This window comes from Panicum hallii, chromosome 4 (genome assembly GCF_002211085.1).
Source record: "Panicum hallii strain FIL2 chromosome 4, PHallii_v3.1, whole genome shotgun sequence".
NCBI lineage: Eukaryota > Viridiplantae > Streptophyta > Magnoliopsida > Poales > Poaceae > Panicum > Panicum hallii.
The window spans coordinates 3,742,512-3,872,313 of NC_038045.1; the positions used below are offsets into that span (position 1 = coordinate 3,742,512).

The following is a 129,802-nucleotide window of genomic DNA, read 5'->3' on the forward strand; positions in this document are numbered from 1 at the left end:
CCACAGGATGTCATCTGGACCCCGTACACCGCTGCGGCTATCTAGACACGTGCGCCACACGGGTTGTCCTCCCTCTGCACGCGTGACGAGGCATACTGGCTTACAAAGGCGAACCTAGTGTTCGATATTATCGTCGAGCCGTACTGCGTCGAGCGAGTGATGAGGCAGTTCGGGCGACGACATCACTTCCCTCTCCTACCTCGAGCGTTCTAGGCCGTGCCGCGCAACGTACACGAGTAAGTTTGTGATAACTCGTTTTGTATTAATTATATAATCGTTATCATAAAGTAGTGTTGTCTTTCAAATGTTTGCAACAGATATTCGCGCAGGGGATATCATGCCAACGAGGTCAACTGGGTCGTCAAGCTGATGGAGTATGTAGAAGGGTGACTTGACGCACGTGACGATGTGTGGGACGAGCCGCAGCCACACACGGAGGCGTCATACGGCACATACCTCCGCTGGTACCTCCCTCGCAGGCGTCCGTACGTCACTCTTTCACGTATTGATGAGGCGGAGCATCAGCACCAGCCGACCATCTCGGACACGTATCCCTCGTACCGTGATCAGGCGCAGCGTGGTGCGGTACGTCTTTCGCAACTTGAATTATTAAATCTTTTTTTATAAAAGATCGATAATAATATTACTCTGCTTCCCATTACGTATGCAGATCGATCTGATCAACTTCGCGGAGGTTGAAGCTTCATCTCAGATCACGTTGTTTGAACGTGGAGTACGTGTACCGGAGGCACAGTACAAAGATAGCTTGCGTAAGATTCAAGACAACTTGACGCGAGCGTTACGTGCACTGGCGTGTCACGGCAGAGACGACGTGGGGGCCTTCAGTTCATCTCATGCGTCCGCCCACGTGTACACAGCTGGCCCGTCGACCTCTGCAGCACCGCACGCAGCGTCCAGCGGTACTGCCGCTAGTTCAAGCTGTTAGTCCTTCATAATTGCCATTTCGATCACCTTTGATTTACACGACTAATTTCGTTTATTTTTATAGTCATACACTCGACAGCAATGGGACCTCCTCCTGCAAGAATGGAACCTCAGACGTTTGGCGCCTATGCTCCATGAACGTCTCTCCCATCGGGTTCGACGCCAGCTGCTCCGTACTCTTAGGGCTATACTCAGCATGCATGGTCGATGGGAGCTTCTGCACACGGTGGTCCATTCGGTGTGCCGGACTGGGACGACTGGGAGGACAGCTCCGCCACTTGGTCGGAGTGGGCGGCGGCGCCGGGCCTGACATCATTCGCCCCTCCCAGACGTATGACGCTCCAGGTGCACAGTCCCAGGATGACCCGTTCACGCGTGCACCTCCTCCGCCTCGTCCTCTCCGTACTCCAGATGCATTTACGTACTCGGAGGACCACATACGCCGACGGGCTAAGACTAGGGGGGAGGACGAAGAGAGCGCGAGGTCCGGGACAGGCGGGGTAGATACTCCTAATTCGGTGGACTTTTTATATTCAAACTGTTTTTGTATGATACTATTTTCTTTTTAATTGGTTGACGTATCGTACTATCGTAATATTTTGATTCTACGTTGCAAAACGTTATCGTTTAACCATCTTTATACGAGTTTTTATATGTATATAAAAGAGTATGGCGAATAAATATTCTATTTGAAAAAATTCTGAATTTCAAATAGTTTGTAAATCATAAATTCCAACAAAATATAACAATTCCAACCAACAAAATATAACAAAAATAATAAAGGAGGACCTCCCGCCCACTGGCCGGGCAGGATGCATGCCTCAGGGACCTCTTCGCGAATAAGAAACTTTTCTTATTCGCGAAGAGGCTCTCGGGACGGGCCTCGAAATATTTTTGGAACCTCCCGCCCGCTGGTTGGGCGGGAAGTCCCCGGCCCCACGCCTCCCGCCCGATCAACGGGCGGGAGGTACCCATTTTCCGAATTTTTCCCATCCGGCTTCCTTTTTCAAATTTTACTTTTTTATACCTTTTTAAAAAATGCTCGCCACTCTAATCCTGTCTGTCTATCTTCTTAGACGAATCAGCAGTGCTCCTACTTTCATTCTTTTTAAAAAGGGTATCCACACTGTTACAGCATAATTCCCATAACACTAATTTAGACAGAAACTACAGACACAGACAACTTGCATCAAGGTCACGATTCTAACACGACTGCGCCTGAGATCTATCCTTAAAGACCGAAGAAAAAGAATGCAACGCTGCAACCCTATTAAACGCATGACACCGAAGATCAAGTAAATGTATACTGGTTTAAGTACTCGGCAAACACTGCATCTAACAGAAATCTCACTATTGGCAATCTCCTAAAATGTACAAACCGGAGAACCAGTAAGAACAAACAAAAGCTACATTCTTATTGTCAGCTACATCAATGAAGCTAACTAAAGCTATCTGTTATACACTGCTCACTATGGCGGGAAGCACCAGTCTCATTGTTGGACGTCTTCCCCTGAAAGAACTGAATGGATGGCACGGTCAGGCTATTCCTACCTATCTGGGGCTGGGCAGGGCAATCTGACTTTACAAAAGGTGCATGAAGCAACACCGGCATATATATATGCCAGCAGGTACCCAGCAATCACATGCAGCCTATCTTACATGTTCGGTTGTACAAGCTACAAAAGCTATGTTACATCACCGACTGAACCACCATCACCGTCTGTCTGACTGGTAGGCACAAAAAGCAGTTTGGCCCAGATGCGCGCTGACACGAGCTTCAGCGTACCGTTTCATATATAGATAGGTTTCACGTCGTTAACCCCAAAGCTTAGACCACAAGATGGGCACCGCTTCTGGCGGCTACTAAGTGGCTTCTGTATGCACTGATTGCAGAAGAGATGGTAGCACTTGGCAATCACAACCTGCAATCAGAAAAATCATGTCATTCTAAATGCTCATTTTTATTGCCAGAGTATGTCAGGAACAACTAAAGATCACTACCTCTTTCTGCCTATCGCGACAGATGCCACACTTCAATATGCCCCTGTACTCCTTGACCTCATGGTGAAGCTTTTGCAAGACTGCTGAATTATCTGTCTTCTCTCTAAGAGAATTAGCTTTACTTGACATTAGATCCAAGTCATCCTCTATTCTCTTCTTACTAAACCTGGAGTAAAACTGATCTTGTTAGACTTAAATATTAAGAAACTAATTTCTTAACAGGAAAGGAAATGTTTGTATAACAACCTCTCCTTCTCCAGTTCTATAAGCAGCTCGGCAACTTCCAGTCGATTGCTTCCAACCTTAGCTTGTAGTTCATCCATTGAATGCCTGAGCTTTGGAGCCTCCCCACGCATACCAGCCAGCTTCCTTTGAGAGTTGGCCAGTGAAATAGATTGCTGCATTCCGTCCTCTGACAGTCTCCTCGCCCGCTCTGACCAAACTCTTAGCTGGAAATTGATAGAAAAATATTCAGCTCTCCAGCCACATTTATACAGCTTCTCAGAATGAATGCGCCACCAACCTGGTCCTCTAGGCGGAAAATTTTCTGCTTGTACAGATCCATCAAAGTGTTTGCATGCTGCAAATTTCTTTGCACGGAGCGCACTTCCATATGCAAAGCATCATGTGACTGTTTTGCTTTAACACCCTCCATGAAAAGCTGGAGTTGGAGTTGAGTAACTAAGTCACCAACTACTAAAAAATAGTATGCTTCTTACAGCTCTATACATTCAAAAGCACCAAGGTCTTATCCTCAAATTGGTTCAATGCTCGATGTAGATCAAGTGGCCATGTTTCATTACCAGTGAAATTCCAATAAAATCAAAGTCAATTTGAGATCACAAAAGATTAGCTCAACTATGATGCCTTAACAATTCATGAAGGTTACATGCAAGACATCTTAAAAAAAAAACTCGAGCGGGTGGGGTATGACGGCCCCAACCGTTTTTCATTAAGAGGAAGCAACCGGCTTCCCAGTTGAGAAAACCCCTCGAACCCTGGCCGTGCCAGCAAGGGGGATTTTTTTAACCTCAGCCTGAAATTCGTTCCCATGGGGAATCGAACCCAGGACCTGAGGAGTGCTACTGGAACCATCTAACCAAGTCAGCTAGAGGCCCGTTCGCCATGCAAGATATCTTAAACAGGTAATTTGTAAAAAAAAAAAACTTAAGTAACAATCAATATTAGTTTTCTCAGGGCCCTTGGTAACCCTAAGTCCAAAAGAACTAGCGTAAGTCACGAACAAGGAAAAATAAGAGAAAGCAAAGGAAAGTAGAAGACCTTGCCTTCATTCCTACTTCGATACTACGGCATGCAGTTCTCCTGTGCATTTGATAAAAAAGAACTAGCACAGAGCCTATCGCACTATTGCATCGTACAATGCTAACTCTAGTGTTACAGCCTGTTAAATCAAAATCATGGTAACCACAGCGTCCAGGTGCGTTCCAATAATGTAACTTCTTTAAGCAACTCATCCTTTTGTCATTCAACTACATATCAACACAGGTTGCGAAATGCAGCAGATCACCATGGTTAACACAAGCTGGAAATTATTCGCCAGCATGAAGCATCATGTATTCATTTTTGCTCCCTAGTTTGGTTTAAACTAAAAGCAGGTCAATGGAGCACCAAGTTCCTTCAGTCAGAGTCGGGAATAGCTGAAATTCTGCCAACTTGGATCTACTACTCTTCTAATATATATTTATTTTAATATGTAAATATTTTTTATCCATTGCCCAGATTGGAGCAGGGTCTCACCTCTCTTCCTAATGGTCTGGGCCTCTGGCAGTGCTCCCTGCCTATGGCTTGCCACACATTTCATTTTATTTATTTATTTTAAGGCGCCAACTATAACAAAGACACTCCTTAACCATTGATCCCAAGCCACAACTTGAGCCTGTCACAAAGCCACAGAAAATCTCAATGCCATCCCTGAATAAGCAGCAAAATCCAACTCCTAAAGGCTGCACAACAAGCACCACTATAAAATTCAAAAGCCATTGATGGCATTTGTAACGCATAGGCTCGCCACCAAGACGCCAACCCCTTGTCAAGGTGCTATTTCCGTACAAGACATCGTATCAGACACGGTCCATACATACAAATCATCCACTACCAGATATTGCCTAACCTGATACTACTTGATGAACCAACAGCCCTGCATAAGCCCTTACTTAAGCCTAGGAACCAGGGCAACTGGTAGCTCTTCGCTTACCCAGACACAGCACCCACTCCAGAGAAACTGATCCCTTTTTCGGCTGAGCTCCTCAGGGACTCTCCATCCCCTGCGACCTACCCCACCTGATGGTTCTCCCTAACCATGGTGATCCCTTGCCCTCCAGATCCTCTATTCTTCCTCTAAATCATCTTTTAAATTGTTTCTCTCACTATTTTTAGGAGGCAATAGGAAATGAACTGGACACCAGAACAACCATAGGGATGTGTGTCAATGCAGCAAAAACAAAATGAATGCACAAGTCAGAGTAACACAGAAGAAAACAATTTGCACAAACTGACGGTGGGGTGGAAAATAGAACACCTTCTTAAGGAGTTAAGCAAGTAAAATAACACAACTGTCATAAACAATAACACTGAGATGAAGACACATGAAGAAAAAGTAACTGCTTGAATCAGTCATTTGAATCATCACCTTTGTATTATGATCATCTCTTTCGATGATCTGCTGTAGCAGTTGCTGATTTTGTGACATTATGTCTTCATATGCATTGCCAATGCTCTGTAATCGAACATAAAAAATTGAGACCTGAAAATATAATGCTGATAACCATGCCCGATTGGTATACATGGAAGATTGTCCATACCTCAATCTCCACCACGTATGCTTCACATTCTTCATGTTTAGACTTCAGTATATCAGATAGTCTCACTAGATCTCTGAACCATAGAAATCCAGCACTTGATATCACTTTACTTGAAAAAATTATAAAAGAAAACATGTCTTCCGCACTATTTCAACAGTCTTGAGCCCATCCATTATAAAAAGTAGAAATAAATTCTCTTTTCTAATTGCATTTCTAAATACTAAAGGAAGAGTGAATATGAATGAAATACCTCCTAGAAGTTTCCAGCTTCTGCCTTAATTCAGTAATCTCAGCTTCAGTAGTTGCTAATCTCTGCTGAGACATTGCTTCAGCTTCATTGGCTGCAATCACACGCTGCTCTAATTTACTTTCATTAAGAGAATATTTTAGGACATTGACTCGAGCCCATTCACAGAGTTCCCTATCTCTGGATTCCATCAGCTGTCTGCCGCAAAAGAGTAAAAACATATGTAAATATAGCAGAAATGCCTATCCATGAACTAAATGCACTGGACAGTAGACAATGTCCAAATGCTCAATAGTATTTTCATCACTAAAAACATTAGAATTGTTGAATTATAAAAAAAAACACAGATTACAGTAGCTAATGTTATTAAAATCGGCCAACGAGACTCAGGAATCAGCTAAAGGAGCTAATATGCATAAACAGGTAACTTGCAACAATGGCATTTACCCAACATTTTTCATAGAAAAGAAGTGCAAAAAAAGTACTCTTCTCCAGAAATGTCACTCTTAGAATTTACACGATGTTGATTTCAAAATAAGATGAACCTACCTGGAATCAGTGGACTCGTGCTTATACAATTCCATAAACAGCTTAAGCTCCTGCGTATTTTCCCTCAGATCACGAACCTACAATATGTAAAATATGTTAATGAAAACCACTGGCATGCACAAATCATGCAGCATGTAAAGCATTGAACCTTCTTTAACCAGATTAGGGGAAAAAACAAAAAAAGGATTACCAGATATTGAAGTTGGCTTATATCAGAACCAGCATGGGCAGATCTACATGATATTTCTTCAATTTCTTGTTCCTACAAAACAAAATATAAAAATCGGCACATTGGCAAATGAATGCCTCAACACTTGCCCACTTATTGTGCAAACCAACAAAACAAAATATACCTTTCTGGTTAGGATACCAGAAAGCGAATGAACTTCTGCTCGCAAAGAATGCAACTGTAAGGAAGCATCCTTGTGTTTGGACAGTTCCCTTTGAATAGCACCCATTTCTGTTGGTAGGGATGACACAAGAGCTCTAAATTTTGAGATAACTTGGTTCCGACCTGAAAGTTGCCAAAAAAAATCCTGCTTCAAACAGAGATCAGAAGGAAAAGTATTTCAAGCATGTTGTGTAGTAAAAACAGCACCAGGTTCTCTTGAAGCCTCTTCAAATTTCAGCACCAGCATATTCTTTTCATTACATAGTTTCTGAACATCCTTTTCAAGATCAGCAATCCTAGAAACATAGTATGCAGAAACCTTCTGGGGTATTTCAGCCAGATCAACTTTTTGATTAAATTGCCTTTCTTGCCAAACAAAGCTATCCATATCAACCTGAAACATGGAAAAGTAGAAATTTAATCAAAGATCAGATCTTTTAGGTAACACATCTGCTATACAGACATGCAAATTCACTGACCAGTAACCACCTGTAATTTCTCTAACAATGTTTGGTGATCATCCAACTCTGCTTGAGACTTCTGAAGTTGGTCATTAACAAGCTGAAAAGCTTTGGAAGAACGAATGCTCTTGAAATCTGTCAGTATATTCTGGAAGCAACCAAAAAAAGGGTCAAAACGTCATGTAGAATTCAACATTACAAGGCCATTCAACATTACAAGGCCTACCTTCAATCACACAATAAAAATTAGGTATTGGAGTACAGTACTGTAAAGCAATTGTGCATTCTGTGCTTGATCAGATATATTTGGTTCAACAAACCTGAAATGTAGCTAACTTGTTCAAAGTTTCGATTCTCTCTTTGTGCAGTCTCCTAATTTCCTCCAAACGCTTTGAACTCAATTCCTGCTTATATTAGCATTTGTCAAGTTTAAAGTCCATGTACACATCTAGAAAATAGTTTGGAGCTCTAAACATACCATTAACTCCTTGTGGGTAGCTTCAAGATCTTGCAGTTCTCTTTGTTTATCTCTCACCTTCTCTGCAGTCGCATTTTTGTTTCCCAGTGTTGGAACAAGGATTGGAGTCCCTTGCTTATTGTCTCCCTGTACTTTCAGTGCTGCCAGTTTGTGCTTGGTTTCTTCCAACTTGGCAACAGCTCTGGTCAACTCCTCTGGAAAAGTACATAAATGCCTGGGTTAGTTTTATTATTACACAACAGCTATGTAAAGATAGTATCAGGTGTTGGCAGTGGCAGTGATAGCAAAAAATTATTTATGATTTCACAACTTATTATTGCCACAAGGCTTTCAACAATTTTGACTGGGATTAGTTTAACTTGTTTGATGATTCAAGGTACAGAACAGAACTTTAAATATTGTTGATGTACTTTCCCTCAAAAGATAATCATACACAAAACAAATACAAAATACCTTTCAGACGTTTCTGTTCAGCTTTGTTCCAGGCGTTTGAATCTCTTTGTTTTTGGTAGTCCCCTGCTAACTGTCTGTGTTTCAAGTGAACATTATCTACTGCCTGTATCACCTTATTAAGCTTGGACAACACATCACTGGTAGCACTATGCAGTTGCCTGCTGTGTTCTAGAGAACATGGGCAAATTAAGGAAAATTTCAGCATAACATAAACAAATGTGAATGCTGTACTACAAAAGAAAATATGGAGCAGAACGAACCATTTTCAGGCAATTTAGTGAGAGCAGCAGAGACAAACTCGTTATTCACATGCCACAGATCACTCAATGGAAGGAAGATCTTCTGCAGAACATTAACTGTTAATGATTGTTCTGGAGGGACATCATTTCCCAGATAGCAACTGGGAGAGCAACCCGAGCTTTCTGTGGCACCAGCCTCCAAAAGTCTATTTAAAAAGCCCCTTTCAAGCGTCATGCATATACCATCTGACAAACAAGATTTGCACGTATATGAAGGACAAAATGGGACGAATATGAAATATTTAAAGCAGACAACATAAAACATCAATGGCACATGCTACTCACGTAACTATTTATTTATTAACAATCATGAACTGATTATTTGAGAAAAACTGATAGCAGCTAGTTCTGCAGACAAGCATATAAAATTTTTGTCACAAAATTATTTTCGAAAGAGCAACGAACCAAAAACACCTCAAATAAAAAGGTTTCACAATTCTGCTAGTTCACTGCTTCATTAGTAGAAAGTATATAAGACAAAAAAACACTGAATTCTTAGCTGGTCCATGTATGATTCTAGAACATTGCAAGGTCCAATATATTCATAATGAATAAAGTACAGCTTCATACCCTTCCGTACATTGTTGTGGCCTGTACCATAGCTCGAATGCGAAGATTCACTTTTGCAAACAGAAACTAACTCAAGATCTGCTACAAGCTGCTTGGATAAAGGAATTTCAGCAGAAAGCCTATAATGTATGTATGTACGTATGTTATGGGAACATGCGCAAGGCTAGAAAAACTTACTCGCTCCCAACAACTTTTGACCAGGACAAGTGTCTCATTATGTGTCCTCTGCTTCTCTTTTAAATCATTGAATCTACTCTCGAGAGCATGGAACTCAAACTTGTGGACTTCCAATTGTTCCGAAAGCTTTTGATTTTTGTATTTGAGTACAGCAAACTCAAGCTGCCAAATAAGAAAGCATAAGATGGCAGTACAGCACAACTATAAACTAAAAATTAGCATTGGAATGAAAATATATCATAGTAATTCCAGTGCAAACAGAACAGCATAGACCAACACATTAGCACCTTCATGTTCAAACCTCAAGAAATACAAAGATGGAATGAGATGAAATAATAATAGTGGTATTATATGATGTTGGGTGGGATGGGGTGGAGTTTGGAAGAGATGCCTATATGCTCACCCCGCAAGCAACTAAGAATGGGTCCTTAACATCATAGCAGTGCATTCTTACATTCAAGCGAGCAACAGTGCTGGCATTGATAATGAATAGAAAAACTGCACCAGGATTACGGGTGTACTTCTTTGAGAATTTATGAGTTTTTTTCAAGCTTTATCAGAACTGGTTTCACCGATAAGCGAGCGCTAACAAATTATTTCAATTTGTAGCATATGAGATCGATTTTAGCTGCAGATCCCAACATGAAATGGTAAGAAATAAATTAATCCTGGCTGGCAGGAGCTCTCGCATTCACTAGTCACCAGAGAAGAAAATGGACATGGATTGGGCAGTTAAGTAGTCATTTAGATCAGACTACTGGCATGTTCATGAGCCGTACCATATGTGCAAGCAAAGAAAGCTAACCATATATGTAAAGTTATTATCAGAGGTCTTGGTACCAAGTGGTATTGCACAAAACAACACAGAGATAGGTTAAGTCCTCGTTTTTCTGCAGCATGCCTTTCTATTGGCTGTCTTGTGCAGTACATTGGCTTTTTCTGAGTAGACTCAAGTCTATATCCATCTTCTGTGCTAACAACCTCCTTCTGGAATATGTCATACTGACAGAAGAAGTTTTCTGTGGCATCCTTCCACAGATCATACTCCTTGAAGATTGTATTTGTGCTCCGATAATCATTGTACTTCGGTCGCAAATGCAATATGTTCTCCATCCCTCCTTTCCTTGTCCAAACATAGTACATAGTTGCACGGTAGCTAGATTGTGCAATAGATCTTTGCGATTCTTTTCATGTGCTAGGTTTTGTGAATTGTAATTTTCTACTTGCAAGGTATTATAAGAGATCATTCATAAACTGTTTGGTTGTGGATAGCTCCCCAATGACTACTTTAATGTTTGCATATGCGAAATAATGTTTCTTGATATTACGGCCATATGCTGAATCGCCCATTGGCAGTATCATTGATTTATTAACGGTCCTTACATCACAGGAGAGTTTCACTAAGGGATGATGGTCTGAAGTCACTCTAATGAAATTTATTTCCTGTTGATCACCATTTATGACAATGATTGCCTAACTGGCTATTTTATATTACAACACAGGAAAGTTGGGTAACGGAAGTTGGGTAACGTTACAATAGTACGCCTTTAGTGCCACTGCTATCCTGAAGGTTATAATAGTATGCCAATACTGCTACGGCATTGCTCCATGCCTTTGTTATTAATTCTATTTCTCATAACTTTAACCTGGTGCAACCACGGAATCTCATTGCACTCAGTAACTAGGACAAGGTTACAAAAGATGTTAGGCGCACTCTAGGCGGTGACCCTCCGCCTAGAGCCTAGGCCCGCCCCCGCCGCCCGACATCCCTCCTCCGCCCCCACCGCTCGACATCCCTCCGCCCCTGCCACCGCCGTCCGTCGCCTCCTCCTCCTCAGCCGCCGCCCAACGGCGCCTTCTCTCACCTCCTCCATCGCCGCTTCCGCTCAATGTCCCCTCCTTCCTCGCCGGCCCCCGACATCCCCGCCTCCCCTACGCATCCCTGCCTGGGCGGATCTGCACCGCGGCCACCAGGGATGGCATGCCGACCCTCCTTTCGCCGCTGACGAGCTGGCGCCACCTAGGGTACTGTCTAACCCCCTAGGCGAGGCGGTACCCTGCCGCCCAGCGCATAAGCATGTGCGGAACAACGCCTTGTTCAACACTGAACTAGGATTTGTATAAGCTAAACCATTACATCTAAAGTAAAGTTTTGGGTACCAGCATCAGGTAATCTCTCTCAAGTACCTAAGCACAATTATATCAAGTATTTTTTATAAACTTATCAGAGAGCAAATAATTCTTTGGAAGTCAAAGTACTCCATCAAACTGTATAACAGGGAGTGCACATCAAAATATTTTAGTTCATAGATCCATTTTACTTACCGGACTAGACATAGCACTTTTCCTGGGATCTTGGATGTGGAGGCAAGTTGACATGCTACTGATACTGGTATTCACTCAATCAGCATAAGGTCCTGAAGCCGGCACAAGTCATTGCCCAAGCTAATACATCATCTAAATCTCAAGTTACTGACAAGAAAATCAACTCTACAGATTCAGATCGGAGCTCTTACGTTGCAGCTGACGGATTCCATCCGTGTAGCCGTCGTTTTTGCCCTTAAACAGCCGCCGTCCGCCTGGGTGGAGGCGCCGCCGCGAAGGGGGAGGTCGGGAGGAGGGGGGTAGGGGAGGTCGGGTTGAAGCGCTGCCGCTAGGGTTCGGTCATAGGCTCGGTGCCTCCAGATGCAGCGTGGTGGAGGTCGGGATTGCTGGATCGGGACTCGGAGGGAGGCGCCGCCGCTGCAGCCTGCAGGAGGAGGAGGTGTGGGCTCGGGAGGTCGGCACTCGGCAGGACGGAGGTGTCGTTTGGATGCTGGATAGAGTGTGGGAAAGGGAAAGGGAAATGAGATGGGATAAGAAGAGGGAGGGTATGAGACAGGGATGTCAGGTTTCATAACCATACCTACGGAATGAGATAGGGATGGGGAATCGAATTTTAATTGACTAAAAATACCCTTGCTGATGAACCAATCAGGAAAAAAAAACTCAACGTACGTACTGTATACGTTGAGTATACGCAAGAAATAATGCAAACAGGATAAGCATTTGGACAAACCAACATTTTGAGTGGAGTATTGATTCACGACATACGTACATATACGGACTCCATAAAATCTATAATTTTTTGTGTAAATATTTACACATACAGACTCCGTAAAATCTATAAATATTTTCACTGTGTCTACAAATGACTGGAAGTTGGTTCTTTTTTCAGGTAGCACACATCAAAATAAAATAAAATAGTTGTCGCTATCAAAAGATGGAGTTTGTATTTGGTAAACGCTAGAACAATTATACCATTGAATCTGAGCTTCATGGTACTCAAAAGACAAACAAGAGCCCTAGAAGCATGTTTAGGTGTCGTTTATCGGTTGCCACGTGGCACTTGTGGTGGCACCGAAGTTGGAGCACCGACATTGGACCCTACAACCGTGATGAGAAAATGAACTAGCCTTTTGAATAAAAATTGAGGCATGCTGAAATCTTTTCGGCAACCAAACAATCGCCTTGGTTTTCGTAGCAACATAAAAAATGTAGCGTGGCGAACGCTAACAAGTAACTAAGCATGCCCTAGAACTCTACAGACACCATCTATTTAGCACTTTCAAGAAGTGTGACAAATAAACTCGGATCTTGTACTCATTGTGGTGGTAAATGAAAAGAGTAAACTTTGTTTCATTCATACTAGTTATAAGAACAGCTTTTACAATATGACCATGGCTAAAATGTTAAACTCTAATAAAGCAACGATCCCTCCTTTTAACCATATGCTTTTGAGCCACAGGTTCTACTGTAATTTTGGATAGCATTTATAAGATCTATATTTGACATTTTTAGCATCCATGTGAGTCTTAAATGTTTTTTCTATATTAGTGCTCCAGAAAAGGAGAAAGAAAGAGAATTACAAGTGCATCCGGCTCTTTGGTCGCGGGAAGTATTATTAATAGCACGCTCCATCATACTCTGCCTTACGGCAAAAGTTTCTTCTTATTCTCGACAACTACTTTCTCGGATCATTCCAGGTCCACAATAAAAAAAGCCACACATATTTATTGTAAAAAGAAGGAGACGGTGGATCGCACACCGTATGGAAATATAAAAGGAAAGCCATATTTTTCCAACCGAATATCCAAATTAAATTTTGATTGCACGATTACATATTTTTTCAATAAAATATTCAAAATAGGACCACACGCCCCTATTTGAATATGCTTGGATGGTTTTCTTATAAATAACGTTCTTTATAAACCTAGAATAGTTTCATTGTAAAGCTAGATCATTCTAACTTCACAATAAAATAATCCAGCATTTGCAGCTGTTTCACATCCACACGCCAAGGCCAAGCTAATTGCCTAATTAGCGATCAGATGCTTTCTGGTGAAACATCAAACGTGTGCAGGTTCCTGAGGAGGTCAGCCGGCTAATGGCTCTGCACAAGGTCGAGGTGACGAGCATCACCGTCACGGGGCTCAACGCCGTGGACCTCGCCGCCAACGGCGTGCGCCAAATCCTCCCAGCCGCCGTGCCCCGTGACGGCCTTCGTGTACGCGAGCCCGCGCGTCGGGGACGGCAACTTGAAGAGCGCCTTCGCCTCGTTCCCGGACCTGAGGGCGCTGCACGTGAAGAACGCCAGCGACTTCGTGCCGCTGGGGTACGTGGACGTGGCCGTGCCGCTGCACATCGACACGGGGCGGTCGCCGTACCTGCGCCAGCCCGGGACGATAGATCCCGACGCCGCACAACCTCGAGTGCTGCCTGCACGTACGGCGTGGCCGGGGAGCAGGGCAGCGCCGGCGGGTTCGAAGCTCGAGCGGGAGGTCGCGCTCAAGAGCAAGTAGGTCGCGCCTACTATTATTGTGTCTCGCCTCTCCCTACCGGCCTGATCGGAGGTCGATCAGGATTCATGTTTCGTCAGGAGTCAGTAAACAATCTCGGCGGAGTGCCATGGTGTAATAATTCAGGAGCCAGTGATCTTGCATTCAGTATTGCTCCGGCCTACCGGAAAAAAAGAAGGCGTTCCCGTCCAATCTCTTGGCGGGCCGCCGCAGGGCGCCGGGCACGTTCGTGGAGCTCGACGCAGACGATGGCCATGGCCGAACGGTGCGAATCATCCCTGCGCCGGAAACGGCAGAACACCATGGCGTCGGGAATCCCTCCGCCCATCCGAAGATTAGCTTCGTCTTCTCCCGGTCTCCCGGAAACCCACCGAACAACCCGCGACTCCGAAGCCATGGACGCGCGCGGTCACCGTCTGCGAGGCCCTCCAAAGCATCGGCGCCGAGCTCCACGAACGCGGAGGCGGCGCAGTACGTGCAGTGCAGGATGCGGCGGAGGTAGCTCGCTGCAGGGTTTCTGCACAGGAGATGCCCAGGTCCTGGTCGGTATTTCATTTGCCGTCCAGGGTAGAGGCCACCCGGTCCGTCGGATCGACATGTGCGGCTGTGATGCGGCCGCGAGGAGGCGTTTTCCGGGCCGCGAGGTGGTGCGGGTGCATTCCCTGAGCCCAACAACGGCCCAATTTCTATAGACAGCCTTTCTATATTAACAACCCGAACTCCGCTTTGGCCCATAACAGGCCCATTAGTCGTTTGTACGAGCGATAGAGCCTTTTGGAACTCCCAGAACAAAATTTTTAGGCGGCTTCTTGATTACATTCCTCGTATGCAAATTGCAAGGTGTGGTATGGAATAAGTAGAAATCCTAACTTTCGCAAAAAAAAAAGAGTAGAAACCCTAACTTTCCTCGTATGCGTCGTCCCATGTCAAGCGTCCTCGCAGCAGCCCGCAGTCCGGCCACCGAGCGTCGGACCATGAGGCTGGCTGAGCGTCCGTGCGACCGTGCCAGCTACCCGCGCCGTGCTCCTAGCTAGCCTGCCATGCCACCCACGCATATGCCTAGCCTCCCCATGTGCCCGTGCAGCCCGGTAGGATGCCCTAGCCTGTTCCATCCCCTGCAGCCAAAGCTAGCCATAGCCTGCAGTCCGTGTGAGCGTGACCGCGGCTGGCCGCCGGCGGCCGGGGACATGGCCATCCCCACAGGGCCACCGGCTGTCAGCTTCACTCGCTGAGCTACCTGATCTCTACTGGCGCCACTGTGCGCGGCAGCGGCGTGCCCGTGCCCAGTCAGTCCTCGCCGTCGCTTTTCGCGCGTACGCTCCTGGCTCTCCCTGCACACGACACAGTGCCGACCGGCGACCGGACGAGAAGCTACAGAGATCAGATCGGGGTTGGATTCACGGCCCTTTTCGGCGCCGGCGTGTAGCCGTCCGGCCGGCGCGCAGGCAAAAGGCCGGAGGTCGTTGCCCTCGCGCGTCGCGCCGGGATCTATCCACCACGGCGCGGAAAACCATGGCGACCAGAGATCGATCGGCGCCTGAGAAGACCTGCCGGCCGGGCATGGGTGGCGGCGGCGACTGCAGCCAGAAGCAGCAGCAGCATCTGCTGCTGACGCAGTAACGCTAGCTACCTCGAGCTGCGTCCGATCCGCCGGCCATTGCCCAGCGACCGTGACCGTGTCCGTCGGCGCGAGCCTGCCCGTTCCGTTCCGTTTTGTTGCTTTGGACACAAATCAAACTTAGTGGTCCATCTCATGCTGATTCGCGAGCTGATTAACAAGCTCGACTGCCGGTTTAATTAGGTCGCCGCTGTCATTTTCCAATCATGCAGCGGAAAGGGGTACGGCCTTGTAATTTGCCTAAATTTCATGGAAGCGGCCTTTCTAGGGACTCAAAATCCGCTTTAGTGGTTGCTAATTGGAGAGGGGAAAAAACCATGATTGCTTTGCTGGTGGTTGGTTGACCAATGCACTAAAGCGAAGATTTTGCAGTGCTGTGGTTTGGCATCTTGTTGCTGTTCTTACTAGTTTGTTAAATGTCAGTGGCCGGCCGGCCTGCCGCAGTGGCCAGCGGGCATATCCCTGCTGCTCAATATAGAATTGGTGGATTTTCCATCCGTCAGAAAATCTGCCTGCAGTGGGCACATCTATCTATCTGTCTAGATCTCTCTCCGGCCTTTTTCTTGAAATCGAACGTCGCTTTTCCATGCACAAGTCATGTCAGCGGTTAATAATTCAAACAGCTTTTCCATGAATTATGCGTACGTATGGTTTTCTAATCTAATAGAGATCCCATGCCAACTTTGTGAAACATGACAATATGAAAGGAAAGTCATTTTCTCATCTCATGTGACTGGTGTAGCCCTTTCTTTCCAACTAGGACATCATTATCCTTTGACACCGAGCGCATAGACATTAAATTAAGGGTGACGCTACTTATCAGACACCTATTTTTTAAAAACTTTTTTCGGGTGAGTGGTTTGTAAGCCACACGATCTAAAACACACCTCCTAGATCGACCCATGACCTCTATTCTTTCTCCCAACCAATCCCCGATGCCAATTCTTTTCCTCGTTTCCCACAACGATCGATCCTACGCTCGCCTGCTCTCTAGCAGGCATCTCGACTGATACCCTTGCCATTGGATCTAACACTGTCAGCCACCACGCCGTGCGAACATTGTTTTGTAATTCTCCTACGCCGGCACAAGCCTACTGGCTGTCGGATATCTAGGAGGTGTTCTAACCAAGTTGTAATAAAACTCCCAATTAACCCAATAAAAGTAGTCATCCATGGAGTCATCTAGAACATATTTCGTCGATCGTCTTTGCAAAAAAGGTTCAAAGGTAGACATAGAGATCACCCAGTATTGCTTAAATAATCAAAATTTTGCCTTTATTAATTAGTCTGCTGAAGATACAGGACACACAGCCACGTTGCCATTGCCACTCAAATCAGTGTCGCCCACATGCCGGCCGGCCCCACCCACATACCATGGAGTTCATCAACTTACACGCTACCACTGCGCGCGCGCACAAAAAAAAAAAACCTCCTTACCTATGGATCGGAGGAGATCTTGCTTGGATAAGACTGGGTTTCAGGGCTTGATCCCTGTATAACAGCGGGATTAACCTAGGGCACGGTGCTCGCCGCCTCGGATCTCGCACCCTCCAATCTCGCATGTGCGTGCCTCCCAGCGCCGGGACACGGCGCTGATGCGGCGACGATTTTTAATCGCCCGATCAGAGAAGAATTTGCTGCGCAGATCGATCCTACTGGAGGTTCTTTTGGTTAAACTAAAAGAGCCACGTACTAAGCTTCGTATGAGCCCAATGATAGCCTCACACTGTTCTAGATCTGCTCCGGCTAACCAGCTCCTGCCACTGATGCAGCTGATCTGCAAAGAGTAAGTAATTCTCTGCGAGTTTTTGTTGCTAAGTAGTTAAAAAACGCCAATAATTGTCCTTAGCTTGGACATGCTCCTAACAGTGGCGCATTTAGGTAGGTGAACTAGCCAGGATAGATTAATTAGGTCCGGTCTGCTAATCGGATAAACGGAAAGGAAAACTAGTAATTTTCTTCAAGACATGCAGTACACTAGCTATATATATAGACGGCTCCTAGTTGAATTAGGTTAACTACTGTGTTGGATGGATCTCGCCAGCCATCTAGGATAGATGCAGCCAGCCACCGAGAAGAAGCAAACGTGTGGTAGCTGGAAGCTGGTGCGGTGGTTGTTGTGCCAGCAGCAGAAGAGAACACATGGAAGCAGCGGCGGGACAGGAGTGGCCGTTGTCAGGTTGCGCCGGGGGTGGCGGGGGCCGCCGCCCATCGCCATCGGCAGCGGACATGCATGAGGTGAGAGGGTATCCGATGTTTTTGGACGGGAGCTGCTACTGCTTGGACCATACCGAGAGCACAGAGATACCGTCGCGCGCTAACCCTAATTAACGACAGGATTATCTTAGCTAGCTAGCAGCCTCAGGTCCCAGCATGCCGGCAGGATACGGGAGCAGGTAGGGTTAGTTGTTACTACTATAAGCAGACCGGCCGGCCGTATCTCACTCAGTCTTAAGCCAGGCTCGTGAGTGTTCCAGAGAGAGTTAACTAGAGCAGTGTTTTGGGAGCGTCCAGTGGAGTGTGTTTGCTAGCTTAGTTTGCTTGTTTGTTTGTTCTGAGTTCTGACTTGCAGCATGTACTAGTAACCTTATACGCATGCATGAAGCCACAAAGACTCCGGAGCCGGACATGTAAAGTGCACTATACGACCTGGTCCAGTGAAAACTAATAGATGCACAGGATGGAGCCTCAGCGCGTCTCCTTTGCTTTCTAACTGACTGATTCAGGGTCCACATTCGTTTCAAAAGAAGAGATAAAAAAAAAGATCCAGGGTCCCCATTTTAGTTACACGATCGACGCTGACAAGTTTCAAAATTAAAACCACCTGTACTCTGTGCGTGGCAACTGTGGCCTCGTATCAAAATTCAAAATTTCCAACCGTGAATAGAAAAACAAGTTTTAACTACGTGCATCCGATGAAATTCTTGACATGAGCAGGTTATAGGTTATATACAAAGCAAGTTTCTCAACTCTGGCGTTCTTTATATCAGTTAAAAAGAAACGTACATGGACGCTGAAACGGATGAAGATCTCCTGAGCTCTTCCTTTTAACACAAGGGGGGTTAAAAAGATCAAGAACACCCCCACCCCCCCCCCCCCGGCGCCCGCCCCTGGATGTCGACGTGTAGCGACACGCCGCAATGCGAGCACGCAGCAGTGATTGCGACGGCAGGTGGGGGTGTGGGTACAATTAGCTGCTGCAGCGCCGTACGTACGTACCATGTGGCCCGTATTTTTCAATTCCCCATCCGATCGCGATGACGTGGCGGTGGAGCCCTCGCTCTCTCTCTCTCTCTCTCTCTCTCTCTCCCCCCCCCCCCCCCCCCCTCTCTCTGCCACCACCCCTGCCATGAATCGTAAAGAAACAAAAGCAGTTGTTGGGTGGCACAGGTCGCAGCACAGTGATCAGCCACACGCACACGCCTAAACCGTACGCTAGCTCAGCCGCACAACAAACAACTAGGACGGCTAATGTACGAGCAAAGCTTGCACTTGGCAGGGGTCTCAGCTCCGTGCTTATTAATTTCATGGCGAGAATAATGTAGAGATGTGTGCTCCTGTACGGCTGTACCGGCTTACCAAGAAGTGGTCCTCTAGCTAGGCGACTGTACGCGCACGATGGTGTGTTATTGCACAACATGTGGTATGCCATCCCTCACGTTGTGGCCGTCCTACTGTGCGTCTCGCGTAAATTCTTCATTCTAGATTACAAAAAGGTAGATCGATCGACGTACATCTGCGCGTATATTTACATGTGCGTGTACATATATACATATACATCTTCGTACGCTTAAGATTAACTACAGTCAGCGGCGGAGCTACATGGTATGCCAGGTGGTCATAGCATCCCCTAATTAGCTCAGCCCATTGGTAAAGAAAAAAAATCTATTGGTAATTGGCCGGCGGCCGGCCAGCGCAGCAGGGAACGCCCATACTAGCTCCAAGCCACTCGGTGACGGAATATGGAAGGAGAGGTCAATTAGTACTAATGAGCTAATCTACAGATGGATAACTATATTAATATATATCGTATCTCAAAGGAATTTTATTGACCAAGGGGGGCCAGTGCCCCGTTTGGCCTCTGCTGAGATCCGCCAGTGCCGCCACTGATTACAGTTTACTAGGGCCACCGGCCGCCAACGCATGCAGGTCCCTGATCAAGGAACCCGTATTATTGTTTAGGTGCGAAGCTTTGGTTTGTTAATTTAGTGCCTGCTGCTCTGTTTGGCATGATGTTATTGGGCATGCTGCTTGCTTTAAAGCTGCCGTTAGTTTATGATCGCTGCTGGTGTGTGATTCAGTGATTAACCGTACGCATAAACCTTTTGTTTTAGAACATGCTCGATCTGCGATCTGGTGGAGACAGATCGCTGTAGTACTACTGCTGTATAAACTGTCGCCCGGCGGCGCCTTGATCCATACTATTTTCTAAAAAAAAATGAAGTTGTAATATTAACCGTTCCGATCGAACGCAGATACATATACCGTGAGCTCAGATACGTATGCTCTAAGAGACTTACTTCTTCAGATTCGCTGCTACATACAGTGTTCATGATTCAGTAGTGATGCACTCCTACTCGACCAGTGAGTACGTAGCAGTACTTAATGCAGATTCATAGCTCCAAACTCTAAGCCTCGAGTTGTCGAACGAAAGGTCCCGTCAGTCACTACCATTACCAGCTAGTGTTAGGGCTACAGTACTGCTATTCTGTCTACGTACTCCCACGTGAATTTTTCAGGTATATCACTACTGTATGTACATACATCGCGTCGAGACGCGCCCATTTTGTGTCTTGTTAGGTTGGACAGACAAATGCTGTCCTTCTGAAGCTAATAAGCTAGCTGGTCTCTCGTATACGTGGACACACGTGGCCTCAACATGCCTAGTATAGACAGTTAGACAACCACCAGATTCTTTATGTGTAAATTGTACAAGAAATTATATGTATATAGTTATGTATATAATAAATCTCGATCGAGCATGCAATGCAACAGGGTCTGGCAACGAAGTACTGGTCCTAAAGAAATGCGAGCATGGCTCGCCTGCTTCCTTCATCTTCACGCATGCATGCATGCACGGATCGATGCTGGATGCATGGATTAGTTGGCAAGACCTGCAGCAGCTGTAGCCATAGTTGCTAGCAGCTGCCCGTCCAGCAGTGATCGAATTCATTTGGTCCCTAGCTCCCTAGCTCTCCCAACAAAGACGATCGAGAAATTTATGGGGACTAGACCCACAAGGAAGCATCACAATCAGTACCGCCATTCATAGCGCAGTTGGCCAAGCTAGGGATGGTTGGTTGTACAACTACTGTACAATTCAAAAGAGGCCATCTACTCCTTTCTCTTCCGTTCTCCTTTATTTTTCAAGAAAAAGAAAACCACTACTACTATATACAATGCAGAAGAGACCATCTCACTACTACAAAAATATTTGTAAGAACACCCTGTTGTTGTTGTTTTTACAGGGATGGTCCAAAATGTAATCCGCTTCTACAAAACGAGCGGGGATACTATAGCTTTTGAACCATCCCTGGAAATATATTTTCAGGAGCGCGTGACAACATCACCCGCTCCTGGAAATGTATTTTTTTCTATACCTTTCTTCGCTCTTCTTTATTTCTAAATAAAAAGAAAATAAACTTTAAACCTTCTTAGAACACGCTTTCTCCGATCCATAATCCTGTTGGCATAATTGAAGTACTGATACGACTCCTGCGAATTCTCTGCAAAATTCCTGCGTTTCTGAACGCAAAGACACCGGCCCTGAATTTGTTTGCTCCAACCCACAAGAGATGTGATCCAAAGAAAGAGTCAAGAAATTGGAGGGACAGCGTACTTCTTTGAACCGAAAAGCTCCCACGTACCCAAACCCTACTAGCTAGCTAGTTCATGCATTCAATTTGTTGCTGTGGATCCTCTGACGCTGTCGTTCCTGCTGTTTTTCTTATTTCCTGCCCTAATTTTATTGGCTTCCCGGCTAGAGGGGACAGACCAGCGCTGCCGGCAGGTCCATGTCAGTAATCACTGAAAGACTAGTTAAAGCTTTAGCTAACATCTCGTCCTGTTAAGTTATGCCGGCAGTACTTGTTGTATGGCCTGTCTCTAGAACTCGTTTACCGGTGACATGGCTTGTCTGTAAGACAAACGTAGTATTGGACTTGGTATTGGACTTGCTCTATCCTTATTGGACTTTATAGCAAACGTACTAAGCACTTCTTTCTAAAAAACATGCTTTTTTCTTTCACGTTTACAAGGCCACATAGTGGTAACAGAGTCACTACACAACAAGCTCTCACAGCAGTAAACTAACAAGTGATGATGCGGGGCAGATGGAAGGAGAACGATGCCATGGTGGTAGGTGAGACGGCGCTGAATCCTAGAGCTAGAAGGTTAGTGTCAGCGCGGCCGATCGGGGGAGTAAATTCTTCTGCCCGCCCTCCTGATCGCACTTCTGACGAGAACGATTCACACATTTAAACAAAGGCCTGCCTCCGCTGGGCGACGCCGCGCGCGCAGGCGATAGCTAGACGTACGATCCTCGTGCAGATACGCAGGCCTCGCCGGCCGCTCGCCGGCCAAACCAAACACGCCGTCGTGGCGCCCATCGACGCCATGAATGCCTGCAGGGGGAAGCTTGAATGCCTAATCGCATGCATGGATCGGTGCGTGGTCCGTACGGCGTCCGGCAGCCTACGTGCCTGCGCGCATGCGAGAGTGGACAAAAATACACGCTGCCATCTATCGCCCGGCCGGGAGACACATCCTGCCCGGCGGCGTAATGGCTGCCACATACTCCAGCATGCCGCCCACGTTATGAGACATGCCATAATTCAGAGTTATTCTCGCTTTGAATTCGCACCTTTAACCCGTCCTCAGAGAAATGTAAATTGTGTTGTTGGTATATACTATTTAGTGTTATTTCGAACAGCCATAGTCTTTAAGTTAAATTACAGGATTCTTCTGAAGAAAAAAAAAAGGAGTAGATTAGATTATTATGTATACAATCCATCTTTAAATTCAAGAAAGAGCCAACAGTTCTCCTGCATATTCGAGAAAAAAAGTTGCCAACAATGCTCTTAATACTTTTTGATCTTTGGATACTGCAAATATCCACGAGGAGAATGTACGATGTCCAAATCAATAAAATAGGGCGCGTGAAAGACTTAGTAGGTCACCTTGGTGGCAAATAATTGACGAAGGCGACACAGCCGACACTTGATTAAGCGAAATGGTAAGGAGGAAGAAAGTGCAGCCGGAATGTTCAGTTCTGCTGAACAAGGATTGGGCAAGGGTGCTGAAACACCGGCCATAAGCAGTTAAGCACTCTTGGAAAACAAACAGAACAACTGCCCTCTGATGCCGATCGGCGGGTTGCCACTGGACGGCCAGGATAGACCCATAGTTGGCGCAGGCCTAAATCACCAGGGCCCTGCCCCACCGTGCCGGTGTGCAGTGCAGCCCACTGCGGCCACAGTGTGCGGGCCCCGCCTAGGGCTAAAGGGACGTGGAGAGAGAGGAGAGATCAAAGCACCGCCTGTTATTACTAGCCATGACACGGCCGCATGAACCAGATAAAGGGGCCAGTTAAAGCTTCCCTAAAAACTCCTAATTGCCTGCGACAGTTCTCACCATCACCTGCAACTTCTACCATCTCCTTCCAGCTCTCTACCACAGTTTCCAGTTTTTCTTACTACGAGAACTGAAATGGGAAGGTCTTAAAACTGCTCACCTGCATAGTACTACTGTAAATACGAATTGAAGCGTGCAAGATTAGCAAGGAATTAACAGAGCAGTAAACTGGTCACTGTTGTTGTTGGAGAAATGAATGGATGCAATTACCTGGTATTATATTAGTGAACATGCAGTGACAAAAGGAGGAGCTAGCAGTTAGATGGACGCACATAATGCACACCCAGACCCAGCCAGGAAGGCCAAATTGATGGGATCCATCCAACCTCTTGGAAGCTAGCACACTGATCACTACCAGTCCTGGCTGAGGGTGTACCCTACACAGTAGAGCCTGGATTAGCATTGGCCGTGTACAGATGCAAGAGCCAAATGCTACAGCAGCATGCATTGAAATTCCTCACTGTGATGATGTAACATGCCGTCTCGCATAGTTGGGAACATTCTCGCCGCTGTTAGCAAGTCCGCTAGGCATCTTTTAGTTAAAATTACAGTGGGCTTGGCAACTGCATGCATGGTAGGATAGCCGGCATAGTAGTGCGGCGCAGACGGCGGCGGCGCGGTAAGAATTCCGGCGCCCCGCCGGCAACCCATCCACCTGTGTCTGCCTGCTCTGCTCTGGCGCCGCTGATCTCCACGGCATCTGATCCGGATTATTAAAACCTATTTTTCTTGTGCGCGGCGAGGGAGAGAGAGAGAGGAGGGATGGAAGAGAAGGTGCGATCTGCACGATCCAAAAGTTTCACCGCCCGCCCTCTCTCTCTCTCTCTCTCTATCTCATTCCCCCCACAATCATTTGCACCACCCCTTGCTTTCTCTCTCCTCATCCCTCCCTGGCTCCCTCTCTTCCTTCTCTCTCTAATGACTATTTAACATGCAGCCTTTTGTTTTGCAGCTACCTGCCTGCATATAATTCTGTTGCCGTCTCTCTCCTTTAGCTTGGCTCCCTCCCCATCGCCATCATCATCACCTCCATCTCCTCGCCATCACGCCTGCCTCCTCCTCCCCTTCCTCCTCTTCCTTTACACCGCTACAAAAGAGCGTGAGCACACTGCTTGAGAGCTAGCTGCTGTTCATCGCAATTCACACGACGCGAAGACCCTGATCTTGACCTAGGTAGCTGGTTCTTGGAGAGAGCTAGTCAGCTAGCTCTTTGCAGGCGTCTCGACCCTCAGTGTGCTAGATTTCACTCGATGGGCGTCGAGCTCGACCTCTCTGAGTTGGCTGTGCTCCGGCCGATCCAGACCTCAGCGGGCAGCGGGGGCGCCGCAACGGCTCGGCGTGGCAACGACGACCTGGACGCCGCCGACACAGGCTGCGTCACGCCGACGGCCGTGAGCTCCCTGTTGCCGCGGCAAGTAGGCTTTGGCGTGGGCGTCGGCATCGACGTCGTCGAGTCCGTCTTCAGCACGCCGACATCGTCCCCGTGCTTGCTGCGGCCGGCCACGGTGTGCCCTCCGGCGCCGCGGAAGCCGGCGAGGTCGCCCGCCGCGGCCGCCGCCAAGAGGAAGCGCTGCTGTGACCGCCCCGGGCTGCAGCGGCCCTTCTTCCCCGTGCCGCAGGACCTCTCCACGGTGTTCGTGCCGCGCGGCCCCGCGGACAGGTCGCCGCCGCCCCGGGCGGCCAAGAAGATCCGCCGCCTGTTCGTCGTGGGGTGAAGCGGCGGCGACGTCGCTCGTCAGGCAGAATGCATGCCACAGGCCATGCTCTCCTCATCCAGTGCTGATCGATCCCCTCGTCGCCTCGCGCGCGGCCTGGCTACCTCTCTGTTCCGGCGGTCGGCGGCGCGCCAATCGCCATCTGCTGCGAGCGGGATCGAGGGCAATTTCTTGGCTTCTTGGAAGCACTGAAGACACCAAGGCTAGTACCATCCATGGCCATGCGCCTTTGTTTCGTCAGATCTTGCTGATCGAGTGTGTGTGCAGCGTGCGCGTCTTGGATCGATCGAGTCTGAATAATCGAATTGTAAATATGCTACATTTGTTGGCTACGCACAGTTGTCTTCGCGCAACTCGGGGTATAGAGTTAAAGACTGTAATTTCTGGGAATTCACTGCAAATTCTCTGTTGCAAATGGATACAAATTCCCCTGCCCGCCCCTTCCAGAAATCGCTGTAAATGGTCTGTGCCAGAAGCTGTAAAAAATCTCTCTGAATGTATGATCTTGGTTGTTCTGTTGTCCTCTGCACACATTTTCTATTTTCCCATGGAGACTCCAATTCTTGAAAATTGTGTCTTGGAGCTATCCTTTCAGTGTGATTGGTATCTCTGTTTTTTCTCCCGGGTTTGTTTTCAGAAGGGGGAAGAGGCACTGAATAGGGAGGAACGGTCCTGAATCCTGACGTGAGCGGCTTCCAAATCGTGTCCTCTTGCTAGATGCAGGCCTGCAGTCCTTTTGGATGCTACCTAACCGGAGTGCAGAGGTGCATGCATGGATGGATAAGCTGAGCAGAATTCAGAGGGCAGAACAGATCTGGAGAAAAGGGCAGTTAAGCCGCAGAGGGCACTCAGATCTGAGCAGGTCTGGTTTCCAGGCGAAGGCCGCTCCATTCAGGGTTTAATGATTCGCCCATTTCCCAAACTGCTCACGTACAACTTCCTGCATATTTAAATTTTCTCTCTGCCTCGATGGAGAAAGCTAGTATGCAGCAGAATCAATCAAGAAACTGTACAAGTGTTCAGACTAGACCTGCTGCCTGATCCTGAAAAAAGCCTGACCCCCTAGAGCTTTTGGCTTGAGCCCAGCGTCGCTGGAATTCTGAAAAAAAAACCCAATATTTTTACTTTTGAAATAGATATCCATATATAATTTTTCATACAGAAATATTTAAATTTCAAGGTATATACACATTGGACACTGTTTATGAAAACCTTTTGAATTCGAGCGAGCTTCACTTACTTAAATTGCAGAAACACACTCGTGACAGGTCAAGAAAACTAAACTAGCTAGGATGGATGAGCTGAGCAGAATTCAGACTCAACAAAAAGAAAATTTTCTCCGATCCTTAAATACTTAAAAAAACAATAAAGAAGTGATGACTTCAAAAGTGCATGATATAATATTTTCGATAAACTATATTTCTATGCAGAAATAAACTAATATTCACCATCCCGAAATGATACGCTGAAAAGATTTGGATTGGACATGCGAGCGTCGGCACAAAGTGGAAAAAAGCTACGTTTTTTTTAATGTGCAGTACTGGAGCAACTAAATTAATCATTACAAATACCCTCCACCACACACTAATAACCTTTAGAACGGATTTTTTTTTTGCCGGGACAACAGGATACCTATCCAAGTGTGTACCACCCAAAAGTTCAAAACTGGAGTAGCAAGTAGGCACCCGACTATCGCATCCGGGAAGACGACGGGCGCATACGTTCAGGCTTGCACTTGCACATATATATATTTGCAGTTGAATTATCCAGCGTCCGTTGGCTCTTTTTCTTGTTCGTTTCCTGGCGCATCAACATTCCAGGAAAACTCGGATTTATTTGTGCGCTTCAACATTCCTTGGGCACACCAACGATGCGCGCAGCTGATTTGGCGCCTAGCAGTGTATAGTGGGCGTTGAGCTGCCGGGTGTACGTGCATGCATGCATGTCCCCCACTAGGCTCCAAGAGCCGTACGCCTGTTTGTGCCTTGGATAATAAGGAAAGGTACCCCCGGCCTCCTTTTGGTTTTTCAAACCTCCAAGTTCTTTTCGAAGGGTTCACAATGTTTATGACACCTCTCTTTTTCTCCCTCTCCCCTTTTTTACATGTGTATTTAAAGGTACAGAGCTATTGCTATCATGCTTGGGAGAAAAAAAGGAGTAATCAACCGGAACAATATATTCCGCGGTATGTAAATGTAAGTTTTCCTTCTCCAACCTGCGTATGCGAGGATAATTGCATACCTCTCGCAGAAGAAAAGATAATCGATTGTATACGTTTATCTCGATTTATCATCGGAACAATATATTCCTAACTCGGTTGTGGCGTGGATGTAGGTCCAGGCCAACCAAAATATCATATTCAACGTGAATTCAAATGCCTATTATTTCTGATTTATTAACTAAACTGAACATATGGTCCTCCGGCTCGCACATTTTTCACTTTTAACTTTAATTTCCCCAAAAAAAAAATGTGTTGCAGGGTGAACAGTTTACGAGGGTATATAAATAAGAGCGTGAAGACCGCTAGAAGGCCGTAGCGGGGTGGTTGCTGAATTGGGAATGCTGATCGGAGGGTGCATGGGGGAGCACCAATGATGGCATGTCGCCGTCGCCGCGTGCAGCTGCCGTCTGCGGCGAGTACGGGCCGGCGCTGTCATTCCGGCCGGCCGGCACATGGCGTGCGCGCCGTCGTCCTGACTCCTGACCCTGCGCCGCTGTGCGCCCCCTTGTACTTTGGCCCTCCGTTACATGCTGCTGGATGTTCATGTTCGTATTGGATCGAATTCAATGCGCGTGCACACGTGGCCACACCCATCCGCCAAATTTTGAGCCCTCGAGTTCGAAGGAATCTCGCAGCGTTGACGAGCATTATTGCCTTCTTTTCATCCTCGAAAAAATGATGATTTTTTACCTGGCGTTAGTTTTGACTTTTGACAAATTGAAAAGAGGCTGACTTTCGGCCTCCTGCTCTTCTCTTCGTATTCAGTCGTTGCCTTTTTGATGATTTGAACTGAACTTTGAAGGGCGAAAAAAAGGTTAAAGCGGAGGGACTGTAGAGTTCAACTTTACCAACTTTGTTCCTAGCTGAAATTTACTCGCTGGCAGCGTGTATGAATAGGTGGGGCGGCTAGGTTTTGCGTAGGCCGGTTTGAGGCCCAAAAGGCTCTCTAGCTTGACGCGCTCTCTTTTCCGGCTTTTTGCCGCACCATCAAACAACTAGGGCCTGGTGTAGGCCCAATAACGTACGGGAGTGAAAAAAATGTTGACGCTGCGAGTAATTTCGGCCCGTGAAATCCGTCCCAGCAACAAACAGCTGCGACACTGATGGAGCGACGTGGTCGGATCGGAATCGCTCTCATGTCTCAACCACCATCTTTACGTGGAGTCCGTTAAACGCACGTGCATGCGTATGCGATTCGCTTCCAAAAATCCAAACAGAGCAGCCGGCGTCGTGCACGATCGATCGATCGATCAAATCGTTGCCATGGCCGGAAGCCACGAGCGCGGCCCCACCAGCTGTTCGGAGCTGCCGGCCGACATGCTGGTCACGGTCCTCGAGGGACTCGCCGAGTCGCCGTCCGTGACCTCTGCCGCACCGGACGGCAGGTCCTACCCAGTGCCGCGCTCAACGGCGCCTCCATCCCCGGGGGGTTCTGGCCGGGCGTCTCCCACGGCTGGCCTGGACGCACGCGTGCTCGCTGATTACCTCTACCACCGCGTTCATCTAGCTCGTCGGACCCATCGGGCGGCGGCGGCTGCGTCGTCGTGCTCCTCTACTGGCCGCAGGCCGCCGCACTACCAGCTCTACTCGCGAGGCCGGGCGACGCGCACTGGACTAGGATAAGAACGCCGCCGGGCAACACGGAGCGCTGCGACTGCGCCTTCCACTGCGACGGCAGGACACTCTACGCCATGCGCCACGACGGCGCCATCCACGCGTTCGACCTCCGCGGCCGGCCGGCGCTCGAGATCGAGGGGGGTCGTACACTCGTACTCCGTCTCCAGATCCAGGTCAGGCCGAGGCCGAGAACCACCAACTACCTCCTCCACGCCCCTGGGTTAGGCTGCCGGCTTCAGGTGTGGAGGAACATGGAGCCCGGCAGCCCGCCGCCGCCGTGCCGATCCTGCCGTGGCGGCTGCGGTGGCAGATCCCGCCGTGGCCGATGAGGATAGGATCGCGCGTGGAGGACGGGATGGATCAAGGTGCCCCGGGTGGATCTCGCGGCGCAGACGCTGGTTGAGATCAAGAACCTGGGCGATCATCATGCCTTGTTCGTGGGGTGCAACCACTACTCCTCTCTCGCGGCAACGGATTGTACAGGCATAAAATCCAGCCTCCTTGTCCATGGTTGGATTGATCACTTCCCTCTTGGATTTCGCCAAGCCTTGCTAAAATTTTTTTAAAAAGCGGGTACCTACGGGTGCGATTGGTTTCCTTCACACCCCATCCTGCCTCGTATCGACGATGCAGGCCCTGGCTGGCCAGGCTACCTAGATGCAAGAGCTCTTTGTTTGGTTATAAGTTCTCTCTTATCCCCGAAGAAATCCCTGGCCTCACGGTGAATCTGGCCACTAGGATCCGTTTCTACCTGCCGCGTGTACATCCTATTAGCGTGGCAGACATCCCGTCGTTCCGTAGGCTTGACGCAAGAACGCAGGCTGATCGTCTTGCATGCTTCCGTCCATTACGTCCACGCCCACGCGTCCACAGGAACAGCGGCTCACGGCCCTGCCGTTCGCGTCATCCGTCATCCGTGCCCCACGACGAAGTCGAGGAGCCCGCGCCCGCGACGTCCCTTTCCTCGCGTAGCACCTGCTGCCTCATTGTGCGGTGCCTGAAGGGGTGTGGCGGCGGCCTCCTCGACGCGCAGGCCATCCACGGCCGCTGCGTGCGGGGCTGCTTTGTGCCGTGTGTGGTGCGAATCGGCGGCAGGGCAGGCGGTGATAACACAATAATATTGTACGGTGCGGGAGTAGGACTGTAGGAGGATGCATGCGGCGAGCCACGAGCGTCCGCCGGCGACGCCATCCTGCCCCGTTTCCGCTCCTCGCGGCCTCCACCCAAGGAGAGGACAAGAAGGCAGTGGGAGCGCGTCCCCTCTGCCGGAGCCGCACGGCGTCTCCAGCGGCGTCATGGACGAGTTCCTACAGCACCCCGCCATGTCCACGTCGCCGGTACTGGCCTCTACGTCGCCCCTAGGAGAGCACACTGCACCATCTAAGACCCTGTCGTGCAGGGTATGGGCGTGCGCTCCATTGATTGGTCTTGGAATGCAAGCACTCACTTCTTTTTCTTCTTTCCCTGTGCTTGCAGTTTGAGGGATGCAAACAACTTAGTTGACCAGCAGAATGAACTCTTTCAGGTAAGTTCCAGCCCTGTTTATTCAAACAGTTCTTCAATTTCTTTTCAATTTGTAAACATCTCATTCCTCTGTGCAGCAATACCATCGATTGGCTATTCTGCGGAACCTGTCATGTTTTAACTACAGATTTTGTAGCCATGTATTGACGCTTTTAACTTTGGTACAGTCTTTATGGCTATTGGTGTTATTATTGATTTGATTGAAACACTTATTTTTATCCCGATTGAAACACTTATTTACTCTATATGTTATTATCACCTTATATATTGCTTAGTTAAAATCAGCTTAGACGGGCGCAGCGTAGCGCGCCATCCTTCCTAGTTGTTTGCATGCAGCCAGGCTAGTAAGAGATTCTGTTCGGTTGCCTGCTCCACCAGCACCCAGCCTTTTTTACTGCATGCGAGCTCATCCGAGCGCTCACCTTATTTATTCTTGATTTGCTCGGAGGGACTCTCGCGCCTTCTTCGAGAGATCGGCCCGCGGCATATTTCCAGAGGTGTGCGTGTGAGTGTCCATGCGCCTCGCATCTACTCTTTGCGGATGATGACATTGTTTTCTCGGAAGCATCGCAGAGAGGGGCCGATCGCCTAAGAGAGGTCTTGAATATTTATAATAGAGGATCTGGGCAGATGGTTAATCAGGACAAATCAGCTATATTCTTTAGTAAGAACTGTTCTGGCGATTCAAAAGAAGAAGTTCGAAATCGTCTGGATATACACAGGGAAGCTCTAGCTGAAAAAGTATTTGGGATTGCCGACTTCTGTTGGACGAACTACAAAGGAGGTGTTTGAGTATATGCCCACGAGGGTGAAGGGATTGATTGGAAGTTGGAGTGGAAGGGAGGCGAGCTGTGCTGGTAGAGAAATTCTTCTCAAGTCAGTTGCGCAGGTGGTTCCTATGTACTCCATGAGCTGCTTTTTATTGTCATTTAATAGATGCAAGAAGATGAGACAAGCTATTGCTAACTACTGGTGGGGAAGCTCTGCAGATAATCATCATATTCACTGGCTGCGATGGGAGCACCTCATACAGCTGAAATACCAGGGTGGTATGAGCTTTCATGATCTTAAGCTTTCCAATTTAGCAATGCTTGGCAAGCAAGGCTGGCGTCTCATGACACGGCCGGAGTCACTGTGCGCTAGAGTGTTGAAAGGAAGATACTATCATGACTCAGGTTTCCTAGAATGCAAAAGAAAAGGAGATCAAGTTTCACTTGTCGTACAATCCTGGCAAGAAGAGAAGTTCTCAAGAAAGGTCTGATTCGGCGAATCGGGGATGGTTCAAGCACACGTATTTGGGAGGATCGATGGATTCCTCAGCATTTCGGTGGCAGACCTATTGTGCCACAAGAAGGGCATGACCTCATCCCGAGTAGAGCAACTTGTTTCAGGAAGTGGCCAGTGGAATGACGAAGTGGTGAGGGCGTCTTCCATCGGAATCGATGCCGATGCAATTTTACGAACCCCGGTTAGAGGCTGAGGAGAGGATTTATGGTCCTGGGAGCCGGAAAAGCATGGAAACTACTCGGTTAAATCAGCCTACAAGCTCCTAGATACCAGAAGACAACAACTCGAGGATGTGGAAGCTGTGGGAACCTCAGGAGATGATTCATGGCGGCGCATTTGGAAGCTTGATGTGCCCCCCAAGGTGAGGGTGTTCCCTGTGGCTACCTGTGACACGTGTGGAAGTCATGAGGAATCAATTGGGCATATGTTGATGGATTGCACAATCGTAAATATTTTTTGGGAACAAACGAAAGAATTAACTGAGGTAAAATTGCCTACACTACATCCAGAATCATGGGCACGAGACTTGCTAGTTGCTTGGGACAGCGAAACAGAGAGCTATTATCATCTGTGGCATGTGGTCCCTCTGGATGCAGCGAAATAAGCGAAGACATGGAGAAGCTGGTATGCCTATTAGACAGGCGGTGATCTGGGTCAGGGATACAGCCTTTGATCTCTGGCAGCTTCTACACTCACCAAAGCAAAACAAACCAAGAGCGGAGCAGCCGAGGTGGGTGAAACCAGAGCTGGGCTGGATAAAATGCAATGTGGACGCTGCGTTTCAAACCGAGAACGGGCAAGGCGCAACAGGTGGTGTCCTACGAGATGAAGAAGGCAGATTCCTGGAAGCACAAGCTATAGCGTATAATCACTGCATGGACGCGTTGATGGCTGAAGCATATGCTTGCAGGGGAAGGCATGGTCCTGGCAGAGAGACATGGTGATACTCGTTTAAGCCTCGAGACGGATTGCCAGGAGGTCGCTGCCCTGTGGGAGAACAGAAACAACAATCAGTCAGTGATAGCTCCGATTCTCATGGAGATTCAGGAGCGGAGTCTACGGTTTGAAGCTTTTATCGTTATACATGCTAGTAGGTTTTGTAATAGAGTAGCTTGTGAATTGGCCAAACAAGCTTGTGGAGAGGTGGAGACGGTGGTGTGGCATGAGTCTCCATCGTGCATCCAAAGCTTGCTGGAGGCAGATTAATATACCTCATTACTAAAAGATTCCGCAATTAGTTTTATAATTAGATTTTATTTAATGCTCCTAAATAATAAAATTCTATTTGACGTGACAGGGCTAAAATTTAGCCCTCTAGAAGCAAACACTCCTTAAAGCTGCAACATCCTTACTTATAAATATGAAAATCCAAACCCAAACCTGTTGCCCTGGAAAAAGAATATTGTCAACCGCTAGTTTGCACCACCGTTAAACAACTTGCTTTGCCAATTTCGTGTCATGCACTTGTGAATTTCGTTGGGTTTGAGCTACTGTAATGGCAAATGTGCAGTTTTGAGTTTTACAGTGGTTTAAATTAACAATAACTGTTTAAAACAGTTGAAAAACGTAGTTCGCCTTTGAAGTTTGAAATCAAGTGATCAGCGGAGAGAAAAACTGGGAAAGAAAAGGGAAAAAAAACTGTCAGAATCCACAGCCGCGACCCCGCAACGGCCGGGGCAAGCGACCGCGCGTTCGCATCTGACTCTTCCCCGTCGCCTTTGCGCGCCCCGCAAGCTTCCGCCTCCTCCCCACCCGCGCTTTTCCCGATCCTTCCACGAGCTTCCAGATCACGGAACCACCGCGGGCGCAGCCGGGCGGGCGAGGCGAGGCGAGGCGAGCCCCCACCTCCGGCCGCGGGATCCAACGGCATGGCGTACGTGGACCACGCCTTCTCCATCACCGACGACGACGACCTGGTCGGCGGCGCGGTCGGGGGCCCGCGGGGCGCGCCCGTCAAGGAGATCGCGTTCGCCGCGGCGCTCCTCGCGTTCGGCGTCCTCGGCGTCGTCGCGGGATCCTACATGGCCGCGCACCAAGTCGGCGGCGACAGCGCCCACGGTGAGACAACAACCTGTGCCTATTTGTATTCTTGTTTTCTTCACCAGTTCATTGTCGTACGATTTGGGTCCTGTGTTGGGAATTTGGACTCGGATAGGTTCGGCACGACTGAGATGGGAGGATTTATATTACTTAAATTGTCTCTAAGGCCCTCGATTAGTTGATGTGCTCTCTATATCTTAACATCATAACATCCTTTTACTGAAAAAAAAACAATGTTCTTTACTGCTTTCATAATACAACTGGATTAGACTTTAGACCGGATAAACCATTTGATGGCGTTAAAAATTGGAAGACTAGTTTTCTGTTAAGCGTGCAGATCATATTTCTAGACAAGACAAAGGCTTCCGTGCAGAACATTTAGCTAGGATTTAAACAGCCATGTTGAATGTGTATGACTCTAAACATCCACTAGGTTTTCTGCTAATAAAGATGGGGAAAAAAAGGATAGAGCCAAATGTTGTAAAAGCATAAGGATCCTGTATTGTCACATCCGTGGACTCTGTTTGCTATCCTAGTTTAATTAGGAGAAGAAAATCCTTACGCAGAGAGATTGTTTGAGACTTTGAGGAGCCGTCAGATAACTAGCAACCAAGGAAGTTATCAAGGGCCAATGACAGTGTTTGGCAACTAGATGTGGCCTCACATACATACATATGGGATCATTTTTAAACGCAGCAGTGTTCGCAAGACCACATGTTGGCAGCTTAAGGGAATCCTGCTGGAAAACTCTGTTTGTTTGAGTCACTAGTTGCAAAATACTTTTGCGTAATGCCTTTAAGTGCGTGCTGCATGTTATTTGTAAGAAAGTGTTGATAACATACAGTCTGGAGGATTTGCTTTTGCAGTTTCCAAACAGTTTGCAGAGTGTGCATGTGCATTAAACTTTTAAAAGTTTTGATGATGTATAACACTAAGTAGAATTTGTGCCAAAATTACCACAAATATATAAAATACCACTATCCTTTTCTCTTCATCGCCTGATCTCTGCACCCACAATTTTTCTGGATACAGGCATTTTCTTTGCAGTTTTGGGTGTGGTAATGTTCATCCCAGGGTTCTACTACACAAGAATAGCATACTATGCTTACAAAGGGTACAAGGGCTTCTCCTTTTCGAACATACCTCCTATGTGAAGAAGCAATGACACGTTCCTGGTTCGATCGTCCCATCCAAATATCCAAGGACATAATGTAGGCATACATGTTAATTTTTTCTCTGTATCTCTGTTTCCTTAACCTTTGTATAAAGTCGACAGCATGGCAGGTGATATGTACATATGAACACCACCGTAACGTGTCATCGCAACACTATGTTGTTACCACCGCCTGAGAAGTTGTTCATTATGCGGCTGTGCGATTATGCTCTGGTACTGAATGTGCTCATGTGTGTGTGTGTGTGTGTGTGTCTGATCAGCTGCCGACTTTTGCTGAATGGTAGAATCACGCAAGCATTTGTGACTGCTGTTCATAAGCGTATGAGTCAGGTCATCAGGTGATGTGGATGAGTACTTGTGTAATATGATGCAACCTGATGACAAAAACAGATGTTTCCAACAGTCAATAAACACTATGGAACATTGGAATGGATTCCACACAAATGCAGGTACTCTGATAGAGCCTGAACCGAGAGTGCACCCTGAACCTGAACGCCTATGCTCCTTTGGCTCCTCTGGAGAACAGACTCTGTAGCGGGTACAGAGTGGCTTCGAAGCCCGAGTCCTATCTGATCACGTACTATATCGATTTCAAATCTGAATCCTGGTCGAAGTCGGACAACAACCTTTGCGAGTTCTTGATGATCTTGTCAAACGCCCCGAATTAATCAGCTGCGTGATTGATACAAATAAACTTAAAAACTAACTAACGGGGGCCAAGAAAACCAAGCACGGCGGCGGCGTCTCGCTGCCCGAGGACGTAATCTTCGAGGTGCTAGCGAGGCTGCCGGTGAGGTCGCACTGCCGTTTCCGGTGCGTGTGCAAGGCGTGGCGCGACCTCATCTCGGAGCCGGCCTTCGCCGCGGCACACAGATCTCCACTACGGCTGCTGCCTTGAGATCACCACGCTAGGGGCACCACGCTAGGTGCCGGGGAGCCCTCGTGGAGGCAGGTGCCGGTGCTGCCAGCGGCGGTCACCTGCTCATGCCATGGCTGCACGGCCGCCGTCAATGGCGTGCTCCACTTCCTGACGGGGCACCCGTTTGCGCCCACCTGCAGGAGCCATGTGGCCCGTCTCGACCTCGAGAGCGAGGAGTGGAAGACGACGGTCGAGGCCCCGGCGGCCGAGTGGCCCAAGGAGAAGGAGGAGGACAGATGGGAGACGACGATAGGAGAGCTCTCAAGGGCACCTTGGGCATGGTCGAGACCGTACGGTCTCGCATGGACGGCACCTACACAAACGTCTGGCTCCTGGTGGACTCCGAGACGAGCGTGTGGGTGGGTCAAGGCGCACACAATACACATGCCAAGAACGGCGTCCCTCGTCGAAGCGTTGGAGGTCTTGGGTGATGGAACAATACTGCTAGTCTGCTACTGAGGACGTTCCAGATAGAGGGGTTCAATCACCTTTTGGAAAGGAAGAAGATGCGCATCCTGCAGATCTACGGCCCCAGCACAAGGGTGTTCAGAAATCGGGTTTCTTAAAGACTACTGGGGATCGGAAGCACCAGAGCGCTCAGCGCCTCCGGTGTTGCCAGGTGTATTCTGATTTTTTGCAAAAAAGTCCTTCATGTTGCTAGAAATTATCATGTAGGTCCTCTATCCCCTTCTCCCTCTCTTCTCCCCGCCGCCGCCCGTCGCGACTCGCCTGCGCACGGGGAAGGCCCTTCAATCCCATCAGAACATGCTACCGGCCCTCCCATGGCAGGGAGCCGCCGCCCTCATCAGCCAAGGGAAACGGCCGGGAGCGCCACCGCCCCGCCCCCATCGGCCTCCCTGTCGGCGCAAGGGCCGGGCTGGGGCGCCGCCGCCCCACCCCCATCAGCCTCCTGGTCGGTGCCAGGGCCGGGCAAAGGTGCCGCCACCCCAAATCAGCGCGATGGCCGGGCAGGAGTGCTGGCGCCCCCTGGCAGCGTGACGCCTGGGAGGGTTGCCGCCGCCGGCCCTAGCAGCGCGAGGCGTTGAAGGGCTGTCGCCGCCCCCCGGTGTGCCTCCTCCCTCTCGCTCCAGCTCCAAATCCTAGCAGCACTTCCTCGGCAGTGCAGGGGAGCGCGTGGAGGCGCATGAGATCCAATGGTACGCAGATCAGGCAGCCATGGTCGACAACGGAGGGGGAAACACCTCGCCATCCTCCTTGCCTTCCCTGAAGCACCCCAAGGTGAGAGCATCCCTTTTTCTCAAAAAAAAAAAAAGGTGAGAGCATCCCCTTAACAGTTACACATTAGTTGTTTCTGTAAGATCCTTTAACAGTAACTCTGGTAGTCTGGTTAAAGTATCTATCCGTTCTGAATTGTCTTGCTCCTATCAGAATTGTCGTTTTCTGTTTACATGATAAAAAGTTTGTGTATAGCATGAAAACGGACTGGTACAGTGTGACAGAGCAGGACATCTTACATTGTCTGCTTGTTGATACTTGTTTTATGCTGATGGGTGTTAGGGCTTAAGGTGGCCTTCTACTTTTAACAGTACAACTTACATTGTTTGCTTATTGATACTTGTGGTATGACCCACATTTTACTTGTAACAATACTATCTTACTTCCTCAATATTTTTATCTATAATACAGATAAAATCCACATAGCACTGCATTGGTCTGGATGAACTGAATGATAGATAGATATACTCTGTGCTTCATTAGGTAGGAAAGCCTTGTGTTGTTGTTCTTGTTCATGGGTCAGATGGCATTAGGAATCTATTTCTTCCTGCTGCCAAGAAGTTGAGGAAAGTGCTGTTGAATTCCTGGTTAAAGGTTGATGAGATCTTGAGTTCTAGGAGAAGTCTTGTGTTTGCTATGGGGCCTTGACAAATGTAGCATTGGTATATATGCTTACGATCATAGGATTAAACCTATTTATCGTGATGTCTATGTTGTGCCATATGTTATGACCCGTCTCTCTTCTTGCTTAGCCCATCAAAAGGACTCTTCCTTTGCAAGCAAGGTGAAGAAAATAGTTGTACTGGGTGGAGCATTCTTTGCGGCTGACTGAAGAAAATAGTTGTACAGGTTGAAATTTTAATTCTTATTTTTTCCTAATATATGTATATATATATAATAATGTTACTTTCCACCTGGTAATATGTGACCATGTTTGATAGATTTTTGACACCATCCGCTTAAATTGCTAAACAGCTTGTCAACTTTATGATTGAGGTACATAATTAACCAAAAAATCAGTAGGCATAGTGAAGTAGAAAGGATGAATAGACTTTTTGTTTGTCTAAAGCCACTAGCTTATCATGACAATATAGATATGGTTGATTGTGTAGCGTTCCCTTCTCAGGTTAATGTGTTAATTATTAGTTTTAAGTACATATTTGGTTCTGTGAACTAAGATCCAAACTCTGTATGTCTGAATTTAAGGAGGAGGTCACTTGGGATCAGAAAGCCTAATATACATTGTAAAAGAGTATATCAGTATGACATTCCTTCCGGTGCCACCAAGATCTAATTGTAGATGCGTGCTTGCTTACTGCTGACTACTAATGCTGGATATATCTGCGAGTGGAAATGAAAAAACAAGTCAAAAGTGTGTGTGTCAAAAGTATATTCTGAATCTCTGAATTTTCAGTGCAACAGAGGTTTTCACTTTTCAGTAGTAGCACAATGAGTCTATCCTAGAAAGTTATGCCGGTCATTGAGTGTAAACTTATATGTCCCCTAATTTCATAAAAATAAGATGCATGCAGTCAAATTTGCCATGAATAAGAGGCCAAAAACACTATAACTGATTAATTTGTTTTAATCCTTTCTAGAATTTACAGGTTGCGGAGGTTCCTGGATGGATTATTGATGGTGGTGCTCTGTGTAAGTAGCTAGAGATGACCTTAATGCGCTGAAATTTGTTTGAGTTGGTAGCTGGCTGCTAGATTCTTCTTTCAGTTATTCTTCGTGGTGGCCTGACATTTGTTCTAGCTTCCGTCTTTCTTTTTCCTTAGCTCTTGCACTGTGTTAAAGTTCGTATCTATGGTCTAATACTGATGAAGTAGTGGGTGCACCTTTCATTATGATGAACTGTTGCTGCCATTACACATGAGAGACTTGGTTCATTTATCATTTGATAAATCCAATTAGTTGGCCATGTGATTGTGGCCAGATGAATGTCCTGGTACTTGAGAAATTGGTGACATATTACCATTTTGATTTTTGTTAAGCCATGTAGATATATGTTATGGAATGGACTCAGCTCTTTCTACATAATTCCCTATATCATCTTAGTACTAAAATCGAATAGGTTGCATCTATATCATTTCTTGTCTCTGTTTGGAGATGTTGGTACCATCATGTGCTTGGGACCATCATGCTTGGTCTTACCTATTTTGAAATACACATTTTTGTTTATTGTTTGCACATTTATTTCTACAATTAGGGATATGATAGGGCACGCAACGTGCACTCAATGTTCTAGTTTGATGAAAATGGGCGAGGATCAGTTCTGTGGCAAGGTGACCCTTTACACTGGGAGGCTTCTGACTTGACCAACAACCATGGGCAATTCTTGCTGAAGAAAGATACAGGGGCAGCCATTTGATCTAGTTTGTAACATTCCCTAATAAAATGTTTGGATCAAGGTATGTAGACAGAAATGAGGTAGATTTGCTGCCGCATTCATTCTCCGTTGCTAAGGATAATTCTCGACAGATTTGGTATATATGACAGTGATAGGAAAACCGTTTTTCATGAGCCAATATAGCTAAAAACCTGTAAACTTGATATATATATATTATACAAAGAATCCAAGGCAGCACCAATAAAATAGATAAAACCAACGACTGATGAACAGAACAAAGTCTGTAAACGCAACGTGCACACTCTCAGCTTTATTCATCAAAATACAGAGACACGGACAAACCCACTTCCTAGTACCTACTGATCAACACGATATCATCATCATCGAGAATCCGCACCTCTTTCTGTCCCACAAAGTTCTCCCTTCCAATAGCCTCAACAATCCGGACAAACTCAATCCTCTTTTCAAGAGGAAGGGGAACATATGGCAATCTGAAGACAGGCCTTGCCACCCCAAGCTGAGCCAGAGCAGTGTTGAGAGCAATTGGATTTGGCTGGCAGAACAACCATTTCATCAGAGGCAAAAGCTTCCCATTTAGTGTCGCGTTCTCGCCTTCGTACATGAGGCTGTGCATGAGCCCAGGAACAAGGTTACTTGCAACAGAAATGACTCCAGTAGCACCATATTGCCACCTAGAATCATGGCATTCGTCGTCATTACCACTCCATACTGCTATACCTTTGTCCGTGTAGTGCTTAACCCTCTCATGCCCAACACATTCCTTGACACCTGCCATGTTTGTTGGATAGCCTGAAATTGCCATGATAACTTCAGGGGGGATATCCTGGGCAGTCCTGGATGGCACATTGTAGATGATTGTCGGGCCCATTGGGAGGACGGCCTCAAAATGAGATATCATGCCATCAGTTGAGGTCTTTCCGTAGTAAGGATTGATGTGGAGAGCTGCATGCATGCCAACAGCAAATCCCTGCTCTGTTGCATGAACAGCCTCTCTGGTTGAGTTACTTCCTGTGTTGCCGATCACTTTAATTCTAGTGCCAAAGCAGTTTACGGTATGCCCAATGAGCATGATATGTTCATCCCAGCTCATAAGGTGACCCTCTCCTGTTGTTCCCCCAACAATTACACCTTCAGCACCACCCTCTATCTGCATGTTTATGAGAGAATCATATGCTTCAAGATCGAACCTTCCATCTGGCAAATAGGGGGTTTTGACCGCGGTGATTAGTCTGAGACTTGTGATGTCACCTGTTGATGTCCTGCAAGACAGAGAAAGATAAGATCACAGCAGCAGATAACATGTATCGGAGCCTTCAGATACTTGTGCACAAACAGTCAGATACACTTGACAACAAAGCTATAAAGTCACAAAACAGAAAAATACAACTGCAGTTGCCAAAGATTGTACATGCCCATGTATTAAGCAGAACAAACACAAATTGCAATATAAGCATCACCTAACCAAGCACATAGCTATTGATATATTTTCTTTAAGCCAAAGCAGTTCACATTTTACATTCTGACTAGCTGCAGCATTTGTAATCTTACAGAGACAATTGCTGATTCAGCATAATTAGGTTAGTTTCACAGATTAGCATAATGAAAATAACAACATATGATGTTAATCTACTGAGTAAATGATTCTTACAGCCCAAGACATGAAATTATCATGGTACACCTAGCATGTCTGCAGTATCTAAAGCTCGAAAGGGGACATGAAAGGATTTCAAGTTTTGCAAAATAAGTAGGAATCAGCTACTTTGGAACTAACTGTCCCAAGAAACAAGGATCAATAACAAATGTTCTGCATGAAAGGAATTTGGCCACATGGGAAAAGTTGGCTTCCAAGTTCCAACCCGTGTCTGTCAAAAATGAATCTTTTTTTCCAACATGCCTAATTTTTTCAATAAGAGGCCAGAATAGAAGGGCAAAGATATCAAAAGGAAAAAGAAGGATCACCGCGATCTCAGGCACACAAGTGATTTTATTCTCATCAGGTTAATGCATAGGTAAATTCTACAAAAACTAACAGGTTGTTCAGAGTGATATAAGGCTAAAAGTGGTAGCAAACATACAGACGAATCATCAGCATTCTTTCTAGAACTAAACAAGTTACCGGTTCTTCACTTCAGTGCTTCGCATTGGAAGATAATCATCTAGAGTGATAGCTGCCAATGAAAACTTCCCTCTGCCAGCCCTGCAGAACTACCTGTGTTAGTGTGTTGTGTTTGGAAGTAAAGAGAATGAAGGCAGAATAATAAGTGAAATAAAAATCCAAGGTACTCCTCAGAAGTACAGCAGAACAAATGGACAAGCTGTATACTCCCTCCAGTCATAAATACACTTTATCTTCGGAGTTCGGACATGAATTCAAGCTTTCGAAATTTTGCTATCAATGTCATTTCTAAGTAGGGATTTTTTTTCCTTTTTGCAATCGTTGCTACGATGGACTCTCTCTCTCTCCCCTCTTCAATATGCCACTGAAAATTCGCTCATTTGGTTCGTCAAATCTTCCCAAAGTGTATTCTTTTAAAAGAAGGGAAATGTGCTTTTGCCACGAGTTTGAGCATATTTGACTGAACAAAGGCATGAGAAATTTGATACGACCAGATATCCTCCGCGGTGAGATGAAATCCACTCAATATTCCCTTAAGTCGCATTAAAAAAATATTAGATGGGGATGAGACCTGTGATACATACACAGAATGAAGCCCAGAAGGGAATCGCCGCGGCCATGCAGCGATCAAGGGAGAAGAGGGGCTCGCTGTCGCTGCGCAGCCATTTGAGGGAGGGGAGATCGTCCGCGTCGGGAGGAGATGCGTTGGCATCGGCGGCGAAATCATGGAGGATGGCCGGAGCCTGGTGGACTGGTGGCTGGCTAGTGAGACTGGTGTTGAGTTCTCGACGATGCGTCGTCGATGCGTGTGCAGCGGCGGCTAGGGTTCGTTCGTCGAGCTTCTTTGAGGCAAGGTAACGTTGCTGTTGGGCCTTGGGCTTGGAGAACCGGGTTGGGCTTTTCTTTTTTGGGCCACGAGCAGCCACGAGGCCGAAGTTCCCGTCCCTCCAGCCCAATCGAGAAGTACCTCCAGCTATTTGTGTAGTACCTCCAGCTCCTATTAATTTGGACATGTACTCACCCTAAAAAAAATGGACATGGACTCACTATCGAAATTCTCTCTTTTTATCTGTTTCAATGATTCAGATGTCATTAGCTTTGTTTTCTACAAAGTGCGTAATGTATATATTTTTGTTCGTTCTATTGCAGACATACGGTTCCGGCAGCCATAATCAAACTAATTAGGTTTGTTCATATGCATGGTAAGTGGTCACACAAAATGTAGAATGACTGTGCTCGCAGGCAACCAAGGATGACCACCATAATATAGCGTCAGAATTAATACGAGATAATGGAGAAAATATCAAAGGTAGGGTTCAGATGTTATGAATTATGCCGCAATATTCAGTTACATATTCTGTATAGTGTCAACTCAGAGTCGCATAATATTGCCTCATAACTCAAAACAAGAGATAAACTTGTGATGCTAACATGTTTCTTAAAGATCGTCCTTGACTCCAATGTTCAAGAGTTTGGCCAACTTTCCACTTTCGTAAGCCTCAACAGTATCTGCAAATTTTTTCCAAACAAAGGTAAAACCGCAGATGTCAGGATTGAGAGTGTACAAATCTTCATTTTTAACTGACTCGTGTTCAGAAAACTTACCATCAGAGCCCCCCAGATGCTTTCCATGGACAAAAACTTGAGGAACAGTACGCCTGCCAACTATCTCAGATAAGGCATCCTGAATCTCCGAACCATCCTCTGCATAACAACCAGAATAGATTGCTCCATCAAGGCATAATCATAATAATGTCCTAGGATATGCTGAAGGGCCAAAGCTAACAAAAAGGATTGACAGTGGAAATGATTGTTCAGTCTGATACAACAATTTTGCTTGTGTAAAAAGGGAATAAACAGATAGCCTCCACATGTAGACATCAGATGTTTTCAGTGATCTTGCTGATGTACTCTGTCCAGTTTCCTCACTGTGTTTAGCAATTATCTGAGGCTTTACTGTGTTAATATGTAACATTGATTATGCAATCGAAAACACAAATAATTAAATTTATCTGTGCAATCGCAAAGGCATACTGACTGAAAACATTATGGAAATGCATTCCATAACTGTACCCTGTTTAGTTTGATGAAACTGTGACTATTTCACTAGGCAAAAACCATGACTGGAGTTGGGGCACAGAGCAAACAGACTAAACACTGCTGATTAGCAATACCCAATACGAAAATGAATGTAAAGCAAACCTCGATGATCAAGCTCCACAACATAGGGCTCTTTCTTTAACTGAAGCTCCTTAAATACGGCCTTTGCTTTTCTACAATACCTGTAAAATTGAGTCCTTTTGTCAGATAGAGTTTCTTACAAGAGACATATAAAGGGATGGCAAGAGTATTTCATATGCAGATCTGAGACATGATCTCCACACATTCACTGTTCAAACATTCTCTCTGTACATGCATTGTTCTTCTCACTGTATCGCTTATCAGTGCATTTTCACCAATCTACTCAGCGCTGTCCAGGCGTTCGTGTTAAACCTTACAAAAAAACAGTTAACCTTCTTGAACTGCATTGCAAGAAATCTAGTGAGCTAGACCGACACAAGATTCACTGCTAAGTTTATGACTCTAGAATTCTAACCTAACAAGAGGCTCTGAAAGACTGAAAGAATTATAGCACTTTCTGGCGAAACAACATATTCTCTTAAACTAGAGTAGATTAATTGACTAAACTGAATAATCAGAAATCATATTACATGAAACAAGCAGAATAAAAGTAACCACAGCTTCTTTTACACAATGTATCCGGAAATGCAAAGCAGACGGCAGTCCCGGATGACCACAGAGGGCCAATACTTCGTCATCATTGTCAGAATAGAACTGGGCTTAATCTAATTCGGTAAAATTTAAATGTTGAATTTTGTAGTACTACAAAAACAGGAAGTCCACAGCGGGACATGCGAAGAAACGAAGCAGTCGCTCATCCTCTATAGTGATTCTAGCCTCACAGGACAGTAGATCGTCTACGCGCCTAAATTCACAACAGCAAATTTTGACCAAGCCGAAGGATGAAATCAGAAACGAAACAACTATCCCAGATTTTCTACAGCTTCAAGTTCCGAATCAGATCTCCGCAAGAGAGCAGACGAGATACGCATCTATGAGATGGGGGGCGAGAGGGGATCGTACGGGCAGTATGACTTGGAGAAGATGACGACGTCGTGGGCCGAGACGGTGGATTTCACGAAGGACTTGGGCGAGGGCGAGGCGGATCCGAACGCCGCGAGGGCGATGAACGCGGCGGCGGCCGCCGCCGCCGCCACCCCGATCCGCCGGCCCAGCAACGCCACCATCGTGTGTCCCGCCGCCGGTGAAGTCGAGATGCGGAGTGTACGGAGACGGGGGAAGATTTGTTTAGGGGAACAGGAACAGAGCACTGGTTTTGACTAGTCTTCTTCTTTCTGAAAGCGTACTACGCTTTACTAGCTTGGGCGGCCCTCGAAAATACGCCAACTACAGCGGATCGCGTAATCTGTGAGTTACCGTCTTCAGTGGCTTTTCTCAATGCGAGTGCAGACAATGCAATGCGTCACTTACTGTCAAGCTGCACTCTATTTGCATATGTACTTTCGCTTTTTCTCATCCCAAAAACAAACAGCAGCCTCCGCCCTCCGCCCCTCCACTCTCTACAAAGCCAGGAAGCGCAGCACACTAGCTGCTTGTGCAGTTGTGCTTACTCTACTCATGGAAATATGAAGAACATGCACCATCTCATTCTCATCTTTCCGAAATAAGTCCAAAAGTTAGATAAGATGAGAGACAGCATGCAAAAGTTCATGATGAATAACAATTTTTTTAAAAGATCTTAGGAGCATATGCCCCTCCCCTGACTACACCTTACTGATCATTTACACACCATTTTCTTGCGAGGAATTTATAGGCCAATTAAGGACCATGTATATATCATCAACAAAAGAGAAAAGGACCACGACGACCATGATGACAACAAATAATGCGTAGTAGAATCAATGATTGCACGAATGTAATTACTCATCATACAAATATCATTTTCCTCCTATTGCATTTTGTTTCTTTAAAAGATTATTTTTAAGGTTTGCAGGGTTACCATTCCAACTATTGAGCTTTTATTTTGAACAATTGCACAGATCTGATCATCGTCAATCTATGCCTTAATTCATGGGAGGATAGTGTGTATGAATCGGATGGCACACACGACCCACTCTTAGTCCAATCATCTCAATCGTTTTAGCACCCTTTACAATCAATCGTCTCAATATCATGTTTATTTTGCAGTCAAGCAGATTGCATCGTTATCTCCTTCAGTATAGTCATAAATAGAAAATCTGATAAAAAAATTTAAATATTGCCTAGTCCCTAAATTCTATTATTTTAGTTTGGAACATAGGAGAAAGTATATGCATATTTTTTTTGTTAAAATGTACTTCTGTGTTATCATACATTTACTTGATTCTATATATATATATATATATATATATATATATATATATATATATATATTCTAATAAGAAATAGTGGTCCAACTCATGTTTGGAAAAGACATGAAAACAATAAAATTATAGTAGTTTTGACTAAAGAGATCATTGAAGCAGTTGTGAAAGCTGGGGATTTGAATGGTATCTAGACTTTTTAAGTACGTATATGTAAAAGTCCGTATAATTAATTCCATGACAGAGTGATCCTACGAGCTAAAACAATAGCACATATATGCGAGCTAAATATATACTACTAGCTAATACCAGCAACACGAGTTATTGAGGTACTTCCTCCATTCCAAAATGCAGGCAGTTTAAATTTGATACGAATAAGTCAAATTTCTATATCTCTAACCAAACTTATAGAAAAGTGCACCACGTCTACAACATCAAATCAATTTAATTAAATCCAGGGTGAAAATGTTTATTTGGTATTGTAGATGATAATATCTTTTTCTATAAATTTGATCAAAATTTTGAGAAATTTAACTTATAGCAAAACTAAAATTAAAATGATCTTCGTCATTAACAAGTAAGTCCTGCTAGCTCGAGATAAACTGACATGTCTTTTCAAAAGATATTGCTAGCTCTCTCTCATCTGTATTTCCATGTGATCGGGTTGGGTTCCAAGACAAGGGAGGCGTAGATGAGCTCGTTCCACGCGTCCGGCACGCCGGGGAGGCACCAGTGGCTGCAGTCCTGCTTCCTCCTGGACACCTTCTTCCTGTCCCCCGCCTTTCCGTACACCGACGGGTGCCCGTCCCTTCGGAAGTTGGTCAGCCTCGTCACGTTCAGCAGCCGCACCGGGAACCGCATCCCGCCGATGGCCTTCTCCACGATCCTCATCTTCAGAGGGTAGCTGTCGATGATGGCGCCTTTGAACGCCGGCTCCGTCTCGCCGTTGCACGAGCCGCCGGAGTCCCAGTCGCCTCCCCTGCAGCGAAAAATTTCATGTGAAATCATTCTTGCAACGCCCCAGCTTCTTCAGCAGAATCAGCCGGCCGGGGGCCCTCACCTGAAATGTGCAGTGGAGTATCCTCGGTAGAAGACGACGCTTGCCGTCGGGTCCATGTTCTTGTCGATCCAGCGAGCCCATGTCTTGAGTGCTCGCCTGTAAGCCTCAGTCGAGTCGAATTGGGGGTACAGCGTGTCGCCTTCTTTGTAGTAGTTCTTCCTGCAAACATTGTTCAAGCATCAAAAGTTTTTGAAATCGATCGGTCAAGCCATGGCATTTGCCTGCGTACCCCCTCGCCGTCTTGCCGTGCGTCCACCAGTGCCCGGTGTTGAAGACGAGCACGTCGGCCTTCTTCCACCGGCTGGCCGTCTTGTCGATGCGGTCGATCTGGAGGATGGGGTTGGAGTTCTTCTGCCGGTTGAAGCGCACCCCTTCGCGGACCAGGAAATGCGACCGCACGAACTCCACGGTGCAGTCGTAGTCCTACGGATGTTCATGGCACTGCCCGAGTTCATCATCATCTTCCATTTTTTTGGCGTTAATTAATTTGCAGGCCATTAATTAGAAGTTATAGGAGCTGCCCCTCGGATGATCATGAATGGATTACCGCGAACTTGAAGACGAAGTATCCTCGGCCCTTGCTGATCCTGTACCCGTGCGTCTCGAACATCCGGGACTTGTCCGGCAGCGCCTCGCGCAGGATGCAGAGCAAGGACTCGAACTGGTTCCGGTTCATGGAGTCGCCGACGAGCATCAGCCGCTTGCCGCGCAGCCTCGTCAGGAAGTCCGTCGCGTTGAACCTACGGACCTAGCGCGCCAATCAGCAAACGATTTGGGGATTGTGTTTGCACGGGTGAGGCGGCGATGGAAGCGGCGTTGCTGGGTGTGGGTGGTGGGGTACCTGGGGAGGCTGCAGTGGCGCGGCGCCCAGCGCCACCGCGTGTACCCGTCGTCCGGCCGGCCGTTCGCCGCGCAGGAGTAGGCCTCGTCCACGAAGGGGCACGTCCCCGGCGCGTACAGCGGCCGCGCCTCCTCTTCCCGCACCCAGCCCCCGTCGTACACGTCGCACCATCCGCTCTCGGTTTCGCCCGCCATGTCGTCGTCCTCCGCCGTGGTCTCGGGGGGTGGTGGAGAGGGAGACGGCGGCGGCAGAGGTGGAGTCCGTGTCGGTGTCTGCGGTGGCTCGGTTGGACGCGGCGGTGATGGGGCGCGAGGCGGCGGAGCCGTCTGTGTCAGTGGATGGGGGAGCCAGCTGAGGCGGTGGAGGGAGAGCGCCCGCGGGGAGGCGGAGGCGGAGCGGAGGAGGAGGGGGAGCGCCAGCGGGAGGATGAACGGGACGGAGACGAAGGCGGCGAGGAGCGGGCCGGCCAGGCGCCACGGGAGCCGCGGCATGGCCGGCGCGAGCGGTGTAGCGGTGACGCTGCGAGGTCTCCCCGCCGGCGACGAACGATGAGGCGCGCACGGGGTTGGATCCGGCGAGCAAGAGAGCCGGGAGGGGTGGCGCGAGATGCGCGCGGCGGTTTGACTCTGGGCTTTTCAGATGCCACTATGCCAGAGCGTTGTGAGAGCTCGTGGGCCGTTCTCGAGTGCTGCCCGTTACCTGGGCTGTGGCGTGGCCCACGATGGAAGCTTAGTTTGGGCCGTCCGGGTTTGACTCGGACTAAAAAAAAATGTTGCTGATGAATGGCTCGGGACTGGTGTCGTACTGTTGTTTGGCTTGTTTGCCTCTGCATCGTCCACTTCTTCAGCTACGTCCACTTCTGCTCGTGGCTCCTCGTGAACGTGAGTCCAGTACTTTTCTTATAGAGTGCGAATCCCGACTACGTATACTCCACAGTCTACATACATGATATCCTATGGCCTGCACCGGCACATGGCAATTTTCTTTACGATCACGAGATGAACAAGGATGTCTGTTGCGGTCCGGGGCTTCCGGATGTCAGCAGTTTCCTCGTGACTCGTGCCATACGAGTCTGCACCATCACCCAAGTCCCAAGGCACCCAAGCATCAAACGCACACTGTCGCTGCGTGCTCACGAGCGCACGGCCTAATGCAGTCGCCGCCCGCCCGCGCGTCGTCATCTCCCGGCACGAACGCCGCGCGCCGACCCAACCCCCGCCGCGCCAGCCGAACCAACCCGGCGCACTACTCGCGGACCCGTGCTGTCCCCGCGACGCAAACACGGCGGCCGGCGAGGTAGCAGCGTCAAAATCCCGCCGGTCCAGACGTCGATCCGGCACCCGCACCCGCAGCACAGCCGCGCCCCGCGCCCAGTCGCAGCGGCAGCTGGACGGCTGGAGCCTGGAACCTCCCGGCTCCTGCGGCCCGTCCCGTCCTGTCCTGGCACTGGCACCGAACGAACCAGGGCGCGCCCACCCTGTCCCGCCCCGGTACGCCACGGCCCCAGCGCGTCCCCCGCGCCGCACCGCACCGTGCCGTGCCGCCAGAGTGGCGCCGCGCGTACGACCGGGGGGCGGCACCGGCACCGGCACCGGCACCGGGAGTTGGGACTTTGTCCGCGCTTCTCGCATCCGGCCGGCGCGTACCCATCTCGTCGGCTCGTCGCCCCGTCGCTCTCTGCTCTCTCCCTTTCGCGGCCTATGGGAGTTGTTTTTTGAGTTGCCGGGTGCCGGGGCGGTGGCCGGCCTCTACGGATGGCACGTGGACTGTCCCAGCCCTCGCGTCACCTTTCGGCTTTTTTCTCTGTTGGAGTAGATGGAGATGGACGGACGGATGGGTGGCTCCGAGCCGCCAAACAGCTCAGCGGAAGGGGGGCGCCAAAAGTGGTACGAAAGCCTCTTGGCATTGGTTTCCTCGGTATACTTTTGGTAAGATCATCTGTGCGCGTAGGCAGGCCCAACTGGCGTGGCGAGTAAAACCTTTCCGCGTTTGCGTTCCCTCCGTGAATGGAACGGCTAATGATACGTGTTCGTGTTAGGCTAATTTGAAAGCTGAAAATCTTTTTTTTTAGCATGGTGGTAGAATCGTAGAGATGCAATTTAAAAGTTGTAATTAGTTTCCAAATCCGGGACTTGACGAGGTACACCTGTATATTTTTATTTTCCCTTTGTTTTTAGTTTTTTCTCCATAAGAGGAATAGTAACTGAAGCTTCCTCCCAAATTGTATTTCCCATAATTATTACCGTTAAGCAAAGTAATTCAAACCATTCCTTGCGCCATATTTTATACCTTAAGGTATTCTTCTAAGAATGGAATGGCCGATTGTAGTGTTGTGTTTTCCGTGTGCTAGGCTGATTTTAAAGTAGATGGTTCTTAGCAGGATGGTTGAGTTGTGAAAAAAATGCAATTTTATTATAATTATTTTCAACGCTGGTTGCAACGTGCACTATATTTTAATCTTTCCTTTTTAATTTATTAAAAAGTAGAGTCGTAACCAAGCTTTCTCGCGAATTTGTGCTAACTATCGCGCTAACGGTCAAATTAATTCAAACCATTTTGCGTGCCATATTTCACATTTACCATCGGAAAAACATACATGGCATGACAAACATATGATTTGAGCCATTCAAACCCCAAATAACAAATGTGCTATGTAATTCAATTCAAACACTTTACACAATCTCATTTCGTCGAAAGCGACAGCACCTCTCATTTCTTCGATTGTTTATCATATCCAGCAAGCCTCTGGAACCTTCAAACTTTGACGAACCATTGCCCTTGCCCCCTATCATTTTCAACAACCTTTTGAGCCTCTCGCTTTTATCGATCTCCCTTTTCTTTCTCCTTTTCTTCCAAACAAATTATGCAGGTCTACCATGTCGTCCTCTACGCCGTTAGCATCACGCTGGCTGGTGGTATATCCACCTGTACACGGCCCGTTTCCCCAGCTCGTCAGAACGAGGCGCCACGACAGAATAACGGCGCGGGGAAGAATTCCGTCCAAAAATATAAATAGCGCAAACTCCCAGACACCTCCCCCACCTCCTCTGCATCTGTTCTCTTCTGTCCTGTCCTCCTCGCTCCTCGTCGTCGTCCTCCGCCTCCGCCATAGTGGCGAGCACGCCACCCGCCACGCCTCGCCCCCAATCATTCGCCTCCCCACCCCAACCTCTCTCCCTCGGCGCCGTTTAGCCGGGTGATGACTAACGGGATTAGTTAATCCGGAGGCTTCGCCTGGCTCTCGCCCCCCCCCCCCCCCTACCGCCAGCCCGGGCTCGCGCTAACGGCAGCAGCGACAGCAACCCGCTGGCTAGCTAGTCTTCCCCACGATCCGACGCCGCCACCGCCCCCCGGCCCAGGTGCGTGGCGACCAAATCCTCCATTTCGGCAAATTTTTTTAGGGAATGATGGGGGGAGGGAGGGGCGGGGGGTTTGTTTAATGCTGCCCGCGGCGGGGGTGGTTAAGTTGGTCCTCTGATCGGGGCTTCGGCTTCGGGCGATCTGAGGTCGGGACCATGGCCGCGCCGGGGTCAGCGATCAAGGTACGCGAGGGTCTGTGGTTGGCCGGCTTGGGTGCGCGTGCCTCGGATCTGGGCTGCGGGAATTCGCTGAGTTTTTGGGATTTGCTGTGGGGCGGACTGGGTTAGTGGGTTTTGGATGAATGGGTTTTTAGCTCGATGTGGTGGGGAATTTTTGCTAGGTTGATCTTTTTGGTGGCGGGTTGGGATCTGGCCGTTTGGCATTTGGCATGAGAATGCCCATCTTGTGCGATATGGATCAGAAGCTGGATCAGTGTCATTGGTATGAGCTGCTGTTTTTGAGACTAGTCTTGTGAGGGCAGTGATTTTTGCCTTTTCTTTTCGGGCATGAGGTGGATCTGGGTGGACGGAATTTGGTCCGATTTATGCTTATTCACCTGCCACTCGATGGCTCCGTGCTGATATCGATGCTGAGTTGTGCTCCAGAAGTCGTTGGATTTGGCTGCTTAGTTGGATTGTTTTGGAAGCCATATTAGTTTCGTGTGTTGAGCACTGCAAGCCATGCAAGTCCATTGGTGTTTTGGATTTAGTCAGCTGGATGTGGATGTTTTGTTGGATCCTAGGATGTCAGGTCTACTCAATCGGATTTTGGCCCGGAGTTGCACAAAAAGCAGCACATTTCTTGGGTTTGCCTTTCAGCCTTTTATTAATGCGCTGATCAAATTCGCCAGCTGGTATTGCGGCGAATGAAAGGTGGGAACTCATTCGAGCAGTTTCATGACATCTGGAAATGTGTCAAGCTCTTGTTATTCTGTGGGTACAGGAGTTTGAGTCTGCAAATGACGCGACACTTTGGTGATTTAGCTGGTCATTGCAACTCTTATGCTTGGTACTTTCTGCATCATAGTTGGATACAAGCAATTCCTGGTACATGGTTGAAGCTCAGTTGATGCTGTATTTGATTGAACCCAGATGCGATCAGGACGTTAGCTTGCTCTATGTCATGCCAACTCCTTAGTTTGTGGACGTTGAGTGTGTGTGTTGGTTGAGCTGCAATCATTATACAGGAGTAGGTAGTCCAGGGGCCTTGGAATCGCTAGACATTCTAACCATTTGGTATTGCGTTTCTATCAATTTGTTTTTTTGAATAGGAAACTTCTGTATGCAGTGTTGTTCAAAAACTGAAAACACATCTCTTTATTGATGTTCTTGTTTAAGAATGTTTTATGCGGGCTTGCTTTGAGTTTGAAAGCTTGCATTATTGCGCAACCGTTCATCTATTTTTATTCTGTTTCAGCACACCTTTTCTTCTCTTGTGAAGCAAAAACCACCAAAGACCAGCCCAACAAAATCTAGGGGTACTATGGCTGTTTCAATGAGGGAGGTGGATTCTGTTTTTCAAGGCGTGGGTCAAAAAGAGTATCCTTCAGTTTCTATTTTGCTACTGGTCACATTATCTACGCTTATACCTTTGTGTTGTTTCATTGCAAGAATTTCATGTGCCATCATTTCTCTCACTAGTCATTACATTATATCCATTATAATATTCAGTAGAATATTCTTAGACCACTTGTAGGTCAACCACCAATTATATTTCATGAGCTGTGACTCCATGGGAAATCATGGTGAGAATAAGTGGAGAGATTAAGTTAGCATGGTGTTGCAGTACTTACATCCAATCCTATTTGTTACTTTCTGCATTATCCTTTACAATGATCAGTGGATTGGAAATCTGGCGGATTGAAAAGTTACAGGCTGTTCCTGTCCCCAAGGAGTCATATGGGAAGTTTTTCACAGGCGATTCGTACATAATACTGAAGGTACTCAGCTTTGCTCATGTTGTAAATGTGCCAATTCCTGTGTTTAGTTCTATGGGGAAAGTATGTTCTCAGCTGCATGTCAGCAGTACAATTGTTTATGTTGCTTACATCTTAACTCCAAAGATCATTAAATCTTGATTTCCATGTTCACATGTTTATCAAATCATGCATCCTTCATCCTTGATACTAGAAGGGACTAGTTACTTTCTAATGTAGCTGATCATTTCAGTATATTGTTTATGCTACATAAAACCAATGATATTCTGTTTATATTGCGCAGTGCTCAGATTACAGTTATATGCTTAGATTGTTTGTCAGGGCCGAAATCCTGATTGTTATTAACAGTCTTTTCGTTCTTTGAACAGTCAACTGCCCTTAAAAATGGTTCTTTTCGGCACGATATCCATTATTGGCTTGGTAAAGATACCAGTCAGGTTTGTGTTCACATTCTAAGGTCATTTCATTTGCTGGCAGTTTAGCTAATGAACAGGAAGATTTACAAATTGCACTGTAATTAATGAATAGGATGAGGCTGGTACAGCTGCAATCAAGACTGTCGAACTGGATGCTGCTCTTGGTGGACGCGCTGTTCAATACCGTGAAGTACAGGGAAATGAGACTGAGAAATTTCTTTCGTATTTTAAACCTTGTATTATACCAGAGGAAGGTGGGGTTGCATCTGGTTTCAGGCATACTGAAGTCAATGAGCGGGAGCACAAAACACGATTATTTGTCTGCAGAGGAAAGCATACAGTTCATGTTAAAGAGGTGAATTTTTTTTGTTTGCATATTGATCTGTCAATTTGTGCTTGTACAGTCATAGCTTCTTAACACAGATGTCAAATTCCCTTTTTTTTCGCCTCGAACAGGTTCCTTTTGCACGGTCATCACTCAACCATGATGACATATTTATTTTAGATACAAAATCTAAGATATTCCAATTTAATGGATCAAATTCAAGTATTCAGGAGAGGGCTAAAGCCCTTGAAGTTGTGCAATATCTAAAAGATACGAACCATGATGGTAAATGCGAAGTAGCAGCAGTTGGTAAGTTAACTTTTTGCCAAGGGTGTAAACGTACTTAAATGGTCAAGGTCTAATACTCCTGGGTTATAATCGACTCTTTCAAACAGAGGATGGAAAATTGATGGCAGACGTTGATGCTGGTGAATTCTGGGCTCTCTTTGGTGGATTTGCTCCTTTGCCAAGAAAGCCATTTTCTGAACTTAACGGGAAAGATTCTGCTTCCACTTCTAAATTGCTTTGGTAATATATCATAGATGACAAAGCATAGCTAATTTTAATTCTTTTTGAATGTTTTCTATCTTTCATGGTTATGTTATAGGATATCTATTTTTTGCCCTTTGCTGATTTTTTTCTATTTGTATTCATGTATTGACAGTGTCAATAAAGGCCAAGCGGCACCTATTGATTGTGAAATTCTGACAAGAGAGCTACTAGATTCAACAAAATGTTACCTGCTAGACTGTGGTTCTGAAATTTATGCCTGGATGGGTAGAGAAACAACTCTTGAAGAGAGGAAACGAGCAGGCTCTGCTGCTGAGGTAACACTGTCTTGCTTCTGCTATCTTGATTTGATGTTTATGATAATTCGTCTGGACCTATTGTGAAACAGCCACCATAAAGTTCACAATTTAGGCAATGTATGAGAAAGAGGTTCTATGTGAGGTGAACCACAGATGTAGGAAAGTTAAGACCCACTACCAATGTGGCTCCTAACCGGATATTTGCCTAAGAAGTATTGCAGCCAATGTGGTTAAGCATGGAAAGCTAGGCATCAAACTTCAAATTACCTATAAAAGAATTCGGGCTCACCCACATGTATAATATAGAGTTCCTATGGCAAGTATTTTGACTCTGTTGCAGTATTGCCATCTGTGAGGTAAGTTAAAGTTTATTTGCAAGAGAAGGCCTTTTAACCAGTTCAAGTTTGGTTGTCGGCTAGTTCATCATGACCAACAACATGGGTTTTCATCACGTTTTCCATATCCTTGTTGTTGCAGATTACTAAGCCCCATATTAGTTAAAAATCATCATCTGAGATAGACACATTGGCGTTCCAGTTTTTCTTCCTTTTCATTTAGCCTCATACGCTTTAAATAATTGTTGCAATTTTTTCTTTCTCTACGTATAGAGACGTCACATCCTTACTTCTGCAGGAATTACTACGTGAAGGAAACCGGCCAAGATCTCATATTATTCGCCTCATGGAAGGTTTTGAGACTGTTATATTCCGATCAAAGTTCGATAAATGGCCCAAGAAAGCTGATGCAGTTGTGTCGAATGAAAGCAGAGGAAAAGTTGCAGGTTAGCATCTGGGTTGCAATTTTTTTTTCATTTTAATTGCCATTACTAATCTTTTCATAACTAAATTTCCTTCTGTAGCTCTTCTTAAGCGACAAGGATTTAATTTTAAGAGTCCAGCAAAAGCTGCTCCTGTAAAGCAAGAGCCTCAACCTCAGATTGATTGCACTGGCAATTTACAGGTACTAACATCATTTCTTACAAAAGTTTTTGCAACCAGATCGCATTCAGTTATAGCTGTTGGTTTATCATTTATTGAGCTCTTGTGATAAACTGATAATAAAACCCATACCCTGGAGTAAGACTGTTAGTTAGAGCACAAATCTACCTGGAAAGGTTAATTGCAGTAACAAGGCGAATATAACATTGTTTTCAACACTGCCAAATTGTCACATTTTTGCAGAATATTGGAATTTTTTTTCAATTTATTCACTGCTCTTAAGGATCACTTGTGTTTTGGTTGGCCAAGTAAGAAATCACCGTAATATAATAGTTTCATGCATGCGTACAGTTCGTGGCAGCACCTATAGGTTTAAGAAGGCAGGGGCTCGTGTGTGTGTTGTGGGGGGGGGGGGGGGGGCGTTCATTTTGACTTGTAACTCCATATTAATTCTTATTCCCCAAGTTTGCTCTTACCATCTACACACTTATTCACTTCAGATTCTCCTCCATAAATCTGAATCTGAAGTAGCCTATATCTTGCAGGTTTGGCGTGTCAATGGTAGTGAAAAGACTTTCCTTTCGTTCTCTGAGCAATGCAAGTTCTACAGTGGAGACTGCTATATCTTTCAATACACCTACCCTGGTGAGAATGGAGATGAATGTCTTATTGGTACCTGGTTTGGGAAGAAGAGTGTTCAGGTAGCTGTTTTATGCATTTTCCATTTGTTGTACTTGTACATGTGATTGATACATTGCCATGGCAACTTAATCATTATTCAGGGCATATCTGTACTGTATCATCTATGCATTTTGCATTATGTGAGAAAGTGAAATGTGTTTGCCATTCTAAGTCGAATCAGAATCTTTTTGAAATTGAGCTTTATGTTATTGAGAATATACTTTGCATATTCTCAAAATTAGTCAGACCGTACCACTATGTAGCCATAAAAGATGTGTTACGGGTATGAAAGCATCCAATTCTTTGAACTGATTTGTCTTGCTGTAATCAACATTTCTAAATTGTGGATATATTAGGAAGTCACTAGAAGACACTTTCTGGCACTTCTTTTCCCATAAAGCGGCACTTGCATATTATGCTCTACTTTCCACTTCCTTCACTCTGTCCTGAGGATCATTCATTTACTATCTTAACACTTTTTTTTGGTTAAATGCTATCAAGTTGGATAGTAGTATCTTAACCATGTGGTTCTTTTTCCATATATAAACAGGAGGAAAGGAGTGCAGCCACTTCACTTGCTGACAAGATGATCGAGTCTTTAAAATTCCAGGCTGTTCTGGTTAATATTCTTCCAGTTTTGGCTTAAAAGATTTTTGTAAGGTTTGGTTAACTATCCCAACTCATTTTCTTTGGTTATCACAGGTTCGTGTTTATGAAGGAAAGGAACCCATTGAATTTTTCCCGATATTTCAGAACTTGGTTATATACAAGGTTGGTGTTTAGCCAAATTCATGTGAATAAGCTTTTGCAAATTCTTTGTTCTTACAATGGCAAACTGGAAATATGATTGTTGCATATGTGTATTTTACATTTTCCCACTGATACAGGGTGGTACGAGTACTGGCTATAAGAAATTTGTCTCAGAAAATGGCATTGAAGATGATACCTATTCAGAAAGTGGGGTTGCACTTTTCCGAGTTCAGGGATCAGGGCCAGAGAATATGCAAGCTATTCAAGTTGATACGGTACTTTTTTTGTTAATCTTTTCCAGACAAGTCATTATGGTTATGTTATGGCCATGTTACCTTAGTGGACTTTGTTTCTACTACATGGCAAAACTTATGATAATGCTATGGTTCTTATTACCAGGCAGCAACATCGCTGAACTCTGCTTATTGTTACATACTACATGATGGGGATACAGTATTTACATGGGTCGGTAATCTTAGCTCATCAATGGACCAAGAGCTTGCTGAGAGGCAGCTAGATGTGATCAAGGTATGTGGAATGCTTTTTTTCCTATTATTTGTAGCTTGATGGCAACTTGTGGATTGTGGGTAGATGGCTGAATAGTTACTACAACCATCTAAGCTCAGATTCTCTCAAAACAGTTATATGGATTGCTGGTTATTGTATTTATGATTACTGACTAGTCACTACAATCATCTATTATGATTTTGTAATAATATGTTGCATATATTAAGTAATGTTATCTTCTGATTTATTTGCACATCATCATATAATATAGTTTACACATCCTGGTTAATGAATTACTTGTCCTACATCTGTTTCCTGTCAAATGTATCTGACTATCATCAAATGACACCATGTGGGGCAGATGTCACATGGTAGAGAAGTGAACATAATCATTGCTTTGCAGAAAATCATCAGTTCAACACTTCTCTAGCTGTCTGATATACACACACTTCCTGAGCAAGTGATCATATCTTTACAACTTGCACATTAGCCTACTGATTGCTTTTGTGTAACTGTATGTTTAAAACATGTTTCTTTTCTGGTTGCGCTGCTGTATCAAATAAACTACAAGAACACTGACCCTTTCCATTCTTCTCATCCACTATATTATACACAGCCAAATCTACAGTCCAGATTGCTCAAAGAAGGATCTGAATATGATCAGTTTTGGAAGTTACTAGGAGTCAAGTCAGAGTACTCCAGCCAGAAGATTGTGAGAGATCAAGAAAGTGACCCGCATTTATTTGCTTGTACATTTTCAAAGGGTAAGATAATTTCGAAAGCTCACCACTGCATTTATTCATTATTATAATTCATTTTGTACCTTACTTATCTGCATTTCCTCCTTTTGATCATTTTTTTCTGCGGTCATGCTTGGGGTGAGAAGGGGTGCTTAAGGTGAGCAATGCTGAAGTTTATGTATTGTTTTAATGGCAGTAGTGTAATGAGGGATTAATGCTGGCGAATTGATTCTGTAGGTTAGAGAAATATTTAACTTCACTCAAGATGATCTGATGACGGAGGACATATTTATTTTGGACTGTCATTCATGCGTCTTTGTATGGGTTGGACAACGTGTGGACACAAAAATTCGAGCACAAGCTTTGAACATTGGAGAGGTATACAAGATATTTATATTTTCTTTGTAGAATGCAATAATGAGAAGGCAAGTTTAGTTTTCAAAATTTAAAGTTGATTGCAAAACTATACTTTGTGGCAGAAATTTCTAGAACTTGACATTCTAATGGAGAATGTATCATGCGAAACACCACTATATGTCATCACTGAAGGAAGTGAACCCCAATATTACACCAGGTTCTTCACTTGGGATTTTGCAAAATCAGCAGTAAGCCTTTATCTTTTGGATTACAGTGCCTTTGGTGTTGTGCAAACATCACGTGATAAACTCATCTTTTTACCTTATGAACTTAGATGCATGGTAACTCATTTGAAAGGAAGCTATCTATTGTCAAAGATGGAGTGAAGCCAAGAGCAGATGTAAGATTTCTGTATCCAGTATTGATAGTTATCTTGTTAGACTGTTGAGACCAAGGTATGCCTGACTGGATCAACATGTCCAGTCTAAAGTAGGTCAAAACAAAATTAAAAAGAAGCAGGATAAAGCAAAACGATAAAGAAACATTATGAAACACAATAGTTATTTGTGTATCTGTTTGGAGTTATGATAGCATCGTGTGTTGGCACATCAGTTTGCAGAATGGTCATGAGTTGGTGTCTACTGCATAACCTTGTGAAGCAACTGATGCATTATCATGGCTTACTTTTGGCTAGTTATTTACATTTTTGTTGAACTAAGGATAATGAAACACTAGCTATCCCTAGTCAGATACTAAAGTTCAGCATTTTTATGAATATACAAGGTAGCAAATTGGACGTAAGCTGGTAAACATGCATTCACTGTGTTTAATTCAGTTTCCTAGTGCTGTTTTTCCTAGAATGATGCTAATCCTTGGTTATAAAATTTGTAGAAACCAAAACGAAGGCCAACAACATCAGCACACACTGGAAGATCTAGTGTACCTGATAAATCTCAACGTTCCAGAAGTATGTCATTCAGCCCTGATCGTGTAAGAGTCAGAGGAAGGTCGCCTGCTTTCAACGCATTGGCTGCTAACTTTGAGAACCCAAATGCCCGAAACCTGTCAACTCCTCCACCAGTTGTTAGAAAACAGCTTCCGAAGCCAGTATCCCCTGAATCTTCAAAGCCACCTCCAAGGACTGCTTCAATCGCTGCGATTTCGGCTTCTTTTGAGCGCCCTAAGGCAACTCTAATACCAAAGTCAATTAAAGGTATGCTAGCATCCTTAGAAAGGATATTTTACATTTCAAGCATGTTTCTCTTACATTCTATTTTCTTTTGGTGTCAAGCGAGCCCTGATGCAAACAAGCCCCAAACTGAAGCAAGCAAACCTAAACCAGAGACAAATGCCAAGGAAAGTAACCCTACAAAGGATAACCCAGCTGCAACTCCAACAGTACAGGAAGATGTAAAGGAGAGTCAGGCGGAGGGTGAAGAAGGGCTTCTTGCATACCCATATGACCGCTTGAGGACATCTTCCACCAATCCTGCCACAGACATTGATGTAACCAAGCGAGAGGTAAATCCTGATGTCCTTATGATACTTGCCTGACCGTCTCAAACCCTAACACTACTAATACTGGCACATTGCAGATATATCTGTCTTCAACAGAGTTCAGAGAAAGGTTTGGAATGACAAAGGAGGCTTTTGCGAAGCTACCGAAGTGGAAGCAGAATAGGCTCAAGATTGCTCTTCAGCTGTTCTGAAATCTGCTACTGTCAAACAGCTCGTGTTTTCATTGCTTAGTCGAAGCACAACGACGTGACTGGTTTTCAAAGGTAAAACCAATTTTTTCAGCCACATGCAATTCGCGATTGCCCGCTGTCACTGCAGCAGCAGTATGAGTTGTCGTAAGTGTAGCCTACCAGGGTCAAGGGGCCCTAGGTAGGTTTTGGAGGGGCAAGTCCAGTGAGTTTTTAGCTGCTCATGCTCCTGAATCGTGTTCTTCGCTGACAATTTTCATGTGCAATGACTTGTGTGCTGGATCGCTGCATTGGCGATCGGTCACTCCAATTCTTTCCTACCTCACAGGTTTGTTTGTGAGCTTGCAAGCCTTCTTTTCCCTGTGAAGCCTCATATTTGTTCTATTTTTTCTAAAAAAGGTAGAGTCCCAATATAATAAGGGATATATATGATGTAATTTAGACAACAGAGAATATGTTGTACAAAAAAGTTTGTAAAATATTGTTCCCCGCTGTTGTTTTGTACTTGCAGTTTGTTTCCGTAACAGATCATTGCTTGTAATTTTTTTCTAGATATATATGTTGTCTCACATGAGATGCACTTGGTTGTAGCGTACAAGCGTTTGTGCAAGAATAGTTGGCAGACTCAAAACTGAGCTGTTGCCCCTAGCAAATAAAAGCAAATGCCAGCGAACTCTCACTAATTGTTCCGGAAGAGCCGAACAGACCTGATGGTGCTGAGAAGCCTGACGCGATCTTGCTGATCTCGACGACGGCCCTCAGACGTCGCTCCCCTCTATGGAGGGGTTTTGTCGTGGCTTTCGCTGCCTTGCACTCTGTTTTTTTTTGAAGCAATCCTTGCACTCTGTTTTTAAGGTGAAAAAAAAAACTTTGTTCCAAACGGACGATGATGCCATCCCACGTCATGTCCTCCAATGAGGCGTCGTGACTCGTGACCCTGGTTCGTTGAAGTACTGCGGACGCTCTGAATCGGAGTCTTCGGCAGCCGTTGGCCACCAAGCTCCAGAGTTTCTCTTCACGACTTCACCTATACTGGATTTGACTCAAGTTTTGCCTCTGCATTTCACCTGAGTTGACGCAGAGTTGGTTCAATTGATATTAAAAAACTAAGCTGCTGGATTCACCAAGTTGCAAATTAGAGATTTTAAATCTCTTCCTTTTTTGTTTGTTGTTTTGCTTGTGTACGTCAGTGATTTGTGGTGCTGTCTTGGATAAGGGTCACGTGCTTAACCTTGTAGTGATAGTCATTTCTTGTAGTAGTTGTGGTTTAATACATTCTTTTTTTTTGAACTTTGGTTTAATACATTCTCAGTAGAGGATTTCTGAAGTTGAAAAATACTAATTTCTGAAGCCGAAAACTATATATCGGACAGGCCGTTATAGAGAGACGGGCCACGTTCATCTCGGCGGCCCAGCGCACACGCGTCGGCCCGTGATCGGCCCACCATCGCGCGCCACAGCTCCGCCTCCTCCTCTCCCACTCTCCCTCGAGTCCTCGACGCAGCGGCGCCACGATCGGCGACCGCAACCTCTCCCTTGCTCCCGCCCGGCCGCCGCAGCCGAGCCGCCCGTACACCGCCTCCACCTCCACGCCGCTCATGCTCCCCCGCCTCGCCCACGCCCGCCCGCGGCACCGCCTCATCTGCCCCACATCCCGCGCTGTGTCCACTGCCCCCGCGCCCGCACCCGCGCCCCCCGCCACCACTCCACCCGCTGCGCCGCCGCTCTCGGCCGCGGACCTCGAGCTCCTCCTCCGCCGCGGGCACTACTCCGCCTCCACCCACCGCTTCCACTCCCTCCTCCCGCTCCTCTCGCATCCCTCCGTCCTCCTCTCCTCCGCGCTCCACCTCAGCCGCCGCGCGCACCCCTCGCTTCCCACCCCGCCCCAACCCCCACCCACCACCGTCGCCGCGGCGGCCGCCGCGCTCTCCTCCCCCTCCTCCCACCTCCGCCTCCTCCTCCCGTCCCGCCTCAAGGGCCAGGCGCTCGCACTCCCCACGCTCCCGCTGCGCCTCGCCATGCGCTGCGCCGCGTACGCCCTCGACGCCGTGTTCGCCCCGCGAGCGGCCACCTTCGCCTACCGCGGTCGCCACGCCGCCATCCGATACCTCAGGTCCATCCCTAGCGCGTCCTGGTTCTTCCGCGTCGCCATCCCGCGCCAGCGTTTCGGCCCCCGTCACGTGCGCCACCTGCTCGACGCCATCTCCGGTAAGGTCGACGACCCAGGTTTCCTGGAATACCTGAACGAGCTGTTCGCGTCTGATGCGGTTGCGTTTGAGCTCGGCGGCTGCGAGCTCGGACGCGGGCTGCCACAGGAGTCGGAGCTCACGGCCACGCTGGTGAACATATTCTTCGATCCTGTGGATAGAGAGTTGATGGCCGTCCGGGAGGAAGTGCACAAAAAGAATCCTAGAATGAAGCATGATAGCGTTCTGCATACACCTGTAAGAGTCTATGCAGTTCGGTATCTCGATGATATTCTGGTTGTGACGTCTGGGTCGAAGATGCTCACAATTGAGATCAGGGACATGATCATTGCAGTGTTGGAGAGGGATCTGGAGTTGAAGGTGGACAGGTTGGGCAGCTCAGTCCATAGTGCTGTGTCAGAGAAGATTGAATTCCTCGGGATAGAATTCCAAGCTGTGCCACCATCAGTCTTGCACCCTCCCATGTCAGAGAAAGCGAAGAGGGCAAGGAAGAAGTATCTGAAGATGAAGGCAGAAAAGGCGCAGGAGCTGAAAAATGCACGAGAGACACGGCGGAAGAAGCTCGGCTTGAAGATACTGAACCACTTGTTCAAGAGGGTGAGGCGGGGCGAGGAGTTTCAATTTAATTTTCAGATTGAGAATGAGGTGCGGCAAGTGTTCAAGGATTGGGCAGAGGATACAGTGGCTGAATACTTCAAGTCACAGGAGCACTGCCAATATTGGCACCGACTGCTTACATCAGGTGACTTCTTGTCACTGACTAGGGTGAGAGATCAATTGCCGCCTGCTCTGGTGGATTCATATGACAAATTTCAGGAGACACTTGACAGGTTTTTGATGCCTAAGAGGGGCCATGACATGGCAGAAGAAGAGGAGAGGCTAGCAGAGGAGGAAGATGAGAAAGAATACGAGAAGAGGACTGTTGAGGACTTGACAGAGTTGAAGATGAGGGCTAATGTGCCAATAGAGCTTGTAAGGAAGGCAGTAAAGCTAGCTGGATTCACAAACTCCATGGGCCGGCCACGGCCAATCAAGCTACTTCTCTGTTTGGATGATGCGGACATCATTAAATGGTATGCCGGTGTGGGAAGAAGGTGGCTAGATTTTTTCTGCTGTTGCCGGAACTTCAAGATGGTCAAGACTGTTGTCAGTTACCACTTGAGGTTCTCCTGCTTCTTGACATTAGCAGAGAAGCATGAGTGCACTAAGAGGCAAGCAATTAGCCATTTCACAAAGGATTTAAAAGTAGAAAATGATGATGGAGTGGCAGAAGTGCACTTCCCAACGGAACGGGAGATCAAAATGATGGGTGATAAGAATTTGTCTGACCCAAAGCCTGTGGATGGTGCCTTGACAATGATATTGGTGAGACTGGCAGTCGATGACACGTCATATCCATGCCTGACACATTTTTGTGCAAAAACAGACACTGTGCTTTACAGAATACGTTTGCTGCAAAATCGCCTTAATATTGATCCATTGAATGAGAATAAGTGGGTCCATGGACTAAGTGCCATTCATGAGAGCCTGAACAAGAAATGCCTCCCCTTGTGCTCTATGCATGCGAGTGATCTTCTTCTCGGCAAGATTACTCTTCAAGATATTGACTGTACTCAATTTGTTGATGTGGAATGAGAAAAAGAAGTACTTAAACAATGCCTCTTGCAGATTGTGGCTCATTCAGTATTGCAGGTTGTGCCCAGTGCATCGGATATTGCTTTTATTTTACTGAATGGTTCATGGATTCCATTTCAATACATGATAGAAGATATATTTCTTTTTTGTTTCCAGAGGTAAGTGCTCTTTATATATAGTAGTCCCAAAATCCTGCTAGGTATCTGAATGTCACTAACTGAAAATTTTGATTTTCTTACATTTCTTTCTTGCAGGATTGCAATTTTGCAAGTGTTTAAATTGCAGTGTGCAGGACTAAGAACGAACTACATATCAATATACTCAGCTCAGGTACTTCTTCCATTCAACTGGAGTTATGTTCCAAATTGGTGACTAAGTTCCTGTGCATGTTCTTAAATTATTTATACACATTGCAAAAGTAGTCATTTGTCAAGTAGCCTTAAACTTCCTCAGTTGTTTCGGTAGTCTTCACTTCTGAATAATTTTTTGTAGCTATTAGACATTGTTGTAGCTTCCTTGTGAATCAACAGGGTACATCCCAATTCCCAAGATGTGACCCATTCAGCCCATGGGCCTCTGGGCCACAACAAATTGTTTCGTTAATTGGTCTTCTGTGAAATTGTATTTTTTGTTTTCACCCTACTTTGATGAAACCAGGCAAAAGTTCATTAGGTATTCTCTCTGTTATTTCTTATTTGATGTTTCTGACTTTTACAAGGTTGCCAAATTGATTTTTGTAACCAATAATTTTGTAAATTCGTATTAACATCTATTAGTAAAATTTTAGTGAGTCATATTATTAAAGGTATTTTGAACTACGGAACTAGTAATATAGATTGTGCCAATCTATATACTTTTGGACATATCAAAGATCAAACATCAAAGCTTAGATGGTATTATCAGTTGGTGTTTAACTTTTTAAGCAGATTATTGTTCCTAGCAGTACAGGTCACTGTAGGTAAAGATTTACGATAACACAGCTCAATACAAGAATGGAAGATTTTGAGAAACCAGCTGTAGTGGCATTAGATGATGATTATGCATTTGGCATCCCTCATGCTTAGCAAGTTACCCCTTAGAGACTAACTTGAACTCAGATACCCACTTGCTCGAGCAAAACTTTTGTGCAGCCTACCTACAATATAGCATTATGCATTTCTTTTCCCTTTGTTATGACTTATGAGATTGTTGATGTACTTCAAATCCTGGTAAGGCATATTGTTGTTCCTATTGCTTTTGCTCCTACTATTAGCAATATGACTGTTGATGTGAGGAGGTTAAGTCATATAATATCTGGGTGCTTATGCAAGTTTATTATTGCAGTGGACTTGCCCCAGACAATTTCAATCATGTCAAAACAATTCATTCACAATCGAAGGGTCTATCTTATCTGCCTGGCTGGCTTAGTGATTTCTAAGTATTGTAGCAGTGATTATGATGGGCAGGTAAGATAACCGAGTTGTCATGTTACTTTCTGTTCCTGTTACAAGTATAATGAATAAATCATTAAAATTGGTATCTACATCAGCACCAAGCAGTTTGATCTTAGCAGGATGATGAAGTGCACACTATTATTAATATTATTTAGCTTGAAAGAAACTTGCTATCTTCACTATTGGATCTGATGTTCCTGTTATCATCTTTTCAATCATGTTGAAATCATTTGTGCAGGTCCTGTTTGCTTGTCTCCTGGACTAATTATTAGTTGGGAATGGCATGTTTGTACTGTAGAAAGTCTTGGAATTGTCATTTTCTGAATTCCAGATAAACATTTAACGGAATCTTTCTATGGAAATACTGGATATAAATGGTGTCCAAATTCTGGTGTAGTTTATGTGGATGATGAACGGGATTTAGTTAGTAGTTAGTGGCTTAGTGCATGTGTTCATCGTACAACTAGGCATAGGATAAATATGAACCAGTGCTCCCTTATTGTGCACTAGTTGGTTTTGATATTGAATGCATAAGGATTCCAATAGCACCAACCAATTCTATCTTTGTAGACTAGATGCATCATAAATACCCAACTGCTGGAATCCATGGTCAAAGTGGTTCCTGCTTCTCCTTCACATGCCTGTGGGTTTGCATGCTGAACGGGAAGCCATTTGTGATAATTTCCCTTGTCTACAATATTACGTGGTCCTCTTGACATCATAGCTTCCCAAGTGCATTCCATTATCTCCTTGTCGTGGCAGAAGTTGCTAACAACCATATGCATGCATAACATTGCTCCAGACAGATATGCAATGTGCTACATCCTGCATGTGGCACCTACCGAACTGTTTTTGTTTGTGGTGCCGCATCATGGATTAGCAACAGGATACACTGGCCCCCCTAAGAGACTTCTGATACCCCTCATTTTAGACACATGAGAAAGGGGGGTCGGGTCCATGGAATTGAGAACAACATATTCATTTGCACCGTGAGGCAGCAGCCAAGATAACATGATTGGTCTTATGTGCAGGGCTCCTTGGTCCACCAGGGTGACAGTGCCTCATGCCATCCACGCGGACAGTGGGGAAACATGGTGGCTCCCATATTGCAGCCGCGTCGTCACTTCAAATCCACAGCACCTCGAGCAGAGGTATGCTCATTGTGACTGCAAAGTGGAGATCACATCAATACATCATCACCTAGTGCAAAGATTAAAGATCGCTAATTTGAACAGTACCAATCAACATGCCAATAATAGATGGCCCCAACTCTGTCATGCATATAGTGTTCGGCACATCTGTACGCGCGTATGAGGTAAAGCTAGGGGTTGTCCGCTTACATACTGCAAAACTGCAAGCAATGGGCATGAATAGCTTCAGTTCCAGAAACACAGTTCTTTCTGGAACTGTATGGAAGTCAAACTGTTCACAGCAGTCTAAAACAAGGTACGTTTGCATGTTCTTTTCCATTTTCCCTCACAATAATGGAATTCAAAATTAGCATAATTTCATAGGTTCGTTGCCGAATCTTATCCGGCTACCATGTTCTCTCCACAGCCAGTCGCTGACTGTACACGCTCATGTGATCCATCTCTTCTATAGCCTGCACGGCACGCACCTTGCAGCTTTGGCGCTGCTGGTGAAACTGAAAGGCTGAGGGCTCAGAAACATTTGGGGGGGGGCGCTCGGCGTTTCACACGGCGGCTATTGGTAGACGGTGCCGGAACGAGTACGAGTAAAAGAATACCCCACTTGTCAATGCCCCACTTGGGACGGCATCTCTCTCTACAGGATCACTCAGGATCCTGGAACGATTTGGGTGGAGCACGTGAAGCTCGTCGCTTGCCCCCACGCGCGCGGTACAGCCTGAGCTGAAGCTGAGCCAGTCCATCCGTCCAAAGCTCCCGGACCTCCCAACAACCGAGAGGCACATCATGCGTCCCAACTGCCAAGTCACAAGTGGAACCAGATCAAAACAACAGGCAGGCTCAAACCGTAAGTAAACCGGCTCTTCCAATCGCTGTTACTACTCCGCTTTGTTGTCGGCTGAATTACGAGGGAGTTTACAGATGGGACTTGAATCTATACTACACTCTACTTTTGTCGGCACATGGTTTTGACCTTTGGTTTACACGCATAAGTGCACTTTTGCTTACAATTCTACGCAAAAGCTTTTTTGCTGTATCGTGGTTTTGCAGATTCAAACCACGTGAACGCTAGCCGTAATCCTAACGCCTGCCTAATAGACACGTAGAGGGTCTTAGAAAAAAAAATAAACTGGTGGAATTTTTCCCTGAATAACAAAATGAAACTGTGAGCATAAAAAAGAAAGGAAAAAGAGGGTAAAAAAACTCGTAGATTCCTCTGGAAAGGTTCATATGAAACGCTCTACTAGCAGTAGTATAAAAGAGTAGTAGGTTAAGTCATTTCACTCAACGATAATGTGCCAAGTACCATAGGCCAAATGGTTAAGGAAACTTGCATATAAAACACTCTGCTGGCAAGGGGGGTAAGGTGGCCAGGTGGGTACATTGGGAGAGATCGACTCAGAGAGGCAGAGGCAGGCTCCTCGCGAGCCTGCAGCGGCCGGCCTTAACCACGGCGAGGCTGGGCGGTCGGCCCCGGCGGCCCGCCGAGCCGTGCGGCGGCGCCGGCGACAGCGGCGACGCGCGGCAGCCCGCGAGCCGCCGGCGGCAGCGGCAGCAGCAGATCGGGACGCGCGTCATGGCGTGGTGGCGCGCCAGGGTGGTCGCGCCCGTGCGCCGCGCCTGGCTCGCCGTCGCCGCCGCCCGCGCGCGCGTCCGCAAGGGCGGTAAGCCACCGTGCCCTACTTCCTCGCGCTCTTGCTTAGTAATGCAGCGTAATCGTGTTCCTCGACCGATTTGAAAGCAAAAACTTAGAACAGGAGCAGCAACTGAATAGTAAGTACTTCATGGCATGAATCTCTTGCACAAACGTTACGAGCAGCCACATTTTAGGATTTGCACAATGCCATCGAAAGTTTGAGCTCTTTCCTTCGATTCCTGCATGTCGAAGTGAAGATTCTTTTTTCAATAGAAACACGCAACTGTTTGCAGTGTCGGCAGATCTAGGCACCCTGCTAGCGCTGTTAACCACAGTAGAACACAATAGAGCTTGAGCAAGGCTTGCTGGTTTCCCAAAACGCATAAAATTCAAGGGGGGGAGAGAGAGAGAGAGAGAGAGAGAGAGAGAGAGAGAGAGAGATCACCACAAGAGACAAACAAATCATTTAGCGATCGGTGATGGTCCCTGCTCGCCAAGATCCATGGCACGCTATCTTTTGTGCTTCCAACCGCACGTTGGGATCGTATGCGGACAATTGGACCTTGGACCACCCAATCTCCTACGCAATCCTTGCGATTCTTGTGGTTCATCATTTGATCTTCGTTATCATCCCTCAGTTTTTCGCTTTAACTGAAGTTTTGAGCAGTAAGTGATCCCCTTTTCTCTCACTTGTTTCCAAATTGGATGGATTCGATCAATGCAGAGTGCGGCATCCTGAACCTTCACCAGGACGTGCAGACCTGCGGGTACCAGGACGTGCAGGTGATGTGGAACATGCTGAGCTCGGAGAAGGAGGCCGTCGGAACCGGCGCCGGCGGGACGCTGCCGAAGCCGCGGAAGCGGCCGTTCTGGAGGCTGCCGCTCTGGCCCGTCCGGCCGCCGACCCGCACCGCGGCGCAGCGAGACTGATGCGTCGCCGCCGCCGCCGGCGGCGTCAGATAATGTTACCGCGGCGTGTCCAGAGCCTGGTCTTCCGTGAGCGAAGAGCAGGGACACCATGGCCATCATGTCACGTCGTCCTCGCTGAGGCCTACCGAGATTGGGAGGTGCGCAGGCCTGGGAGGGTCGTTGTGTATAAAAAAAAAAGGCTTGCCTGTTGTACAGTTGGGGACGAAGCGTTCGTGCAAGCTGTGACTTGTGCCGCCTGATGAACAAGAGGTTCCTGGAGCATGGTGCGTTGCTTATCAGTCTGAATTGCTCATCTAATTTGTGCCCCAGTTCTTGCCATGGAATGTTGAAAGAACAGGGCATCCGTAGCTCTTCCAGGTAACAATTATGGCTTTTTATCGTGTTCTGTTTGCGCCTAAAATGGTCATGCAGTAGCCAAGCTAAATTTCGGTCATCATTTTGATGGCCATCAAAGGCCAGAGTAGGGGGCTACAAAGCAAGTCTTGGCACCAAACCAAATGGTGGCCAAAATTTGGATTGAGCACCTGACCGAACACACCCTGGACCTGGATGCGTTGCTTCTGAAGAACCTGAAGAAGAAGAGGAGTTCAGAGTCTGTTGCTGTTTCTCTGCGAGCATTAGATTACGCACGTACGTGGTCTGAGCTGGGCTCCATCCTTCAAACTCGGCTGTAAGGCCTTTCGTCCTTTGTCAGCCCACCACAGGCACGGGCCGCACCAACACAACAACCGCGAGGATGGCAGCCCACGGAACCCGCGCGTGGAGCGGCCCAAAAGCGCCGCGATTGCTCTCCGGATTCAGCCCTGAATCGGCCCAGAAGTTACGATGCCGCCGCCGCATGAAGAAGATGGGCCGCCCAAGCTAGCTAGCAATTTTGAAGATGACGAGATACCCCGTCTTCTACTCTTCTACCTCTGAGAATTCAGCTGCCATCTGTAATTCTTGCTCAAGTGCATGTTTTACTTGCTGAATAAAAAAAAAGAAAATGAAGAAACCATGCCTGTGGCTGCACCCAAATTTATCCCAAATCGAAAGTTACCGGACACGAGTACGCTTCAATACGAATGCACATTTGAAATGTACATCTCGCTCACTGCCGATGCTAATTTTTTTTCCACATCCATTGTTGCCACGTGCATTCGTATTGAAGCGGACATGAGTACGCTCACAGCTTGCGCCCTGGCGGAGCACGCGGTGGGTATGGTATGCACGCGCGCCGTGCGAGCGTGCCGGTCCACGCCGGCGCGTGGGTGGGTGACCACCGACCAGAGAGCTCGCTCGGTAGCGAGGCCGAGGCGGCAGGCTGGCAGAGTCCGTTTCGCCATGACGTCTCCTCCTCTGCTGCACACCCTGTGCCCCGTGCCCACGCGCCATGGGATCGTGTACGCGCGCGTGGACGGGAGCCGGCACGTTTTCCTCCGCGTGGGGGATCGCAATATGGCCTAGGGAGGTCTCAACATACAGCTAAGCAGTTAACATGTCGTGCACATGCATATGGGGTTTATTCATTTTTCACCCTACAAAAAATTCGAGGCTATGGTTTCGATAGAAAGTTTGGCAGGTAACCTTATGTTTCATGGCACTATGTGTGATAATTATATATTTATAATGGTATATAGCCGCTAGATTTTAGAATCGTTATTTTGATTTGTGCACAAAAATATTAGATAACTGATCTCTCTCTCCCACCCCACTTCTTCGAGATGGCTACAGCCTTCGCCCTTAGCCCTCCCACCCAATGCGCCGCACCACCTCCTTAGCCCTTGGCCGCTCATTAAGGCGGCACACCCATGATCCATCATGATATCAACCCGTAGGGTTGAACCTCGATCTTTTGGTGAGAGAGGATGGATAACTCGATTTAGGGATGGAGATGATGTTCACGACCTGACTACAACCATCCAGGGATGATGCGCCTTAGCAACCGATACACCACCTCCAATGCTTGCCGCAATCTTATGGAGCACGATCAACCAAACTACTAGGATAATTCTTACAAGCAATCGAAGAACAAGTAGAACAAGCAACTCAATTGCAAATATGACGTTAATAACCAATCTGAAAATATAAAGGTGGGGTTCTCTACCGAGTAAAACGGATGGTCTAGCCGACACACACGTCTACAAGAAAGTAGCAATGGCTAATACTTTCAACAAAATAAAACCTCATCTATTTGTGGTGGCTACGGAGGTATATCAGAGGGTAGAGGATGACCAGAAAGTGGTGGGGGTCGTTCCAGAACCCTAGAGCGTGGTCCTGTTGGGCCTCACTTGATACACGACCTATCGAGCCAAAATCAGGTGATACGGCATCGTAGTCAGAAAAGGTCTCTACAATAAATCGGTGATTACAGCCACCTCAAAGCACATGTGGATATGAGTAAAAATTTCCATCAAGTACTACTTGAACGCCCAAAATGGAGTCCGTATAAAATCGTGGCGGCCATAAGAAGTTGACGCTTTCTTACAGTCCGAATCCAGCCTTTCCAAAACGTATTAGATTCAATCTCTTTCTTTCTTTGGTCAAAGTGTAGTGGTGGCCTGATAGAGGATGTTGAAAATATATATAATTGGTCCCAATCAACTTCTTTGATCCTCCATGCTTTCCATGCAATGTGTGTTTAATACTCTTTTTTATCCATGTATGTATTTCTGAAAATGACAATGAACACACATCATGGTGCAGCACCAATTCATCAAATATATCAAATACAATCATGACAAAAAATTGTTTCACCTTTAAATAAAAAATTGCCAATATGATTGTATCCGAGTAGATGATATCCTCATCACATCCATCCTAGCCTCATCTCGCTAAATACAAAACACTTTTGATGCTAGAAATCTCTCCTCTTTCTCTCAGCAAGAAGCCATCGTCCTGACCTCCTCTCCATCAGCTCATGCCTACCACCCCTCTCCCGCTGACCACTACGAAGTAGAGTGTAACGACCCTACCGCTATCTCTATATGGCTTAGTCCTCTACATGGCATTGATATGCCACCACCCATCGAGTAAACAAGCCCCAACATCGACCCTCCACACCCCAACACCCCTCAAAATTCTCTCTTCCTATCTTCCCCGATATCCTAAGGCCCAACCAACCTCAACCCAATCTAACCCTATATTGCCTTTTAAAAAAATCTAACCCTATATTGCGTCGGAGAACAAAGAAGCTAAAGATAGCTAAATGAGCACTACTCTCCTTACAAATAATGTTGAAATTTGATGGTTTTTCAAGAAATATAATAAACCACCTAAAGAGCTAAATTTGTCTGATTCGACAGTTGGATGGTTTCGTTATCCGGTTTTGTAGTTAGGTTGAAAATCGGATTTTCGTGAAAATTTAATAATGTAAACTGGACTTTTCCCTGTATCTATTGACAAAATTCTCACCCAATTCTAATTTTTTAACTTTTAGACATGGACTTCTTTTCTCCCACGTTGAGCTTATACACACGTAAACACGAGAGGCGCATGCATGGTCCACGGATTGGATCACCGTACGTGTGGCATCTGTCCGCACACATGCATGCATGTCCATGTCCTTGCGAAATAAGTACGCTTCTTCAATGCCGGGCGCGTGGTCCAAGCTCCACTCCCTTCCCCCTACCCGCTAGCGGCCATGGCCGGCCGGGGATCGGAGCTGGGGACACCGCGCGCAACCGAATCGGCAAGCCATGCCATGCCGTGACGCCTGCCCCGCCAGCCTTGAATTCACAAGGGGGAAGAAGAAGAAGAAGAAGACGACGACGCCGGCCGGGACACACGTCATAACTCTCCCGTCGATCGCGAGTATTCAACACTACCCGGGGCACACGCACTTCGTGCATCCTAGGATCATCTAGGGCTAATTCACTCAGCTGCACGTCGTATCTGGAGCAAGATCCATGGCTACAGCAGAGAGAGAGAGAGAGAGAGAGAGAGAGAGAGAGACCACCATTTAATTGATCGTGTCCGTCGATCGATCGATTTGCATTGGGGACCTAATCAATGAACTCGATGGATCGATGAGGGGCACATGCGTGCGTGCTGATGGGCTGTGGCCTCTGGGAGCGTAGAGAGCAGGAGTAGCCTGGAGGCCCAGCTTCTGGTGAATTTAAGGTTCTTCCCGGCGATCGTATCCGCGCAGGGATCTGTGGGGCTCATCGCCAATGCGGTGCTCCACATTTCACATGCAATAAGTGTGAGTGGTAAACTTGCAGTGGTGGTGGTGATGGATATATGGTACGATGATAGTCATCATCGTCTACCTCTAGTTCCACCATCTTTAATTTTGTATATATGTAAGAAGAGCAAGGTTATCTAGATTCAGAAAGATTATTAGTTCTGGAGTCACAATTTGGAACTAACAGCAGTAAATCTCTTGTTGGAGCTACTACAGGTAGTCATCATCTCGCCTGTTAATTGTTGGAGACACAGTAAAAAAGAAACAGCAGCTGGTAGTTTGGTACAACACACGCACTACTACACCAGTACACCCTCACCTTGCAACAAGAGGAAACTAGAAAGGGAAGAAGAAATAAAGGTGAAATAATAGCAGACACATTATTCCCCACTGAAATGGGAAGGCAGAAAGGCTTGGATGGATGGATGCAGACGCACTGCAGTTCAGTACAGGTAGAGAACCCAAGCAGGGGGATGCTGGATGCATGGCTTTGCTATGGCTGTAGCCATGCAACTTTGAAATGAGATAGCTAGCTATACCTTGCTAGACCGGCATGCTGCAGCTAGCTGCTACTGAGTACTGGTGGATGGATGGATGGATGGAATCCTGCTTGCACCCTCAGCCTTCTCTCTCTTTCTTGTTTCTCTCTCACTTCATGCCTTTTTTGCTCTCTCGCTCTCACTCTCACTTTCTCCTATTCCTTTTACCTACACGGCTACACACCAAGGACACCTTTGCCAGAGGAACGTACTCCCGTGCTCGCTCGCTTTGCGTCCACGTACGGCCTACATGAAGTCCACCTCGAACAGATTGTGCATGTTGCCGCCGCCGTTGTTGGTGGTGGTGGTGTTCTGGTCGGAGACCTCGCCGTTGGCCGACGGCAGAGCGCTGGAGCACACCGACGAGCACGACAGGATGTTGTTGCCGCCGCCGCCGCCGCCATTGTTGTGGTTGTGAACCTGCAGGGAAGTGATGAAGTGCTGCTCCTGGTGGTGGTGGTGGTGGTGGTGGTGGCCGCCCGCGGCCGCCTGGACCTGGAGCATGGTGCTGAGCTGCTGGTGCTGGTGGTCCTTGTCCGGCGACGCGCCCAGGGTCAGCGTCGGCCTCGCCAGCTGCTTGTTGCCCTGGTCCAGGCAGCTGATCACGCTGCCCGTGTTCGATGACATGGTCGACTTGGCCGTGCTCAGGTCTGCTCGACCACGAGTGAAAAAGATATCAGGAAATTAAGTTGCCAGATCAGGATCAGTAGTCAGATCATCAAGTGCTGGTCGAGTTAATGGACTATATCGAGGAGGATTAAACATGCGCTTACTCTTGCTGTCAGTGGTGTAGGAGCCCGTCATGGAGCCGCCGCTGGGCTTCTTGGCGGGCGGCGACGCGGCGTCCTTGGACGACGCGGTGGAGGCGGCCGGCTTCCGGCGGCGGCGGTTGTGCTCGGCCAGCCGCTTCCGGCAGCTCCTCTTGGCCTCGTCGAACTCCGTCAGCACGTGAAACCTAGCCACGGTTGTACAATTCAGCACACAAATTCAGCATGTATAAACATGTTCGTTCATCACCTACACATTGTACAAGTGTACACACGGAGAACTTGTGTTGTTGCTAGTTGCTACGCCCTTCAGAGGATGAAGACACAAAACTCTTGTCGCAGTCGTATCATGCACATCGGACTCTGAATTTTGGTCCACTAGCCGCATTGGTCAATGCAGCGGGACGATAAAGAGTAAAGCAGGAGCAGAGATACGCCCAGGCCTGGCCCGGGATCCTGCGTTGCAGCCACTGCCAGTAGCCTGCTAAAGCAAGCAGCTCGCAGCAGCCTTTTCCCTTGAGATTCTTTCACGATTTTGTCCCCCAGCGATCCCGAGATCAGAGCAAACTGGAGCAACGGCATGCAGACCCAACCGAACTGATCCTACTAGCTACCAGCAGACGCAAGAACACGACAACCCAAGCTGATCCATCGAGCTCCCTACTTGCATCGCATCGTACTTGTGTGATTTTTTTTCCAGTTGATTTCATGCTTTGATCCTGGCAGCACCACTGCACAAGTCTCTACAACAGTCAGCAACAGGCCTCGTCGTGTCGTGTCTGAGAGAGAGAGACGACGCGAGAGGCCGCTGTGGCCGTGCAAGCGTGGAGTGGCTTTTGGGCATGCATGGCTTGCAGGAAGCTGCAGCCTTCCATCCATGGCCGCAAGAGACAAGGAACACGAACCGAAAGCATATCGATCTCCATGACAGCTCCGAGCTCTGAAAGCAGGCCGGGCAGGGAAAGGGAAGACCAGACCACCAGACCAGGGTGGAGTGGAGACTGGAGTGAGTCGACGACCAGCAGGCAGCAGCCGAACCGAGCCTTTGAGTGAAAAGGCAAACCAAACTACCGATGGCGCCGTACGCCCTAGCCTTTGTAGCCTGCGAGCTAGTCGGAGGGTAGCTTGTGTAGTTGTAGCTATGCCATGGCCGTGTCAATGCAAGAACAGGCACTGTGCTGTGTCCTAGGCTGGGAGCTAGAGTGTGAGGAGGTCTAAGGAGGGATCGTCGAGGACGACGTGGCGTTGCGTAGGGTAAGGTACCTGCTGCATTGCTGGCAGAAGCGCTGCTGCTTGCCGCCGGCGGCGACGACGGAGGCCTTGGCGTGGTACTCGCAGACCTTGTGGCGGCGGTGGTAGTGCTTGGCGCCAGAGAGGTCGGCCTTGCAGCCCTCGGCCTGGCAGCGCGGGGGCTGGTGGTGCGCGCCGCCGAAGCCGAGCCCGAACACGCCGCCGAGGCGGGACCGCATCAGAAGCCGGTCCACGGCCAGCATGTCGCCCGGCGAGAAGTAGGTGCGACGGCCGAGGTTGAGCCCGATCCTCCCGCCAGCCGCCGAGGCGGCGCCGTCCGCGCCGACGCCCTCGCGCTTCACCATGCCGAGCGCCGGGTACACGTCGCCGGGCATCCCGGGCATCGGCATGGGCATCTGCAGCGGCATCGGCAGCGGCGGCGGCGCCATGGGCGCGAGGCTGGACGGCAGCGTGAGCAGCTGGTGGTGGGGCGCCGCCTCCTGGAACTGCAGCACCGCGGCGAAGTCGAGGCCGTCGTAGAGGTGGTGCTGCATCCCGCCGCCGCCGCGCTGGCCGCCGCCTCCCACCACGCCGTGCTCGAACCCGACGTAGGGCGGCGGCGGCGGAGGCGGCTGCTGCTGCTGCTGCATCGGCGCGAACGGGAAGTCGTCGCCCGGCGCGGACGTCGCCACGTTCAGCCTACCACCACTCATCATCTCCTCCGGCCGGCCGCCGCTGTAGTGCGTGGCGAGGAGTGGGAGGGAGGGAGCACGAGAATGGATGGATGGAGAGGAGAGGACGATTGAGCTGAGCTAGCTGCGTGGGCTGCTGCTGCTGCTGGAGGCAGTGGTTGAGTGAGTGAGTGGAGGGACGCTGCAGCGGCAGGGGTGGTTAAAAAGGCAGTGGGGGAAGGAGAGAGAGAGTGCGCGTGTGTGTCCATTGGTATTAAACGCTTGGCGTCTTGCTTGTCCGCTAGTGGCGCCATGGCCCCTGCCTCTGCCGCACTGGGACCCCTTGCTCTTTCGGCGCTACAAGTCACGCCATGGTTGTTTTGGAGAGAGAAACACAAGGGAACGGAGGAGAGAGAGAGAGAGAGAGGGAAGAAGAAGAAGCAGCAGCAGCAGCTATTTTCCTTTCATTTCTATGGAGCTTTGTGCAGCTCTGTATTGGACGTAGACATGGACATGGGCATGGGTGTAACAAACTTCAGCGAAAAGCGCAATGTGCGATCCATGAATGTCAAGTATATGATTCGACTTGGTCGCCAGGCTTGGGATGGCGTTATTTGTTTTCGAGGTTATGGGATTTATAGTATACTCATGTGACCTTACAATGTTTCCTAAAGTTGAGCATGTACAAAATAGGAAACCATCATCTCCCTTCTACTACCTCATTTCTTCTTGCATGAAAAAAGCATCGTTTTCTATGGCGAACCCTGCTTCGCCACGTGCTGCCTCATGAGTGGTCGCAAGATTCCGGTGTGTGTATGTGTATGTTAGCCTTTTGCATGTAGTGCCCGGGCCGGTATCAGAAAGTTTGATGTGCTTACATGTATACAGAGGCAACATTAAAAGACTAGACCAGTGGCCTTTCTGTTTACTGTGCAGAGGAAAACAGTCCGATCCATGCAGGCGGGCCTAGGCACGCACGCTTTTCTATGTTGCTTAATTCCTTTCCTCAAAGGCAAGCCCCTTCCTCGGTTCATGAACCCAAAATGCTCACTAAACTTTCTTTTTATTTTAGTTTTTTTTTCTTCGAGATAGCTCCAATATCACATATCCAAAACAGGGAACTGATGTCTTGCAAAACAAATTGCATTTTGTAGTACATGTGTATGTGACAAGTTACCGCACATATCTTTGGAAGTATGTTTTTAAGCATAGCACTATATTTAATTTGAGTCATTATGTGTAGATGAGATGATTTTATTTTTAGAGCTTATGAAACAAAACCGACCTTAGCATGAGAGCATATGAATATGTAATAAGTTGTCCATGTTAGTAGGGAAGAGTCTTTAGTACACTAGCATGCAGAAATGTGGCAGCAAAAGCACAATTGGACAGCCATAGCCTACATATAGTCATCTTCATTGTTCATAAGTTGGCAACAATATTAAATTTTCCATATAGGTAGTACAAATTTTAACACAGAGCCTTAACATCAAACATGCCCCATCGCCTCATGAATTGCAACAGATGACTCCAATTTCATCATGGCCAATAAATGATAGTTGATGAATCCGTAAAGCTAATTACCTACTATAGAGACTTTGATTGCCACATAACATCTCAGCATTGTATAATTTTTTAATGAAATTAGGTGGTGGCACTAAATTATATGTTAATCTTGACTTCTTGAGAAACTAAAAATGTAACAAGAAGGTTCCCAAGAAGTGGATGTGCAGTCCTCAAGGAGAACTAAACACTACTCTCTCTCCGTCCCAAATTATTAGTCGTTTTAACTTTTCTATATTCATAGTTTTTTGCTATACATCAACATATACATTATGTCTAGGTGTATATCAGAGCCTATGAATCTAGAAAAGCCAAAACGACTAATAATTTGGGACGGAGGAAGTATCTATGTAATAGAAAAGCTAATTAAGCAACTTACCAAAAGAAAACTAGGTAATCTTTAAACAAGGTTTTCTTTTTAAAAATATAATGAATGGAGAAAACTAGGAACAACTAGTGGCCGGCTTTTACCAATTGCTAGGTACAAACTCTCAATCTTGATGGCTGCCAACATAATTGTGCTTGGACTTTACTCACTGAGAGGGGCCTACCTGATGAAGGAGCATTATGCATTAGCTCCTCTAGGATCTATAGAAACAAAATAAACTTCTGCACAAATGATCGAATAAGCTCTTGCTCCGTTCAAAGAGAGAGAGAGAGAGAGAGAGAGAGAGAGAGAGAGAGAGAGAATAAGATGATCTTGCTCCCAACGGAACATTACTACGCCGTAATGGCATAAAGCATGCAGTACATTTCTACACATTTCATGCAAGAATCCTAAATTGATATATGCTAACTGGCAAAACATGCTTGCTTGAAATTTTCAAAATGGGACCATTTCAATTGGTTTGCACATAAGTTCCACAAAACCAACGTTGCTACATCTTGGAGTTGATTCATCAATGACCAGCGTGTGGTGCTTTTGGTTGCTATAGTCCAATCCAAAGAAAGGAATTGGTCACCCCTAGCTACTAGCGTCCTTTCCTTCTCTTTTTCATCCAGAAATCGCACTACTGATCGAGGACTGACCATGCATGCATGCTGGATAAACATACTGCTATACTTTTCCCCTTTTTTATCGTATCATCATGTACAGTGCCGCCTGCACCATCTCGTGCGGGAGCAAGCGTAAACGGTAAAAAGAGAGCAAGCACAGTGCTAAAGTGACAGTGGTGCCCTCTCAGCTGCAAAGAACTCTTCAATAGCGCATTTCCCACACGGAGACACACATACTGGTAAATCCCGTACGTGTACTGCTCACCAGCAGCAGAAACAAAAATCTTTGGTGATGACGCAGTTACATGAATCCAACGTGTAGTGCTCTCTCTCTCTCTCTCTCTCTCTCTCTTTCTCTCTCTCTCTAGCTACTGCTAGAAGCGAAGCAGGTGTAAATGCATGGCGCCAACTGCTCGAATGGCTAGGTCTCTCTCCCTCGATCTAGCTGGATGGATGGAGTCGACGACGGCGACGGATCGACCGAGACCGGCCGCGCCGTTGTTGTTTCTTCACGGCCGCCCGGCCGGACGGCGAGGCATTGATGGAGGTGGACGCTGCACTGGACGCGCAGAAGAATGATCACGACGACGGGCCGGGCCGTGGTGGCTCGCTCGTACCCGCGGCTGCATTCAACTGGCAATTCATGTCGCGATTGATGCGATCTTTCGTGCGCATGTGTGATCGATCGATCGAGCGAGACCGATGCGTCCCGTTCCAGGTCAGTGCTGCTGCTGCTGCTACCTGCTGGCTCTGGCGGAGCTTGCATGCTCTGCCTGCCGGTTGACTTTGCTTGCATGCATGTATGGTCTCTCTCTCTCTCTCTCTCTCTCTCTCTCTCTCTCTCTCTGTCATTTCATCTTTATTGAGCACAGTTTGATCGATTCACACGAATATGTACAGTTTGTTATCTGGAGAAAATATGTGGTTTGGCTCAGTGCGGTGTCCAAAACTAAGCTTCAACAGTTAAATTGCAGCGTTCTAACTGCAACAGATGTTGATTATACAGAAGTATATATTCTCAAATATTGATTCAATTGCAACGTTTTCTTACCAGAAGACCAGCATATTTTTTCACTAATCATTTATTGGTCAAAAATCACAAAAATTGAACCTTGAAATGCGTTCACATCTCATAAAAATAATAAACAAAAGTACGAGTCAGCAGGATATATAGTCTACATATTTATATTGAGAAGTTACAGAGAGAACTGCTCTTTCATTTAACAAAACAGCGGATTGTAAGAAGTTATATATATATATATATGTTATTACCAAACTTCAGATTTATTGTGTCAACTCACATCGCAAAACCACATGTTTCACCAAGCTAAAATGTATAGTTTTAAACTACATATTTTTTACAATACATATACACACGTTACGCTTCTTAAAAGACATATAGTTCCATTGTTGTCTTATAAATCTGTAGTTTTGCAGGAATTTAGAAATGTATGCGACTCGCTGACAAGCCGGGCACAAGTAGTTTTACTATGCATCGACATGTACGCTATATATACCATTCATAATTATTCTGTAATATTTTGCGGTACATCTAGTATAGTTATTATAACTGTAACTGTTTTAACTGTAACTGTTTATATCTAGCTTTGCAAATTTTCTAAAAACAAAGAATGGATGGCAAGAAGTGCCACCTCCTAGGACCCGTCTAAGTTTTAAATTTGACGCAAGATATCTATCCACGAAGAGGTGAGAGAGATGAGGAGAAGGAAACAACAAGAGTGGATGTCACGTACGTATTAACTTCACATGGATTGGGGGGCACGCAGGATCCTTACTCCAGAGGCGAAAAGATTTGGCATCAGAGATATTTAAGGGGGGGGCGCTGCTGGCTGGCTCGTACACCTCCATGCATCCCCACTATCTACTTACTACTTGCCCTAATAACCAAATTCGCTGTTCGTCGACGACACTGGCTAGGCTGCTGGACACATGCATGCATGGAGGATTGTATTGGAGGTAGCATCAGTAGGATAGGAGCTCACTCACCTGGCTATAGCTCTCTAGCAGCTGCATTCGTCATTGGCTGTAAGGAAGGCACATTCATTTCCCCCTTTTGACAAAACGGGCGCCCGTTACGACGAAGTACTCGATCATGATATAGCCACCACATTTGCTCCAACATATCTCCTGGATAAAAATTGTTAATGGTAGGCAGTGTTGTTAACGCTCCAACAGTGCAAGATATGTAGTACCCATGCATGGATCCGATACGGTCGTCGAAAACATGCGTGTGCGTGTACTCATCACCAACGCGTACGTACGGGCGTATGTATCCAGCAGGGGATTCTGTACATCACGGTAGTATCGCATGGTCCTGCGTCGACGGGAACGGCCGTACGTAACGCGGCCACCTAGTTAACCTAGACACTTATAGCTTGCATCTAGCAGTAATAACTGTAATAATGTTAAATTGATTTTACGAGCTGATCGGTCGAGCTATATCTTTTTTCACCGGCCGCCGGTCCTTTAATTTAAATGGAGGGGGCAACAGTCCTACGTGCTGCGTAGCATGTTCATCGATCGTCTCTGGAACAGGGTATAGCTGCCTGCTCTCTCTGCAATCTGCGTCGTGTTCTACAGGCAATTTCAGCTTCTGGCTGCTGCTGCTGCTGCTGCGCCGTAATGCTTCTTCTGGACTATACTGATCCACACGTTCGTCCGAGTTTACCGTACGTTTTATTTTTGCAGCGCAGTGCGTGCATCGGTGTGCATGCAGCAGTAATAAGAACTGATCTGTTTTATGCGGTTTAATTTACTATTGTTTGTTTGATTGGAGTAGAGATAGTAGTGCCACAACTTGGCGCAGGAAGGCTCGATCATCTCTCAGTCTTTGGAAACCCTCGTCGTTTCAAACGAGATTTTTCATGCTCCTGGGGCTTGAATTGACTTGAGATCTTGTGTGGCTTTTGCCTTGACTTGAATAACTGACTTTCAATGCATTGTATGTACCCCTATATACGGCCCTACACCTTGTTGTTCATAAAAACCGCGAAATTCAGAACAGCACACTTGAAAACAAGATTTTTTTTTGCCCCCATAAACTTACTGGTTAAAGCTGCATTTTCGGTGTGCAAAGACCACAATCGTTTGTTACCGGAGCGAGTGCAATTATTCAAGACACGTTCTCATTAATTACCTTGTACATATGATTGCTTCTGTCACCAACAATGATCACTATCCCATTATTCTTGACACTTTGACAGTAACATGCATGCGCACATGCCTCTTTCACAAAAGAAAATAAAACAAGAAAAAAACACGCGCACATGCGGCCTGCGGTGCCGCACTGTGCGAACTGCGAACATAGCGGCGCCCCTTCCAGAATTTCGCGAGCTAGGGTGCGAGACGATCGAAGAAGAACTGCAAGAAGGTCAGCTGTACCGCACGTTGTATAAGCCAGCAATTAGGAGTGTGCCCCCGCTGCCACGGCGTACTTTACTTTGCATGTGGCCAGCAGCCAGCAGCCCGGCCAGGGTCTCGTTAATTTTCACGCGTCTGCACACGAAGCAGATCAACCCCCCCTTAATTACCGCAGGTACTTAATTAGGATCCCCACGGTGATTTGCACGGCGTAATGCACGATTAGCCAACACGTCCGCTGCGGAGAAAACGTGCGGCTCCGATCGATCGGCCGTGCACGCAGATCAGAGCCGTCGCTAGACGCAGCTGATCGAGCCACATCGATCACCTGCTGCGTGCAGGGTCGACGGGGGTCCATGCATGCATTGATGCGTGGATGGATCCAAATCTCACTCGGAGTGAGTGAATTCTCGGGGGCTAGCTAATGATGGGGCGTATATTCTCCCTGCGATTGGCTGCTGCTGCAGCGCTGCCGTCTGATCTGCCCAGGCTAGCTGCTCTAGGCGGGTACCCAGCGGGCTAGTAGCTACCCTCCCGCAGGGACGCAGAGGATCTCGGCGCACGATCTCGGTCGCCCCCACCTTGCTACGTGTAGACGTGTAGCAGTAAAACGCGCGGGGACTGGCAGAAACTTTTTAAAAAAAATTTTACTGTCACGCGGCTCTCTGTGTGTGTGTGCGCGCTAGCCAGTAATCAGGGGACTGAGTGCGTGTTGGGAATAATCCCATCCCTGCTTGTCAGTGTAAATCTGGAGCAGGATAAAAGTATACCTATTATACCTATACAACGTATAGATAGAATTACATAATAGACCTATTATACCTATTATACCTATTATAACGATGTATCAATACCCAGATTACATAATCCAATTTATAATCTATATGTAAGCATGGAAAGGGCAGCTTACTATATTGAATTATATAATATAGCCTGACTTATGCATTGTTACAATTTAACTCTCCCCGTTCGAAATTGTAGTTCCTTTTAGCAAATCAAAATATATAAAATTTTACTAGTGCATATAGATATAACGTATATCTAGATGCATAGCCAAATTTATATATTTAGATTAGCTAAAACAATCTGCAATCTAAAATGGTGGGAGCATATATTATAAGCTATAAGATTACATAATCTTCGCAACTGTACATCCGTCCATGATCTGATCTGCTGCGTACGACTTGGAGCAGCACCTGCAAGTCGCGTACACAGATACGTGTACGTACGCGTGCCGCGTCCGTACACCTCCCTCGACCTCTCACGCATACGCAGCGCGTGCGTGCGTGCATGCCATGATCGCTCGCCGCGAACGCGCAGCACTGTGCTGCCGCTGCTTCCCCTGCTGGGCACAGGCTTTGGCAAATCTGGGGATCGATCCCTACCACGTACGTGTCGTCCCGAGGCGCACATAGCGGCAAGCACTTGCTGCCGCGCGCTAGCTAACTGCGTCGCTTTAGGTAATCCTTCGATCCTAAATTATAATTTATTTTAGCTTTTCAGATACATAATATTTTTTAAAAAAATTATTTGACATTGATAAAATAAGTCGTTATTTTCTTAACCTTTAAAAAAATTTCTTTTTTATTTGACACTTGATATAACTTTTATCCCTAAAATAATACTGCCGTCAACTCTGTTAGCTTGTGCCGTGAAACACGCACACCAGGCATGCCAACTTTTTTGGACTGGACAAAAATACCCTCACCAGCCGATCACCTCTCCCCCATTCTCCTCTCTCCGTTCTCCCCTGTTCAAGTCTCCCCACAATCCTAGTCCTGGGCAGCTGCGGCGGCGATTTGGACCGGGGGCGGCAGCAGCAGGCGGCAAGAATAGAACGAGACGACGTGGATCCGGAAGACACGAGCCTCGTTGGGGCGTGTGGAGCAGGTGGGGGCGCGCCCTCGCGAGTCGCGAGCCGTCGGCGTCCAGCCCGGCGGCGGCGGCGATTTGGGCCGGCGGCCGCAGCAGTCGGCAAGAAACAATAGGACGACGTGGATTCGGAAGACACGAGCCCCGTTGGAGCTTGTGGAGCAGGTGGACGCGCGCCCTCACGAGCCGTCGACGTCCAGCCCGGCGGCGGCGGCGATTTGGGCCGGCGGCCGCAGCAGTCGGCAAGAAACAATAGGACGACGTGGATTCGGAAGACACGAGCCCCGTTGGAGCTTGTGGAGCAGGTGGACGCGCGCCCTCACGAGCCGTCGACGTCCAGCTCGGCGGCGGCGGCAGGCCCTGGGACTCGACGCACGCCCTCCCGCACCGTCAGCCCCCGGGTCAGATGCGGCAGCAGGCCTCGTCGGGGCGGAGTCATCCTGTGCCGCGGCGCCGGCGTATTGCCGTGCGGCGATGGCCAGCGCAGCTGTGTCTGGCTCAACAGCCCACCGCACTCCTAGGGGTGCGATCATCAAAGCTGCTGTGTTGTTTGCCTATTTTGTTACAAATTTGATTCAAAATAATGCAAAAAAATGGAAAAATTATCCGTGTCAAATTGGTGCAAATAGTTGTGCAACAGTACAGCTACATTGGTGATTCACGACATGAGTGCTATCCGTGAAAATTTTTGAGGGGCAAATGTATCTTTTCAATGGTATTTAACATAGTTAGAGCTCACATTTAAATAGCAGTGTCATTTTAAGGATGAAAATTGAATTGAGTGTCAAATAAGGAAGGAACGACGTATTTTTTTGTGTCAAATAAAAAATTTTCTCTAGCTTTTACGGTATATTTAGATATAGTATATATATAGATGCATAATAAAATATATATATAAAAAAGTTAAAATAAATTGTAATTTAGGGTGGACGTGCAGCGACGCAGCAGCAGCAGCGGAGCAGCAACGGGCAACGGCATTGCCGCCGCGAGCGTGCACGGTCACCGACACCCGCCCGGCCCTGATTTGAATGGGAGCTGTAGAATGTATAGATCGATCGAGGAGAGAACGTACTAACGTAACTGTGCGGCCGGCCCAGCCTGATCACTCCTGACCCAGCCGGAGCGAGCGAGCGAGGCCTGCATCGAAACGCACATGTACTGGACACGGCGAGCACCAGTGCTGGCGGCGGGCGCGCGGCGACACGCTCGCCGCAGCGTAGCCTGCAGTGGCCGGCCGGCATGTACGCGTGGCTCGATCGATCGTACCCGTGCCGTCGTGCCGGCCGGCTGGACTACGGTGCGCCGCCGCACAGCCGGCCGGGCGGGGAAACCCAGGGGATCGTTTTCGGGCTGGGCGGGACGCCGACGGACGCGATCTCGGCGAACAGTGAGGCTTCGTTCCGCGGTCGGGACGGGGCGGGGCTCGCCATGCGTGGCGTCGACATGGCGATCGGTCGGCAGATAAGGGCGGCAGGGAGTTTTAACTCCGGAGTTATAGCGGGCGGGGGGCGGGCCGTGCGCGGCGACCTCGAGGCGCGCGCGAGCGCGACCGGATCATTGGGTGTTCATGGTTTCGAGGCCCTGCGGCCTGCTCCGGCAGGCCGCCCGGCCGCGGCAGGCAGGGTCCTGGACACGGCCGAGGTGTGCTGCAGTGCCGGCTGACGACGCCGGCCGCATGCATGAGACGAACAGCGCGCGCGCGCGAGCGTCGGGATCCCGCGAGGCTAGCTGTAGCCGCGGCTGCCCGTGCCGGGCGCCGGCCGGCGGGCCACCTCCGCGCACAGTGGCAGCAGTGGTTGTGAGCGTCGTGCGTGGCGCCTGCGCGTGCGCGTGCGCTCGCTGTGGCCGACGCCGACGGCGCTGCGCCGGCCGTACGCGGTGCATAGAGCATAGTTGCCTCCCTGCGCGCGCGGCGGGGGCGCTGTGGCATGCGCAGCGCTAGGTGGCGGCGTTACACACGCTTCGGGGGAACAGTGCTCGCGTGTCGACGTTGGAAGGGAATGGCTGCACTGTGCGGAGATCGACAAGTCCAGGTGGAAGCTAGATCAATTGCCAGCATGCTGGAACAGTGAAATATGCATGATGCTGCAGCTTGGAGCTCGCAGTCTGCTTGATGACTTCTTGTAAATTTTTTAACTGCGCTAGGACCTTATTTACCGCTTTTCTCTAACCGGCCATGGTTGAGGCTTTTGTTTCAAGGGTACTAAAGCATTTTTTTTACAATTACGGGCGATGTTCTTCCTTAAGTTTGGCCTTAGAATTATGATTTAATCATTAACACGCAGTCGTGACATAATTTTTAGGTTCTGCGATATAAATGAAACGCCAGAGAAGATCGTATGTGTTGTAGTGGAATAATTTGGTCAACTCATGCCCTTGATCGTCAAGATTGTACATAATCTTGGTGAATCACTTGTCAATTTGCAAGAAGCCTTAATCTGCGCAGGGCAGCTACCTTGCTAGTAGTAGTAGATGAAAGAAAGTTTATCCACCGAAGCGCCTAGACGAGAAAGTTTATTTTACCGTGTGCTCCCCAGGCATCCAAGGAGAGCCTGCTGCACGCTGGTTCGGCATGACGTGACCTTACCTCGATCGGTCCACCGTCACACAGGACCGCCGCTCCTGCGCTCGACATGATCTTACGCGCGCGGCACTCTGCGCGGCCCCGGCCCCGGCCCCGGCTCGACATGGCGCGACGAGGGGACGGACGGGACCGAGCCCCCTGCTCACCTCATCATGCGCCTGCCGGCGGTTGAGTCAGCGCCGTGTCGGTTACTAGCTCGCAGCCACGGCCGCACACGGCGCCGCCGCACGCATGCAGCCCGGAACTGAAGCCGAACGTTCGGCCGCACCGTACAGCACGGCACGATCGGCCGCGCCGGCTGGCCGGGCGGGCGGCGGCGGCGGCTCGAGCCGGCCGGCCGGCCGGCGGTGCTACAGCCTGCCCCGGCGGGGCTCCGTCTCGTTCTCGCTCGAGCAGACCCCGGCGCGCCGCCGCTCGCCCGCCCCCACCCCGTCGTAGATCGCGGGACTGTGCGTGGAGATCCGGCGCCGTACGCTGGTGGGATCCCGGTGCCGGCGCAGCGGGGGCGGCCCAGTTACTGATGCGCCCGGGGCGCGCGCGCGCAATGAATTGAAGGAGCTACACCTAGCCTTCCATTTACTACGGCCTGGGGCCCGCGCGGGCCCCCTCGGGCTGTCTCGCGGCCGGGTGGCCCCGGCCGCCGGCGGCTTCTACGTACCCCAGCTCCACGATCCGACGTGGCAGGTAGTAGGGATATATCGGGACTCGGGACAACCCGTGTCGCCACGATACCACGGGGGACACTGCTCGAGCTCGACCCGGTTCTCATCTTCGCCGTACCTCGTATCGCAGGCCGGGCGGATCGCTCGTGCCAGAAGCCCAGAACGGCCTGACGGTCGATCTCGATCAGACGGCTCCGATCAGGACGGCGCACCGTGCCTGCGCGCGCTAACCTCGTCTGGGTTCTGAGTTCTCCTGAGCATCGTTGCGGTACTCCCTCTAGGCCTCTACTACCTCTCGTCGTGCTGCCGCGACCTGGGTCGTGGCAGGGTGCCGGGCGCCGGCCGGCCTGGTGCAGTGTCCGGGCGTTTAGATCCGGAAAGCGTGGGCGAGGACGGGCATGCAGGGGTCGGGGGCATGCCGCATGCGGATCAGCCCAGCAGCGGGCAGGGGTACGGTGTGCTGGGATTAATGGGGGCGACGTCACCCTCCCCGCGGGGCCGTGGTACCGCGCCAGATCACGCAGATGTCAACCGGGGCGGACGGATCCGCACTTGGGCGGTGGCCCGGCTTGCATTTGCAGTTTCTTCTCTCTTTTTTTTCCATCTCTTTAGCTAGGACTGGCAGGGGCCTTGTACGAAAATTCGAGAAGCTAAGCCGCATGTGTGCGTGCATGGCGTCGCGGTTGCCGACAGGGAGCAAGCGCGAGTGAGTTGCCGAATTTCAATCATCCTCAACGCATGGCGCAATGGCAGATTGGCAGGCGTAAGAGTTGGAGATCAACGCCTTTCGATTACTGCAGGCCTGTCTCTTTCGATTTCGCAAATCTGGCCCCGTCCATGCTCAGAGCCATCTGATGATCAACATACTCAACGCCAACCAACAAAACCTCCATGCGACGCGATCCCGAACCGGACGGACGTTCTCGTCTGATCGTCCGGACGCCGCTGCATTCCCCGGTTCATTCCGCCGTGTCCCGGCGCGAATTCTGCCACCCCGGTCCCGGGCTGCGCTGCACCACCGGACAGCGCACGTACGAAGCAGGCGAGCACGGCAGCTCCCCCCGACGTCACTTAATTCCGCCTCGCAGGCGCGAGTAATGGCCCCTGGGAACCCGTGCGCGCTGATCCCGAACCGGTGAGCGGCGAGCGGTGCCGGTGCCCTCTGCTCCCGCTGGCGACCTGGCAGGCCTGGCAGCAGCAGGCGCGGCCGGCAGGGCTGCAACCAGGGAGGAGCAGTGGAGCAGCCGCCGGACGGGCCCGACCCGACCCCAACCGGCCGACGGCCAGCCGAACCAACCGCCTGCGCGGGGGGTGACGCGAGCCGCACCGCACACTCACGCGCTGGGCCCTGGCTCTCGCGTTCGCTGGGGCGCAGCGCATCGACGTCGGGGCGCGCGCGGTCGACCTGGGGGACCTGCTACCTGCCGCAGGATCGAGCACCGACGATACCGGCGCGCGATCGCGTATCACGGGCCGGCACAAATTCTGTCTCTGCAGCGAGAGCAAGGGCAAGGCGATCCGGTCCCCTGACAGGCGATCTTTTTCGGACAGAAGAACACGGGCCCGGACCCGGACCGGGGGCAGGGCTGACGGACCGGCGCCAGGCCGTGACGCACCATACATTCGTTCGTTCGTTCCCTCGTGCTACGCTCGCTGCCGCTGCTGCAAAGTCAAGGCGCAGACGGGAGGACGGGGCGACGGAGTACCACGCACGCCACCGAGCTCTGCTCCGCTCAGCTCAGACTAGCCGACCAGTAGCGAGCATACCACGACGCCTGCCACGGGCCACAGCTCACTCACCTGGTCTAGTTACTCCGGGTACGTCGGGGGGTTGGAGGTTGTGCGAGCAGAGAGGGGATATCGTATCGTCAGGTCAGGTGTCAGCCCGGACGGACACACCGGATATCATCAAGCCAGCGCGCGGTACACGGGGTGGGGAATTTTATTCCGTTTTATTGGGCGCCGGCCGTAGCCTGCCAATTGCCAATCCATCCTCTTCCCTCTCCCCCTCGTGCACGCGCATGTGCGGCCGGTTTCAAACGGGCGTTTACTCCGGCACTCAAAGCCCTCCCGTGGAGTCGTTGCCCCGCCGCCGCCGCCGCCGCCTTCGCCATCGCCGAGCGTCACCGCACCAGAGGGATGAGCAGGTACTCCGCGTAGAACAGCTGCGGGGCCACGTGGGGGGGAGTAAATGGTCAGTAACGGATCCACGCGGTTAGCGGCCGGCCTCCCGGATCCAAGGGGGGCGAGCAGATCCGGAGGCGGGTTAGGCCGGCCAGGACAGTCGGCGGGGTGTTTCGGTTATTACCTTCCAGATGAACATGTAGAAGGATGTTATCGCGGCCTTGCTCGTCAGGTCCACCGACCGCGCGCAGCTCCATAGGATCGCCGCGAGGATGGAATGCCCAGCAATCTGCAAGAAAATTCATGCAAGTTTTGAGACAAACCAGAACGGGCTAGAACTGGCAATTCCTTCCAATTGTTTGGCATTAGAAGTTTAGATTCTTAGGGAGGGAATAGAAAAGGCTAGGATACGATTTTTGGGAGAGAAAAAAGGCGAATCTGATGTAATATCGTCATGTAGGAATCGGGCAGAAAAGGCAGCGCTGCAGAAACCACAGGCGCTTGCAGTCTTGCTCGCGCAGAAGCAGCTCAGACCAATTATTAAGCAATCATAAATCTAGCCCTTGAAATTGCTGCTGAACACTAGGAGAAAGCAACGGTACATACTGTTGCGGTTTTGCTCCACAGAGAGGTAGACGTAGCTCCCATCAGTATCGCAACGCTGTAAGCCATCTCAAGCAGGCCAACACAGATCCAGAAGACCTGTATGAAAGTTCATGTCAGTATCTCCAGGAGTAACCCTCTTGGCAATTCCTTTTACTAACCTTCTTTTGGCCCAAACGAACACTGAACGATTGAATCCCAAATATACGGTCCCCTTCGATATCAGGTATATCCTACAGGAAATAGTGAATTCCATTCAGCACAGTAGTAGGGCATTTTCTTACCAGATGAATATATTTAGACATGCCACAGAATGCGATCAAGATTCGGAGTGCATATCAGTGCAGACTGCAGACAAAAACTTCTGCTAGATTTTTTGAAGGAGTTGCATTCCATATAATTCGCTATTACCTTGAAAAGTGCTATTACAACTGAGAAGAACGTCATAAATCCAGTTGCAAACATCAATGGCCTCGTAAAAACTGCTGGTCTTCTGAAAACAAAGGTCTGGTAGATTTGCATGGACAGCCTGTTAGGACTCAGGAAAATGATAGGCAGCACAAACCATATATCGCAGTTACCATTTGAGTTCCAGAGAAATTCCATATGAGAATGCAATTACACATCCCAAAAGCTTTTGTTGTTTTTCATACAGATTTATTTTTGCATTAAAAAGGATGCAACAGGAAGACTTGCCTGAATGTGGAGAAAAAAGGCTAGCTGAACAATCACTGCGCGAACTGCTAATATGCAGAGTGCTGCTACAATAGCAGATCTCTTCCATCTTAAGTACGGCAGCTGTAAAGAACAAAGACATAAATACAGTTTCTTTAGGTAATTCAGGTACTGACAACTGCTGCTCACAAAACTTGGTGCTATTTTAAATAATAATAGTAATACCAGAAAAGGCACGATAAGTTACAGCATCTGTTCATTCATTTTTAAAGAAGCTGTCAATTGTTCATCCAATGAAGAAAGATTGTTCCCTAAATATGTATGTCCAAGGAGTAGAAAATTTAGGAAAATTCAGTATCTATCTAAAACTACCACCTTTTCTTTGAAGTGAATAGTACCCTATTGACTATTGCTGCCTCAGATTTGGGCTATGGTCCATTTTCAACCCTTAATTTCTCTCCATGGTCCATTTGGCCCATCAAAATTGAGGTATGTGCATCTCATGCTTCATCAGTTAAATTTGTAAAGCCCATTTAAGTCTTCTGAGCAACTTGCAGAGGAATTTCACCACTCAGTTCGCATCACCTTTCATGATATATGAAAGTCAAAACGGGATGGATTGTATAAGCATTTCATTAGTTTGTGGTTCTATAATTGCAAAATGAGTTTGCTCTAGACATGAAGGCATTAGCTCAGAGTGTCTGATTAGCAAACTTGTCTGTTTGCATGTGAGTTAGCCAACACTGTAACTGAAAGAAAAAACCCTTTAGACTTATTTAGAAGTCAGGGCCTGCTAATTAAGTTGCAGATTACATAATGGAAACCTTTGCAATGCAGAAGAGACCCATTAACAACATTAGCAAATCCTGTAAACGAGCCTAGGAATCAGAACTCATACAAAAAGCCCTAGTCAAATTTCAAATGGTAAAACCAGGCCCAGGCCCAGAGACATGGGCTCTTACATTGATTGAGTATGCAGTTCCAAGAACGAAGCTTATGAAAAGAGCCCAAAACAGAGGTTGTGATCCAACAGCCCATCCAAGGCCAAAGCTCTGCAATATGCATAGCACATGCTGTCAGTCTGATAACTATGAGCAATGAAATTCAGAATAATAACTATTTAATAAAGGTCCTGATCGATATTAGCAGAAATCTACAAACCCATTGGCATAAATGACCAGATCTTATAGTTTTATATAAGTTAGTAATTGGAGATCCTGGAACTACAGTTTTACAATACATATTCATAATTCACTAGAAGTCGAAATTTTCTCAATCTCACTAGCTGAGACTGAGCACCACTAATCAAAAGAATAATACTCAAGACTTCAACAGGAATACCCCAAAGAGCATATCACTTAGTTTGAGGCACCACTTTAGCCATTTCAGGTTCAGGATCTATCTATCCCGCAAAAGGGAAGTGAAAATAAAACATGAATGAATTTCCAATTTCTTCCATACTGAAAGACCATAGTTACCATAGCTGCAAAGACCGATACTATTGCAACCCCAGTTGCAGGGGTATATTCCCCAGACGCCAGTGGAAGAGTTGGCTTGTTAACCTAGATAGTAAAAAAAAAAGCTTCCAGCAGTCAATAAGATAGTAAAAGGCATTTACTATAATGAAGGTTGTAGTGAATTCAAAATACCTTGTCTATCTCAATGTCGAATAACTGGTTCAATCCAACAATATAAATGTTCATGAAAAGAGATGCTACCACTGCCTACATAAGAGTACAAATGCAGCAAAATGAAACCATACATTTTTGTGTTTGTACAAGGAGAGCAATGCTCAAAGTTTTACTACCTCCAGCAAACCAGTGAGGAACAAAGGAGATATATCAGACAAGCTCTGGACAGCTAGAAGGGAAACGGAGACTATGCTTAATGCCTGCTTAAACCAGAAAATATCATGATCAATGAAGAGAAAGAGAAAAAAAGTACAAGGAAATGCTAGCTTCATCAAAAGATCTTGCACACTGAAGATTCATCTAAATGCATCGAAACTGCAACATGACTTAACTGTTCCTATGACAGTATGTGGCCGGGAAAATCTGTAAAATGCATCTAATGAAGACGATATTGCCCTCCAGATGCTTGCAGAATCATGTGCTTCAGGTTCAGATTGCAGTGGCTGACCCGAAGCATTAATAGAAGTACTTGTTGACTGACGTGATATCCTAGAATAGGAGGATTGCCAATCGAAGAATTTCTGACTGTGATACAAGGAAGGGCCTTGGGTCCTTTGTCCAGAAAAACAAACTCGCGCTTCACCATTTCGTTGGATCGAACAAAATGGTGGTAGAAAATGATCTGGAAAGTCAAACATTTCAATACTAGGTCAAGCGCACAAGTAAGATGGGAAAATCCCACCAAGAACGAAACAGTATGTGACTACTAAGCTCAACATAAGCATGCCACTTAGTGTCTGACAACCATGGACCTTTTACTACTACAGTTAACATTGGACTATGGGATTAGTCAACGAAGAAATGCGTGCTTCCCCTATTGTATCAGATCATCTACCAAATGCAAAGTATGATAGAAACTTCAATATATACACATATGCGGATATGTCACTGTCGTTGGGGGCACTACAGCATCTTGTTATTTCAGAACAGGTATTAGAAATTTAGAATCCTACATAGGCAACAAAGATCTTAGCAGAAAGGTTGGAGTATTTTTAAACACCAGGAAGCCTTAAAAAATATCTCTTTCATAAAGTAATCGACATGTCCGTCTCAATCACTAGTAACGTCTCAACATCTCCTTGAATCGACAGAAAGGTGGGGTTTACCAATCCCCTTCATTTAACCGAAGTAAGCAAGGTTTTAATTTCTGTAAATTAAGACAATCGGAATTCATAACGTAACTATTTTGACCTTTCCTTTCACATGTTATCCTGATAAAAGTCAGAATCAACTGCACACCCAAATTAGGCAAGGTTTTAATTTCTTTTCGATGAGCAGGAATGGGTTAACTACTTTGACTTTTCCCTTTCACATACTTATCCTGATAAAAATCAGAATCAACCCCAAACCAAACCAAAAATTCCCTCATGGTTTTGACCATTTCCCCTTTAAAGCGTGAGGTGGACCACAAGAGGAATCAGGCCCGATTCGATTCCCCGCGACTAAACCCTCATTAAGACGCTGAGCAACCGAATAAACCCATATCCTTCCTAATCACGGCCGAAACTCCCTTCGCCATTAATACCCGACAGAGCAACTGCTACCGCATCACTTTGCCACTGGTGGGAAGGGGGGCAAGCCCGCAGAGGGGCCGGGGGGAAGGAATGAGCTCACCTCGCGGGCTTGCGGCGCCGGGCCGCGCGGAGAGGAGGGACGGGCGGAGGCGGAGCGCGTCCATCCCTTGGCGCCGCGGCCGGCCGGTGGAAGCCGAGAGCGAGCGAGCGAGGGAGGGAGTGAGCCCGCGAGGCGGAGGCGAGCGAGCGGAGGCTGGAGAGGCGAGGTGGGCGGCGGCAGGTGGCGCTCGTCGCGTTGCGGCGGGCGGGCGGGCGCGGCTGGATGGACCCTTGGGAGTTTGCCAGGTCACGGCCGTTCCCCCGCAGCCCTTTTCACGCTACAATGCCCCTCTGGCCCTCTCGCTGTCTTGCCGCCCGTGCCGGGGCGGAAGAAGGCCGCGGCACGAGTCTCGAAGTGGTTTTTGTTGCCGCGGCGGTCGCCGTCGCGGGCAGCGATTGGGCGACCGGGCGGCGCGGGGCCCGTCGGCATCGAGGGCGCCGTGCGCAAGCGGCGAGGCGTGCACGGCCACAGGATCACGGGGTGGAGATGCAAGATCGTGTTGGTTTTTGGAACGTGCGTCAAAATCGTAACCGTTGAAGAGGAAGGGTGCTCGGCCGTGAGCTGTGAGAAAGCTGCTGTGAGAAAGCTGAACGCCGTTTGGTTGAACCTGCTGTGAAACTGTGAATTGATGTAAAATGTCCGTAATGCCCCTGAGAGCCTGATATGTTGTTTATATGTAAAATGAGCGTAATGATGTAAACTTTACATTGGCGACATATTTTTCACGAAATTATGTTACATATATAAATAAGTGCATTGTTAATTTTAAAAGAGTTGTCAGCTACGTAGCAATGTCATGTTCCCCTTGCATTTTGTATCGAAACAGTTATCCTATCACGAATTGTGTTCATAGTAACTTCATTCTCCCCCTCTATCTCACGACCATCATCTTGAGTTTGTTCCTCAACATTTGATGCCTCCTGGCATATACTCCTCATCTGCGTCACACCTCTCAAACTCCTTATCACGCAACTGACTATCACGAATGAAATTGTGTAGCGCAAAACACACTATAATGATCTCTTTCTGCCGGTCAGCTGAGAAACTCGGCATAGCTTTCAATATGCGCCATTTTTGCTCGAGAACTCCAAATGCTCGCTCAATGACATTGCGGAGAGAGGAGTGCAAAAAGTTGAATAACTCATGCTTTCCTTGATGTGGACGTCCACGACGATGACGAAATTCTGGTATATGGTACGTAGTCCCCTTAAAAGGTGCAAGGTATCCGGTTCGATTTGGATAACCGGAGTCAATGATAGTATTTATCTGAAAATAAAAAATATATTAGCATTGTAAAAAATGATGATCAAAGTGTATAAGGGACAATTTACCTTTAGGAGGTACAGGAAATGAAGGAAAGTTTGCCAATGCATGGTTAAGCATCCGTGTATCATGGGCGGAACCCGCCCATCCAGCAACCACAAATGTGAACCTCATATCAAAGTCACATATGGCAAGTACATTTTGTGATGTATATCCATGACGACAAGTGTAGTTAATTACCTCATCAACCGGAACAATAACCGGAATATGTGATCCATCTATTGCACCAATAGCACCCTTGAAATGAGGCCAGAAACGAGGTTCTTTTAACTTCTCATGTTCATTGCTAAATGTTGGATTCTTCGGTGTGATGTTGTATTTTGCTAATTTAAGTAAACACTTCAATACCTCCTTAAATTTCATATGAACTGTCCATGTTGACCGGACAAAACGGTTTTCAGCTTGGGAAAATGACTGAGGCCCTCCAACAATCCATAAGAACATTGCTAATGATTCTATTGATGTAACATTTCTAGAGGATTTCAAACCATATGAAGACACCAATAAATCATGAAGAGCCATAAAAACCTCTGTACTCATCCGAAACATCTTGTAAAAGTATCTTGGACGCTTGAAGCACTTCATGACCCAATCATAATCAGATTCCGGATCTTCTTTTGCTCTATATTCAGCTTTATTAGCATATCGCTCATTATAAAGATTAGCCAGATTTCCAAAAAGCGCAGCATGTTGAGATAACTCATTTAGTGAAAGAAGAGACTGCTGCCCTTTTCTAGCCAGCTCTTCCATATTCGCATCCATCTACATAAACAAAGTAAATTGTTCAAAAAATACAAGATAAAAATGGTTCCAAGATACATAACAAAAATGGTTCCAACATACATAACAAAACTGATTCCAAGATAAAAACAACACTGGTTCCAACATACAAGACAATTGTTCAAATATACGAGAATGTTAGCAAATACATGGTTGAAACACAAGATAAATTGATCTATGTGGCCTTCTTTATCTCGTGCTCCCTCTGAATCAAATCAAACCTTCCTTCATTTGTTTCAAGCGCACCTAAAAACTCTCTAAACTCAGGCTTCATGAGTAATAAGTAAGCTGTGTGCATCAAAGCAGTTTTTTCTTGAATCCCACAATCCTTCACCATTCTCATAGCTTCTGTAATAGTTGGAACACGGCTTGATTGGGGAGGAGCCGATGATGCTTCAAGACTTGACCCAATTTTATCAGCTGCACTTTCAATCCTCATGCATGTGTTCTTGTACATCCGAAAAAATGAACTCTTCTCCTCCTTCTCTTCAATCGGACTAGACAATTGTTTGCGCTTCTTTCCGGCTGGTTTTGGTTTTTCAATGGGAGTAATCTCCACTGGTTCCTCATCACTCGAGTCATTTGAAGAAATATCTCCCGGACATGATGCGGAAGCACCGGTGACATGCACCTTCTCAAACAGCAGATGTAAATCATCAAGGTACTTCGACCCCCGCTTTCGAAACTTGACATGGACACACTTGATATCTCTCTCTGGGTTATTGCATCGCTGTAAAATAAATTTAGCAAGGTTAGGAACGAATTCCTGTCAAAGGCAAATATAATTCCCTTCAAAAAAGAAAACTTAACTCACCGCAAGATGTTCATCCCACCACGTGCTAGAACAGTCAACAGTTTGATTCGTATCATCCCATCCAAGCCCAGTGGCAGCATTTTTCAGTTCCATGAACACGGTGTAATCTTTTTTTATGTTGTCCAATTTATTCTTCAATTGTGACCTCACTAGTTTTAACCCGGTTCTTGCAAGAAGTTTATCCTCAAGGTTCTTCCAACCAGTTCGAGTGAAACAACCATTTGGTCTATTCCCAAGAATAAGCTCCTCCTTGCAAATATCAATGAAGTGCTTCAAAGTGGCATTATCCCACACCGCCTTTTCACCCATCACTAATGTGAGGATCGCAATCAACTAATTTTTCATTCACAAGCAATCGATGTATTATTCCAAATGTTAAGAAAATAGAAATAAACTGGTGACTATGCTACTTTATAAATTTAAAAAGCAAAGACACCTGAAGAAAATACTGCAAGACACCCTTTTGCTGCACCTTATCAGGATGGATGCACAATGTCGCTTTCCTGTATTCTTTCTTGACAGCAGCAACCAAAGAACCTGCACCAAGTATACAGAAATATAAGTATAGCAAGGGACAAGAACAAAAGGCTATTTTACTATATGCTAGGAAAAAGTTGTATTGGAAATTTTAGTGGCATTGGTGCTAAAAATTGTACAAAATGCCATATAAAAGAAAGGTGATCCAAGTGGCACAGGGCCGTGGCACAGGCATCCTGGAGATCTGTACAGAGTGGCCAGGGCCGTGGCCAGAGGAGAGACGCAGAACATATCTGCTGCCACAGTGGCTTCATCTGCTAAGGCCCTACTTAAGAATGCTGAAGGGAAGACTTGGCCTGTTGAGCTAGAGGAAATTATGGTCGTGTGTTTCTGTCCACTGGATGGTCTAAAAGTTTGTGAAGGGCAATTGTTTAGGGGAGGGTGAATTCCTTGTCGTCGAATATGATGGGAACATGCATTTCAGGGTCTCAGTTTTTGGTGTGAATGCTGTCGAGAAAGCAGTTTGGCCTTCAGGAAGTGGTGCCCAAGCTACTGGAAATTTAGGAGAACAACCATGCTATATCTTCCCTTCTAGTAAGAAGGGACACGGTGGTGACGAATTAACAGAGACAGTTAAAGAGTCCCATCCATAGTCACGCACAGGTTGATATACTGGATCAATCTGATGTAGGAATGAAAATAGTTTAGTCTTGAGGAAATAGTTAGATCAATTCACATGGTCATTTAGGTGTTGCATTCTGCCTACTCTCTAGCACAAATGGAATCTTTTTATTGACATGGTCTTAGATAAGTTTGTTTTTCAACTTTAGTAAGTCTAACTTTACGTTTAGTATCTACATGAAATTGTTGTTGGCTAGAGAATATTATTGCTCAGAAGAATTATTTGTTCACATCACTTTAGAATACCCTAGCTTCATTTTTTTCATCATATCAAGAAAGCTCTAAGATTGAGAATTTTAGAGGATCACTACAATACCTTGCATAACTTCTTAGGCAAGAGGATGGAATAAATTACGGAAGAAACAGAAAAACAAAGTGTGGCGTCTACCTGCATGTTTTTTGATATCTCAAATAGCCAAATATGCCTTATATAATGAAATAAACTGATTACCTTTTTGGTTCACTAAGGAGCATGGATTTTAAAATTCTGATTAGTATCTTATTACTTGTAATGATGTCTCCTTAACTGATAGTTTTGTATGCAACTCCTAGACAGTAACCACACAACGAAGCACTCAGGGGGATGAATCACATTTCAGAATTCCTATCCGCACAGGAGGGGAAAACTCTGAATTAGGAGCACCTTTGGGCGTCGGGGCGCGGGCGGCGGGGGCGCGGGCGGCAGGCGTCGGGGGGCCGGGGGCGCGGGCGGCGGGGGGCCGGGGGCGCGGGGGCGCCGGCGCCGGCGCCGGGGGCTCGGGGGCGCGGCCGCCGGGGGAGCAGCGTAAACCCTAGCGCGATGGTGCAGGATTGGGGGAAGCGAGAGGAGAACGAAGGGAAAGGAATCGAACCGGTACCTGTGTAACGGATGGCAGGCGGGTAATTTCTTGCATCTTCCCGCTGCCAACGCCGCGAAAGCTGTCCCCGACCGGCTGTGGGAGCTACGTTACGAGAAGCTGCTGCGTTACGAAACGCAGAGGTGCGTTACGCTCCGTTTGGCTTCCACATTGCGAACGCAAACGCACCCGTGAGATGCTGAACCAAACGCTGCCGTAATCCTTTAGCTATCTATCTATTTGTAGTTGACGTCGAGTTGACACACGAGTGGTTTATACATAGCAGCTGAGGTGTACCTGCTGCTCCCGTTGAAGATGTCTAGAAAAGACGAGCGCCCAAGGCCACCCGTGGTCTCTAGTGACAGAGATCGATCACCTAACTAAACATACGCTGCCGTCACGGAACCGTCCAACTGCGGTACGCACGGCAGCTGCCCTCGAGCCACTTGGCCATCGTGCTTTCTTCTTATAGCTCGCCGTTATCATCAGCGTATTTCTGACTCGGAAGTCCGAGCCTGGCCAGCGAGTCAGGAAGTGCAGTGATCTTCTCTGAATCGAGGATGGTGCCCTTTCGACGGGCGGAGTGGATCACACCCGACACGGGCACGGTGCTTTTGCTGCTGACTGGACTGACGAGTTGATGAGGCTGCGCATCTGGGAAGAGAGAGCCCCGGTGCCTCTGCCTCGCGCGACGCCGGCCGTGGCAGAATTGGGGGGGGGGGGGGGGGGGGGTGGTCCGTGCCGCGACGCGCGGGGATGGAAAGCGATCGATCTTCGCCGCCGCGTCGAGACGGGTTCCCGGCCGGGACCTTCCCCGTCCGAGGATCGCGATCGCGCGGTCCCTGCCCACGAGGCCACGCCTGCCTGCCGGGCTGGAGCAGTCGTCTCGTACGATCCGAATCGGAATCAAGCAGGGCTCGCACGTGAAAGCATTACGGGCATACGGCGGTGACGAGACGCCCCAGGGGCCCCGCCCGGCCTACCCTACCGCGAGCGCCACAAGTTTGGATGTATTATTAGGCTAATCACATCATAATGGGGGATTTCGTATCCCTATTTCTAAAAATACCACGTCAGCTTGGGGATAAATGAAACACTATGTCTCAATGGAGAGTTTCATTTCACTATTTCCAAAGTTAACCAGTGTAATTAAATGCTAGTTGATCTATTGGCGCATAGTATCCCCATGAAACAACGGCGGTTACAGTGGTCGTTTCACGCCATTTTCGACGTCTTGTAAACGAGTTAGCAGAGTGTCATGGGGATGAAACTGGTTCCTTCTCTTTCTTCATTAAATCAGTGCCACATCATAAAAAATGCTGATGTGTCATGTTATGAAACTCGCCAATAAACCCTATTATAATTACCCTTATATTCCTATGCTCGTGTAATATAAACTACGCACTACGTGGCAGGGCATCGAAAAGGATGCGGTCGAGGAGCCACTTCAAAAGATACAAGGCCATCGCCATTGACGAACCGTCCAACCCGGCGCAGCACTCCGGAGAGCCCCGCCCAACGACCAGATATTTTCAGCTCCAGCCATGAAAAGGGGAACAGCAGGGATACGACCAGGTTCGTTGTACTGCTCGGTCGGTTCTTTTTTTTTTGGAAAGGAAATGCTCGGTCAGCTCGAAGAGTATGAATGGATGGAGCAGAGTAATGAGGATGCTGCTAGACTGATGAGGTTGCTCACTTGAGATCAGAACAATCTTGTAATCTATATTCAGAGAGGGGGAAAAAAGTTGAATGGTACATCAGGTGCCTTCAGGCTTCATGCTCATGTACTCTAAAGTATGTACTACAGCAGAATGTGGCTATAGGTACACTGTACACCACCAGTACAACAATGAGAGTATTTCGAAATCATACAGCACCGTTTGCAGGTGCGGTGTTATCGCCGTCTCTGACGAACGCAGGCTCTTCAGGATTAATAGTAATCTTCCCTATCAAAACTTGAGCACGCATACGCAAGCTGCAGTTTCAGCACGGGTAGCCTACCTTCCGAACTGCGCATCCTCTACACGGTCCGCGAGCGTGCGCAGCGCTTTCTTGTCGAACTTCGGGTCAGTCTCTGAGACTTCGGACAGGAAGTCGCGAGCCTCCTCGTACCGCTTCGCTTTGCAGTAACTGTCGACTACTCTCCAGTAGGTCAGCTCCATAGGCTTCAGGTTGTGCTGAATCATGTAGCTGATGACCTCTCTAGCCTCGCTGAACATCTCCAGGCTGGCGTATCCGCCGACCAGCGTGTGGTAGGTCACGACGCAGGGGGCCATGCCGTCAGCGATCATCTCGGAGAGGATCCGCTGAGCTTCTCTGATCAGCCCTTGCTTGCAGAACCCGTTTATGACCGTGTTGTAGGACACGACGTCGGGCTTCACCTGAGAGCTCTTGAGCTGATTCAGTATCTTCTCGGCCTCCCATGATTCACTGCACTTCGCATACATGTCCATCAAGCTGTTGTAAGTGATGAGGTCGGGGCTCAGCCCGCTCTGCTTGATCAAATCGAATATCTCGGTGGCCTTGCTGTACATACCGTTCTTTGCATACATTGAGAGCATGGAGTTGAATATGACGAGATCAGGTTTGTAACCCCGGGCTTTTACCTCTCGAAATGCCCTCTCAATTCCCTCCAGTCGGCGGCACTTGAAATTGGCGATCACGAGGGTCCTCAATATAACCCAGCTTGGGAAAACTGTACCTCCATAAACTTCCTTTTCGATAGCATCTATCCCTGCAATGTTACCGCCCTTTGCATAACATTGGAGCAACAGCGAATACGACTGTTCGTTTGGCTTGAATCCCTTGGTCCTCAATTTGCTAACAATTGACTGCGCGGTGGACCAATCACCTTGTCGTGACAGCACATTCAGCAATGCATTGTATGTGGTGAGGCAGGGGGCGAAGCCAGCACTGGTCATTTCATTGTACATCTTGAAAGCATTAGTCCTTGAGCCACACCGCCCATATGCAGCTATCAGCGTGTTGTAGGTGTCTCGGCTCAGCTCAACCCCACAAGACTTCATCCCCTCCAGAACCCGGGTAACATAGTCCTCCATGCCACGCTTCCCACAGACTGCAAGCATTGTGTTCCATGTGATTCGATTCGGCGTGCATCCACTCCTTGACATCTCGCCAAGCATCTCTAGCATCACGGTGAACCTTGATTTCTTGCCAAGCATGCCAAGGATAAGATTGTATGTGTTCACATTTGGAACATACCCGCTCTTCTTCATCCGGTCGAACAGAGCAAGTGCCTCATCCACCTTCCCAACATTCCCATACGCTGTCATCACGGTGTTATATGTGAAGGTGTTTGGCAATAAACCCTTGCCGGTCATTGTACCCAGGCACTTGGCAGCCTCCTCGTAGAACCCAGCCCTGGCATATGTTCCGGCGAGCTCATTGTATGTCACAGCATCCGGCTGACACCCGTTCTGCTCCATCTCCTTGAGCACACGCAGCGCCTCCGTGTAGTTTCCAGCCTTGCCAAACACCTGCAGCAGCGCATTGTACGTGACGACGCACGGGGTGTGACCACGGGCCTTGAGGTCCTCGAAGAATGCCAATGCCTCGTCCACGAGGCCGTCCCGGCAGCACGCGGCGATCACCGTGCTGGCGGTGAAGCCGTCGGGTTCGACCCCCGCGGCGCGCATCTCCTCCAGCAGCGCGACGATCTGCGGCCACGAGCGGCCCATCCGGCCGTACACGTCGAGCACGACGTTGTAGGTGACGAGCGTGGGCGCCACCCCCTGGCGCCGCAGCTCGGCGAAGAGCTGGAGCGCGCGCTCGTACCGCCCCGCCCGGGAGAGCGCGTGCAGCACGGTGGTGTAGGCGCGGACGTCGAGGCGGGACCCCGGCGGGAGCGGCATTTCGTCGAGCAGGTCGCAGACGGCGTCGTGCTGGCCCTCTCGGCCCAGCGCGCGGACGACCATCTCGAGCGCGGCCGCGTCGGCGGCGCCCTCGGCGCCGGCCCACCGGAGGAGCGCGAGCGCCCACTCCCAGTGGCCCGAGAGCTCGAGCGCCTTGAGCAGGGACGGGATGTCCGCGCGGAGGAGCTCGTCGCGGCGGGAGGCGAGGAAGCCCTGGAGCGTGGGGAGCGGGTGCGAGGAGATGGCGAGCACGAGCGCCTGCGCGGCCGGGGAGAGGAAGGAGTGCGTCGGGGTCGGGGTCGGGTGCGGCCGCCGCGGTGGCGCGGGCGCGGGGGCCGGCGCCGCGGTGAGGTGGAGCAGCAGCGAGTCGAGCGGGAGCGAGGAGGGCGACGGCGGCGGGGGAGCGGACGGGAGCAGCGGGCCGCGCTTCCTGGGCCCCGCCGGGAGGGTGGGCTTGTTCGGGAACAGCCCGCGCCCGGTGGCCTCCATCGGCGGCGGCGGCGGCGCGGGTGGGCCGCTGGGCGCGGGAGGCGACGGGCTACGAGCTCGTGAGCGAGGCGCGGGGCGGGAGCATGCAGGGGAGCTCCGCGCGCGGCGTAGGGGAGAAGGGGATGGGGTTTACGGATACGGTGGCGGCAGCGGGTGGACGGGAGGTGGCTGGCGGGAGGAGGCCGGCGTCCCGCCCCCGCCCCGCTGTTCGGTCTGGGAGATCTCAGCCTGATCGGCTCGGTGGCAGCGATCCCTGATCGAGTGGCGCAAATCCGCCGCCGGCACATCTGATCTGGCGGCTCCTTGCGGTGGTTCCTGACCACCCGCCGTCGATTCCCGTGTCCGGGCCTTGACCCTGTTGTCTGACAAGAGTTGCCATCTTTAATCTGGTTGCATCTGTTACTCCGTAGCTTCTTCAGTTGGATACACTCTCCAGGTAAGCAGCAAGGCAAGCTGAAGCTACGACTGGCGATGAAACGGCACATGATTTGTGCCTGAAAATATTGATGTGCTTCAACTTGTGTAACACAACACAAGGCAGGCTAGAACTTTGATTATCTGCATCTTACGCTAATCTTCAGGAAGCAGAATTATATAGAGCTGATTTGATATATCACTACAACTAAGAAAAAAATCGTACATCTGCTGTGTACTGCCAAACTGCCTATCTTTCCCCTTGTCCCTTGAAGTGAACAATAGTTAAACATGCTAACTGGTTTACACACTACACACATGTTCTCTGAAAAAGACTGTTGACTTCCAGGTTCTTCAGAAGTACCATAAGCTATTGGCGTTAAAATAGTTTACACTTTACACAAGTTAGAAGAAACTGAGAGGCACCCAAATTCGAGACGAACAGAAGTCAAAACCTACGAAGCAGGGGTGCTCGGATCAACTGTGCTAGGCTCAACCCTAGTTTACAAAAGTAGGCCAATATTACAACCGAGGACATCAAAAGAATACCTCGCCTCGTTCCAGAAAGAAAGAAAGAAAGAAAGAAGTAAGTTACCTCGCCTTCCTTGGCCGCCCAACAGGTCTCTTCACGGGGACGTCGCCCAACTCCGGTCCTTGTTCCGTCAGTACCAGCTTGCTTTGCTCAAGCAAGTCCATCTCCGATTTGACTACGACGTCGTTGTTCTTTCGACGTGGTCCCTTTGCAGGTGACCTTGTTGGAGATGGTGCAGTCTTTTGTGAGCTGGATTGCCTTCTTCTGCGGTTCTTGGAGCCATTTTGTAGTTGAAGGGCCATCGGCAGGCTGAATTAGACATGGCAGACTACATTATTGGCATATTTGCAAAGCATCAAACCTGACAGCTAGATCGAAACAAAACAAAAATCTCGAGCATAATATGGTACAGTATGTTTGCTGCACCTGCAACCGTTAGCTAGAACTTGTAGTTCAACTGGTCAGGAGATGACAGTTCAAAGTAAAAGAGGCAAATGTGCTCCAGAAATATAAGATCTTGCATTCTGAACACGAAGTTAAAGTAACAACATTATCCTATATAGCAACCAAAATCATAAGCTGTCATGACATTTTTGGTCCTAAATTGAATTCAAACTGATCCAAATTGGCAAATTCTGATGGAAAAGGACAGCCACCACAAGTGGTGAACTTGGTCGCACTCTTGCATGGAATAATACAAAGGGCGGTATGACATGCTACCTGGATGCACCCTCAATATCTTGCTTCAACATTAATTTTGAGAGAGAGCAAGAATCCTCGCAGACAGCATCTGCTTAGAAAATGCAAATAATAACAATAATAAATACAGAGGATATTGAGGCATAAATCTCATAAGTCATATGACCAGCAAGGAAACATATTCAATGGTGACAACATACGTTCTTGCTTCTGGTGTGATAAGTCCATCATCTGCTGCTCGAAAGGAATAAATACATTCAAAGGTTCCACCTTCAAAGGAAAGCCTTTTTTCAGATCCTATGATAAAAGTCATCTTCATGTCAGAACTCAGATCAAATAGCACCTTTTTGTAATTGATTCGAAAGAAAAGCAACCAGCAAATCATAGGCACAGTGGGATATCAGTACCTCACTAGAACACTGATTAAGTGTTGAAGGACCAAAACCTTTTTGGTTCCTACCAGCTTGCGAGAAGCTGGAATCAAATAGCTGTGGCGTTACAGCTGAAGGTTTATTGGGGACATCTAATATTTCATCAGCACTTTCAACTTTTGAAATAATGATAGGGTATGTTAAATTATTGGCTCCCATAACATCTGTTAATATTTTCTTTTCATCTCTGGAAGCATTTGGATCCCTGGCAGTGAGCTCTTCATGTGAATTCGCGGCTGATAAGTTAAAAATAGGTATAAGTTGTATGTAAGCAAAATGACAATTTTTGTGAGGCTTAGTGGCCCCCTCAAATAATCTCAAACAATTAAACTTTACCTGGATGATTTCGAATAATATCAACTTGCTTGAATTTTGAAATGTTCAGCGGATTTCCATTGATCTTTGGCCTGACTCTTCGAATCTCCCCATAAGCATCCTCTCTAACAGAGTAATTTCGTTTGAGAACCTGCAGTTAAGAATGCAGCAATAAATTTGTGTCATTCCGAAGTTGAATAACTAAAAGAACCAAAACAAAACAGTAATTCTGTGGCAGCAAGATTCAAAAAATACTTGTCAAGCTAAATTCGTTTTTAGTGAAAAAAAGAAATGCAATTTAATCAGCTTTAAATAGATTTATATAGTAATGGACTAACTGCATTGGACGCATAAAAATACCAAATATTTTGGCATACAGACAACAGCAATACATCGGTGCTTTAGACTGGATTGAGGCCATATAGTTAGCAATTTATGTGTGTTCATCCAAAATACACACTTTACTCCAGTCTGGACATCCTAGTGAGTAATTGTAGTGAGGTTGGAGAGAAACGTTAAACAAGAAAGCTAATATTGTAGGTACATGGAGAAAACCATAATAAGCTAGGTCAGTGTGAACTTAACTGAAGGTCACTAATTTTGAGGACAGTAACTGAACAAAAAATTGGCAACTAACATTTTATGCTATTTAGGGAGAATATCAGAACACATTTACTGGACGGCTGATTAGAAAAATTCCTGGAGATTCACTACTTCCAGGGGTTTTTTAAGTGTGTGAACTAATCAACAAAACATATTGCAGTGGTATGCATTGAGCAGCAATGTAGCATGGGGTCATGATTTATAGCTTAAAACTCTTGCCAGAAGAATGGCATATTAGCATGCTGACAGCAGAACAGAAAAGGGCCAATGAAGTCAGATGGGCTTCAGTTAGTATATACACTGAAACAAACAAAAAATTTACAAGCAAAAGCACTCACAGGCTGTACGTTCTTAGCATTCTGGATGAAAGGGCTTTGGTCGGTATGAGTTAATTTTGGAATTGTGCCCAAAGCAGCACTATTATCACAGCGATGCATTTGAAGACTTGAAGTAGCGGGTGAGGATTCATTTGGACTAAATGAAGAATACCCGTCAACTGCTTGTCTGCCAACCCTTTGAGCACTTGTAAGAGCAAAGCCACCAGCATCTATATCACCAGAATCTGAGTCCAAAACCCGCTCTTGAATTATCTTTATAAACTTGCTGCACTCGGACCTGATATAAAAATAAAAGAACAGAAAGTATGGCCTATTGGTTACATCATTTATAGTTTTCACATTCTCGAAAAAAAAATCATTTATAGTTTTTCAACCACTGCCACTATCAAATATTAATCTGTCCAGGATTATATAAAATATGTTAATAGAATAGGACAGCACCACTCAGAGCTTCTGTTGCTGTATCACAGTAGGAGACAATTCATGGTTACCATATAATAAATAATGCAGAGTTAGCAACTTAGCATACACAAAAGAATCATACAAACCAATTGTTTGTTTTGAGCATGAAACATATTTATAGAATGTCATATCAAAGTATATGAATAAAAAATACTGTCTAAATGACAAAGCGAAATGCAAACCAAACAGTAATATCAAAAAGGAAGAATAGAAGTAAATAAAAAAATATACAATGCGATACCTTGAATAGGTCTCCTGCATAAGCAATTGCATTATGGCATCCTTCGGCTCAATCTCAGAGACAATTGCTAGGGACCCATAGTTTTTTTGAACAGTCTTGTTTTCACCCTAAAATCACAAACAGTTCTATATCACTTCAATATGTTTGGAACTGTGAAGTGCTCAGATAACTAACCCTTCACTCCTATCTTCTAACCAAGTGAGAGGAACTTGTTTACAAACTAACGGGGAGATAATATGTTACGTAATAAACAAAATGACACGGAATACCTGATTGAACTGATCGTTTCTCAAAGGAAAGAGTGAGGAATCATCGTTATCTGTTAAAAAAAGCAGCTTGTGGGACTGATTGACAAATCAATAAATAAAAAACGTACACCCTATTTACAGGAAAGAATAAATAGTAGTACAAACAAGCACAGGAACACGGTTAATACTTGATACCTAAGACATTACAAGTTAGGTTATAATGAAATTTAAGTCAGAAAGATACATTCGTCAAAACTGAGCAAATGACAAACAGCAAAAGGTATCAACTATGACTCCAAAAATATAGGAAATAAGAGAAACAAAGGAACTTTAAAATAACCTGTGCAAATGATTTGAGGTAAATTCACAAGTTAAAATACATTTAAAGCTATCTTTCCTTTTTGGGTTGTTCAGAAACGAAATAGTTTTTATCTTAGAAAAGAAACAACCATGGCATAGAATGACTAGCAGCTCAGACAGTATGTCGCAATAATGTAAGACGCCTAAAGTGGTGGTAGGACCCAATAGTTCCATGAGAATGATCTGCCAATAAGCTACATGGTTCAATCAAGCCCTGAATAACAGTTTCCAGTCAGGCTGTCCCATTCGCTACCCTAGCTGATGCTGCACATCATGTTAATCATATTACTGAGTGAGGGTCATAATGATTCATGTGCCTCTTGTTAATTAAGGGATAAATCATGAAACGCTCCATGTTCAGAGCTGCTAGTCCTATGTCTTAAATCATGCATGTCTTATCTCCCTCTCAGTTCAAAATTTTAAATTTTGAATTGCATCATAAGTGGGGGTCCCATAAGGCTTCAATGGTCCATACTGTGCAATATGTTGGATCTATACTATGAATGCGTATGATCATTCAGGACCACAGACCACCTAGTTGTTAGCAAACAACTGCAGGTCTCTATTTGTACATTCCACAAGCAGTTCAGACATATGCTTAGTACATGGTATTCTAAGGATAAACTACATCTGAACTCAAAGTGGTGGTATGACCCACTAGTTCCGTGAGGAAGATTGAGACTGCCAATAAACTACAAGGTTCAACGAAGCCCTGAATAACAGTTTCTAGTCTGGCTGGCACATCTGCTAGCCTTGCTGATATGGCGCATCATGTAAATCATATTGCTGAGTTAGTGGTCATCATGATTCATGTGCCACTTTCCAAAGGTGGGAAAAAAATCATTGAAAAATCTCTAAGTTCGAGGTTGCTAGTCCTATGTCTCAGTACATGCATACCTTATCTCCCTCTCAGGTCAAAAATTTAAAATTTGAATTACATCCTTAAAGGAGGGAGGTATGTTGGACCCATAATATGAATGCTCATATGACCATCCAGGACCACCTAGTTGCTGGCAAACAATTGCAGGTCTCTATTTGTGCATTCCCCATCCAGTTCAAACTTCAAACATATATGCTTAGTACTGGAAATTCTGTAGATACGCAGCCGGCTTAAGAAGTATTTTCGCCGAAATAGTGGCTTAGTGCCAATGTAGTGATGCCCACGATCCGACACCTTTTTTGTATTGATGAGCATGGATTGACAATTTGCAGTCACATGCCTGCATGACCTAAGTAACTGCAATAAAGAAGCAACCATTGTCTCCCATGCAGATGAGAAGCATGAAACCGTCGAGCATCCAATGTAGAATTTACTATTTGTCCACACAGTACTATTACAAAGCCCAAATGCCAAACTTGGCTAAATTTCACAGAAATTAAGGCGTTCGAACCGCCGTTTGTACCCCTGTACGCAGCATCAATAAACGCGACGCGGCGCAAGCATTTAGATACGGCGGCGGCGGCAATCCGGCACCTAGAGCCTGAAAGGCGCTAAGCCTCAGAAGCATAAATGCGAGGAGTCGCGTACCGGTGCCGCCATTGTGACCCTCGCCGCGAGGGCCAGGAAGCCGGCACGGAGCCGGCGAGCACGACACCGACGGCGAGCCCCCGTCCGACGCGCCGGCAGAGGCGATAGAGCGGGAGCCGGAGACGGAGGCGGAGGCGGAGGGCTCGGGCCCGAGCACTGCGGCGAGGATCCGGCCGGCGCCGGAGACGAGTCCCGCGAGCCACCCCGTCGGCGACGGCGGAGGGGGAGCCGGAGGCGAGGCCGCGGCGTACGACGCCGACGGGCGGGGAGGGGTGCGGCCCCCCGCGGCGGACGACTCCATGGGGAGGAGGCGCGCGCTCGTGCGTGCGGTGGCAGGAGGGGGCGAGGCGGAGGGAAGAAATGGAAGGAAACCCAAAATTAAACCGCGCCGAGATTGGGGGTCGCCCGTTTGGTGGGGGCCCATGTGGTTTAATGACCCTCCAAATTTGGAGCGCCCCGCTCCTTCCCGCCGCGGGTGGGTGGCTGCGTTCTCGTTCCACGTGGCCAACGTTGCTCTCGCGGCCCACGTTGTCAGTGAGCTTGTTTTGTGGGGAAGTTCTCTTTCCCATGCTTTGACTCGTTCGTGAGGGAGCTTGTTGACAGTAGAGCAGAGCTGTATCAGCGCGCTCTCGTTGACGGTGAGCCAAAAAAAAAAAATCTGCCCTCTTAATCCCAAAGTTCTACGGATAAAAAGAAATCCAAGGTGTATAGTGTAAATTGCATGTATACCATATTCAGAGAACTTTGGATTTTTACCATCGAAAACGTTGGGCTTCGCAAAAATTCCATGGAGTAGAGAACACAAATCGTATTACAATTTAGAATCACATTGAGATTACGCTTGAGTCACTTCTTCGCCGGCGCCTTTCTCCCAGACGGCGTAGTCGTTGCCGTGCGCAACGACCTGGTACCCCGCGGGGATGAGCGCGCTGACATCGTACCTGGAGCCGATCTTCACGATCACCTTGCCGTCGACCTCCGCCAAGTAGGCATCGCCGTCGTACTCGAGGATCGTCAGCTCACTCGCCGGCGTGATGCCGTTGCGCTTCCGCACCGCCACTAGCGCCGTGATCTCGTCCTTGAACCCCCAGTCGAAGAAATGGTCGTAGAACTGCAATCCAGCAGGAGCATTTGGTATCAGAGATTCAGAGATCATGTCAAGGTCCAGCGCGACAAGTAGAACGGGAACGGAGGTGGTGGCCACCCCGGCCGGCTATCTACTCACAATGCATGGGTTGCCCGGGTGTGTGAGTATGTAGGCGTAGCCTTGCATGACCTTGTCGGCGGGGAACGGCCACATCGCCTGCGTGGAGCCGGTGTCGTGGTTGTCGACGAACGTGACGGCCTTCGCCGGCCACCACCCGATCACGCCGGGCGCCTTCCCCTGCGGGTCGATGAGCCGCCACAGCTCGCCCTCCACGGCGGCGTTCAGGATCCCCTTGGTGGTGAAGTCGAACACCGCCGCCGGCGACGCCGCCCCGCCCGCCTCGTCCACCCAGTCCACCAGCGCCTGCCGGTGCGCGTCCTGGTCGTACTCCAGCTTACCGTCCCAGCCGTACGCCATGGTGTCCCAGATCTCGGCGACGGCGAAGCTCGGGGCCGTGCCGTTGATGTATGCCCCGGCGACCGCGGCGGAGTACCCCCTAGCGAAGTCGAGGCGCCAGGCGTCGAAGCCGATGTCGTCCGACTTGAGCCAGAGCAGCCACTCGGTGAGCTCGCGCCGGACGCGGCCGTTGAGGTGGTCGATGTCCGGCGCCGCGGCGAAGCCGGCGCCGGTGTCGAGGTTGCCCGTGCCGTCCGAGTACTGGGCGTCGTCGCGGCAGATCATGTGGGGGCCCCAGTCCAGGCGGCCGTCGGGCGCGCCGCCCTCGAAGATGCAGTAGATGCCGCGGGGGTCCTTGTAGTCCGCGCACCGGTGGTTGATGACGATGTCCGCCACCGCCTGGACGCCCTTGCCGTGGAACGCGGCGATCAGGGACCTGAGTTCCGCCGCCGTCCCGTACTTGGACGCGTCCAGGTCGTACAGACGACCAGGCATGTAACCTGCACTGGTATACGGTATATACGTTGTATAGCCAATTATCCATGTTCACACTATACGTATATGCGTTAGCTTACTATATATTGTTGTTCCTTTTTTTCACTGTTTATGGTCAGATTTTAAACAAAATTTTGCAGTTGAACGTGTTCAAAATTGCGCTGCAGTGAATAATGATATTTCGCGAGTATTTTGAAAAGAACAAGTACATGTACAAAGCCAGCATATGGAATTATGGATCAATGCACCAGTGATAAAAAAGGAGTATATGCACTTCTTTTGTACGTCACATATTTTTTTGTTTCGTTTTTTTCTTTGATTAGTACTCCATAGCTATTCTCTCCATTCTAAATTACAATTTATTTTGATTTTTCAGGTATATAATTTTTGCTACGTATCTAGATATAGCGTATATCTAAGTGTATAGTAAATATGTCTAAAAAATTAAAATGAATTGTAAGTTGGGATGGAGATATTATTATATTATTATAGAGGCTCTGATCGATTGCCCCAGCAAAAAGCCAAATTAGCACACTTCGCCAATCAGGTTAGCTCGCGTGTTGTCCACTCCACGTCGGCTTTCAAGATGCTTGTTTGATGTTCAGACAAGAATTGGGAAAGGAGAGACAGGTTCAGACGGACCTTGGGCGGAGACGGAGTGCGACGGCGGCGGCAGCCAGACGTGCGTGACGCCGGCGGCGGCGATGTCGTCGACCTTCCCCATCAGGAGGTTGTACCACCCGCCGCTCTGCTTCCACGACTCCCAGTTGAACGCCTGCACCAGCTCGATCGTTTCAGAGAAGAGAAGGATACCACCATGCAAATCGATCGACGGGGAAGCTAGCTGCATCGTTTCTTCAGACTTCAGAGCAGGATGTTCGAATGTCTTGGTTACCTGGAACAGGACCTGTCCGGATGCGAGCCCCAGGAGGAGGAGCAGGAGCAGGGTCGACAGGCAGCAGAGGTGCTGCCTGCTCCCCATTTCTCTCTCTGTTTCTCTGTCCCTCTGTTGCGCAGAAAGCCTCTACACTGACTTGGAAGTGAACAAGAAGTCAGGAGGATGAGTGCGGTGAGGTACTGAGGTTGCTGCAGCCTGCAGGAACATGCTGGGAGATATTTATTGGAGAGGAGAACTCGAAAAGGATAGCCACCTGCTGCATTTTTTCTGAAAAGGATAGCTTGGAAGCTGAGTACTGTGGAAGTATGATGACAGGGAGTTGCTTGGAGGCAACGGATGCGTCAGGAACTCCGTTACGAGTTATCCCGTGTCCCGTCGTCAGGCAACTCAATAGTCAAGACCACACCGCTGAAGAAGAAGATGATGAGAATTGGGAGTGGATGGCACAAACTTCTTGAGCACAAAGGGTTGTTGGAGCTTGGATGTAGTGCCTTTTTCTGGGTACCAGTTTCCTGACCGGGACATGAGCACGGATCAATTTGCTATACTGCAAAGAGGCCAAGAAGAAGGGCTGTAAATGACCAAGTGTAATGCATTCTGTTGATCACTGTACTGTGCATTTGACTATAGCTGAATAGGAAAAAATTAAAAAGAAAATCTAAATTTGACTTTGCTATATATTTTTCAACCATGGGGGAACCATTCAACCATATGCATTCAACTATTCTAAGGTTTCATTGCAAGCCAATGTTCAGGAGTACAGGCAGCTGCCAATGCTGCAGAAATGCATATTTTTCAAATTAACGTCAGCTGTGTGATTTTTCATCAGTAAAAATTTGTTAATAACCTGCCACAAAGCCAACGAGATGCTGGCTAACCAAACAGACAAAGAGCACATAAAACAAACAGATAAACAGCGCAAACTAATCATCAACAGCTGGGTTCATAACTGAAGAACCCTTTGTTAAATAAATATTATCATCCATATGTATATGTTGTTAAGAGACAATGGCAATGGATTATATCCAGAGAATGCAGAGAGTTGAGGATGTGGGAGTTTTTTATATCTGGATGTGCAGAAGGTCGTGCAGGTTATGCCTTTTCTTCTTGTTTTTTTTGTTTCTTTCCTGTTGGATACCTTAATGGCCAATTTAGATCAGTTTTCAATACAGATGTGGATACCAACAAAATGTCCTTTGCATGTCTGATCAGCTGACATTCTATAGGGAACTGAAACAAAACCTGCCATTGGACGATCAGTACACTGGCCTCGAGAGTTCTTTATAGTAAACGTGAAATGCATCACCAATTGAGAATCAGTGTACCGATGTTGATTGGGTTCTCCTCTTCTGCATTTCTTAAAGAAAAGCAACAAATATTAAGACATGCTGACATTCTGAACTCCGAACTAGCTATGTCAGACATTTTGAGTCAAGGTCGTGGTCCGGGTTAGCTTCATCGACTGGTCCCTCGCCCTCAGCATCCGCTCCAGGTCAAGCTGGCACTGTCCCGGAAACTTGATGAAGCCGAAGTCCACGGCGGCCGGCGAGGTCGCAGTACGCGAGGCCTTGCGAGACATCCGGCAGCTTTATTTTCCTCTGCATTCCTTGCGAGCGCGGGCCGTTGCGGCGGCGACTCCTGCAGTTCTGCACCCTACGCCGGCCGCCGGTGCTCGGCGGCGTGGATGCTGCGCCACCCGTGGGCGCGCCTGCCGCACCGCGAGCGCGCGGCCATGCCCACGTCGCGCCGGGCACGGGAGTACGCGGTCTCTTGTTTCGGCGCCGGAGAGTTCCGAGCTGTCGTCGTCGAGGACAGGCCGTGCTCCTTGCGCCCCGCCGCCCCCCCCCCCCCTCGCCGCCTCCCAGGTCTCCGGCGGATGGCGTTGCCCGGCACGGAATTTTAGATATTAACCCCTCATCGCGATCCAAACTAGGGGTGTTTTTGTAAAGTACAGGTTTCATTATTTTCAAATAAACCCCCTTTTGGATTGCGATAATTAATTGCGATTCAAACTAGGGGTCTTTATATAAAATAGCAATCGTACAATTTTCAATTAAGCCCTCCTCTTCCTCTGTTCCCTGGAAAAAATTCTCCGCCATTTGCTTCTGGACGGCCGCCGCATCCTCCGTCGAGGACAAGACGTCGCGTCACCGAGCTAGCTAAGCAAAGCCCACCGGCCCCGCTGTGAAGCTCCAGCTCGCCGTTCCCGCCGCGTCCGCTTGCATCTTGACCTTCTTGAAGTTGAAGCTCCGGGCCGGCGGGGCAGGCGCTGGAGTCTCCGACCGCGGCGGCGGCGGTGCCAAGCTTCCTTCGTCGAGGCCCTCCCTCTCGTCGTCCCGCCGCGCTGCTTCGCTGGCCCTCGCCGCGGCACTCCACTCCGGTGAAGTCCTGAGTATGTAATCCGGCGGAGAGTCTCCTCCGCTTCGTTTTGCGCAGCAAATGTGATGCCAATCTTCTTATCTACTTCCGTCTTCCGGAACGCATCTCGTTTATTTCTCCGGTTCATGGCCGAATGATCAGATGTAGGATGGATGCATGCGCTGTCAGCACCTCAACAGGTGGCCGGAGGCCCTGATTGTACGACGGCCGGGCGGAGCTACGTGTGTTTGTTGCTGACACCGACAGCTTGCTGCAAATGCTAGACATCCAGGCAATTTTCGGTATATTTTAATTCCAAATATTACTAGCAAGATATAGATGAGTGATAATGTGTGTACAAGATATGTGCATGTGTTCATGTTATTCTCACTAATAAGCATGAACAAATAATTAAACCAGAGTAGATTTAGTAGGTACCCCAAGGCGGGATCAGTGCCGGAGGCACCGGTTGCGCCGTTACCAGCTGGAATAGACTTGCTATTCGACTGGCCTTGCTCGAAGTAGCCGAACTATATCGATGCAGGAAGATGTTCGCAGTGCAGTCCCACGAACGGTTACGCCGGGAAGTAGTCGTCCTACGAACGGTTACGCCGGGAAGTAGACGAAGTAGCCGTTCGCACGAGCGGTTACGCCGGGAAGTAGACGAAGGAGTCGTTCAGGGAGCGAGCAGTCGCGTCAAGACGCTCCCCAAAAACCTAATTGCCCGCGTCCCGTGCAGGATCTTCAGCGAGCAGAGGTTCTGGAGGCCCTGCTCTCGCTAGAACTGTGCACGCAATACTAGCGGTGGGAATGGCAGAAAGCAACTGAGGGAGAAGGGAGAGGTCTCCTGAGGTGAGTGAGGATGGGAGGAGAGGGTGCAGGTTTATATAGGCGCGAGATGCCTCAGGTTCAACGAACCTGGACGTCATGAATGACTTTGATGATCGGCAGTTAATGTGCCTCAGGTTCAACGAACCTGGACATCGTAAAGAGCCTTCAATGTCCGGTCATTATTGTCGACATTAACCCTCTGTTTTAATGCTCTTTACTGCAAAACGTCCTTCTCATCTCAGCACGTCGCACCGCACCGCAAGTCCGGCCGCGCACGCGCACCGCACCTCAGCCTCGGCGCGGCGAGCGAGCGCGCGCGCGTGTGGTTCACCGTCCTCCTCTTACCGGCTTCACAAGCGGTGTACACGAAGTCCACCTTTTAAGTCGGTTGAGATCCTCCTCAATTCCTGGTACGGAATTAAGCATTGATTCTCTAGCATTAACAGTGGGCTTTAAATTCTTTTAATGCATTAGAATGAATGGGCCAATCCCATTACTCCAACAGCAAAATCAATAAGAAACTACTGTTCTATCACTCTGCACATCAGCGAAGGGGCTTGGCTCTCTGATTCTGCTCACAGTATGGTCCTTATGGAGGGAGTGCAATAACAGAATTTTCAGACACGAGGAGGTTCCGGTTTCTCGTTTTGATGCGAATCTTAAGGAGGACTCTCGTTTAGAGAAGTAGGTTGCTATATGTGTAGCAGCAGTTTTATAAATCGTCCCATGCATATTTATGTAGAATTTTTTATTAGGTGGTAGAGAGATAAGAGAATTAAGATGGTTGTTTCGCGAGACAACCGTTAGATAGGCTAAAATTTAGAACTATAAGATAACTTTCTCACCATTATACGAGTTGTTATTGTCATGCAACTTATAATATTTCTTTTTTCTATACATAAATTATGTATAGAAAGTAAATTATGTATTTACTGTAAGACAACTTATAACACAATCCATTGTATGTATTATTTATTGCTTATTGCTTATTGCTTGTTATACCATCTCAAAATGATGCGGTAATGCATGAGACGGCTTATTCGACTAGATCTTATGGGTGTTTGCTGGAGCAAAGCACCTCGGCTTTCTAGTTGATCCAACTTCGCGTGAGCAGTAGCTATTTGGGTTGGGCCTTTCCAGCAACCTGCCCGGGAAGGAAGTTGTAACAGGCGCCTCTGGCACCTTATAAACCCTCTCTCTCTCTCTCTCCTTATTATGAATGCTGAGGTGTCCAGGTCTTTAACAAAAAAAAAAGAAACTACTGTTCTATACTATTCATCAAAGGAGTTGACACCGGTGTTCCCAGAGCTGACACCGGTGGCTTGCCTCCGCCCACGGGCTACCGTGGGTCTCCGTTTTGATCCAAGCCTGCAACTTCAGAATGCTGGTGTTACTATTATTATCGTTTCTGTTTAATATAATGGACAGCTCTGCTGCTAGTTTTTTTTAAAGATATTTATGTGAGCTCAACTCCGGGTCTTTCAGTCGATTTGAAACCTTGTGGGCGCCCGCTTGAGTGATCTTTCCCGGTTTCTTTTTTTTTTTCCCTTCAACAATCACGGTTGCAACTCAAGTTAATTTTGCATCATTGCTGCTTCCTGACATGGTGTAACTTGCGGGTATCAGGTGCACAGCAAATAGGAATGGATAAGGCACTTAATAAATTCACTGCAGACACAAACGGACAGACATGTTTTATCCATGAATATTTCAATGCAGTTTTTTCCCTTCCACATCTGCACCCAGCAATTTTTGACACTTCAATTATCTTATTTTCCTTCCACACTCGTTCTCAAAAAGAACGGCCGGCTGCTTCAGTTCAGCCCATCTAGCATCGGCCCATCAAGCAATCAAGCCCACCGGCCGCAGCAACCGCGATGGACCGATCCACCGAGGCGAGAGTGAGAGGGCGCCGCGCCGTCGCCGTCGCCGCGACGCAACGCAACGCGAAGCACGGAGGTCGGAGGAGGCGGGCGCAGCCGCGCAGGAGGCAGGCGCCCAAGCGCAGTGGCGTGCGGTGGCGCCGGCTGCCGGCGTGGAGGTAAGGGGGAGTCGGAATTGCTGCCGAAGTGAAGATGGATTTGAACGAAAAGGCAAGACGAATATGCAGAAACGAGTGGCGCTTATTGCAATTTTTTACACAGCAAATTGGCACACAATTATCTGTCGTTCATTTTCTCATATGCTTTGGTTTTGAATCTTTACCTTGTCATCGATACTTTCAGCTTCGCCATATCTTAATTTTATTCTGTCTGGTAACTGGTTTACTAATCTTAGGCTGCATAGTGCCCATTTTTCACTCCAAAAATGTGCAGGGCATGCTGCCCGGTTAATATCACATAAAGAATCGTTACTGCTTGTCTGAGATTCTTCTAGCGAATCCAGCGTTATAGTTTATTAGCTGTTAATTAATCAAATATGATATTTGTCTTCACCAGGCACGCGACGGACGATGACTATGGAATGTGTATCTTTTGCTCACTTCGTGGTCCCAGCATGGGAAGGTATGTAGCACCATCGTCCTAATGCTTTTCATTTTAAGTTGTCAGATGATTTGGAGGTGCTTTGTTTTGGATTCTCTATTATGCACACTGACTGAGAAGTTTAGAGTGTTTTTGTTTCCCAGATTATATTATGCTTGGTCTCTTATACGCAGTCTGCCAAACAAATCAATTGGCTTTGATCATCCACACTTGCATTGTTTTGATGTTTTCCTCATGTGAAATACAGAACACCGGTGGAGCTAGTAGATGAAAAATGTCACAGCTAACTCTGGGCATACTAACATAGCAGTCCAAGTTTTTCAGTCTCCTATAGTTTTGGTGCATATGTGTTCCTTCAGGTACAACCTGCAGGCTAGACAGCAACTCAAATCAAATGCTTGCCCGACATAACTTCCAAATGTGAAACATGACAAAAAGGGGCAACCAAACAACTCCTTATAAAACCGAGGGACAGGCTCCCCGCATACTACCAAAGGAAACACCTTTTACAGTGCTGTATTTGACTAATGGCCACTTTAGCAATCATCTTTGTTTCTCTCAGCTAAAAGGGATCATCTGCCTTAATTTATGGAGTGTGGAACACAAAAGCTTTTGCCTCATTGCAGAATCTTCAGGGTGTGAATCTGTTATGTCGAAAAAGACACCATAAAGTGTATTTTGCCAATAGCCCTAATTTTTGTCTTTTGTTGCCATCTGGTCAAACTTAGCTTTTATAAACAATGCATGGTCTGGTTTCCATATTTTTGTCGTAGAAAAGGCTGTTATGAAGTTGAGTAGCATGTAAAGCATCGAATTCATGAGTTCCACTGTTTTATACTCTATGGAATAAAAAACACTAGTGAACTGCTGGTAGCTAATTAGGAGTTTAGGACTCACAGTATTGACAAACACAAGCAATCAATTGAATCAAATAACCGTTCCAACATGCTTTTAACTATCCTAAAACACCATGGTCCATACTAGTATATCATGTTGTCATTGATATAATTCCCAAGGCTCCTTGTAACGGGTGCCTAGGTGTGGTTGTTAGAAACTATGCTTAGCCCTTTGGATTTACGCCACCCAGTAAATAATTCTGTGCACCGCTACTGCAAGTTGTAGCGCACACCGTTATGGGCGGTGGATGATTACTAGTATAATCCTGTTCACTTCTACATTCGCCAAGAAGTTGCCAGTAAATTCTCCTTTTCTTCAGCTCTACTTTACATCTGAGGAACCAACTGTTTGAAGTATGCTCTCTAGCCGGTCAATGGTTTGTCCTGTTTCTCTGTGTCCATTGAAATAGCTGCTGTGTCTAGTAAACTAAGAGAGATACGCTAGGATTTGTGAGAGTGAGAGGGGACAAGCGCAAAAAGGAAAAAAACTGCAGCCATGCGTGAAGCAGCTAGCGTGGTTTCCAGTTCATTGATAGTTGTGAGCAAGATGGTTTGGTCCACTGGGGGCAAATTAAAGGTGAAACAAGGACCGACTGTTCGTACATGTAGTTTGATACTCACAGCATGCCTCATTTTTTGACTGGTCAACTGCTTACACAGAGGGACAGAGAGGTAATCTGAAGTCTGAACCCTGTGTTGGGTCTTCATGCATGCAACAGACCTTCCAGCAAGCTTATCAAAAGGAGCGAATTAAGTAGTAGTTTTAGGGCTCTCACGGACTAGATAGTCTACAAATGTGTGCAATCCCAGTAAGAATCTTGAAGACTAGCTAGAGTTTGCGGCTTAAGTTGGGGCGTGCTTGTCCTTGATCCCATGTGGAGCTCTTCACTTTATTCTCCATGTTCCGATTGCTGTAATACTTCTCTTTTTTACAGCGGAGGTGATATGAACAGCCTTAATCTCCTGCAACTTCGATCTGCTGTTGCTGTGCCTTTTCCATTTTTGGTCAAAGGAATAGCACACGTGAAATCTGGTGACTTCTTTTTACATGGAACTTTGAAGGTTCTGGTCTACTGTCTTGTAGAGTTGGACATCTCTTGTACCATGATGCATGGCTCCTTTACTCTTTTCAATGAATTCTGAAAGTTTTACCGCAGTGTTGGATTGCTATTTGCTACTATAACAATAATTGCCGTACTTACATAGTATTTGTGTTGCAATTGGCATTGTAATGCAATGGACCATGGCATTACCTGCTGCAACTAGTTGTGAATAAATTATAGCATGCATGTAAAATTTACCACCTGTTTGGATCTAGTATACATCTGAATTGGATAAGTTTGAGGCATGTCCGTTGATGCTGCGATGATCGTTATCATGTTGATTGGATAAGACCAGATGCCCATGATGCTCCAAGATAGTTATCCTGATTCTATGGCAGTTTTTTTTGCTTTGATTTCAATTATGCAGTGCACTCTAGGCGATCATAGCCGTTTTTATACAACCCAGATCATTGCTACTGCCATGTGGGGAAATAATTTCTCATCGTTACTCTGGTAATTTTTCTTATTAATCCCCTCTTTGCTCTATGCAGGTACACCACGGGAACTGCAATGTTTCAATTCCAATGCTCACGTTCCTCATCTCCCAGTATATATGTTCTGTTTATCTCCTAACATCTTTGCTGTTATTCACCTGGCAAATTCTAAATGTTCTTGGAGACTTCCATAGTATAGTATTTCTGAAATGCACACACTGTGGGTAGTATAGTATTTCTGAAATGCACACACTGTGGGTGACCAAGTAACTAAAAACGAGCTTGAATTAGAATTTAGAAATGCTGATAGTACATGAGTTCGCTGCTACAGTACTATGTCAGGAAACATCATGAATAGCAGAAGGATGCATTGCATCCATACATGGGCACACTTTGTAGCAGCCAAAATTGTGATCAGTTCCATGTCAGTCCTAGCTTCCTAGGCCTACCACCTGATTTCAGCTAGCTTAGCTTTGTCAGTTCACCTACTCCATCCCGAACAGATAGTTGTAGTACTGGGGAGCCGTGCTGGTGTTGCTCGTAACCCAGGTGCCATTGTTGCCGGTGGAGCCCTCATAGCCAGCTGATCCAGACACCATAGCTGCTGCAGCATAAGGAATGTTGCTGCCATAGCCGCTGTTGCCCTGCTTGCTGCTGCTGCTGTCCTGCTGCCCCATTGCACCGGTGGCGGCACCCCACATGACGCCGCTGCTGGCGTTGCTGCCGCTGTGGCTGCTCGTGCCCATGGTGAAGTCCACGTTCACGCCGCCGGAGCCGTAGGCCTCATACGCGGAGGCCGGAAACTGCTGCTGCTGCTGCTGCTGGTAGTGAAGGGCGAGCAGGGACCAGTAGTCCTTCTCGGACGGCGGCATGGCATGCGACGCCGCCCCGGTGATCATCGCAGCGGCACTCGCCGGTGGCAGCGAGTCCAACGGGAACTTGGAGGCGCGGCCGGCCGCCCCGCCGCCGACCGGCAGGTCGCTATTGAGGATGCTCTCGACGTCGTAGCGGCTCATGTCGAAGTTGGTCACGGCGTTGAGCCCGCGGAACTTGATCGCCGCGATGTCGTACGCCTCCGCTGCCTCCTCCTGAGTGCCTGTGGCGCAGAACCAGTTAGAATGGACCCAGTTTTTCAGCCATCTCAGTGTCTTTGGTTCTCATGCATGGATCAACTAAAAGAATTAGTTCATGTGCAGTGAGCCCTCTGGTGTAGTGGGTGGATTTTTAAATGAATTCGGTGTGTTCAGTTCAGTCAAGAACACTTACTGAAAGTGCCCAAGTACAGGTCCTTGTTTCCGGCCACCCTGCCGATCCTCGCCTGCCACCGCCCGTGCTGATGATGCCTGTCAGACATAAACAATCCCACTGTTACAAAGATTTGACCGAGATGCCGGTCCGTATGCTGCTACTGATCCATTGTTCAAACTGCAAATTATGTTCAGACTACTTCTGCATGCTCACTAGTCATTGCCATGAATCATGAGAGATTCTACTAACCTTGTGACTCCTCTGTAGATGGAGGCACCTCGCGAGAAGCCGCTGCTCTTCCTGACAAAAGGGTAGGAGGCCGGGTCAGGTCAACATGTGCGTGCATGAACGCGCGCGGCGAGGGGTGTGTGTACGTGGAAAAGGACGCGTCGGCGAGCCCTGTGCCGAGCATGTGGGTGACTTGGGGAACGCTGTTCACCTGCGCAGCGACGCGATGAACTCCTGCCGCGTCATCGACTTCATCTCCTCCAGCTCCTTCTCGTAGTTGGACACCTACCGTGGATTGTTCAGGTTATCAGGTAAGTGCATGCGTTTGGAATAGCAATGTGAAGGGGCGGAGCCAGAAATGGCTATCACCCAGGGCTAAGCCTGTGGGCATGTGCTAGATTACCTGAATTTAAATCAAATTCTAGTAGTTTAGATACATATCATCATGTATAAAATCACTCGAGGTAAACTATGCTGGACCCGTGCTGCAGCACGGCCAGCACGTGGCCTGAATCCGCCCCTGAATGTGATGCTGTCTAAGTAGACTTCTTGAGCTCTTACCGGAAAGTTGGTCGTCGTCGTCGGACCCCAGTACTTGAGCGCGGCGAGGTCGTAAGCTCTCGCCGCCTTCTCCTCCTTATCATAACCTCCTACATTTTTCCCCATTTCATTTCAGTTAGTTTCAAGAAGAAGGCCTTTTCGATTTAGCATTGATTCAAATGAAAGTGAAGCTGAAACTTGGTGTAGCAGTTGACATACCTAGGTAGACTGATGAAGTAGCACCAATGCACCACCAAGAGAAAAGTTGCAATAAAAGGGAAATAATGTTAGTGACCGGAGTATGCACATATATTTGCTTTTGCAGGTTTCTTGGACAAGTGACAAGTCTAGACATGCATGCATATACCTTGGCGGCCTTTACGGCTTTGGCCTTCCCGGCGGCAACTGTTGTCCCACAGGTGCGCCTCGTATCTCCCTGTCCACCTATGCCTGAGCCATGCCCCAAGATAGCAAAAGAAGAAGGAAAAAAACAGCTTAACACAAACTTGGATCCAAATAACATGCAATTAAGGACAACCTAGTTCCAACAACATGAAAAAAATATCAAGAGTTTTTTTCTACAAAAGAAATTAACAAGAACTTGAACAAAATGTGTTGCTGGATGCTATATTAAGAACACTCCTACTTGAACTAGGTACATGTTTATCAAGCTTGTGCTGAAGAAGAAGAACACGGTGGTGTGGTGCATGCGTGCGGACGTCTACCTGGTGACGCCGCGGTAGATCGACGTGCGCTGCCCGAACGTCTCGACGGGCCGCCTGGCCTGATCGGACTCCGCCGCGTCCGTCGACATCGCCACGGTCACCGCGCCGGGGTTCTCCACCGTCCCGGGCGCCGGGTCGTACTGGCGCAAGAACCCGGCGGCGATGCTACCCAGCTCGCCGCAGACAAGCTGCTGGTCCTCTGCGGTCGTCGCCGGCGGTGCACCGCCCGCGCCCCCGACGCCGCCGAGGAAGTCCTCCATCTTCGGCGACTCCTCCACGGCGCCCTCTTCTCCTACACAATCACGGGGACAAATTAAGAGATCGATGAGCCGCCTATAGTTGGTGACAAATAGAAGATCCAGTAGCTAGTGCACTCTCTTCGTGCATGCCTAGGAAGGAGGCCATGGCAGTGGTGATCGATCTTACCAAGCGGAGGAGCGGAGGACGAGTTGGAGAAGGCCTCAAGGAGGCCATGGTGGTAGTTGTTGGAGAGGGAGAAGGAGAGCCAATGGTGGGGATAAGCTGAGCTCATGTCCATGTCCATGGAGGCCGATGATCCGCCTTGACCAGCGAATGAGGAGCCTATGATAGATAAGAAGGTGCAAGGGAATGTAAGCTGATGTAGACCTGTGCTGCGTGTGCTTAGGAGAAGAATGAGAGAATACTATGTGTGGTAGTATATATAGAGAAGTTGAATGTTCTCCACACACACACACACACACACACACACACACACACACAGAGACACTAGTAGGTGCAGCACTGTAGTCTCAGCTGTCCTCTTTAAAATGCGCTGCTCACTGTATTTGAGAACGAAGATTGAGGTTGGAATACGGCCAAAAAAACTCAGAGAGAGAGAGAGAGAGAGCGCGCAAGGGCCAAGAAGAGTTGGAGTAATTAAAGGGAGTGATTTAGGGATAAGAGCAAAGGGCGAATAGTTTAAGGGCGGCCTCGTTTTGAGAATCCAAAGAGGGGGAGGTGTGTGAGTAGTAATGGGCGACAACGTGGAGGCGTTCCATGGGGTCGTATGGGCGGTCTCCTTGACCGAAATGAGGCCGCTGTTCCCCCGCATGCAGTGCAGCCCTAGCTAGCTGCCTTTTTGTTTGCCCGCTACGCTAGCTAAACCCTCCTCATCTCAACACACCCTGCGGCATTGCTTTCGCTTGTGACAAGAAGATCTACATTTACTGCTGCTTGTGTAAAAAAAGATTTTACCGCGAGTGAACTGTTCCATGGAGTATTTCTTTGCTGAGAAGGTTCTGGTCTAGAGAAATGAAGTACTAGCAACAGCAACTTTGTTTTCAGAGTATAACAGTGAAAACCGAACCAATGGTGCCGTTTGTTGTCATTAATAGTATTTTGAAATTTTGACTCTAAGCAGCGTGTTAAATTACATGGGCTAGATAGCCACCACCTAGTACTCAATACTAGGGGGATGATGATGGGGCCTAGTGCTTTTCAATGCACTGAGTTTTGCAACTAAGGCTATTCACAATGGGAGTTTCATGGGGTGTTTCGTGGCATTAATTAGCCTGCCACATCAGCAATTTGGATGACATGGCACATCATTTAAGAAGTAAGAGTTTCATGGAGTTTCATGAGGATGAAACTATGTTAACCCATTTTCAAGAACTTGGAAACCGCGTGAAACCTCCATTGAGAGTGTTTTGTTTCATCTTCACACAATTGAGTAAATCCTATTGGTTATTTATTTGCAGCATTTAAGTAGTATGTTGGCATATGAAATAGTGAGATGAAACTCTCTATTGAGAGAGGGTGTTTCATACTTCTACAAAGTTGACGTGGCATTCTTGGAAACATGGACATGAAACCCCCCACTGTGATTAGCCTAATGGATTTTGACACTGTCGAACCTAGCTAGCTCTTCCTTGCTTGGTGGGACTTTGTCTAATTCTCTTAATTATATTGTGCACTAATGCAAAGTTTGAAGCGGTCTATCATGTCATTGGCTTCATTTTTGTTTCTGAAAAAGCTAAGGCATTAGCATCTAAATTTTTTCCATTTGATTTGTGCACTATTGAACAACCGAGTGTTTCATGGTTCTTTAAGGTGCTATCCTCTATTTTCTTTTTCTTTTTGTGCATTTGATTTGGCGTCCGATTCAGGCTCTAGTGCTCTACTGTCCTATTTGTGCCGTGATTTGAAGCTTCAGTTGTCCCCCTCGATCATGGCTAGGGTTCTCAGATGTTAGGATATTGGATGTTCAGGGTGGGGTTTTCGTTAGAATTTTGCAAGCTTGAAGGGAAGGCTGTGTGCGGTAGTTCATCCCGACAGTGGTCGTTGGCATACATTGGGCAGGGTTGGGTGGCGAGGTAAGGAGAAAGTAACTTCATTCGCTGACCATATGAGCGGCAGAGGATAGCCAGTTAGGAGGCGATGGTATGGTGGTGCATGATTGCTCACCAAGTTAGCGTAGTAGATTTTTCGTAATGAATCTATGAAAGACGGTAGGGGCGATTTGCACCTAGCGGCTGAGGTAACTGTCAAGCGGAGGTTGATAATGAAGTTAAGTTGGGAGAGTTTATGGTGGTTGAGTAGTGCCTAGCGTTGAAGCAACGTCTTGATATTTATGACGTGTCGAGTGGTGCGGTGCGTGTTTGTTGAGTTGCTTGATGTTTGTGTTGTTATTTTCTCTTTTGTTGTATCGCTCAATCTGAGCTTCCATCTTTTTTTTAATATAATCGGTAGCTCTCCTGCCAGCTGGTTCGTTTAAAAAGATAGAAATGACCAGGAGAGGCTCAAGACTATTCTAAGCTCTTCAGGCAGAATTGTATATTTGGCAAGAAAAATTAGCAAAGAAAGATGAATACGGACTACTGAGTATTACTCCCATCTCTTAACATAGATGTAGTTAATTAATAAAGTTATATGATAACGTATTGTCTATCTTTCGATGACATGTACGATTCTTAGACAATTGTTGATTCTACCGTTAGAGACTCCTAGTTTTGGTAAACCCCTCATGCTTGTCCCATCAACGCCCCTCCACAAAAGATTTCGAGAGATTGTTTCTTCAGTTCTTCTTCTTATACTCTCATCGCTGATTAGTATAGAGAAATCGTTTCCGGTGAACCAGAGTCCAAATTAAATGAGATTTATCCCGGAGACAATAAAGTTGGAGTTGTTGGAGGCTCCTTTGTGAAGAGAAAGGTTATTATCATGTTAGTTATGGCCAAGAGACGAATACCTAGATAGAGTCTCTGAATGGATACAATCTGAAATTAAAATTAAATTCCCATGAACACACAACTGGGACCTTGTTTTGGTTTGTTTAAGTTGGCAAGCGCTGAACTTCAGCAAGACAACATTGGGTGGCTAGGACCAGCTGTTACCGTTGGAAGGAGAGGAAAACCTGTAAACATGTCTGCGGTTTTTCTTTCGGCAATCTCGCGGTGGTGTTTCGGGTGTCAACGCCTTTTTTTTTGGCTTGGTGCTTGCATTTTCTTCTCTATATTATTATTGAAACGACACACTTCATTTTTTTTAATTAAAGGTTGAAACAGGGGAGGAAAAAAAAAGATGGGCTCATGTCCTGATAGAATAGTAAGAATACAATAAATCAGCACAGATTGATTAAAATACAGAGAAAAGGCATTTATCAAGATCAAACATAGGAGGCACTACGATTTGTCATTTGTGCCACTAGGCGCGGGGTGCACATCAATCACCAAATGTCCCCTTTTTTATTGGGAAAAAATAATGTGCATAAGCTAGCTGCACAACTGCTATGCTTCTTTCCCTCTTTCTATTATCCCAAGGAATTTTCATGCTCATTTTTCTATTTCTTTCACGCTCAAAATTCAAGGTATTGCCATTCTTGGCCGTGGCATGGCCTGTAGAGGGGATGGGGAACAAGACGGACCGGCAGGGAACACGCGTACATGGCACACATGTTTCGTGATCCATGCACACACACACACATCCTAAATTCTGGCGCATGTAGATTTGCAGACACAAGAGAGAGTGTCCATCAGTTGCCATCGCGTCAGTATATCTTGCTACGGCACGTCGATAGATCTTGAAACTATCAGCAGGCATACACGAAAGAGGAATATTCAAGTAGTGACGGCGATGAAGAGCATTTCTACATGTTTCCCTGGAAGCCAGGAAGTGGTGGCTCATCAGAAGGTGTGACTCTACATACTGTCTCTTCCTCTTTATTTTCCCTTTCTTTTTTGGCGAGGAGATACTTTATTTTTATAGCCTACTGACAGAAAAGGCGACAGTGTCTCATCAACCTTGCTGATCTTAGTCCTTGTAAAAAAAAATTCCTTGTTGATCATTCATTCATGTCTGGAATCACTGGCGGAGCTACGGCCAGGCCACAGTGGGCTATGGCTCCTCTGTCATGCAAAATTTCCATCAGTTAAATAGTATTTTTGACACTGTTCATTGGTTTAGCAGGTCAATTAACAAAGGCTGCCCCCTGATTCTCTGGTCAGGCTCCGCCACTGTCTGGAATATGTATCAGTGATGCAGGAAACGTAGCTGATCCGCACGTAAGCTCATCATCAGTCCTATAGCAGACACGAATCATTTTCGTCAAACGCTAGCTTGCGGTACTAGAACGACTTTTGCTAGCTATACTCTCCGGTGATCTCCTGGGACGCGTGCATACATGTCCGTTCAGCAGTAGCAGCCATGCATGCTTAGACACCAACAATAGCTAATAAACGATAGTCGACGATGCTGCCACTCACGTGGCAGCAGCATCTATCATACCAGCTTTCTGATGCCACAATTAGTACGTTCCAGTGCCTACGAGTTGAATTAACCCGTGGATCACAACCTGCCACGTACGCCTAACCACATAGTTAGCTTCAGGGTTTCCTCTCCCTCCTCCCCACATAAACTACATTATCCGCCTTCCTATCATAAGAAAATACATACATAGATACATATATATATATATATATTTATTTATTTTTGTTAGATCAGAATACATGTGTAGGTATAAGTGCGTGTAGAATATATATATATAGCCAGACAATGCTATCCATCAATGATCCATCGTCTCTCATGCGTGCATGTTTCCATCATCCGCGACGTGACGTTCCAGACTCCGCCGGCGACGATGACCGGCGGCGGCGACGGACAGATCAATGGGTAGCATGTGCGAGCTGAGAGCTGCAGCCTCCTTCCGACGGACACGTGCGGGGAGGGTTCCGCGCAGGGGCCCCGCCCGACGCGACGCACCTCATCCCCCCCCTCCCCCCATCCATGTCGGCCGGCTTGGTACGGTGCCGTCGTGCAGGGCTGGCTGGGTCTGGTGACCTGGTGCGGTGCGCGTGTGATATCGTTTCTTTTCGTTGGATCGGAAGAAGATTCTTGCTTGGTTGAAGTTTTATATATGCTACTATATACCGTGTGGCCGTTGTTGCGTCGTCGGGGCATGTGGATACGGGTTCGCGGCCATGCACTGCCGTCGCTGGATTCCAGGGGAGATATATACGTCCTGTCCATGGACACTCCAGGTTACTGTACGCCGAAACAATGGGCGACCGGTGAGGTGCGCGGAATCAATGGGCCATTTTATTTCTGTCACCATTTTATTTCCCTTTTTTTGTATGGAAAGAACAGGAAAGTTCGGCGTGTTACATCAGCCCAACCAATGGGCCAGGATCCGCGTCTGGCCTGCGTAGGCCCATTTAGATTCTTAGCCCAAAACAGGGCAATCCTGCAGCTGACCATTTTCACTCGCACCGATTGACCACCGTCAGACGACATGTTTGGAACGCATTTCCGGAAATTTGCAGAAAATATTTTGATTTCAAGAAAAAAAGAAAATATATTTTTGTGCTTACTGGTTCCTAGACAGGGCCTACACTTCTCCAAGTGTTCCTGACCATTACCACGATCAAAGTTGCTCCTGTGTT

At 47.5% G+C, this 129,802-nt stretch overlaps 15 protein-coding genes and 2 long non-coding RNA genes across 23 annotated transcripts; 6 read left to right on the forward strand and 11 right to left on the reverse strand.

The window, feature by feature from the left end:
* Nucleotides 1-2,275: 2,275 nt before the first annotated feature.
* Nucleotides 2,276-12,235, reverse strand: LOC112888980 (E3 ubiquitin-protein ligase BRE1-like 1). 3 transcript variants are annotated; one of them, XM_025955425.1, is made up of 20 exons: nt 11,910-12,235; nt 11,719-11,810; nt 9,394-9,555; nt 9,217-9,304; nt 8,608-8,832; nt 8,348-8,515; nt 7,895-8,088; nt 7,737-7,820; nt 7,445-7,564; nt 7,163-7,349; nt 6,918-7,078; nt 6,755-6,826; nt 6,565-6,641; nt 6,019-6,213; nt 5,769-5,841; nt 5,597-5,683; nt 3,470-3,607; nt 3,193-3,395; nt 2,947-3,112; nt 2,276-2,867 (listed from the first exon to the last, which is right to left on the reverse strand). In XM_025955425.1, exons 2-20 carry the CDS (start codon nt 11,770-11,772, stop codon nt 2,736-2,738), a joined length of 2,586 nt encoding a protein of 861 aa, XP_025811210.1. In that variant the 5' UTR covers nt 11,773-11,810; nt 11,910-12,235; the 3' UTR covers nt 2,276-2,735. The 3 variants fall into 3 exon arrangements, with proteins under 3 accessions (XP_025811210.1, XP_025811209.1, XP_025811211.1); XM_025955424.1 differs by having other exon boundaries at nt 6,019-6,216; XM_025955426.1 differs by lacking the exons at nt 9,217-9,304; nt 11,719-11,810; nt 11,910-12,235 and having other exon boundaries at nt 6,019-6,216; nt 9,394-9,522.
* Nucleotides 12,236-24,455: 12,220 nt separating this feature from the next.
* LOC112890150 lies at nt 24,456-25,782 on the forward strand. The gene has a single exon (XM_025957026.1). The coding sequence runs from the start codon at nt 24,732-24,734 to the stop codon at nt 25,194-25,196; it is 465 nt and encodes a 154-aa protein (XP_025812811.1). The 5' UTR covers nt 24,456-24,731; the 3' UTR covers nt 25,197-25,782.
* Nucleotides 25,783-29,903: 4,121 nt separating this feature from the next.
* On the forward strand, nt 29,904-32,891 carry LOC112888769. Its single transcript, XR_003227915.1, has 3 exons — nt 29,904-30,371; nt 30,511-30,559; nt 30,636-32,891. It is a non-coding gene; the product is annotated as an uncharacterized LOC112888769 (long non-coding RNA).
* A 531-nt stretch (nt 32,892-33,422) lies between these two features.
* Nucleotides 33,423-35,271, forward strand: LOC112888766 (transmembrane protein 230-like). Of its 2 annotated transcripts, none has more exons than XM_025955090.1 (2): nt 33,423-33,903; nt 34,452-34,599. In XM_025955090.1, exons 1-2 carry the CDS (start codon nt 33,714-33,716, stop codon nt 34,535-34,537), a joined length of 276 nt encoding a protein of 91 aa, XP_025810875.1. In that variant the 5' UTR covers nt 33,423-33,713; the 3' UTR covers nt 34,538-34,599. The 2 variants fall into 2 exon arrangements, with proteins under 2 accessions (XP_025810875.1, XP_025810874.1); XM_025955089.1 differs by lacking the exon at nt 34,452-34,599 and adding an exon at nt 34,918-35,271 and having other exon boundaries at nt 33,452-33,903.
* A 1,262-nt stretch (nt 35,272-36,533) lies between these two features.
* Nucleotides 36,534-39,229, forward strand: LOC112888768. Of its 2 annotated transcripts, none has more exons than XR_003227913.1 (3): nt 36,534-37,217; nt 37,967-38,063; nt 38,813-39,229. It is a non-coding gene; the product is annotated as an uncharacterized LOC112888768 (long non-coding RNA). The 2 variants fall into 2 exon arrangements; XR_003227914.1 differs by having other exon boundaries at nt 36,535-37,217; nt 38,822-39,229.
* Nucleotides 39,230-39,745: 516 nt separating this feature from the next.
* Nucleotides 39,746-42,538, reverse strand: LOC112888764 (4-hydroxy-tetrahydrodipicolinate synthase, chloroplastic). Its single transcript, XM_025955087.1, has 3 exons — nt 42,289-42,538; nt 41,705-41,785; nt 39,746-40,847 (listed from the first exon to the last, which is right to left on the reverse strand). Exons 1-3 carry the CDS (start codon nt 42,429-42,431, stop codon nt 39,917-39,919), a joined length of 1,155 nt encoding a protein of 384 aa, XP_025810872.1. The 5' UTR covers nt 42,432-42,538; the 3' UTR covers nt 39,746-39,916.
* A 433-nt stretch (nt 42,539-42,971) lies between these two features.
* Nucleotides 42,972-45,088, reverse strand: LOC112888765 (glutaredoxin-C8-like). Its single transcript, XM_025955088.1, has 4 exons — nt 44,849-45,088; nt 43,907-43,986; nt 43,310-43,408; nt 42,972-43,213 (listed from the first exon to the last, which is right to left on the reverse strand). The coding sequence occupies exons 1-4, from the start codon at nt 45,010-45,012 to the stop codon at nt 43,143-43,145; spliced, it is 414 nt and encodes a 137-aa protein (XP_025810873.1). The 5' UTR covers nt 45,013-45,088; the 3' UTR covers nt 42,972-43,142.
* Nucleotides 45,089-46,767: 1,679 nt separating this feature from the next.
* On the reverse strand, nt 46,768-48,520 carry LOC112889127 (protein trichome birefringence-like 5). Its single transcript, XM_025955615.1, has 5 exons — nt 48,030-48,520; nt 47,736-47,928; nt 47,418-47,611; nt 47,189-47,347; nt 46,768-47,107 (listed from the first exon to the last, which is right to left on the reverse strand). Exons 1-5 carry the CDS (start codon nt 48,518-48,520, stop codon nt 46,768-46,770), a joined length of 1,377 nt encoding a protein of 458 aa, XP_025811400.1.
* Nucleotides 48,521-51,084: 2,564 nt separating this feature from the next.
* LOC112888762 (villin-3) lies at nt 51,085-61,123 on the forward strand. 3 transcript variants are annotated; one of them, XM_025955084.1, is made up of 23 exons: nt 51,085-51,388; nt 52,806-52,927; nt 53,229-53,328; nt 53,694-53,762; nt 53,854-54,096; nt 54,198-54,375; nt 54,462-54,594; nt 54,731-54,893; nt 55,509-55,656; nt 55,735-55,835; nt 56,359-56,514; nt 57,045-57,113; nt 57,197-57,265; nt 57,382-57,519; nt 57,644-57,772; nt 58,368-58,515; nt 58,638-58,648; nt 58,729-58,869; nt 58,971-59,096; nt 59,183-59,248; nt 59,740-60,061; nt 60,140-60,369; nt 60,444-61,123. In XM_025955084.1, exons 2-23 carry the CDS (start codon nt 52,872-52,874, stop codon nt 60,555-60,557), a joined length of 2,910 nt encoding a protein of 969 aa, XP_025810869.1. In that variant the 5' UTR covers nt 51,085-51,388; nt 52,806-52,871; the 3' UTR covers nt 60,558-61,123. The 3 variants fall into 3 exon arrangements, with proteins under 3 accessions (XP_025810869.1, XP_025810868.1, XP_025810870.1); XM_025955083.1 differs by lacking the exon at nt 51,085-51,388 and adding an exon at nt 51,428-51,571; XM_025955085.1 differs by lacking the exon at nt 51,085-51,388 and adding an exon at nt 52,379-52,397.
* Nucleotides 61,124-62,006: 883 nt separating this feature from the next.
* On the forward strand, nt 62,007-67,245 carry LOC112888763 (nuclear intron maturase 3, mitochondrial-like). Its single transcript, XM_025955086.1, has 4 exons — nt 62,007-64,554; nt 64,651-64,726; nt 65,720-65,841; nt 66,861-67,245. Exon 1 carries the CDS (start codon nt 62,153-62,155, stop codon nt 64,394-64,396), a length of 2,244 nt encoding a protein of 747 aa, XP_025810871.1. The 5' UTR covers nt 62,007-62,152; the 3' UTR covers nt 64,397-64,554; nt 64,651-64,726; nt 65,720-65,841; nt 66,861-67,245.
* Nucleotides 67,246-73,966: 6,721 nt separating this feature from the next.
* On the reverse strand, nt 73,967-76,960 carry LOC112890727 (squamosa promoter-binding-like protein 10). The gene is made up of 3 exons (XM_025957579.1): nt 76,278-76,960; nt 75,021-75,202; nt 73,967-74,897 (listed from the first exon to the last, which is right to left on the reverse strand). Exons 1-3 carry the CDS (start codon nt 76,958-76,960, stop codon nt 74,494-74,496), a joined length of 1,269 nt encoding a protein of 422 aa, XP_025813364.1. The 3' UTR covers nt 73,967-74,493.
* Nucleotides 76,961-89,878: 12,918 nt separating this feature from the next.
* Nucleotides 89,879-95,008, reverse strand: LOC112890206 (probable homogentisate phytyltransferase 1, chloroplastic). The gene is made up of 12 exons (XM_025957106.1): nt 94,681-95,008; nt 93,399-93,688; nt 93,183-93,266; nt 93,025-93,099; nt 92,854-92,937; nt 92,338-92,427; nt 91,397-91,498; nt 91,112-91,207; nt 90,862-90,933; nt 90,704-90,799; nt 90,282-90,386; nt 89,879-90,138 (listed from the first exon to the last, which is right to left on the reverse strand). The coding sequence occupies exons 1-12, from the start codon at nt 94,742-94,744 to the stop codon at nt 90,097-90,099; spliced, it is 1,200 nt and encodes a 399-aa protein (XP_025812891.1). The 5' UTR covers nt 94,745-95,008; the 3' UTR covers nt 89,879-90,096.
* A 1,864-nt stretch (nt 95,009-96,872) lies between these two features.
* On the reverse strand, nt 96,873-99,703 carry LOC112890802 (L10-interacting MYB domain-containing protein-like). Its single transcript, XM_025957664.1, has 4 exons — nt 99,613-99,703; nt 98,034-98,134; nt 97,598-97,930; nt 96,873-97,513 (listed from the first exon to the last, which is right to left on the reverse strand). The coding sequence occupies exons 3-4, from the start codon at nt 97,904-97,906 to the stop codon at nt 96,959-96,961; spliced, it is 864 nt and encodes a 287-aa protein (XP_025813449.1). The 5' UTR covers nt 97,907-97,930; nt 98,034-98,134; nt 99,613-99,703; the 3' UTR covers nt 96,873-96,958.
* Nucleotides 99,704-101,287: 1,584 nt separating this feature from the next.
* LOC112888394 (pentatricopeptide repeat-containing protein At2g18940, chloroplastic) lies at nt 101,288-104,165 on the reverse strand. The gene has a single exon (XM_025954602.1). It carries the CDS (start codon nt 103,950-103,952, stop codon nt 101,589-101,591), a length of 2,364 nt encoding a protein of 787 aa, XP_025810387.1. The 5' UTR covers nt 103,953-104,165; the 3' UTR covers nt 101,288-101,588.
* A 527-nt stretch (nt 104,166-104,692) lies between these two features.
* Nucleotides 104,693-110,446, reverse strand: LOC112888395. The gene is made up of 10 exons (XM_025954603.1): nt 110,124-110,446; nt 108,257-108,306; nt 107,988-108,094; nt 107,285-107,561; nt 106,365-106,494; nt 106,005-106,264; nt 105,798-105,894; nt 105,619-105,688; nt 104,962-105,207; nt 104,693-104,864 (listed from the first exon to the last, which is right to left on the reverse strand). Exons 1-10 carry the CDS (start codon nt 110,422-110,424, stop codon nt 104,822-104,824), a joined length of 1,581 nt encoding a protein of 526 aa, XP_025810388.1. The 5' UTR covers nt 110,425-110,446; the 3' UTR covers nt 104,693-104,821.
* Nucleotides 110,447-110,829: 383 nt separating this feature from the next.
* Nucleotides 110,830-113,286, reverse strand: LOC112888396 (alpha-amylase type A isozyme-like). The gene is made up of 4 exons (XM_025954605.1): nt 113,057-113,286; nt 112,804-112,936; nt 111,349-112,166; nt 110,830-111,234 (listed from the first exon to the last, which is right to left on the reverse strand). The coding sequence occupies exons 1-4, from the start codon at nt 113,141-113,143 to the stop codon at nt 110,959-110,961; spliced, it is 1,314 nt and encodes a 437-aa protein (XP_025810390.1). The 5' UTR covers nt 113,144-113,286; the 3' UTR covers nt 110,830-110,958.
* Nucleotides 113,287-121,423: 8,137 nt separating this feature from the next.
* LOC112889863 (AP2-like ethylene-responsive transcription factor AIL5) lies at nt 121,424-124,449 on the reverse strand. Its single transcript, XM_025956645.1, has 9 exons — nt 124,332-124,449; nt 123,906-124,197; nt 123,548-123,630; nt 123,400-123,408; nt 123,202-123,290; nt 122,852-122,925; nt 122,662-122,712; nt 122,431-122,507; nt 121,424-122,260 (listed from the first exon to the last, which is right to left on the reverse strand). Exons 1-9 carry the CDS (start codon nt 124,447-124,449, stop codon nt 121,650-121,652), a joined length of 1,404 nt encoding a protein of 467 aa, XP_025812430.1. The 3' UTR covers nt 121,424-121,649.
* Between the last annotated feature and the right edge of the window lie 5,353 nt (nt 124,450-129,802).

What these genes read in the sequence shown, in the direction of transcription:
- LOC112889863 (XM_025956645.1), bottom strand. Translation starts at nt 124,449, where the DNA reads ATGGACATGGACATGAGCTCAGCTTATCCCCACCATTGGCTCTCCTTC. An exon ending in ATCTACCGCGGCGTCACCAG is followed by an intron (nt 123,631 to 123,905) that starts GTAGACGTCCGC and finishes GGCATGGCTCAG; the next exon opens with GCATAGGTGGACAGGGAGAT. An exon ending in CGACGACGACCAACTTTCCG is followed by an intron (nt 122,926 to 123,201) that starts GTAAGAGCTCAA and finishes AATCCACGGTAG; the next exon opens with GTGTCCAACTACGAGAAGGA.
- LOC112888394 (XM_025954602.1), bottom strand. Translation starts at nt 103,952, where the DNA reads ATGGAGGCCACCGGGCGCGGGCTGTTCCCGAACAAGCCCACCCTCCCG.
- LOC112888395 (XM_025954603.1), bottom strand. Translation starts at nt 110,424, where the DNA reads ATGGAGTCGTCCGCCGCGGGGGGCCGCACCCCTCCCCGCCCGTCGGCG. An exon ending in TATTATTCGAAATCATCCAG is followed by an intron (nt 106,265 to 106,364) that starts GTAAAGTTTAAT and finishes TTAACTTATCAG; the next exon opens with CCGCGAATTCACATGAAGAG. An exon ending in ATCACACCAGAAGCAAGAAC is followed by an intron (nt 105,689 to 105,797) that starts GTATGTTGTCAC and finishes TTTTCTAAGCAG; the next exon opens with ATGCTGTCTGCGAGGATTCT.
- LOC112889127 (XM_025955615.1), bottom strand. Translation starts at nt 48,520, where the DNA reads ATGCCGCGGCTCCCGTGGCGCCTGGCCGGCCCGCTCCTCGCCGCCTTC. An exon ending in CGCCACTGCAGCCTCCCCAG is followed by an intron (nt 47,929 to 48,029) that starts GTACCCCACCAC and finishes CTAGGTCCGTAG; the next exon opens with GTTCAACGCGACGGACTTCC. An exon ending in TACTCCACTGCACATTTCAG is followed by an intron (nt 47,108 to 47,188) that starts GTGAGGGCCCCC and finishes TTTTCGCTGCAG; the next exon opens with GGGAGGCGACTGGGACTCCG.
- LOC112888762 (XM_025955083.1), top strand. Translation starts at nt 51,545, where the DNA reads ATGGCCGCGCCGGGGTCAGCGATCAAG. An exon ending in GAGCAGGCTCTGCTGCTGAG is followed by an intron (nt 54,894 to 55,508) that starts GTAACACTGTCT and finishes TTACTTCTGCAG; the next exon opens with GAATTACTACGTGAAGGAAA. An exon ending in TTGATGTAACCAAGCGAGAG is followed by an intron (nt 60,370 to 60,443) that starts GTAAATCCTGAT and finishes GGCACATTGCAG; the next exon opens with ATATATCTGTCTTCAACAGA.
- LOC112888765 (XM_025955088.1), bottom strand. Translation starts at nt 45,012, where the DNA reads ATGGTGGCGTTGCTGGGCCGGCGGATCGGGGTGGCGGCGGCGGCGGCC. An exon ending in TTCTCCAAGTCATACTGCCC is followed by an intron (nt 43,987 to 44,848) that starts GTACGATCCCCT and finishes TCAATTTTACAG; the next exon opens with GTATTGTAGAAAAGCAAAGG. An exon ending in TGTGGAGCTTGATCATCGAG is followed by an intron (nt 43,409 to 43,906) that starts GTTTGCTTTACA and finishes GTTGTTATGCAG; the next exon opens with AGGATGGTTCGGAGATTCAG.
- LOC112888763 (XM_025955086.1), top strand. Translation starts at nt 62,153, where the DNA reads ATGCTCCCCCGCCTCGCCCACGCCCGCCCGCGGCACCGCCTCATCTGC.
- LOC112888980 (XM_025955424.1), bottom strand. Translation starts at nt 11,772, where the DNA reads ATGTCAACTTGCCTCCACATCCAAGATCCCAGGAAAAGTGCTATGTCT. An exon ending in CCACAACAATGTACGGAAGG is followed by an intron (nt 8,833 to 9,216) that starts GTATGAAGCTGT and finishes CTTGTTTGTCAG; the next exon opens with ATGGTATATGCATGACGCTT. An exon ending in CACGAGTCCACTGATTCCAG is followed by an intron (nt 6,217 to 6,564) that starts GTAGGTTCATCT and finishes ACTCTTTTGCGG; the next exon opens with CAGACAGCTGATGGAATCCA.
- LOC112890206 (XM_025957106.1), bottom strand. Translation starts at nt 94,744, where the DNA reads ATGGACGCGCTCCGCCTCCGCCCGTCCCTCCTCTCCGCGCGGCCCGGC. An exon ending in CACATACTGTCATAGGAACA is followed by an intron (nt 93,267 to 93,398) that starts GTTAAGTCATGT and finishes TGGTTTAAGCAG; the next exon opens with GCATTAAGCATAGTCTCCGT. An exon ending in TTCGTTTGGGCCAAAAGAAG is followed by an intron (nt 90,800 to 90,861) that starts GTTAGTAAAAGG and finishes ACTTTCATACAG; the next exon opens with GTCTTCTGGATCTGTGTTGG.
- LOC112890727 (XM_025957579.1), bottom strand. Translation starts at nt 76,960, where the DNA reads ATGATGAGTGGTGGTAGGCTGAACGTGGCGACGTCCGCGCCGGGCGAC. An exon ending in TTCTGCCAGCAATGCAGCAG is followed by an intron (nt 75,203 to 76,277) that starts GTACCTTACCCT and finishes AACCGTGGCTAG; the next exon opens with GTTTCACGTGCTGACGGAGT. An exon ending in CTACACCACTGACAGCAAGA is followed by an intron (nt 74,898 to 75,020) that starts GTAAGCGCATGT and finishes GTGGTCGAGCAG; the next exon opens with ACCTGAGCACGGCCAAGTCG.
- LOC112888396 (XM_025954605.1), bottom strand. Translation starts at nt 113,143, where the DNA reads ATGGGGAGCAGGCAGCACCTCTGCTGCCTGTCGACCCTGCTCCTGCTC. An exon ending in CCGGACAGGTCCTGTTCCAG is followed by an intron (nt 112,937 to 113,056) that starts GTAACCAAGACA and finishes GAGCTGGTGCAG; the next exon opens with GCGTTCAACTGGGAGTCGTG. An exon ending in GCACTCCGTCTCCGCCCAAG is followed by an intron (nt 112,167 to 112,803) that starts GTCCGTCTGAAC and finishes ATACCAGTGCAG; the next exon opens with GTTACATGCCTGGTCGTCTG.
- LOC112888766 (XM_025955089.1), top strand. Translation starts at nt 33,714, where the DNA reads ATGGCGTACGTGGACCACGCCTTCTCCATCACCGACGACGACGACCTG. An exon ending in CGGCGGCGACAGCGCCCACG is followed by an intron (nt 33,904 to 34,917) that starts GTGAGACAACAA and finishes TTCTGGATACAG; the next exon opens with GCATTTTCTTTGCAGTTTTG.
- LOC112888764 (XM_025955087.1), bottom strand. Translation starts at nt 42,431, where the DNA reads ATGATTTCGCCGCCGATGCCAACGCATCTCCTCCCGACGCGGACGATC. An exon ending in CCTTCTGGGCTTCATTCTGT is followed by an intron (nt 41,786 to 42,288) that starts GTATGTATCACA and finishes GTAGTTCTGCAG; the next exon opens with GGCTGGCAGAGGGAAGTTTT. An exon ending in AGCACTGAAGTGAAGAACCG is followed by an intron (nt 40,848 to 41,704) that starts GTAACTTGTTTA and finishes TCTGTCTTGCAG; the next exon opens with GACATCAACAGGTGACATCA.
- LOC112890150 (XM_025957026.1), top strand. Translation starts at nt 24,732, where the DNA reads ATGGGCGTCGAGCTCGACCTCTCTGAGTTGGCTGTGCTCCGGCCGATC.
- LOC112890802 (XM_025957664.1), bottom strand. Translation starts at nt 97,906, where the DNA reads ATGGGTGAAAAGGCGGTGTGGGATAATGCCACTTTGAAGCACTTCATT. An exon ending in GGTGGGATGAACATCTTGCG is followed by an intron (nt 97,514 to 97,597) that starts GTGAGTTAAGTT and finishes TTTATTTTACAG; the next exon opens with CGATGCAATAACCCAGAGAG.